At 39.4% G+C, this 130699-nt stretch overlaps 3 protein-coding genes across 3 annotated transcripts; all 3 read left to right on the top strand.

The window, feature by feature from the left end:
* The first annotated feature begins 3522 nt into the window (after positions 1 to 3522).
* Positions 3523 to 33468, top strand: LPCAT2 (lysophosphatidylcholine acyltransferase 2). Its single transcript, XM_039558395.1, has 14 exons — positions 3523 to 3692; positions 8354 to 8493; positions 9521 to 9738; positions 10967 to 11079; positions 13673 to 13733; positions 14751 to 14809; positions 15999 to 16033; positions 17969 to 18023; positions 21183 to 21265; positions 21788 to 21913; positions 23029 to 23182; positions 29593 to 29691; positions 31425 to 31566; positions 31839 to 33468. The coding sequence occupies exons 1-14, from the start codon at positions 3573 to 3575 to the stop codon at positions 32081 to 32083; spliced, it is 1650 nt and encodes a 549-aa protein (XP_039414329.1). The 5' UTR covers positions 3523 to 3572; the 3' UTR covers positions 32084 to 33468.
* Positions 23889 to 25774, top strand: CAPNS2 (calpain small subunit 2). The gene has a single exon (XM_010396601.4). It carries the CDS (start codon positions 24480 to 24482, stop codon positions 25347 to 25349), a length of 870 nt encoding a protein of 289 aa, XP_010394903.1. The 5' UTR covers positions 23889 to 24479; the 3' UTR covers positions 25350 to 25774.
* A 19390-nt stretch (positions 33469 to 52858) lies between the features above and the next one.
* On the top strand, positions 52859 to 115343 carry SLC6A2 (solute carrier family 6 member 2). The gene is made up of 14 exons (XM_039558503.1): positions 52859 to 53327; positions 74594 to 74724; positions 78485 to 78722; positions 86785 to 86923; positions 87651 to 87785; positions 91698 to 91801; positions 92512 to 92636; positions 93372 to 93484; positions 96034 to 96162; positions 98891 to 98990; positions 103202 to 103302; positions 105319 to 105486; positions 107217 to 107288; positions 108865 to 115343. The coding sequence occupies exons 1-14, from the start codon at positions 53017 to 53019 to the stop codon at positions 108886 to 108888; spliced, it is 1890 nt and encodes a 629-aa protein (XP_039414437.1). The 5' UTR covers positions 52859 to 53016; the 3' UTR covers positions 108889 to 115343.
* The last annotated feature ends 15356 nt before the right edge of the window (positions 115344 to 130699 follow it).

The following is a 130699-nucleotide window of genomic DNA, read 5'->3' as shown; positions in this document are numbered from 1 at the left end:
ATGCATGCCCCATGTGTGCCTGCTTGGATGGGTGCATGCATGCAAGTCAGCACCTCCTCCAGTCCCCAAGTGCCTGAGCACTGTGAAATGAACAGTCCAGAACTGCCTTCCTTGCTTGAAGTCTCACTAAACCTGTGAATTCTACCAAGGGACGTGCAGAGCTGGATTCCCAGGAGACTGAAATGGATTGACAGAACCCTAATGAATTCCACCTTGTGTTCTTACCACAGTGCCATTTACGTAGCATGAGACTGAGATTGTATGTTGCATGGTCAGGGCATAAAGACCTTTGAGGATACACAGCTTACCAGGATAATGTTGGAAGACTATCCCAGGTGGAGAAAGACAAATTTCATGTGACTTGTATTACACTTTCTGGCTGCCCTGATTGCTGGAGAGAACTGTGTTGTCAGCTGGGCCCAGATGGGCACTTAGGAGGCTGTTAGTAGACATTGTTCCAGGAGGGAGGCACAAACTGAACTGGCATTAGGGGACCATGGCCTAGACAGCAAGCAAGCAAGAAAGCAAGCAAGCCAGAAAGAATGCCAGAAAGCCAGAAAGCAAGCAAGCAAGCAAGAAGTTATTAAATTGACAACAGAAACACACAGCAATCTATTGCTGTCCTCGTACCCATTACTCACAAGTACTTCACATTTAGTACCACAGAAAGAAACTGGAAAATCAGAATAGCACCTTGCACAAAGAAGGTTTTTAGCTAGTCCTTGAGAGAAGTTGTTTTTCTTACAAGCAGTGAACAGATGCTCCCCAACTGCTGTGTGCAGCAGCATTACACGGCCGGGCCAGGAGATGGCAGATTTTTGTCAGACACCAGCAGGGAGCAGGTCAAACCCGAGCAGGTTTTCAATTTCTGTATCAAAAATGCTTTCGTACACATTTTTTATAAAGGTAAAACAACAGCCCTGATCAAAAGAGTTAAACAGATAAATGTTAAAAAGGGCAACTTCTTTTAGACTCTGGTTCAGATTAGGAATTACTGACAGAAGAGTTTAAAAAAATGTTTGCAAATATTTCATATTCTGCAGTATATGCTTTTGCCTACCGCACATTTTATGATAAGAAGGTAAGCTGGAGTATATTTACACAAAAATGAGGAAGAGAGTAAACTGTCCCAAAGGCAGCTACAATAAGACAAATGTCTTAGTCCATTTAAAACTGTATATATACAATTTATATTAAACACTATAAAGCTGTGTCTGTTTATGAGAGAGAAAAAATCCTGTCATACACTATGGAAATGTGTACTGGGTTTTCATGATTCATTTGGATTGTATACAGAAGCTACACCTGCTCCAGAACCACTTTTCTACAGTTTCTAAGCAGAATCAAGGTATAGGGTAAACTCTTGAGGAAAAACATACATTGTCCTAGTGACCTGAAGAACTAAAGCTGTAGCTTCAACCTAGAAAAATAATGAGTAGTAAGCTAACGCTACTATTCCCTTGATGTCCATCTTCAGCACTGTATGAAGCTTTTGGTGAAAGAAAGATTCCAGATACCAGCTTTGCAAAAGCTTGGTGGTGTTTTATGTTAGTGCTCCATTGATCCAGATTCAATTTACCACAGATTCATAGACTAGAAAGGAATTATTATTCAAAAGAGATGCTGACTCCAATTTAGCCAAAGGTTTACATATAGTTGCACCTTCACACATGTTCTGAACATTGAAGCGTTTTTTTCACTGTGCTTGTATTTTGGTACTTGTGATGTTAAGCCTTTTAAATGGTGCTATGGCTAATCAGGCTTAGAAGAGCAAAAAGTTTATAATCAATATTGTTGTTTTTAACAAATGTACAAGTCACCAGAATCATTAATCTACATATGAAAAGCATCATGTCTGCAAAGCCACAGTGTGAGTCATGGGATCAGGCTAGTGACAAAAAAACCCCGGACATTAGTATATAGTGATATAATAATATAATTTGTCAGACACAAATTAATCCTTCCTGCCCACTCAGTTGCACTGGTCAGTTCTCCTAGCAGTAGTATTTCCAGTTTGGGTACCTCAAGAAAGATGTGGATTCACTGGGGAAAAGCCAGAGGAAAGCTTTAAGAATGCTCAGATATGTAGAAACTATGACCAGGGAGAGAAAATCTAGGAACATTAGCATGGTGCAAGCATAAGAGAATCATAACACTACACAAGTGTGCAAAAACTAGCTGCAGAGAGGAAAGGGAACAGTTCTCACATCCACTGAGGATGGATATCATCTGCAATGAGAGAGATTCTTCTCAGATACAGAAAAAAATCATTCCAAGACTTTACCAAGGAAGTGCTGGAAAGGATCAGCTAGGGAAGTCATGAGGTTTTAAAAAGAGCTTGTAAAATCGTCTGCCAAGAGTGATGGAAGTAGAATTGATCATTCTCCTCTGGAGCTCCCCCCAGCCTTACTTTCTCTTATGATTGTGCTGATCCAGTTTGTTCACAGCTCTGGGCTTTCTCAGAGGACAGTGCTGGTTTCAAGGACTGGCTATCACAAGGAAATCCTGGAAACCAGCCAAGAGAAATCCTACGCTCATCAAGCTTCCATCATAGGCAGGCTTCAGTTAGTCCAAATATATCATTATGACGACTCCTCAAGCACCTGCAGTTGCAAAACACAAATAATAGTTTTATAATAATTAAGTTTTATGAATGCTGATGGTATCTTTGTGGAAGCAGAGACGTCAAAGTGGGAACTGAACTATGTGACATTTATAATTAGTTTCATTGCAGCAACATGAACAGTCCAGCAACCTACAGACAACTGTTGTACCAGGAAGTACCAATATTTTTGTGGAGAAATGGAAAAGCACCATAGCAGAACAAAGTGTTTGAACCAATGTCACGCAAGAGGCCAGTGGCCGGAGCCCAGCACTTGCTGCACAGACAGACTGGCGGCTCAGCCCCACCAGTGGACAGGATTTCTGTGAGAACCCAAAAGCCGGCTTCCTGAATATGGGTCAGGGTGGAACTTCCTCTTGGGTTGAAACCAGCAGCAGCGGCATTTACACCGCCAGGCAGGCCGGCAGAAGGTGCCGGAGAACGGCGTTTTAGAGCTGCTCCTGGAGCATCCCTCAGGGCAGGCGTGCGGGGATCCCACGGGCATCCGGCGCGCAAAGAAAGGCTGCAGCGGATCTGTAAATCTCACAACCAGAATTACTGTACCAGCCTTATGCAGTGGTGAAAATGCACTATTCTCCTAGGAACGACCTCTGCCGTGTGCCATGACTGCGCTTGCCCCTCTCCCCCCTCAGATAACTGGGAGCCCGCATTGCTCCCAGTGCTTATGAACATCGCCCTGCGATCGCACCCAGCGAGCGCGGCTCAGCTGCGCTGTCTGCAGCGCGCACAGCCCTGGCCAGCGCGGGGCAGGGCAAGGGCAGGGCTGCGGGGACAGGGACCCCAGGCCCGGCCGCCGCCCGCCTCGGCCGCAGCCCTCAGCAGCCCCGCGGCGGGGCCGGCGCAGGCCCGCCCGCCCTCACCTGCCCGAGGCGGGGCTCCCGCGGTGGGCAGGGCCGGCCGGAGCCGCTGGCCCCGGGCCCCGCCGCTGGCTCATGCGCAGCCGCCGGGGATGGCTGCGGCGATGGCGCCGCGGGTGCTGCCGCTGCCCAGGCAGCACTCCTTCAACCCGCCCACCGTCCCCAACCCCTTCGTGCACCCGGGCCGCCTCAGCGCCGGCGACAAGCTGCGGGTAAGGCTGGAGCGCGGGCGGGAAAGGCCGCCGGGGCCGGGCCGGGCTGCCCGGGGCTGGGATGCGAACGGGAGGGCGGCGGCGGGGCGGGCACGGCACCCCCGGGCACGGCACAGCCCGGGCGCGGCTCTGAACCGGCGCTACGTGCCGCGCCCCGAGCCTCCGCGGGGCTGTCAGCAGTGCCGGGTGGGGGGCACTGGTCGCTTTCGAGCCCTCCGTGGCAGGGCAGAGCGTGGTGTGAGCGATCGAGGTTTGAAAGTGCCGCCGGCAGCCGGGGCTGCGGGGCCCGGCCTGCCCAGCGCCGCCCGTGCCCTCGCGCCGCGCCCGCAGGAGAGCGCAGCAGCCCCGACTCTGTTCCACATCTACAGCTCCTGGCTTTGCCGGGAACTGGCTTCTAGTGAGAACATTTCCTTCCCCTGTACGGCATAGTTTGCTTCCTGATGTAATCCAGAGAGCAGATACACGAAGAAGTTATGTAAACGGTCAAAGATGCAAAGGGTGATCAGCATAAAAAAGTCACTGTTTTTTGAAATCAAGTTCTTCAGCCTTTCACAGTCCACAAGCTGCATGCTTGCTCAACGCACAAACAGACACTTATTGACTTCAAACTCAAAACTTTTAACACAAGATTTAAAACAAAAGCTTGCATTTTTAAGTTACTATTACCATTTTAGCTATAATAATATATCCTGCTTTTTTCCTTCAGGAGAAAGGCTTGGATACAAGATACATTCCATACAAAACTCCGTAATGCACCTGTAATGAAAAGCACCCATCTGGGTCAGGGCCTGGTGCTAGTGAGCTGAGGAGCAAAACACACACAAGAGTTGTAAAGCAAAAACACACACAAGAGAGAACCTTTTTTTGTATTGTGGTTTCTGTTCTGTTCTTTTCCCACTATGGTCATAAGGTCTAGGATACTTCCTACTGATTGCTTTGTCCTGTAAACCTCTGCTCCTCTCTCGCTCAGCACTGCCAGTCAGACCTGCTGGGAATCAAGGCCTTACCAGACAGTGTTACTATAGACTTCAGAAAAGGGAAGTTTCCCTTCTCTTTCCATTCATGTCAAGTGTAGTGTTTCTTCATTCTTGCATGTTAAAGTATTGTCTTGTTACGTCCCCCCATTCTGTATTATTCCTTTAACATACACCAATACAAACATATGATTTCAAAACCCTCTTTGGGAGTCCACAGCACGATTTACATATGTTGGGGACCTGGAATGTAAAGGCTGCTGTGTGCCTGATGAATGGAGCTTGTAACTGAGACAGGGTAGGTGTTTGCATTTCATTCAGCTTTAAATATATAAACATCCAGACTGAAAAGTGGAATGAGAAGATTTTACAGTTTCTTGCCAGTCCTTGCTAATAGTTTACAAGCCAATGAGATTTTTGTCATTCTTTCTAATGTGCAAAGCAATGATCAGTTGTGCTGTACTAAACATCTTCATGTGCCAAACGATTTTAAAACAGTTGTCAAATACTTCTGGTTTCCATCCTCTAATTGAAGTTGGCTGCAATTCATTGTTGAGATTTTTCCTGGGGCTTAGTTTTAGTTCTTTTGTTCCTGATTGCTCACTTGCTGTCCTGCAAGAGCACCTGCAAGTGCAAAGCACAAATTCTAGTTAAGTCATTACTGGATTGCAGCTTATTCAGAAGAGATGTTCAGTGGACTTCTGCAGTGGTTAACTATGTAATAGCACAACCAGCATGCTAAAAGCGGTACTTTAAACCCCATGCTTGGAAGCAAGCAGCTGGACTGCCTGGCAGAGCCTTGACATCCTCTGGATGCTCATGGAACACAGTCTTGCCCTGTGTCCTGCTGTGGGGGACAGTCCTTCTGATCACATCTTCAGATGTCAAAGTATTTCAGTGGGAGTTGGGCTTCATTCGGGTCCCCAGCCTGCTCTGCTGCTGCTTCCTGGGTAATTTGACAGCAGCTGAACAGAATTTCTAATGGAATTCTGTGGCTTTCTGATAGACCTGCTTTTCCACTTTCCAGGTTCGTGCCATCAGTGGAAGTATAATCCCATCTATTGATCAAGGGTCTGTCAGCAATGGGAGCGGGGCCTGGACTGCCAGGACTACTGCAGTGACAGGATATGCAGTTATTGCAGACACAATTAGCAGAAAGTACACAGGTGATTCAGTACATGGGAAAAAATTCTTTGGATGACTCAGAATAATTCTATCTTTGTGATTACTGTACAGAAACTGGAATGGCTTTGATCCTACTCAGTAGTTACAACTGTATTTTCTTCTGTATGTTTTTCTCCTATACTTTTCCTTTTCTAGTCTATCTTGACCTTTCTCTTTTCTGTCCTCTTGCCCTACTCTGCTGCTGATGGAGCAGAAACCAACTCTGCCTCATTACAGTCACCTAGGAAGCCAATAGCTTGCATCAGCAAATCAGTACCACCTGTGCATCTGCCTAAAATAGATTAATGAATTTATTAAAGTTTTGAAGAAGGAATTCTTTTGCTTTTGCTAGTGCATCCTTTATTTTTCATTATAGGTCACTACATATATTTTTTTTTTTTCATAAAGAAAAACATTATTTTAAGTCAAACCACACTGATTTATGTTTACGCTGCCCATTTTGAATAACTGAATGCAGCTGAAATGTTGAACTGGACTATAGATTCTAGTAAAAGAAAATGCACATCGAGAAAAAAAAACCCCACATCTGATTTTGGGAGACAAGCAAGGAGTCCTTGTTGGTTTATCTTCCTGCCTGACTTTTCCAGATTTGCAACAACTGGCACCAGAGTGAGTGGGAGGAACAGATCTCTAGGGTCAAACCTGTCATGCTCATTTCTGTGATCAAGAGCAGTTGCCTGTTGTCCATAGTTATGGTTAAAATTCCATAGCTAGTTATACAAAACTGTTACATAAAAGAAAGAGCTAGTCAGACCTAAGTGTTCAGATCTCTCCTGGAAACATGTTGTATGGCAGTGCTTGCAGAACATAAACATCAACACAGTGTACCTGCTTATCACGCGTACCTTAATTTACTCTGTGTATCCACTCTCATGTTTGGTCTTTTGTCACTGTGCCTGTGGTAACACAGAAGCGAGTCCTGAAGTCCCCAAATTCATCTTAATCCTCGTCAGTGTCAGAGGGTTTAGAGCCAGATGGCAGAGCCTCTCCTGAATATTGACAGGAGGAGGGTGGGAGGGCATTACATGAAGATGGAAGGGATTTGGTGAGGAGGGAAAGGAAAATTAGAAGCAACTGACTCTGTCAAAAGATTGGATGAAGTATACACTAAGATGCTTATTTTCAAATATACTACACTTGTTCCTTCTTAAAGAGAAGAGGTAAATTAAAATCCACTGTGATGTTAATAATCACAGCTCAAGGAAGCTGCAAATTATTTTGTAAAACTGACTTCCAAAAAAGCGTTGCTTTTTCTGTACAGTAACAGGCCACTGTTAAAGAGCTGACCAGAAAGGTTGATTTTGAGAGAGGAACACTTGCTCAATTTTAGATTTTCTTTAAAAACAGTAAAGTATAAAACGTAGTAAGCTCACAAGTAGATGTTAAACTCACTTAACTCTCCTTCAGCAACTTCTCCTGTATGCCTGAACTGGTGGAGCTGTCAGTCTGTGACCAATGACACACTCTCAGATAAGTTTCGAGGGACTTGAAGAAACAGCTCAAATAAATTTTTAAAAATCACTATTACAGTTCTTTTGCGGTGTGTTTTGTTCTGTGCATAGGTTTACACACAAACTGATCCTCATCAGTGAGTGGCAGCTGAGCTGGATTAGTGCCAAAGGGAATTGAACTCTTTACTAGTTTTCCAGGAATGCTGGGCTCTGACCTGCTCACACAGCTCACCTGCCTCCCAGCCCTGGCCTTGCTTAATCTGCACAGTGCTTGTTGCACCATAAAGGCCAGCCTTCAGGATACAGTTTCTAACCTAATGTGCTGGAGTAAAGCAATTAAGAATTTCTTCCTGCCTTGCCCTGTGCAGAGCTGCCTGTGGTACAACATTGGGCCAATACACCTGTTTCCTGGAGCTGTGCATGAAACTATGCAAGCTAAAGATTCCTTTGGGAGGGCTGGGGATGATGTTTGAGGATTATTTGCAACTAGGGCAACTAAAACCTTGGTTTTGCTTAAGTCCCAAGTAGGGGAAGTAGTTGTGTTGTGTGTGCACGGCTCCCTGAAGCAGTAGTGAGGATCACTTGTAGCAATATTGTGACTCAACATAAGATTTGTCATTTGAAAGGGCAAGAGTACAATTAGTCATCTTTATGATCCCACTTGACTTCTAGATAGACAGCTAGTGATAGAAAGCTCTGTAGTGGAGATTTGTGTCAGCTGTGCAGACTCATCTGAGCTGGTTGTGTGCTGCAGACCGGGACCAAATATAGACTGGAGCTGGAAAACTTGGTTTACCCTCTGTGTCTAGCTACATCCAAGTCAAAAACTTAAATACTCTGATATTCCAGTTCTACCTGAAATGGGAACTCAAAAGTGAAAATGAAATACCGTGAATGACTTCCCGTAAGAGCACTGGAGTCATTAAAGCTTTCCTTACTAAATCACAACGCTATAATGGTAGTACTTTAAAATCCTTGTAAAGTAGCTACAGATAGCAGTGTCATTTCTGTTGATGCCATTTCTTAAGATTTTTCACCTCTGTTTTTCCAGTCTGTGCTCCAGGGGATTATTTTGCTTCCCCTCCGTGCCATATGCATCACATTTATTTTACTGCTAGCTTGGCTGGTCGCATCAATTGCAACTTCCTGTCAGCCTGGAAGAGGATTTCAGCCACTGGAAGGATGGAGGAGGTAAAAAAGTGACGAATATTTGTGAAAACTAAGCTTTTTTTTTTTTTTTCCTAATAACACAAAGCTAGGGTCTAAAGCCTTTTTTTCCTTTCACTCCTGTTTGTGATTGAAGAGGATTCCTCAGTTTTACCCATTTATATGAAGCAATTTTTTAATGAGTGTATTTTAGAATAGTGGAGCTTTATAAATAGGTAGATTTTCAGTTGTCTTGAGGCTAAAAAAAAATTTGTATTAAAATATTTGTAGACTATCTGTAAGCCAGGACTTACTTCAGTAATAATACTAACAGGAATATTTGAGAAAATAAATTCATTAAGCAAGTATTTTGTAACATGACATAGGCTGAGCTCCTGTGTAACCTTTGTCATTTCTGCTATGCTATGATTCTATGACAAAATTAGCTTTGAAAGCTCTCTCAGCTGCATTGCCCTTGAAGTGGTATTCCCCAGCTGCTTCTGTGGGTTCTGCGTTTCAGTCGCTCACTTCTGACCTCAAAGTACTGAAGTTCCCTTCTAGCCACTGCACTGCAGCAGGAGGAGGAGGAGACACAGGAGGTGAATTCTAAGAGCAAAAGGTTACAGAGAGTCCCATGAAAGGAACATGTCCCCTACTGTGGGAAAATGTTCCAATAAGGCAGCATTGTCATTTAATCTTTATTGTTTAAAACTGATAGTAAAAGAACAGTATCAGTTACCTAAATTCATACAGAAAGGACACAAAATCTGCGAATTACTCCCCTCACAACAGTGTTATGCTACAGTGCCATAAAATACAGCATGAGAAATAGTGTACCTGGCAGGAGGGTTTCACAAGGTGGTGTACATTGCCTTATCTTTCATCAGGACAAGGTAATGTCCCCTTCCCCACTTCCCCTTTACCCATACATTCTCCTGGTGAGTAGTATTGCTTCCCTGTGTGGGACACCAGTGCTGGTTAGAACTAGGAAATCTGTTAGGGGATTTTCTTTTAAAGTAAAAATAAATCCTGACTGTAAGCTGGATGATATTTTTGTGGTTTTGTTTCCAAGGAGGATGATCCAGACAACCCTCTCCGGCCTGACTCGTACCGCGTACTTTGTGATGGGATTCCAAGTTAAAGTGAAAGGGAAAGTAGCGAGCCTACCGGAAGCCCCAATCTTTGTCGCAGCTCCTCATTCAAGCTTTTTTGATGCCATTATTTGTGCCCTAACTGGAATGCCATCAATAGTGTCTAGAGCAGAGAATTTGTCAACTCCAATATTTGGCAGTAAGTATTTATAAAAAACAATTTAAAAGTTACAAGTCAACAACTTGACATGGGGCCAAAAAAATTTACCTCCTGAAGTAATTCAAGGGCAGACTTTTAACCTCCATAGGTTCCAAAGATACTGACAAATTATTTCCAGTGAAATCCCTATGACACATTACCTTTCTGAATTGGTAAAAATGCCTAGAAATTATGCTGTTTCTTTTCAGGTATGAAATATAATATCATTTTAAACTTGTTTTGTACTGAAAGCATGTTTTGCAGCTACTCAGGCTGGAAGCTTTCTCTTTAATTCTCCCAGCAGTAGCTGTTCCACTGCTGTCTTTTAACAGTATGTCCCACAAATGTGAGTGAAGGTTATTTCAAAACAGACCCAAACTACAGTAGTCTGGAAAACACCACATTTATAAGATTAACCTTGCAGGCACGGTTATGGATTTTTTTAATGGGAGCAAGACCAGGAAGGAATAAAAGAGGAGTTACTCAAAAAGGAAATGCAGGGAATGGAAAAGATCAGATGAGTCATGCTTCTGTTATTTTCTCCTCCTTTTGGCACAAAAAGAATCCCTGTTTGCATTATTGCTGGAATCAGCTGTAGACTTTCTGCTGGCCATACAGTAACCCCGAAATAAATACAGTAGACAACACAGCAAAGTGTCTTTGTAGAAAAGAAATGAACAGAGAATATATTGATTTTAGCTTAAAAGCACAGGATTGGGACAGAGAAGATAATTCTTGGCCAGGTTTCCTATCACAAAGGCCCACACATTCTGATGCAGACTTCTGATTAAATGAGGAGGTTTTTTTCTGTAATTTACATAGAAGCTGTGCATGCTTTGTAACTGAAAAGGGATGGCTAAAACTACATTTTGGGTGCAGTCTGTATGAGTTAGGCTTGAGCAGACACAGTCAGGTCACTTTCATAGAATTGTGGGGAAATGCTTAGTGACAAATAACAGCAATATTATTAGAATGTTGGGTGAATTTTGCATGCTTATATCTACTGTAAAGCTCCTCAGCTGCCAGGCTGGGTATGTCTTCTGTGTCTTACTTCCCATTTTACAGAAAGAGGAGAATAATAACACTCTTATTAATTTAGTTTGAAAGTTGTTTGTGTGCAGTCTGTCTGCTAGTATATGAATAATAAGTTTTTGCTACAAGGAAGCCTTCAACCCACGTGTTTTCTAAGCACTAGTATAAGACAATTTTTTTTAAATCTGTTTCACAGCAATTTTAAGTTCCCTTCAGCCTGTAGCAGTTTCTCGTCAAGACCCTGATTCACGGAAGAACACGGTTGCTGAGATAACCAGGCGGGCATTATCAAGAGGCCAGTGGCCACAGGTAATAAATACACTACTTAATTCTCTTCTATCATGTATTCCTAGTCCCTGTTCATTGTGCATCACAGTATCACAAGTGCCCAGCTGGATAGGATTCTTAAAATGTACAGAAATAAAGTCAGCTCTCAGGTATATTACTGGGTTAAGAAAGGAAGAGTCTGGTGCCCAGAAGGAGTTTTGTTGTGACAAATGGATCAGTTAAAATCCAGCCAGTACCAATTCCTGTTGCAAATGCAGATGCTCTTGACTTTCTGTTTTTCCTTTTCAAGTCTTAACATGCTGTTTTCAGTGTAGCAGATGAATTGCATTGGTATGTGTGGATCAGTATTCTGAAGCTAGACTATATAGCTGTGCTCACACCAGGTAGGGGATGAGCAGTTGATGAGATGGGTAACTCAGATTGTCCAAGATCCAGTACAAACAGTACTTTAGCTCAACACATCAGTTTCTTACAAAGAGTATAGCTGAGGTGAGGCTTGGTTCTCTCTTTAGGTTAATAATGCACTAAAGCCAAGATTTTCTTCACAGTGTTTCTTTCCCATGGTCATTCCTCAGCAGCAAGCTGCTGTTCTGCTTCCAGGTTGTGGATGGCTTTCCATCTGGAAGAGCTAATGGGGCAGGGGCTGATCAGGAGGGAGGAAAGTGTTGAGGCAGCAGCTCTGCTGCTTATATGAAAAGCAGAGGGCTGGGATGCAAATCCACATCCTTTGGAAGAAGGAAGGCTGGGAGTAGTTGTGCAGCTACTGACATCTCATTTGGCAGGGCCTTTCTGCTTTCTTCTTGGTGCATTGACTCTGGTCTCACACTGCCTTCACATACTATAAATACGATGTCATTGCCACGGTGCTGGACAAATCCAGTCAGTGATACACGACCTTTCTCCAAACATCTTCTGTGCAGATTAGTGTATAAACTCATGCTTTGTGTTTTGAATTACTTCTTGACTTGTTTTCTTGGGGGTTAGTTTACTTAAAAACAGTAAGTGACTGGTTGAGTAGCTGGAGTTACAAGGTCTCTTTAGTCATAGTTGGATACCCCCTAAACGACTAGAAAAGTTAACTTTTCTTTCACTTTTGGTCCACTGAGTGGCTTTTGAGGAAAATTAAGTGGCAAGTGAAGATACTGGACTTCAGTAGCAGGTAGACCTGCTGTTTACTGCTCTACTTTCTGTACAGTCTCTAGAAACAGAGACCATTCAAGCAGGGAAGACAAACACTTGCCATTTTTTGTAATGGCATTATTTACACATCGTACATTTTTACTTCGTAAGTACATTACTAAAAGCTTTTTTAACATTTAGGCCACTTTAATTTGACTCATAAGTGCATTTTTGTAAGCTGCTGTAAATAATATTAGAGCCTCCATTATTTTTTAAAATTTGTCAGTTTTACATGCACATGCCAATTTTTTTTTAATACTGGGTTTACAGACTACACTGATGCTTATGATTTGCTGAATTGTTATGGGTGAATGCCCTGGTAGACCTAATCTCTGCTAAAAGCAGCATGGGGAGGAAAGGGAAATGGGCTCCTGCACCACTGCTGCACTTGGGATGAAACCTAGATATGTATTGTGGCATAAATAGATTATGAGTCAAGTAATCTGGGAATCTCAAGACTGAGTCAGCAGTACAGCTGAGGGTGTCACTGGGTGATTCCTAGTCCTGTGCCCTGGCCACACTTTCCGATTACAGGATATGTAGGGGCGGTCTGGCTGTAACTTGCTGTGTGCAGCTGCTTCTGTAATACCCTTGAACAGTCCCTGTCCCTACTGAGGGACCTACTGAGGCCTCTTTGGCAGCTAGCCTTGACCCTTCATTCAGACTGAAGTGGGAGCACACACCTTTAACACTTGATCCAGACCATATTTTGTGCTGGGGTGTTTTTAGAATGCTGCTTATGATGGTGTAGTGATATGAGAAATACAGAGCTTTCTTGTATTCCATAAGGGGCTGGATTCAGTGTGTCACATTGCAGTGTACAGTGCACTTAATGTACTGTCAGACACGAATTCAGAAACCTTCTGGGTGTTGGTGTGTCTGAGTCACTGATGTTCAGAGGCTGCTGTGGTGTGTAAATGCCTTCAGAGCTCTGCCTCACAGCACATGCCTTCTCTGCCTTTTGCTCTGCTAATCAAGCTGTGATCTCATCACAGCTGGCATCTCACTGATAGGAGCTCCGCCTGTAAATGCCCAAGTACCTCATGCACTTCCTTTCAGCCCAGGCTCTTATATTTATACACCCAGCAGCTCAGTAAGGAACTGCTGTCAGAGGAACAATTTTATTATTACCAACAATAAAATTACAAGTGAAACATTTTTGTATCATATTTCTGAACTGATAAAGGCCTTTCCCCAGAGCTCTTTTCTTAGAAAGCATTGGTCTCCAAATCAAGATGGACCAGGTTAATAATATTGTGAGCATCCTTCATTAATATGTTTGTTTCCTTCAGAAACGGTAATGATATTCTTGTAATACAGTACAGCAGGTCACAGAGCTTGCATAATGTCAGCTTGTGCATAACAGATACTAAAGTATAATCCTTTTATGAAATATATGTGTGTGTATATATATTTCTCTCTCTTTAAATCCAAGATACTGATTTTCCCAGAAGGCACCTGCACAAACCGATCTTGCCTGATCACATTTAAACAAGGTGAGAGATTTTGTCCCATTGTTGTTGGAAAATAATATGTGATGTTAATTTGATAGTTGTAGTAAGGACTGTACTTGTGAAGGTACATCATCCACAACAGCGCTGTAGTCATCACTTACATTATTAAAGTTTCAGTGGCACTAAACCCACTCTTTTATATTAGTCAGCTTACTTCTCTGGCTTGTGCTATTGTGTTGGATACAAAATATCTACGACGTATATGGTTGGTTAGTTGGGGGATTTTCTGGGTACAGTTTTCATCTAATTTATTTACTCAGAAACTCAACGGTGATTATTATGAGATGAATGTATGAACTTACTCACATGATGTTCTTTTATCTCAGCTAACAGTTGGGCTGTCTTAGATTCCTGTAAATTATGCCATGCAAGACTTAGAAACCAAGTTACGAAATGTCTTTGCATAGTGCTTAGGAAGCCAGGACAACAAATCATTTTTCACACAGAAGCATAATTCATTGCATGGCTGATCATTAGATTGTTGTGCTGTCCTTCAGTTAAGAAAGGAGAACAACATGACTTTAACTGTTTTACAGTATCTTGGGTAGAAAAGTTACAAAACCACTACTACATGCTCAGATCCATATCACTTGTGATGATCAGAACACAGAGTGAATCAGGAAATGCTCAACAGCCCTGTGAGCATCTCATCCTTTGAAATTAATGCCTATCAGTGGGGAGATAATGCACAGAAAATGAATTTCAGCAGTCCAGGAATCTTAGGCAGCTTTCTCCTTGAAATGGAGCCAAACCCTCTTCTGTTGTGACATCTTACTAGTTGTGCTGCTGATCTAAAATAAAAAACCAAAAACCCAACCTACAATATACATAAAATCCAAACCGAATAACAAACAAAAAACTGAAGAAGAGCACTTCTCATTCTCCTTGCATTTTTAAAAATGTCTCCTTCCAGGTACTATGTCTGAAATAAATCGCTTAAAGCTCCCAATTGCTGTATTAAGCTTAGTTGTAACAATCAGTTCTAATTTGTGGCTGCAGGCGCCTTTGTTCCACAAGTCCCTGTCCAACCTGTGTTACTCCGATACCCCAACAAACTGGTAAGCAGAACATTCTTCTCTGACTAACTAATAATACAGAAGGCAAAAGTCTGACTTAAGTGGTACCCACAATAAATACTTTGCATTGTCACTGAAGAGTATATTGTCCTGAGCTTTAGCATTGAAGAGCTCCTGGAAGCAGCCAAGCTTCCCAAGTGTTACCGTGGTGTAGTTGCTATTCTGACAGTGAAAAAATTACTGCTGGACTTCTTGGCTAAAGAGGGGAGACAGGAAAGTATTGCAGCGGAAGTTGGAAACTTCCTGCAGTGCCATGGAGCCTGTACTTTGAAGTCTGAAATGGACCCAACTTCCCTGTTAGTCATCATTTTTGGTTAACCTCAAGACAGTCTTACTGCAAAGGGACTTGCAGAGTTTCTGAACAGAGGCAAAGCTGAGCCATGCAGTACATCCAACACCCCTCCTCAGGAGGGCAGCTTTGCAGATGTTCTTTTCATGCAGCATTCCTGGTGCGGCTCCACTTTACTCCACGTGTAAGGCTGGGACCTTTTCAACTTTTTTTAAATTATCTGGTCATTCAACAAATCCAGGAAAGACCAAACTTTCACTTCCTAATGTTTTGTTAGGATTAAAAATATGGTTGCTATTGTTGTTATTTGCGAAGACTCCTTTGTATAATCCTTTTACAAATGAATTTCAAAAATTAACCACTCAAGGGGATTGGTACCGCATTTCACTGATAAGATTTAAGGATCTGCCAGTACACACTGTAAAAATAGTGTATAAGAAGTAATAAATACAGAGTGAGAAAAAAAATTTTAAAAAAAAATCAAAGAAAAAGCAGGATAAATTATGCAGAAATGTCCTTAGGAAGTAAATGAGACATATTTATGGGAATGCCTCTCTAAAGGGATGGGTAAGGCTCACTGAAAAAGTCTTACTAATTTTTCTTTTCCCTACTTCTGTTATTTAGATCAGAGTGAATGATTTACAATATCTAACTAACTATAAATGTTATTCCCAATTTTTTATAAAAGTCTGCCATGCTTACTTCCAAATTTTTAAGGCAAGGAATCCTATCTGCCTTAACACCTTTATTTATTTTCACTACAGGACTATAAAAACATCATCCACTTTTACTGAACTTGTGCCTGTTTTAAATTGTAACTTATCTGCTGGCTAACTTTCATCTGGTTTTATCATACATTTCTGTGTTTTATTTTTTCCTTAGGATACTGTAACCTGGACATGGCAGGGCTATTCATTGTAAGTTTCTTAATCCTACTGAAAATTACATACAGAAATTTTTCCCCTGTTGCTAAACAGTCTGCCAAACAGATTCCACTAAGCCAAGACACATGTTCTTCTAGATGTGTTTTTATGAGAGGGAAATACCTGGGGATAATGCCGTCATGCAGTAGATTTCATATCTGAATGGCTAGAGAAAGGGTTAGCAAAGGAAAGTATTATTTCCAGTTCTGCCACTCTTTTTTTTTTTTTTTTCCCTCCTGTTTCGTACATTGCACTAGACCAGAGGAAAGAAAAGTATTAAAAAGCCTTCACAACTGCACTGCAAATACGTCAGGAAAATACTTTTCAAACATTCATTAAAATGTGCACGTTCAGAATCCATATACCACATTTTCATGTGGAATATGTAGTGTACCTAAGTACAGTAGTTCCAATTTACTAACATTTATAAGGTAGCTAATTTTGAAACATCTGGACTAGTGGAGCAGATCATAAGCACCTTCTAAACTATCATTATAAATATATATATAAAATCCTAACATCTGCACACTTAGACAGTGGACATGATGAAAATGTCCATTTCAGTTTCCCAAGATTTTTTGCTGTTAGTACTACTGCTGTTACATTTATCAGCATACTGGGACTAAGGAACATTGCAAATTCAGTACATACTACAGATTTCCTCTATGGAGGATTTATACTGGAATATTAAAATAGAGCTATATCTTCAGTTATGATAGATGGATAGGAATTGGCAAAGAAAGAAATGAAATCAGAGGTATTCCCATGGGAGGGAGGAGGCTGCCCATTCACTCAGAATGGAGAAAAGCTCTAAGCCTGGTGGCTGGATGGTGAAGGCTTAAATCAAAACCGGTGAGCAGGTGAAAGGAACTGCTTAGCAAAATCATGAGGAGAGAAGAGATGGATGGAGAAGAATCTAGAGATTCTTAACAGAACTAACTGGAACCAGGAGAATATACCCTGCACAAGCATGCAGATCACAAAATGCAGAACTGTCTCACTCTTTGTAAACCTTCCTGGACATTGTGGCCAGGACGGGACAGTACCAGTCTCCTTCTCGGAAACCTCCTGACACAGTTTCTGCTTTTACTTACTGCTTCTGTCTTACTTTTGTGCCTTGCTGGGAGGAGTACCTAATGTTATGTGTTAGAAAATCAAGCATTAAGAGTGGATTTGTGCAGAAGATAGACAGGATCCCATAGGTTCTCTTGCCTTTTCCCTTTCCTTTTTTATTTTGTCCAAAACAAGACCAAGAAAGACTGCCTGAAGGTTTTCTACTATAATATACCTGATATAAAGATCAATGTGCATTGCTGCTTAAAAATTATGGTGAAAAGAACAAGTCAGAAGTAGAAGTGACTGTGCTTAACCTCTTTAGCAGTTTCTTCCTCCCCCTAGCTTATCTGTTGATCGTAAAATTTGTGACTTTTTTAAAAAGCACTGATGGTCCTGACCATACTGACACTTCATTAACACATCTAAGTAAATGCTACTGTAATTTGCAAAATGACTAGCAAATACTAACCAATCCAGTTCTGCATAAAGAAATTACTGGTCCTATTTTGTAGCTGAGAGAATAACAGATAAAGTAAAGCTACTTCTCAGAATCAAAGCTCTTAAAGTTTAAAATCCAGTATCCATGGACCTCTTCAAAGAGAGGGAGACATTTTAGTGGACAAAGAGCTGTACAGAATTGTTAATGTGCATGAGAGCAGACAAGTTGCCTGTGAGCAAGCAGCAGCTATATGCAGAAGCCCTGTAGAAAAAAATGTGAAAAGCAACTTTTTGGGGAACTTCACTGCAAGGTACTTAAAAACCTTGCCTAATATTGGCTTTGGTTTTTTGTGCTTTAAAAAATTTCATCTACTGACATGGAAATACTTTTGTTTTAAATAAGTAAAACTTATTTTTCTTCCTCTTTGCCTGCAGTAAAGAGCTGTGCATAATGACACTGTGTCAGATCATCACAAGAGTAGAAGTTGAGGTAAGAATTGGAAATATTTTTGTACTAAGATTCAGCAACCAGGGAATTTCTGCTTTAATATAAATGCATTATTCACATTATTAGTCACTTTTAGTGAACAATAAACAAATGTCTCAGAAACAAGAACAAGAATCACAGTGAGTAATAGATTTAATTTGTTGTCCACATGTATGTATCATTCTGATGAGTTTCTAAAAGACAGCTGTAAGAAATGTCTTTATTCTTAAAGCATTATAGAATGACTGTTAATTTTCACCACATGAATTCTACAGATGTTAAATCTAAGAATTAGAATACATTCTGTTAAAGGTAACATAACATCATCTTTTTCCCACCTCCCCATTTCTCTGATTCCTTAAAGGAACCTTCTCTTCCTCACCATCTTGCCACACTGGACTCTCATAGATTTCTACAACTAAGAGTTCATTCAAGTACTTGTGCTAAGCCTCATATAAGGAACCAGTTCCCGTGCTCATTAAAATCCACTGCACAGCACAGAGACAGATGAACGACAACTGAAACAACATCCACACTTCTTAATGTGAGCACCCACACTCTTAACTGCTCCCTGTCAAAGAGGCAGCGTTCAAAACACATTCCTTACCAGACAACAAAGGATTGTCAGTGTGGACTAAGTTGGTTTAGGAACCTGAGGAAGGGGAGAAAATGACACATTTTGCTGTTTATTTGCAAAACATAGAATGTAGCAAACTTGTCCAAAGCTTTGTGAATACAAGCAAGTGTTGTTACTGCTAACAATTGGCAACGTAGTCTGTGTTGTGGAACAATGAAATTCATTTTAAGGGAGCATCCTGTTACTGTATAGCGCATGCATTAGACACATATTTGTAGAAGGTGTAATCAAGAGATATTTCTCCGAATAATTTTCTTCAGAAGGGCATAGCTATATGATTTATATACGTGGGAGCAAGAAACAGTTAATGTAGCCCTTCCAGTAGAAGGGAGAGCTTCGTTTTCCCCTACCTCAGAGCTGAACTCAGACTTCTCTGTTAGAAAATAAAGTACATGTTCCAAGAGATGAAACTGAAACACGAAAAAATTTGCAGTTTTCACAGCAGCATGTGTCCTCAAAATGAAACTAATTTCTTAGCTTCAGTGCTAAAGCCTTTCGGTTTCTAAAAAGAGAAGGGGCAGGTTTTCTTGGGGAAGGAGGGAATCCAACTACTCCTCTTAGAAGTGGACATTCTGTTGCTGTCCCATCCTGTGAGCAAGTAGCCTCTCCACTCCCATCAGTCTTGCACTGTCTCTACCCACTGTGCAGAAGCAGTGATGGGCTCCAGGGCTGTAAGTCCGTGTCCAGTCCAGCTCTAACACACTGGGATATTGAACATGAAACTGAACCTGGCAGTGAGTTTTAGGGCTGCAAAAGATACAGCATTTGGCAAATTCTGTAAGAAGACAGACTAGGTCACAAGCAGATCAGAGAAATATTTTTGCTGCTGAAAGAGGTGAGAAGAATTTTTCTTACAGGATTAAATTTGACTGGGAAGGTGTACTTGCAGATAAGCAGCTGAGGGTATGAGATCATGCTGCCAGTGCAGGAGGTCAAGAAACCAAATTCTTGCTCCTTAGCTGTTGTTTCTGGCAAACAGGTTTTATGGGTAATTGTAGGGGGGTTTTTTGAAGGGGATGAAGGTGGTGTTTAAGCTGCCAGGAATTTACTTTGCTCTGTGAACAAGACCTCAGCCACAAGTGAAGTAATGACCACTTTCAAGACCATAACCATGTTTGCATAGATAAACCTGGAGTTACGACTTCATCTCACCCAGTGACAACAGAGTTTTCTGTGTCTGTACTGTGTGCCTGTGCTTTCTCAGTTTAAGAGTTACGTGACTTCTGAAGGGGAGTTGTAATAACCAGGACCCTATTTCAGACCTTGAACAAAGCTGGCAACTGCTTGCAGAAGGAATGAAATCTCAAATATTCCTATGAACAGCTGGACTCCCCCTGTCCTTACAGGGGAGACAACTTTTAATTATAAACATAGAATTGTTATGGTTATTTGACAGATAACCAATTCCATAAACTCACTGGTTTTAGTCATGAAGAGAAAGCATTCCTTAAAAACAAACTTTAAAAGACTGTTCAGGATGAACTGTGCTTATATGGGATAGTTATCACTATAATAATGCATCCACCAGCAACTGCAGTATAACTAAAGCAACATACTGACACATAATTATCAACTGTCTTCCAATGAACCATGAGCAGCAGCTTATTTTGAAATTGTTGTATTCTAGGAAATAAGGGGAGGTTGCAGAGCAGCAGAACTCAGATAAATGATAACCATAGCTGAGAAAAGGCGCAGTAAACAGGGCTGTGAGCAAATACTGTAGACTGAAGCAGAAAGAGCAAAGCACTCCTCCACACACACTACTTTGCAAACAGATGCTGGTTCATGCCACAATTGTTCATCTAGAGGCTATTTTAGTGAAAAGGTACTTCCAGCTTCTTACATATTAATATTGAATAAATCCTCAGTAGTAAACATGTTGCCATTTAGATATCTGGGGTATTTCCTCGGTGTGGGAGGAGAGGGGGTTGTTGGGATTTTTTACCTTCTGCTTGGGAGTTCCAAAATTTTACAGTATTGTATCCAGTTAGTATGCTACTTACAACTCAGAACTATGATTCCTTAATGTTTTTATCATGGAGGAAAAATGTACAGGAAACTTAGCAGTCACATGCTGACAGATACAGTTAACAGGTTCAAGGTAGGACTGCAGTGCGTATTTAAAAACATTAAAACTCTTACATACACTAGTCCAATATGTAACATCATTTATAAAGTATCTTTGAAAAGAAGTGTGCAGTATTTCAAACTCACATTCTTACCAGTGCAGCATTTAATCTTCTAACTAATTATGCATTTATTATACTTTCCTTCTTTGGGGGGTTGATTTTTCATATTAAAGAAGCTTCTACCAATCCTTAAGAGGTAGTTTTGCAGTAAATCTTACTTGTGTGGGGAGGGCAGAAGAGCCAGAGCAGTTTCTAAAGCGGCTGAGACCTCTAGCGCCCAGTCCCTTCATTGCATGGCTGATGTTTTTCTCCTGTTTTTCCCGACTCAAACAAAAATAAGAAGTTGCTCATGTTCCTGGTAACTGTTGAATTGATTGGATAACTCATCCCTTTCAGTTTCTGCCTGTTCATGTTCCTACTGAGGAAGAAAAGAATGATCCAATACTTTTTGCTAACAGAGTCCGACAAACCATGGCAAAGTAAGTAATCAATCATCAATAAAACCTTTGATAACTGTTCTTTTATATCCAGCAATTCCACATATAGCCTAGCCATAAAATACAATTTAGTGAAGTCCCAGGTATTATATATAGGAATTGCTCTAGATTTTCACTAAGAGGTGTCAAACTCCTATACTAGATTACCCTGTTTTGACATAGAGCATAAAGAAGGTTGTCTTACACTGGAATATAGTATGTTCAGTTCATAGAAAACTGGAATAAACTGATCTCTTCTTGCTTGGCAAGGCTCAGTGGGTGGTGGTTTGTTCTCCAGCATAACTGGGCTGCATTTACAAGATGGTAAATGTTAAAACCTTGTGATGCTGCCATAATGTAGTTTAATTGTGTGGTTTCACAAAATGGTGTGTATTGCTTTGTCCTACTTGCAGCAGGGCAAGAGTGAATTACCATTCGTTTCACATATCAGAGAAGAGAAACAGTCAACAAAAAGTAATTTTCATATAAGAAATTGATTTTGCTTTTTCCTTACTTTTATTTCAGTGCTTTGAATGTGCCAGTCACTGATCACACTTTTGAAGATTGCAGACTGATGATTTCAGCAGGGCAGTTGACTTTACCCATGGAAGCTGGGCTGGTGGAGTTCACCAAAATTAGCAAGAAACTCAAGTAAGGGAAGTTTTACCTGTTGGTAGGGTAATTACTAAAGTGCTGCAGGTGTTGATGGCCATCTGCCAAAGGTTAAATAACCAGAAAACAGACTTGGCCTTGTATAATACAGTGTATTTATGCATAAAAATTACATAAAGTATAAGGAAATCAGAGATGAGGAAAATCCCAGTAAGGAGTAATCCCAAGTAATTTTTGTCACCAGTGTTGCAGGAGGAAAGATTGTTCTAATCTTTTATGAACTTATCTCACCAAAGGGTGAAAGAAGTAGAGCAGCACCTATTTTAAGGACTTGATGGTAATCTTGGTGCAAATTTAAATTGCTTTAGTGGTGAGGCACTGGCAGCTTGTGGCAGGAAGTAAAAAATCTTATTTCCAGCCTGAAACTTCAGCTGACTGTTCTTAGGTTTACTGTGTAGCCATGTGTCAGTAGTGATGTCAGCTTTTTCTGTCTGGATACAGTGGAATTTGAGGACTGAGCCATGCAATTATACAGTAACTCCATCAAATAACCTGGCATGGCTGTGGTGAAATCTGGATGTGTGTACTAAATCTTGACTTATTATTTATGTGCTGTATATCCATTTATAGAACTCCATCTGGAATAGTTACCTGGCAATCCTAATTATTCTTACAGAGGTGCAGTGGTGTGTTTCTGCAGAGATCAGACACTTCTGAGGCTCTAGCAGTACTGCTGTTTGGGTAGAGAGTTTGCTAATAGAGCTGAGACCTGCTCCCTCTGTCAAGGAAATACTTACCCTAATGCATGATGCAGCAAAATATTGCTACACCTGAATTTATGGTAATAAAAAGCTCTCTGCTGGAGTAGCCTAGTAACTGGACAGACAGTTCTAGGTTTGGGAAGTTACTCTATGGAAGTTTGACATACCCAAGCATAGAACTGCCTGCTTTTGATATTAATAACCAGAGGAGAGCAGTCCTTAATTGCTGATTTAAAGTAAAATATCTGGTCTGAAGTAAAGCATTAGAAATGCTGTACCCACATGCCCTGTTTGGCAGTTTTCATCTTTGAACACTGTAATAACGCCTACTGAAATTCCATGTGTCCGAGAACTGCTGTATAGAAATATCTCCTCTCCCTCATGTTTGCATAGCCTAAAATGGAATCATATCAGAGAGCAGTTGGATACTTTTGCTGCTATTGCAAGTGCTTCCAAAGGGGGAAGAATTGGAATTGAGGAGTTTGCCGAGTACTTGAAGCTGCCTATTTCAGATGTCCTCAGAGAGCTGTTTCTACTTTTTGACAGGGTGAGTAGTTGGTTAACTGACTTTTTGACAATATTTTGTTAGAAATCACATCCCAAAATGGTATTTATTATAATTCATTATGTCCAGCATAGTAAATGATTCTTGGTTAGCAGTTTCTGTAAGCAAAGTAGGTGACTCTTACAGTTTCGTTCATAAGTTTCGATGGAAAAACATTTATCAGTTTCTGCCTTGTGAGATGGCAGCCATCCCTTGGACCAAGTTGCTGCAGCAGTATCAGACAATAATCTTTATGCTGGTAATAGCTGAATATTTTGCCTACCACAGATTTTGATCTTATGTACATTTTGATAGCTTAGTTAGCTGTTGTAATTAAGTAGATAATTTAAGGCAGAGTGAAGCTAACTGGAGTGTTAACTAGAACACTGGTGTTTCCCCCTAGTCAGTGCTAATCTCTCCAATTTTCTACTTCTCTCTGAGGATGATAAAAATGGCTGCATTTCTGACTATACCAGAAGCATCAGTGACTAGAACAGAGATAGAATTCATCTTCCTTCTAGGCCTCCACATGTGCTACAGTGCACACAGCCTGTTGTCTTGAAAGTGTCTGGAAAGTGGACTGGAGGTTTCCTCTTACCGTAAGAGCTTTCCCAACTCACCATCACTCTTCCTGATCAGTTAGCAATACACCTGTCCTTGGGAGGCCACGGTCTATGCTGTTTAAAACTGTTTCAGGATTTTTCCAGATAAAAAGTTTTTTACAGGCTCTAAAATAGGGCAAGAGTCAGATGTATTTCCTGAACTGCTGAATGCCTTGAAGCTGTAGCAGAGCTAGGTACTCTTGCTTTTGTCATTCCTGGCTCCCCATCTTGGACCATTGGCTCTTGAGGCACTGAGTCCTGAAGCACAGTACATACATCAGAAATGTGCTGTGGCAACCATAGTAATTAAGGGCAATCAGGACTCCTTTCACTTTCTTTATATGGCACAACATCAGTGAATAGAACTAGTGAAGTAATGCTCAATTCACTAAAAATTTAAGGGAATAAAAGACTGTAAAAACAAACAAGTGCAAGGCTGCATTCACCTTTAAGGAGATCAGCACAACTGAGGAAGAGTCACGCTCATGTAACAAGGCCGTTTCCCAATTGCTTCAGGTATGAGCACAGGCATTCTGAAACTTCTGCTTTGTGGCTTTCAGCCTCATTATTTTTTTCTCTAAAATGGTTCCTCAAATCACATAAACATAACTATGCAAAGAAGACGAGAAATAAAGGCGTATCAACACCTGACAGAAACTAGTGAGACTTAACTCTGGCAGCCAGAGACATGCACAGACATGGTGAAGTCTAAGCATGCAGATAAGTTGTGTTTTGCCCACGCCCAAGTCAGACACAAAACAGCTTCAGAGAGCTACAGAAGCACTGGATCTCTGAGGAACTCTCTTCAAAAAATCTTCACCATGTTCCTTGCTAAAGCTTTGCTGAGCGGAGGAAGTGGTAGTAGTCGTGGAGGGAGCCTTGCACGTGGGCTTGGAGGTCTCCTAACAGGAGGTGGAGGTGGAGGGAATATTGGAGGACTTGTTGGAGGTCTCGTCAACCTTATAAGTGAAGCAGCAGCTCAGTATAATCCAGAGCCACCTCCGCCTCCTCGCAATCATTTTACAAATGTAGAAGCTCAGGAGAGTGATGAGATCAGACAGTTTCGGCGCCTGTTTGCCCACCTGGCTGGAGATGATATGGAAGTGTGTGCGACAGAGCTAAGGGACATCCTGAACAAAGTCCTTTCCAGACACCAAGACTTGAAGACGGATGGCTTCAGCTTAGACACCTGCCGCAGCATGGTCGCCGTCATGGACTGCGATGCAAACGGCAAACTGGGCTTTGAAGAGTTCAAGTATCTGTGGAACAACATCAAGAAGTGGCAATGTGTGTACAAGCAGTACGATACTGATCAGTCAGGTACTGTCGGGAGAGCTCAGCTGCCAAATGCTTTGAAGGCTGCGGGGTTCCACCTGAACGAGCAGCTGTGCCGGGTGATTGTGCGCAGATACGCCGCCGAGGACGGCAGCATGGATTTCAACAGCTTCATTAGCTGCCTGGTGCGGCTGGACAGCATGTTCCGGGCCTTCAAGTCTCTGGACCGAGATGGAAGCGGGCGTATCAAAGTGACCCTTGAAGACTGGCTGCAGCTGACCATGTATTCGTGAAGGCGTGGCAAAGAAGCAGCTTTGTCTGGAAGATACATGTGGAAGACTACAATCCTCTGCTATAGAACTGTAGTCTTTCCCTGTGGTCTTTCTACGGCACATGCAGCTAGTGGTAGATGGCTCCGCTTCAACTGTAGTGATTCCTCTTGTGCATGCACTAGTTTGCTTTTCTGAAGGGTTTATGTAGGTTATTGATTGGGCAGTTGCATAAATATGTCTTCAGAACACTAATTCTAGACTCTAAGGTTAGGGGATATGTTGGAAAGATCAAAGCTTAGTTGTTTTTTCATGTAAAGTGGCTGGTATATGAGTATAACTATTGTATAAAAAGCTCCTAAGTTTGGTGTTGATGTTGCTGTTCTCATTTGTCAGCAGTCACTAAGCTGGAATAAAGGGCACTTTGCCTGAAGGCAATCACTGGTAAAGAGTCTAACACAGTTATTTCTAACAAGGGGAAAAACATTAGAGTTGCAATAACTGTAATGATTAGGGAACTTACATAATCATTCCATTTCCTTTCTGCTTCTGCTTTTTCATACTTGGCTGCTGAAGCAAAACCTGAGTGGTCCTGTCAGTTCTATCCAGTGGCCAGGACAAAACTGAACGCTTACATGAGGCTACTTTAGCAATGATATTCTCCTTCCTACAGTTCTATGAACTAGTCTTTTCTCTCTTTCCTTCAAGCCTAAGTATAAAGCTAACAACTTAAAATACTCCATTTATATTTAGAGGAACTTGAAATAATTATGCAGTCACATAGCAGACAGCCAGCCAAAGTCAGCCTCTGGCTATCTGAGTTAAATTTCATCAGGGTGCAGCATGCCACTCAAGGTAGTTATGCAGTTCTGGCTAAGATGTCAACTTTTGAGTAAAAAAAATTTAAAAAAAAGTTGATCAAAACAGCTCTTGAGCAAGGCAGATTTCTTGGCAAGGCTCTGCTGCTTTAAACGAAAATTGTCTCGGGTGTGTTCGAGCTGGCTGGAATGTGAAAAGATGAGTTAAATAGGCAGCCTGGCACTAGAGGCAGTCTCCAGATGTGAGAATCCACCCAGGGACACAGCAGTGACTCATTGAGAAATACCACACGATACCTGAAGGCCATCTGCATGTTAATGGGGTGCTGTGGTTTGGTTTGGTCTGTAGATTTCCGTAGCTTTGTTTTCTAAATCTTGCCCTTACACTTGGTAAATAGTGTTTTCCAAATTGATGAGATACCCTCCCTGGTATACTTGCAGAAATCTTTTACTTGAAACTAACTTAAAAATTTTGCCCAGACTTATTTCCTCCTGTACTTTGTTTAACAGCAAGCTGGGTAACAGAAAAATATTCATATTGTCCCAGATCAAAGAGGTCAGTTCCTTCCGAACAGCATTCATCCTTCTCCCAATTCTTCTGTGTGGAAAAGCACAGAGTTATCCTTTGTGCCACATAGTGCCACTTGGGCTCTGAGTAATAGAAAAGTGAGCACGAGGTAAAGTGAGATACCTCCTCAAAAGGATTGATGAAGTAATACTTTATACTGCATCTGGCTTGCAGTTCCTGTGCAAATCTAAATGGAGAATGCTCATGACAATGCAGATTTCTTGTTTTCCAAAGTCAGATTTACTGTATTCTATAAAAAAGCCAACAACAAAACCCCAGTTACCATAGCATGCTATAGTGAAAATAGTAGCAGAGAGCTGGCTTCCTTAAAGAAAACAAGAGTTGTTAAGGTTACATTATGTTTTGATTAGTTTGTGTAGCGTAACTACAAATACCCAAATTCTGATGTTCTACTTTGCCATTTAGAGAACTGGAGCTCAGCTCACACGTTGCTTCCTTAAAATGTTCTTGGGTACATAGGCTGCAAACACAGTTAGATGTGTGTAGAAAGACAAATGCAAATGCTTTTTGCTGTGGTGTTACACAAGCACTGAAGGTTTTACTGCATTTTCAGTTTAACTCCCATCTCTTTTTCCAGGCAGCAACCCCATCATTTCTCCTTAACCAGAATGCCAGAGCATTTGGAAGTCAGCCAGTGTCCTAGAGTTTAGTAGAACTAGTCACAACATGATCTTGCAAGCATAGTAACTGTATTTCCTACTAAAATGGCTGAAGTTCTGTCTATCAGACTGCACTCAGTTTGGATTACTGAGTTTTAGCACTAGTGAAAATAATATGACCCTTATTTTGTCTTTTTTCTTCTAATTTCCATGTGCAGCCACAGCTGTGTTAACTTCTTTCAGAAGTTGTTTTTAATAAATTATTTTAAAGTTTACTTCCCAATTCTTTTCCTGTGATACATATTCTTAACTTTAAAACTAAATTTTTGAAATATTCTAATCACATCAAACAATCCTTTGCTAAGAATACAGTGTAAAAAACTGTCCAAAAATAATATTCTATGGAACTTTGAACAATTATTATCTACACTCTTGCTTCAGTTGTTTTAAGACTTTGTGTTTGTAATGTTGCACTTCAAAGTTAGATCTATTATCTCTGAGAACTACAATGCAGATAAAATACTTAAAGTCAAACTCTGCACCACAAGAGCACAGATTTGTAAATAAAATTACATGTATTGGGCAACGTTGTCCTTTTCAATGATTAAAAAACTGTCAAAAGTTATAACCCTTAGACACACATGAAAGTAACTTGAAAGTTCATATCTTTTTCATATCTTTGCTCAAAAGTTTCCCTGAAATTCACAAGTTTCTGAAGTACAAAATGTTCAGAGGTTGCACGTCTTCAAAAAAGATTGGTTAGACCATCAACAGAAAGAAAATAGCAGTTGTCTATGCAAAAGAGTCCTGCCTTGGTTTTGAAGGCTGAATAAAATTCTATCTTAGAAGTTTGAAATCCTGTGGAATGTATAGCTTGATGATGACAAGTTAGTAATACTGATTTTGTTACATTACTACACATATTTTTTTAATCAAGAACTATCTCAAAATCTAAATTCAATTACTAAAATCCCTGTTTTATAGCACCCAAAATTTTCAGAGTGCTCTACAGAGCAGCCTTAGTATTCTCCCCTGGCATATTGCAGTGTTCAGCAGCAGAAAACCAAGAGCAGAAAGGTTAAGGTTGGTATGCTCAAGTGGGCATTAGAAGTTGGTAGGAGAGCCAGAAATAGAATCCTGGTCTGGCTCTTTGCTGCAGATTTACCCAGGAGATCAACCCTCTCTCACTTGCCTGAAAAAGTTTTGTGCTCTTCTCAGATGTAGGGACTCCACTTTTTAAGAAAATGTTTTTCTTCTTGAAATGCACAACACATTATCCACAAAGGGAACTCTGCTTTACACTTCAGTTTGCTTTTAAAATATTTTTGATGAATGCCCTTATTGTGAATACTCAAAACAATGAACAACTAGTCATCTCTATTATGCATCATTAACTGCTCTGTGTCCCACCACCTAAGATTTGCAGGTGACTTTTTCCCAGACAGATGTTTCCCAAAGCACTCAAGAAACTTCCAGTGCGGTGACAGAAACACTACTGACATAAGCATAGATTTCATCAGGCATCTGCCATTCTCCCTATCTGCAAATATAATGTAGCTTACACAGAATTAATCACAAATCCCATCAAAGCAAGCTTCAAATGTTTTGTTGATGTAGCTTTGTAGTTAACACATTGAAATGTTTGTTCAGATCAAAACTGGAATTATTACAGAGGCTGTTCCAATGAATTCCCTGCCTTTCTGGCTTAAAAGGTAGGACAGTGCATTGGCTCCCAAATAGCATGTGGGGCAGTGCAAAGGCTTCAAAGAAAAGCTTAAGATAAACCAAGTAGATTTGGTTGTCCTTTCACTGACATATATTTTATTGCTGAAGGTTCAAACTCAAAGCAACAGCCTCACTCTTGGCCTGTTGATTCTGGGCTGTTGCATTGGTCTCTGAACTTCAGCAAGTGCCAGTGCTGCATGCAGTCCTACAGTTAACCCAAACGTGGATTCCAGTTATTCCTAGAGCCTTCCTGAAGTCCTTGTACTAAAGAAAAACTTTTAAGTTGTTTTAAATCTTTGTTTGTAATTTGTTTGTTCATAAAATATAAATCGATATCCAGTTTGTAGCTATTAAAAACATGTATATTGCTACTCCAGCCTTACCTATTTAGTGAGCTGTTAGGTTTTTTCCAAGAAGAACAAAAACCTCTAGTATTGTAAACTGTCTTAGTGCATGTTGTGTTTGATTTACAGAATAGCTTTTAAAGTGATTTGCAGTATTAACTGTAACTACTGCCATGCATGTTTGGGTTACAGAATGGAGATGGCACCATCGACTTCAGAGAGTATGTAATTGGTTTGTCTATTCTTTGTAATCCAGCCAACACAGAGGAGACTATTCGGATGGCATTTAAGGTAAGTTCAATTTAGTGTAAATCTACAAACCTGACAAATCAAGACTGACTGTAAGTCTGTTAGCTTTCAAATCATAAGTTTATAGCTTCAATCTGTTATGCAAATGTGAGTAATTCTCTTAAACCAATTGACATTTAGAGTGTGAAAGGGAGGGGAAGAATTGCAGGCATCATAGAAAAGAGTTTCAAAAGCCATCTGAAGGCACTAATGAATATGTAACTTGGCAGGCTAACTCCAAAAATGATTCAGGAGCACTTGCAGGATTTTTGCCTGAGGTTTTTTTCTGCTGTGATTCTTCAGTGTCACAATAGATGGAGTAATATCCTCTTGTGGGTCAAGCCTCACTAGAGTCATTGTTCTTAACAAAGAGGAGGGGGGGAAAAAAATCAAGGGCTATTCAGGACTGGCACATTCAAAATTGGGCTGCATCTAAGAACTCCTGGCTTCTCCTGTGGTGTCCAGTCATACAAGCAGTAGCTGCTTTTCCATCTCAGGTACATGCAGGCAGTACATGACCAGGGATGCCCATGTGGTGAATCCTTGGCTCTTTTTTTAGTAGCTCATTGACACAGATCCAGTTGTTTCAGCCATTAATCTGTTTTACGAACTCTGTTGAACAATATATTGCGCTCCCGCTCATGTTCTTCATGAGCTGGGTGCTTCTTAGTACTGATGTATATACTTGGGAAGTACCAGAGATTTTGTGGCAATCCATTATATCCACTGGCTTCTTTTCATATAAGCACTAGAGCTGTTCAAGGTGATTTGTGGTTTTTTTAGGGATGTTTTATCAGTACAGATTCCTATGAAGAAGCAAGCCTAGCAGCTGTTGTTGCTGTTCCATTGTGTTGTTTCCTAAACTATACTCTTCAGTATCTTAACAGGTGTGCTGATTATAAAATCAGTAATTTGTTTTAATTTCCAGTTTCAGCACAAAACAACTGGTTAAGCTGGTAAAAGCCTGTTTCAGTCTAAAATGAAACTATGGGTTCCTTTTGCTACTTGTTTTCTGTGCCACTAAATGTCTTTTCCTCCACAATGGCAGAGTTTGCTTGTAGCAAGTACTTAAGAATTACAGCCATCCATCCTTTGTATTTCTCCAGGGGCGGTTCATAGCAGATGTTTACTGTCACTGCACTGGGAATGATGGGATGACCAGTGTACATCAACTGCCTGCATTCCAGGAACCAAAATTCCTTGTTAATTACAATAATTCCTTAGTGGGTGACCAATCACATACACTAAAATTTAGATATATTATGTCAGAACATAAACTATGATAGCAAGTTTAATCTGAGAACAGATGTGCCATAACCTAATGAAAATGGAGACTAATATCTTAAGATGTTCCAGTATAGACCGGCTGAATCCAGTGGACCCTTAGCATAGCTCATGAGGACAATATACATACACCTTTGTTTATGTTTTATCAGTTTTGTATTATTTTGACCACTGAACCAACACTGTGAGGTTTGTTTGTTTTGGCAGAATGTTCTATTCCCAACTACAGCATGGACATTGCTCTGCTAAGTGTCTGCTTAGTCTTATTCCAGGGAAAATGCCCAAAATGTTTTGCAAGATGAAGCAGCTGAGATGCAGCCAGGCTCTTGAAATCCCAGGCATTGTTCACAGAGCTCCTGAATGCTAGAAAGCCACTATGAGTGGCTAATGTGCACAGAGGGTTCATAGGCAAAATGATGCCAAAGGACTTCTACACATTCTGTCTCTTCCAGCTCTTTGACATGGATGAGGATGACATTATAACAGAAGATGAGTTTGCTTCTATTATTCAGTCAGCACTGGGGCTGCCTGAGCTTGATGTTTCCTTGCTCTTTAAAGAAATAGATGCAGATGAAACTGGAAAGCTTTCCTATGGTAAGTTATGTCCTTTTGTTTTGTCAACAATACTCTGATAGTCATATTGACAGGAGGTTTCTTTTTTTAATTCCCTGAAATTCCCTGATAGTTCTCATACCTTGTATCTGGGGAGAACTGTTCAAGCACAAACCTAGATACTTTGTCTGATACTCCTGGGTTTTTTTAGAGGGAACTAGCTGGAGATCAGCTTCAGTAAAAGAAGCAGGCACTGAAATTTTCTTTGATTCTGTTGCTGCACTATAGCATCTGTGTTTTTTAATGTTTTTCAGAGGAGTTCAAGAACTTCGCACTCAAGCACCCAGAATATGCCACGTTGTTTACTACATACATAGATCTACAGAGACACCAGTTAGGTATGTTTGAGGAGAATGACACTGAGCCACTCACAGGCAAACACAGCCCAGTTAGGAGTACAGCCCTAGTCTCAGAATTAACACCACTTGCAAGAAATAAAGTCTGTCCTGAAGGCAATGAAGAGGATAGCTCAAGTACCTCTGACAAAAAGGATGATTGAGAAGAGTTAAATAATTCAGCTCTTGAATTCTACAGGATTTTTTCCCTAGCTGTTCATAAGCACAACTGATGTAAAATACAGATGGAAGTTATAATTTTTAAAAAGTTCCTTTTTTTATACTTTCATGTCAGGAGGAGTTATTGCTGTTTGATTGTAAGGGGAAAACCACTGTTCAGTCCTTAATGTCAGTATCACAGTACTGGGAATGTTGTTCAGTGTCTTCCAAGTTCATGATTCCACAAAAGTAACAGGTATGCTAAGAGGGGTACGAGGCTCCAGCACTGCAGTGACCTCTCAGAATGGAGACTGAGGAATCCACTTGTCTAAAAACAAGTGGAATTTTTGGTGCTGCTCAATTCCTCTACATCCCCACCATAAACTAAGGGGAAAAAACTATGCCAGTGTTTTAATTTGCAGTATCACTTAGCCATTCTCAAGTTTCTGAGTTACAGAAACACAAATGAGTTACAGGAAGCTGAGAGTTGAAGATAATGATTTTTGGCTGTCCTTAGATTTCCCTTAACTACTTATGAACCAGAAAGCCTAAGCTTCTGAACAAGACATGCTGGTTCACTGATGTTAACAGACACCACTTTAGGCCTAAGGGCTGGTGACAGATGGAAATGGCTGCACTTCTAACAACAAAAGCTAATTGGAATTCCAAGATAGCAGCTTACGGTCTAGAGGAGAATGCAGACAGTAAGACCCAAGAATTAATGGACTATTTCAAAATAAATACAATGTTGTTTACAGTAACAACTGTTTAGGATCACATTGGGAGGAGCATTTCAAACTTCAACGTATTTTTAATTCTCGCAATTATCAACAGAGGAATGTGACCTTGCTGTGCAAAGCTCAAAAGGCAAATATGCTGTCAAGCCATAGTTCTAGTACTTAGTATCTACTCTAAAGTTGTCTCCTAGAAACCATGTTTGCATTACTGTGCCATTACTCAATGTGTTCTTGGGGTTTGGTTCAAAACCAAGCTCTGTCTAGTCAATGATTTGAGTATGTTTTGCCTCAGTCCTCTCTGGTGCCCTGGAAATTGGGCCTTTACCTTTTTGCATCCTTCCTCTAAATGCACTTTCTGCCGTATTTAAAATACGTAGATACTTAGGCAAATACTTCTCAATAAAAAAGTTGGAAAGGATGAAATGAGATGATATTTTCAAGTTAAAACTTAGATGAGCAAAGCCTAGACTGTCTACTACCAATAATAACCAACTTGCAGCAGATTTTCATATGTGAAATGGTAACCTCTGCCTCTAAGTTACTTCTTGCAGTCTGGCCACAAGCTCATTGCCATGTTTTACCTTTCTCTGTTTATAATTGTGCCTCTCCTGATGTTTCATGTGCTTAAAATAAATCTATATTTTTTAAAAGACTTTACTTGAACAGCTGTGTCTTTTTAGTAGAGTGGGAAGGGTAGAAGGGTACTTTGTCTACCATAAGGGGCTGGGGGGAGGTTTCCAGGAAATCATGCTTAAGATGTCTTACCTTGGTAAACTCAATGCCACCTGAAGTTGGCATTTTCAGTTCTTTGTATGATGGCACTTTGCCTTATGGTAGGGCTGGAACAATAGGACAGGACCAATGCTCCTCCAAAGAGTTACTTCTGGTGGCTGCCTCAACAAGAGGGAATATGATACGAAGGTCTTAAAATTCATGGAGAGAGACCTCCATTTTTGGATGGAAAATAAGACAGCACCATTTACATATAAAATGAGTGACCTCAGCCACAGCTGAGATGTAACAATCATGGCTTTGTGTATTGTGAACATCAGGAGAGTATTTTCTCCCAAGTAGAGAAGGAGAAACAGGAGTTACTGTACAGTTAACTGGAATACATGTTAATTCTTAGGAAGGATGCTTTTTTAAGCAAAGTCTCAGCTTTTCAACCAGCACTAATCTTTTCAAAGATGACGTCTATCCCAATGAGTAAGAAAAAAGATGGGTGGGCGAAGATGACAAAGGAAACCACTTCAGGGTCTTGGGATGCAAAGGCTGCCTTAGACACACTCCTGCTGAATCCAGCCACGTTCAGCACCAGGAGCTGTGCTGCCCAATAGGCTCATCACCTTCAGTGATTTTATAAAAATCTGCAAGTCACACAATCCCTCTGAAGCTAAAAATACTATGTATATAAATCTACCTATCCCAGTAGTTAGAGGAAAGGCCACAAATGGGTTTGGTATGTAGCAGTGATTCAGCCATGGTCCGAGGAGAAATTAGCTAAACACTAGAGACACTAACTCAATAGACACACATCTGCTGGATGTGCGGGAAAGGAATACATTAATTTCTAGGCATCACTGTGCCTCAGGGAGCTTTTAAAAGGACCAAACTAAAAGCAGTCTGCAATAAACAGGCATTACATTAAGTGGCAGAGCAGGAACTAAACAGAAGGAGAAGGTTAAAAATACTGAACAGAAAATGGCTCTCAATCAGACATTGAGGAATGACACCTTTCTGCCTGAGACTTCCTGAGATGTGAGTTCGTAAGCCTACAGGCTGCTTAAGGATCACTGCAAGTCCTGCACAGCATAAAGGTATATTTGGTCCCATGTCACCCTAGGAAACATCATTTATTTAATCAGCACTTCTCTTTCTCTGACATGGATTTGATGATAAATCCTTCATGGATACAAAAATAAGACACTTTAAAATATGCAGAAACTCCAGCAATCTTAACAAGGGTAAGAATCAGACATGGACAAGTCTATTACAAGAGGAAAACACAACTTACTCACAAGAATACAGGCCCATTGGGATGCTGCTATTCATGAAGTTTGATAACTATATACACTATGAATAAATCTCATTTACTTTTTTTAAACCTAGGCTCCTTTCCTGAACACATGAAAGGCAATGTTGGATCACCTAGAAAAGTGAACCTTCTTTGTTCACCCTGGAACAAGGAAGACACAGATACTGTAAATCCTATCTGTTTAAGGAAGGTGAATCAACAGGGTCTCCACTGGCCACACCAGAGGTTTATTTCTGAGACAAAGATCTTTCAACCCAAGAAAATTAAAACTAGTTATACTTCCTTTGCTCATCAGTGTCACTGCCTAAGTGGAAACAGAGATGACACATCCAGGTTTCATGTCAGGTTATACTTCTATAAGATCTGGTCCTAAACTGCCAAAATCACTTAATTCCTGGCTGGTTGCTGTCCATCAGCAGAACTATAAGGAGCAGTAACACTTTGATGGAAAGCATCTGAAAATGGCTCTCCTCACAGTCAATAGCTGTGCAGCACCAGTCAGAGTCACCAAACCATGGCATGACTGCTGCTCCTGAACTCTTGTGCTCATCTGCATCGGAACAAGTGAGGTGCCAAATCATGTTCCCACAATGTTCCTGTGAGTGTTACATCCTCTTCCTCATCAGCTTACTCCATGGCATGGGGGATGCAGGGGAGGCAAAGTTCAGTGATTCCTAAATGGTTTGCAGGGGAAATTTTGCATGACAGTTGTGTGCTCTATCTGCCTGTTCATCCCTTCTCAAGAACCCAGCAGGACTAAGAGCCCCAGGCATCCAGCCAAGGGTTGTGTTGTCTAACAGCTCTAATGACCATTCATAGAAGAGCTGCACAGGGTGAGGGCTGCCTGGCCACATCTGCCACCTCCCTTGCAATTCCCATCTAAAACAAAGTATTCCCTGGGCATCAGAAGTCTGAGAAACATTTGTCAAGACCTTTCTTCTATGGTGGTCATCCCACCAGGGCCCTATTCCTGGGTAATTCCTCAGGCATCATGCCAGTGCAAATAAATACTCCATTCTGCCTGAGCAGGCTTCTGGTGGTGTTTGCATAGGTGCCAAGATCTACTCAGAGCCCATGGATGTGGAAAATAGGGGCCTGAAGCTTAGAAACGAAATGTAAAAAATGACCCTACATACACAAACACACCCACACTCTGGACAATGCTGGGAACTGTTTGACCGCAGCCTTCAACAAGGAATGCAGCCTGAGATTTCATGCTGAGAGTTACACTGCTCTCACTTTGAGAATGCCATAGAAGAAATTCTAAAGAAAGGCTTGGGAGGTTGGTAGCTACACTCTGTGTGATTTGCTGGAAGACTGGACTATGGTCAGTGCCCTTTGGCTTACCTTTTTCCCTTCTGTTTTGCATCTCTTGAAACAACCTACCTTTCTCTCCACTTTCTCCCCCCACATTTCCACCTAAAAATAGCTACTACCATTAAAAGTTACATTCCACAATGATTAAAGTTAAATGGGAAGATTAAAAAATAAAAATTACCAAATTCGGTGGGATTCAGGGGCACATGCAGTATTCAGGTAACTATTTTTACTGGCCTGCAGTAAGAGCAAACTTGTCAAAGGTTACAAGGGATTTTAATGACATTGAATTAATTAATTTTAAATCTTTACTCAATGAAATAACATTTGTTAGACTGACTACCAGTAGGGAGACGTTTGTCAGCAGTGCTTAAGTTGGCAGACTCTCTGTTACTATACATAGCCAGAGAGGCAGAAAGTAAACATCTTATAGGATTAGCAGCTCTGTTCATAGCTGAGATGAAATTTGAACATTTCATTAGTATAAGATTGATTCTGACATTTCATAAAGCCAAAATGCAAACAATAAAATGTGTCTGATATAAATACAGTATGCAGCACTTACTCAGATAAAGTTCAAGAAGCACAGCAGGTTTAGTGCCATGACAAAGGAAATACAGAAGGGTCATTTAAGGATCCAGCTTCTGCTAAGCACTTCAGTGTATGCTTAATCCTGTAGGTATCAACCAGATACTTTGTACTTATTAAAAGCAGAAAACAATACTAATAATGAGAAAACAGGATTTTCATGGAAAAACTTTCCATGGCTAGTTATTGTAACCGTGGTGAGAACAGCATCACGGTCATCAAGAAACACGACATCACAACTGATGAAATTTTATTTATTGTGCCATCCTCTTAGTTTAAGATGCTCTGTAACAACCACAGCTTGACTGATGAGACTTCAGAGACACATGACAATGTTATAATAGAAAATACTTCATTACCTTAGCTAGGCACTACTTTTTAAGCCCCTTTCTGCTGCAACAGGTTGAAAGTAAATATATGCCCCTCCTCTATTCTCACATCATGGTTATTCTAGGTTTTCATGGTATTACGTCCTTTACCATGCTGATTATAAAACAATATTTCCTTTTTTCATCAGTTAACCTTTATTAGAAGTTTTATTCCAGAAAATTATCAGTTGAAAATCTTCTTTTGGATGTAAAATGAGGTTCAAGCAAGGCTCATCTCTAAAGCTACAGCTGCACATGCATTGCTTTGTTCTATACTGGGCATAGGTAAGAACATTCATTTGAAGGAGTGAGCATTCACTAGATTAGACCTGCCATTAAAGGCCTCCACAGAGGAACACTGCACAGCCTTGCCCGTCTAATCCATTGCTCAATAATTTCTGCTGTTAGAAAAGTTTTTCTTTTGGTCTAGCCTGAATACTTTTTGCAGCTGAAATGATGTGTTTGCCTTACTCAAGGAGAATTCATTAATTTCTATTTCTCTGCTGGGTAACTATTTATATCTGCACATACCTGTATCCAGATCTTATCATCACGCCTGTTTCACTCTTGCCTCTCCCAGCCTGCCTCTCTTAAGCAAAAAAGCAAAACCTCTTTCTTTTTTTTTCACAGGTTGCACTTTCTAGACTACTGATTCTTTTCATTTAGGTTCTCCAGAGAGAGAAGCTCTCAGCTTCAGCTCCAGATCTACCATTCCTCAGTAGACTAGAAGACTTTCTTTCTGTAGTTTGCAGTCAATGTTCCTGTTCATACACACACAGTGTTAAGCTTGGCTTTTTTAGAACTCAGCATTGCCCACTATAGAGCTATCTCCAATCTAAAGAACTGCCCCCCGCTTTCTCTCTTCCTACAGCTGCTCATTCCTGCCTATTGCAGTATCTTAGTTTTATCCTTACAGAATTTAAAAGACCCGTTTATCAATAACATTTTGATCAGCTCAAATTATTGTTAAAAACAGCTTTCTTATTTTACTCTTTATTTCCCTTTTGTTAAGGACATTATCTTCCTAAAACTTCACTAAGCATTTGACAGTGCACTAGAAGCAAAGCACTACAGATTAGAGAGACATGATGAAAGCTTAGAGGCTATAGTTCTTCAAAAAGAATAATTTCCTTTTCAAAGGTAAACATCAGCCTTGCAGACAAAGATAAGGCCAAGTGCACAATTAGATACGCAAGTCTGTGTTTCTGCTCATATCTCCTGATATCAAAGATTGCAGGAAAATTCAAAGTGTTTTCTTAAAATGTAAAAAAGAAATGAACAGGAAAAAGTGTAGGAGACTAGAAGGAGTCATACCAGAACTGCCAGCAGCTTTTAGAAAAGCTGTTTTCCTCAATGCCGGAAGTCTTTGAAACAGGAGATAACCAGCCATGAACTACTGCAGCCATTCAAAGCAGAAATCATTTGAAATGTTTACATTTTGCCCACTGGCCTTTCGAATGAAAGCATGCCGAACTCCATAATGTTATTTAATCAAGTCTTTAACAGCCCATCTCTTGTAAGCAGAAAAGTATATTGTCAATATACACAGTGGGGATAGAAACAGTGCCATTTTCACCTAAGTGGTTTGAGTTCAGGTTGGAACTATTATTAACTCAAAGCTGCACTAAACCTAAAACAACCTTTGAAATAAACACAGGCAGGAGCTATTCTTTCTACCTTTGGTATTACCAAATTTAAGGGAAAAGTCTACACTTTATATAGTGCAAATTTCTCTTTTAGTAGAAAAGATATTTAGTGGACCAAAGAGAACCAGCCCTTTGGGCAACAAGTACTAGGAGAAGTTTTTGAAAAAACTCTCCATTGTAATTCATTTTATTAAAATGGACTTTGTGGCTTTAGCAGAAGAAACAGCCATTGAAGTAAGTATTGTATAAAGCACATAAGAGTTTCTACCTTTCCTGGATATTTAACAGTTTATAAACAGACAAAGCAAAAGGAAAGGAACTACCCTGCCAAAGTTGCACAGGAGGGCACTGGTATAGCAGACATAGAAACACTAGAACAAAGAAACACATAGAAAACAAGAGAAACACAACAAACACATAGAAACAAGAATTCTGACTCCTGAATTACCCATGGGTGCTCATGGTGTTCCAAACCCTGTAGTCAAATTTGACATCCTTTGTTTTAACACTCCCACTAATTATTTTTTTCAGAAGCAAGAAGGTGAACTCAGCATCAGACCATGAAAAGTATAGATTAAACAGATTTGATAGTTATGGCAAGATGGTGCATTTAGAGTCTTTTAGCATCTTTTTCCCTATCAAAATACTTGTGCCTCTTACCTGCAGCTATCTCTGACTTGTTTGCTGTCACTAGGCATTTTTGTGATACCAAGCCCGATTCTTTCCACCATGATTCAGGGCATGCCAAGGTGCAAGAGAAAGAGATCTCAGTTCTCTATACAGTTACAGGGGTACATCAGCAAGCTCTGGCCCAGCAGACAGGTCAGTGTCTGACCTTCTAGTGGAGTCAGTCAGTCTCCATTTACTCTTCTTCCAGCCTAATGTGAACAATTTCACAGTAGACAAAAAACTCCTCCCCTCCACCTAATCTCTTATTATCTTCCCTAGTGGAGTCCATCTAGCTTACATCAAAGAACTGGTCTCGTTAAACCATTGTTTTATAAATCTGCTAATATTTTTCCTATCCATAATACAGAAGACACTGCTGATAGAAATATATCAACAGGAAGACAAACAGGCAGCATTTGACATGCTATTAGTCTAAGTCTGGGTGGATAAATAAATCGTAGATCACATATTCACAAGGGGGAAAACACTGTTTATTTCCACTGGATTTATTACGCACACATCTCCCATACAGCACGGTGACAAAACGCACCCCACAAGAAAGAATGTCACAGTGTACCCAAGAAAGGACTGTTGATGAAACCAGGACAATGTATTCTCTCCTTAGAAAGTGCTTTGGTCTCTTGGGAATATATCACACTGGTCACACAAAAATGAAGCCAGCTGGAAGTGTCCTTTAGCTATATCACTGTGTATGGCAGGGTAATTCATTAAGACTGAATCATTCCTAAACACTGGATGTTTCTCTGGAAGTAATTTGTTCTATAAGTGCAATAAATATTAAGTATTTCACCCCTTTCTTTAAAATTTTGAAAATTCCCACACTATTCTTAGCTGAAAAATATATGCTAATCCTAGTCTGATTCTGAATCAAGCCTACCCATCAGTGTATCCCACCATCTCCTAACTGAGAAAATACAAAATAACTTCATGATGTTGTTAGCCATCTACAGATATTTCAGCTCACCATGCTCTCCATAATAAATGATACTGATACAGCAAAACTGAACCCAATTTATTTTGGTGACACTTCCTAATTAAGAACAGCAGTAAAGAAAGCACCTTGGCAATTGTTTCAGATGCAACCTTAACTATAAAAAAAGCCAGGATGATAAGGTTAGCATCTCTTCTCTCTGAAAAAGGGTGTTTTGCAATCAGGTCACCCAGACTCTAAGGAATAAAACACATACGGATGTAGACTCTTCAGTTTGTCATTACACAGGTGCCTGTAACCCACTGGTGCCATCCACTTTCAGACAGTGGAGAATGATTAAAAAAAAATCTAGAGCTCCTTTTTATTTTTTCAGAAGCAGTTGCTTCAGAGGCAGTGTCTCAGGTAAAAATTTACCTTGATCTCTAGATAAATGCTGTGTGGAAGTATTCAGAGACAGAAGGTCATTTTATTTAAAGGGCAAAGGTGCCTTTGTGCCTAATGCACCATGTTCCAAAAGCTGCCTACAGCTCAGAAGACCAAGTATCAATAAAATACCTTTTAAGTCTGTTTCTTCAGAAAACACAGTGCAGCTAGGCACTGGGCATGAAGATGGTGTGATAGAAGAGAAGAAAATTTCTATTAAATCCATTTTAGTTGTGAAAATAAGCTCTCGGGAGGACCTAAGCACAAGACTGGTAAGAAAGCACAAACCTCTCTTCCTCCACTGCTTTCTTAGGGCAAACAAAGACTGAGGAGAAGCCAGGCATCCTTCACAGTCCTGGTGGAAGAACAACTTTCATCCTGGTAATTAGGCAACTGTAACCACAGGTACAGCAGAGCAGCACGACACAGACTTGTTGGCTTACAGGAGTAAGCCAAGTAATTTCCAGTCAGCACTGCAATGGGGGTAATGGAAGGGCTTTGCCACCCAGTGCAGCGAACCCCAAGCATTTTCTGTGCTGAGAGCCTCACTTATGCACAAGGAAGCTCATCTCATTTCTATGGCACATTCCCACACTGAGCAGGTCATTGCTGCTAAGGGTCGGGGCTGGCTCACCAGGCAGCTCTGTGTGTGCTGGCTCTTTTCCAACAATGGCAAATTCTGTTCAATTCTTTCATTATTCAGGGCTGGGTGAGGGAGCACTGCCACGGTGCCATATTTTGCTGTGACCTCCTCTTGCTTACAGGCTTCTAGTGGAACTAGTCAATGTTCATCACCATACTCATTTTACAACTCTGGGTTCTCATTCATTGATAAATGGTTCAAAGCCAGGGCTGCTGATCTCTGAATCCACTCATCACAAGAGAACATCTAATGAATAACTTTAATGGAACACATTCAGCCCTGGGTTACACCACAGACTGTCTTCCACAGCTCGAGCCTTACTTACCAGTCTTGCCACATAGCTGCAATCCCATATTGTTTCCTCTACTCCTTAACTGAATAAAAATATTTTTAAAGATCCCACATCATCCTCCTCCAAAAAAAAGAGGAAATACAAACCACTAACCTAAACCACAGCCTTCCAGGAAATATTAATGCTCTTCCAGCAATATTAATGCTAAAATCATGGTAACTTCAGTTGCATAATTATTTCACTCAATGTCTGACCACTAGCAATTTCTCAGAAGCAGATGAAATGAGATCTCCTCACTACAGGAAAAGGTATCCCTCATTTTTTTGTTTTAGATATCATTAAACAACCCTGAAACTCAACTGCAACCCTCTAGGGAAAAGTTAAAGGTGATTTTTTTAAACATATTAGAGGGAAATGCTTACCACTACAAACAAATGGGTGGGTTTTCCCTAAGAAACTCTAAATAAAATCATACATTAATCATGTTGCCAGGATCATTCCCTTACTGCAATTCAGTAAAGGCTGCATTCCCAACACAAGACAACATAGCAAATTTTAACAAATTCAGCAAACTTCAAGGAAGATTAAAAGAATGGCTGCTTCATTCCTGCAAAGGAGCCAATTAAAAGCTCAGCACTAAAAGGAATTTTGAATGTATTGCTCTTGAATGAAACAATGTTTGAAGAAGGAAATGAATTTGTTTATGAGACACATTGTTGGCTTTGCTGAGTTTTACTACCACAGTTTTCCTCCAAGAGGAAATACATTATTAAACAAGAAAGAAGAAAGCGTCTATCAATCCCAGTAAAGCAGCCTAGTGTTAATGTCAGCAATGACATGGCCAGGCTTCTACCAGAGTTTTATTTGGTATTTTTAATTATAAATCTTCCAGAGTTTCCAAGATCCAATCTACATCCAAATTCCTTCCAAAAGGTTTGGATTTTGATGTGAGCTTATTACATATTCTTATCTGATTATTTTTTTAGACTTGAATTCTTTAGGGTTTGGACTGGCCTTTATTTTGGGCATTTTACAGAGCCTATAACAACAGGGGCCAAACCCAACCAAAATACAAATAATAATTTATTCAGCACAGAAACCTGACCTTTTCATGTACATTTTTGGAAGATGCATTATCAGGTAGATCTGCCAAGAAACAGAACCCAGAAAATAGGTCCTACAAACTGTATACCAGAATCAGAAAATTACATTGTGTGATAATGAACTAGGCACAGTTAAGGAAGCATCAATACTGCCTTAGTGGTTCCTAAAAGTAAAAAACTGAATTAGTGTGCCATCAGAGCTGCGCTATTATACCACAGAAACACAGCACGAAGCTTCCAGCACTTCTCTGTTCCTGGCCTCAGACTCGTTCCAGTAAGAAGACTGTGCCCTGCTGCTGCCTCTGTAGCTCTGACCCATTTTCTCCTTCTCCCTGTAGGGTCTGGAACAAAGTTTTGCTGAGATCAACACAGAAGAGGGAAGAAAGAATGAGGATAAGAGAAAATAGGGAAAAGTATAAGATAAATAATATGGGAATCATCAGTGGTCAATGTTAATTATTAATTGATTGAGAAAGAGAATACTGAAGTGCTGTCGCTGCATGAAACCCTGCTTATGCCTCCTTACAGACACACAGATCAAGAGCTGCGGGGGATGAAGCCCATAGGAAAGGAGGATGTTGAAGACAACTGCAGCAATTCTGTACCAAAAAAAAGCAGACAAACTAGTCACTGACCTAGATGTTGTAAAATATGGATAGTTTTGCTTTCAGTAGCCCTCTCCCTGATGAAGTTATTTGCCATATCAACTTCATTTCGTTCTATCTTATTTTTTCTCTTCAGGTCAGCATATACTGGCCTAACTATGTACACAATATTCCTTCAATGTAGAGTTTACCTTCCAATTTTGACCTAGGGTCTCCTAGAGCACAGCTGCGATGAAGAAAAAAAAAATATGTAGGAAGAAGCTTCCCACTATCACGCAACTCATCCTCCCATCCTCAAACTCTGCCCTCTGATTCCCTCCCTGCTTTATTGAAAGGATGACTATGTGTTTACCTACTGGTTACATCTCAGCTCATTTATTTGAAATGAAGTAAGAAACAACTGATTCTTCAAATCAATGTCTAGCTTTGAAATCAGAATTTTCATTCCTCTTTCTTTTATATCAAAGATTCCTCCCTGCTTAGGACAAGACACAACCAGACAAAATTTGGTTTTAGCTTCAGCAGATCTGTATGGAATTAGTAGATCACAAAAGTATCAGTTCCTGGAAGTGGCAGGAGACAGAAGATGTCTGGCGTACAAGAGGGTGGCTGTCAGAGGAATGTCACAGGCAGAGCCATGTTCTAGTACCAGTTCTTCTATTCATTTGTGCCACAGCAAAATATTAATTAAAACGTTATCTTAACAGCATTTCCTAAACTTTGACTGCTTGACTTTGCATGCAGGACTGACCTTTCGCATTGCTATTCACAGGTCTCAAATACATGCTTTAAATCAGCATATTTGCTGCACCATTAGGGAAGTTTGGATCTTCCTCATTTTCAAAGCAGGTGTCTTTAGTTTCTGTGGAAAACTGCTGAGCTCTAGTCTTTTCGGAGGTCTGCGGTGTTTGACTGGAACAAGAGCCCAGGCCGAGCCCAGACCCGGCTGCCCTCAGGGACTCGGCCGCGGCTCCAGGCCCCACAGCAGCAGCCCGAGCCGCGGCTGCTGGGCCCTGCCGGGCAGCCCAGGGCCGGGGCTCTCCCGTTCATCCCCGAGGCTGCAGGCAAGCACATCCAGCAGGTGGAGCTTTAGGGCAATCCAAAAGGCCGCTCTCCGCCTGTCCTGCCGCCGATCACGGAAAGCGGCTCTCACCGGCATCCCCGCAGCCAGCCGGGCAAGGCTTCCTGCCACAAGCGCAGAGCGCTCAGAGCCGAGCACGGGCACGATTTTCTTTCTGAGCAGCCCAACAGAGCCAGTCTGGACAAACCCAACCCCCCCAGGGCACCTGGTGCTCCTGCTCTGCGGGACACAGGGAACACACCCGGCTCCAGCCGCCCCGCCGGGGCCAAGCTGCCTCCGCCACCTCGTGTGCCTCTCTCCTCGGCTCCAGGAGCCGTGCGAGCACATGCCCGCTTTAATATCTGCACACCCAAAGCACAAGAGTCATGCACGTTTGAGTTCACTTTCCTAGACGTGCACCCGAAGCAATAATTCTTTTTTTTTTTTTAATATATCTTTCTATTCTTTGCAAAACAAGATTAATTCCTAATGAAACCATTTATGCTTAGTCCAGAAATGGAGAAATGGAATTAGGAGTTAAGTGAGTAACATCAGGGAAATCCTATCTTCTACTACCCTGCAGTATTTCCAGCTATATTAAATACATCCACAATTTTATTTGAAGTTGCTCTCACCTTGTAAAGTTTTCCTCTGACTTTTCAAAGAACACATTTAACTAGAAAAGTATGTTGTTCTTCATTTTATAGCCTCCTCCTCCAGAACCTCTGCATTTGCTAATGTTCAGGCACTGGGTGTCTCCAGAAGAAATTTACTGTCTCCTACATTACTGGCCAACATTTTGGGCTTACCTGCTTCTTTTAACACACATACATATGCTCACTGCACTCCAAAAACCTCAGCTGCTCGGTGTAATGTGGTTGTTAGGATGCAGCCTTCCCTCTAAATCCTTGAGCTGAAGAGCAGAGATAGATACAGGTACAGGTGACTGAGCCCTGTAGGTCACCTGTGTTTTTCAGTGATGAATGGCTGTAGATGCACAAATTAACACAGAGGTGGCTAATTATAATTTTGTTTCTCACGTAGAAAATGCAACCCCTCCTCTACCCTCCCCCAACACTCCTCAGGGCTTTGCTGATTTGGAAATTCATAGCACTGTACTTAGAGAAATCAAGTGTCCATAGCTCCTACCATATTTAGGATCAAAAAGTTAACTTGTTTTACACAGCATTGCTTTTTTCCAAGTCCACCTTCCTTCAATTCAGCTTCTTGCTTCTAACCTTTCAGCTTATCAGCATTGATTTATTTAATATAAAGTAGTGAGGTTACCTTAGATCAATTATACCTTTTTTTCTGTGCAATTTCCAATGCTTAATACATCTGTTACTGCTCAGCCGCAGGGACAACTTGTCCAGCTGGATCCTAAATTATTTCAATCCTTAATTCAATTGTATTTTTGCCACAGCCCAGCCAATGAGCATAATTCTTTTATGGCTAAGAAGCCTCTTTAGAAATAATCCAATAGCCCATATTAAAATATAGGTCATTGTGAAAACTGCCAAGTGCCTGACTTGTCATAACTTTGAAGACAGGCTCTGAGTCTCCTTTGGCATTGCTGATTCTTTCAGTGCTTGGAGGCTTAATTTTAAAACAATCAGCTCAACAAAAACAATTTACTTAGAACTGTCCAAACTACTCAGTGTTAGCTGGGAAGCTAATTTGCTACTTGGTGCTGCACTTGGATAAATGCTACAACTAAGGGCAACTGGAGGTTTCCAAGTCCTAAACCAGTTCACGACTTGATGTGCCTGTTGCTGTAGAACTGCAAAGGTTGTGGACAGTAAAAGCAAGTAAAACCCACTCAGACCTATATATGAGGTGAAGACAAATGTAAGATGAAAGTGTAAACTTTCATAAGGCAAAACATACAAAAAGTTCTTAAACTCTGAGGAGAAACTGTTTTTCACTTTTCAACTAATACCCATTATGAGACTTGAATCCTTTCAAAAGTTTATATTTTAGAGGTTCACATTCTCTTTAAAAGAAATAAATAATTGGTCTTGTCCAGTGTTTTTGAGGAGACTATAAGACATGGAATCATAGCATCAAAAGTTTAAGGAAATGAGTTGCCTTAGGACCACTAACAGCCACAATGATCCTTTCTCTCAAGCAACAGCAATGGAAAGCTCATTGCTTCTAGGCAGATAAGATGAACCTAACTTTTTTCTGTGCTTGTGGATGTCCAGCATCTAGCACAACAGAATTCTGGTTTGGATATAGCCACAGTTTAAATCTTGGGCAACTGTAGTGTGAGCTTCTGCTTGCACACCTTCTCTTAGTTAAAAAGCAACTTTATTCAGCATAAATTTATTGTTTCTGAGTACTCATAGAAAATGAGAATTCTCAAAAATGAGAAATGGAACTTAGATAAGTGAGGCTTTCATTTAGACAACTCCTCTCCACGTACCATTCTCACTAGCCACAGAGAGTTCTGTTTCTGTACCAAAGGAAGAAATTTGACCCCAAACGTTAATATTAGGCCCAGTAGAAAGCACCTACCATTAATAATTTAAATGCTTTCACTCTGTGTTTGGACTTTAGTGTAATCAGTGAAATCAGCTGTTTTGCATTTGGAAAAAGAATTTGTCCTATTTTCAGATATATATATATCCTAATTTCAGATATAGGTGCATGATCCCTCTTAAACTGAATGAGGCTACATAAAGATTGGCTTTGATGATCTGTATAGTACTCGATACACTTAAGATCAGTAGCCTGTATGAAGGTACCTATTTCTAGTTAAACAAGATATCAGGCTCATTCTCAGCCTTTTTTTGCAGCCTGCACAATTGGACATATTTTACTTGCTGTACAAGCAGAGATATCAGCAAGAGACTGGCAGCAAAAGAAAGGACAGGTCCTCCCAGCAAGTAAGAACAGATTGCTTCTGGCTTTTTGTTTAGTCTTTTCATCAGAAAGAAAATAATACCCAGCACCTTGCCATCAGCAGTGCAGTAAAAAAATCATCTTAGGATTATATGAAATTCAGCAGATTTTTAAATCACTAGATATTTTGGGTCATCTCTCAGTCTAGCTTTGGATATTGAGCAAGGTGTCTTCTTCAGGGTCTGCAGATGACAGAAATGATGAAGTATCTTACAAAAGCCTTGATTTAGGCAGATGCAAATAATGCTATGACCACATGGAGTTCCAAGTTAAAACACTTTTCACGAATTCTACCCACAGGTGTATAAGCACAGAAAACTCCTACATGCAAAACGAGCTTCCCAAAGGAAGACAGATTAATCTGGTACCTTTTTCTCATAACTGCCTTTTACAAAAGCAAGGAAAATGGAGTAGATATTCATCACGACTTTACAAAAGTAGCTGTTACAATGACATTTGTAATTGCTAGTCTGAGCAGAAGACATGGAGATAAATATAATTGTTAAGACAGGAAAAGAACTGACTAAAGAGGATATAATACTATGTTGTGCTATAAGGATAATTACAGGCTTGGAGTGAGATTACCAATCTTGAAGGATCTGTTAGTGGGAATGATCTTATTAAATATTTGCATTAATAATATGCACCCAAAAGTTTGTGTTTGCTAATGAAATTTGGAGATTATGAAGTTGGCAGGCAACATTTAATCAGTGAATAATGGGATTCACACAGGGAAAAAAAGGAAACCTAGCATAACAGAAAGGGGATGGAAGCACACAGAATAAAATGGTAAATCTGGTCTTGAAGAATTAGAGAAGTGACAGAGCAAAATGACTTGGGTGTTTATAACTTGTCTGTGAACAAACATTTAGTACAGGTGTGAAAAAGGCAAGTGAGATCCCCTTCTCATTAAAATCCTGGCTGGTAGTCGTGGGAATTATTACTATTTCACTAAAAGTTGGTAAGACTTCATCTAAAATCCAGGCCATTTTTGCTCAAGAAAGGTTTATTCCAACCAGAAGAGAGAAAGATTACCTGGTGAACCCAGAGGAAGGACTACAGCAGAGCCAACTGTACTGGTTCGCCTACTGTTCAAAGCAGAGACAAGGTCAGTGTGTGCCCTTGCTCCCTTTTGGACCCTTGCACCCTTTGGACCCTGCACCCACTTTTCTCTTGCAGAAACCGAGATAAGGGAGGAGGATGGCGTGCACATCATACACAGTCAGACTGAAACTGGGAGTGCTCCCCGTTCCACCCCACTTATATGCAGCTTTGCAAATTGCTCTCATACAACTATCTCTGAGATAGAATAAGCCTGATGCTAAAGCAGCAGCAGGAGCTAGTGGTCCAAAACAGGTAGCAAGAAAAAATATGCTGAAGCTGAAACTTAACTACTGTGTGAAATGTTCCAAAGGAGATTTAAATCTTTAAAAGACATTAAGTGCTAGTAAACTGGAAAGAGGCCAAAGGGAGGTGAAGAGGGTGTGCCTATAGAGAAGGAGCAGTAGTGAAATTAGGAGGGATAAAACTCCTAGACTTCAACATCATCCTCTCCACACATGCATATTCCATACATATAAAATGATAAAGATGCCATGGGATAGCTTGCTTGGGTGACACTGATGGTCTCATGAAGGTCATCTGATGCCAGAGGTAGCAGATTCCAGGTAAAATGAGCTTTGAAGGTGTGCATTTGTGACAATCTCAAGCAATTTGATAAGGAAGTTACAAAAGCTGCTATAATGAGAAACAGGGAGAAGCCTTGTCTTCCCCTAGAACTTGGCATTCTTGTATAAACAGAATACCAAAACACTGTGAAGTGTTTCTGTAATATTTATTTTCAGTCTGAAGACAGTTTGTAACATGACAGACGCTGTCAAAATGCAGGGTTGGACCAACCCAAACAGGCCCTCCTCAGTGAAAGAGATGCATGTCTTTAGCTCTAGGGAAGAGATACTATGACAACAGCCTGCTAACAATACAACGAAGAGGTTTTAAATACTAAGTAAACACTACATTTGGAACGGCATTGTGATTTTAGAGACACTGTGAAGCAAACCTGCCCAACCCACTCATAAAAGTCCAAGAAGCTGGGGCTGATACCTACTATCATTAAGAGATGTCCAGTATAGTCTGTGGCATGGCATCCTTTACCTGCTAACCTAGAAAGATGGGCACCCCTGCCAAATGCCATGTTCCTATCACTGTGAAATCCCTTTAACATTGATTTAGTCAGAAGGCTTTGTTCCCAGTTCCCACAGCAACTGGCTATTCCCCAAGTTTCTTCTATTACAGAATAACCAAACCTAACTTCATTCAACTTACGTACTTTCTTTGAAAAATGTTTAGTCTTTCAGTGGTAGTGAGCCTCAAGGCCAGAATGAGCTTCTGTGGATGTACCAGGACATGCAATTAAATACTTGGTGTAAATATCCATTGCTCCTTTTACTCTTTTCATTGGATCTTGGATTATAATAAGAAACTGATGTCCCAAATCTTCAAGTCCAAAACAACTTTGTCATACAAACCTACTCATAAGAAAATATCCTAAACTCCAAGTCTTTAGTTCCCACTGCATTCACTGCTTTGATAGTTAGAACTCTTTTCATTTTCCCACGAAATTTATCATGATTCCTTTGGTTTAAATGGTGATGGTTTTTTTCTCAGTGACATTTACCTCAATTTACTTATAAAGCAATCATATCCTCTCTCAGTTACTGTTTTGTTTGGCTCAGCTGCCAAGCTCTTGCACCAAGTGTATCAGAGACTTCATGAAGCAAGACTTAGAGATGCACCAACTGTAAAGTGTGAGTTCCAGCATGTTTGAACACTGTTTGATACCACCCTTCTCAGAAGATGTTCCTAGATTCATAAGGATAGTAGGCAGCTCCTGTAGTATCAGTGGCAGAGGGCTGTGCTGCCAGCACTGGAGAATTCAAACCCTGCTGCCAGCAAGCACAGTGAGCCTTCACACCACCAGCAACTGGAGCTCTGAAAGCACAGTGAATTGTTCATTGGGGTTTTTTCTTCCTAGACACTAATGTGTGAGTGACAGCCTCAGTTTACTGTTACAGCACACAGTATATTTTCCTGTGCATTGCAAGGAATGGCAGACAAGAATTTGAATAATTGATGACTAACCTAGCAATACTTGACTGTTTTCTGAAGTAAATTACAGCCTATTTCCCAGCCAACAGTGGAATATCACTAACACCGTGCCATCTTGCCTGGCCCCATTGAGGCTTCTAAATACAATATTCTCTTCTCTGACTTCAACTCTACCCACTGTCAGGCTCCATTAGGCATAACAAGATACAGACAGATTCAAGATTAAGCAACTTTTTTATAAAATCCAATTGAGGACTTTCTTACCTTGAGGGTGCAGCAGATATTACATTAACCAGATTGTGCACACTTTCCATGCAAGAACTAAAGGCATATATATATATGCAGAGTGACTTAATTCTCTTAGGAAATAAGCGGGGGCTTTCTAGATTCCTCCCACCATAGACATCATGATCAAGCTCAGCTAATTGAGACCTTGTGGGGAAAAGGGTGTTCCTTAGCAAGGCCTTATTTTCCAGAAGCAATACGGGAGTGCCGCTGTCTAGCGTAGGAAGTCTGTGCAGATCATTAAGGCAGTAACAGTCACGTGGAGAGAGAGGAAACAGGTTTAAAAAGCTCCTTACTGGCTAGGCTACATCTTCAGCTTCCAGAGAAACTGCAGTCCCTGAGTGGTGGAACCAAGAAGGAGCAATCCCCCTTCAGTCATCTTCCCCCTCCCCATAGGTACCAGGGAATGGGACAGAGACACCCCCAGTGCTATCTGGTGAGTTTGTCAACAAGATGCCTTCAGGGCTGTGCAGCTGAGAGCAGAGGCTGCCTTTGTGTCTGGAACAGAGTGTGTCCTTTATTTGCTGTGGGAGAATGGGGGTGCAGACTCACTCAAACAGGAGCACTGGGCATATTTGGGGGCAGTGCATGGAACACAGTTTGTGTTTGGTATATTGGGTGCATGTGGTGGAGTGACTGATGGGTGGTACAAGGAGGAGGCAGCAGCACAGCTGTGCACGAGCACAATCCTGAGGGCTGCACTGCATGGGAGAACATCAACTGCTCATAGGGCACTATGGGATGACTACAGACTTATGGCATGTATGGCATGGAGTGTCAGAAAGAAGATAAAAAGGTCTTGTGTGGTGTATTTGAAAGGGATGAGGACAGGAAATCACAGAGTAACCAAAAGAGACCGTATGAGCTGCATGGTCTGAGCACCCAAGTGCTCTGGAACAGTATAGCTACTGCTCAAATACTTCACCTAAATGAGGGATTCAAGTCAGAGCTTGGATGCTGGAGCTTGAACCAAGAGGTTTTTTAAAGGCATAAAATCTGTATTTTGTCACTAGCTGTCTTGCTAGCATCTTTTTAGCTGTGGCCTAAAGAGAGATGGGGAGGATGTGTGAACTTTAACTCTGAGGTGGTATTCTTTTTCAGATTCCAAGTTTGCAGAGAAATCTGGTATTCTTTATGAACTCTGACTAGCACCTCTTTATGTATTACAATACATGTAATACTGTTTTATCAGCCCTAGCAGAGTGAATGAGAATGGTAGGCTGTAACACCTTCAAGAATCCTCTGTGACATGACCTACTCTCACTGATGCGAGGCAGAAGGGAAGCTATTTAATACTGGGGAGGGAGAGCTGTTTTCTGCCTTTTGTGGTCAAATTTAATTCCCTTAACTGACACAGAACACAGTTACTGTTCACAGCTGTAACAAGAAGAGTCCCTGAAAACCCCTTTCTGCAGCTGTATTTAGCCAACTTCTGGCACCAATCACTATTCTGCCAGATAATTATTTGCCCATTTTACATGTAAAAGACTCAGGTTCCATTTGGAATAGCAGCAAATAGTTAATGTCCCACAAATACCTCAGCCTGACAACTGAATTCTACGAACCTCATGCTTGCCATGAAAGAAAAACCCTAGACATCCACCAGTCCTGGCACAGGAGCATTAGCAATGTCCAGCTCTGCCATGCAGCCTGCATCCCACCGGGTTCTGATGTCAAAAGCCAAATTCTTCTGTTTAACTAAAGCCACACTAGCGGACAGGGGAGACCAGCCAAGAAAGAAGGGAAGTGGCCAATCCAAGCAGGCTCTACCTGTTGCCTCTAACGGCACTTTCAGCTGGCTGGACGAGGGATGCTTGTTTTTCCTGGCGGGAAGGAGCCGCTCCGAGCGCGCCGTAGTCTGAGGCAGGACGGAGCCGACCTGTGTAACTCGGCGGGGAACCAGGGGCGGTGCGGGCTCCGGGCGGTGCGGGGCGCGGGTCGGAGCTGGCGGGGCCGGGCGGCGGCCCCAGGTGCGGCCGCTCCCCGCGGAGGAAGGCGCGGGCAGCCCCGCTCCCCGGGGGCGCCCCGGCGGGCGCGGGCGCCTCGGTCCCCCCTCTCCCGCCTCATTTGCATGGCTCTTATTACGGCCGTGCCTCGCTCCGCCGCGCTGACACCGCCGGGCTGAGCGCGGAGTCGCCTCCAGCGGGAAGCGCACTTCCGTTATCTGCGCTCCCGCGCCCCCTCCTCAGCTCGCTCTCTCTGGATGTTTAAGGCGAGGATGAACAAACAGATCCAGCCCGAGCGCAAAGTGTCGGTGGTGGCCCCCTTGCCGGACCGCGCGGGGCCGCCGCCGCCGCCGAAGAAGGACGTGGAGCTGATCCTGGTGAAGGAGCACAACGGGGTGCAGTACACCAGCAGCAGCCTCCTGCCCGCCGCCCCCGCGCCGCGCTACGGCACCCAGGACAGGGAGACCTGGGGCAAGAAGATCGACTTCCTCCTCTCCGTCATCGGCTTCGCCGTGGATCTAGCCAACGTCTGGCGATTTCCATACCTCTGCTACAAAAATGGAGGGGGGTAAGAGCACCGCTTGCGAGGTCTTTTTCCCCGGCCCCACACCCCCAAGCCGTACCGCCGCGAGGGCGGCATTCCCCTGTTCTTCGCGGAGTTTCTGGGGCAAAGCCGGGAGCCGGGGCTCACCCCGCGGTGCCCGGGCGCGGTGCCGGATGGCGAAGGGAGGAGCGGCGGCACCGCCGCACTGCCCCAGAGCTCCCCGCTCCTCCCGGGCAGCGGGGATCCGCCGCGGCCCCCAGAGCACCCGGGGCACCGCTCAGCCCCTTCCCGGGAGCGATTACTCGCACACTCCTCGAAGTTTAACTTAGTTTTTGAGTACAGATGTATTTGCCTCCTGCTGCCACTCCAGGCTGCTTAACACTTTTTTTTCGTTCGCAAAAAATAGCACCAAGGGGGGGGGGGGGGGGAAGCCCAAACCAAAAACACTCGAGCAGAAAAACAGCATCTAGAAGAGCTAGCGCCAGACCACTGAAAGGTTTTGTGGGGGCAGTTTTAATGTAGGATCGGGATTTCTGCTCTCCGTTCTGCAGTGTGGGGGTTCTCCCCTCCTCCAAAGTAGGTAGGAGACTTGTTACAAACGAAACCTCACCTCCTGCACAGTTTGGCAATGACAGCAACAAAAAATTACACACAGTAACCATAGTTGGCTCAGATTGTCTGCCATGTCTTCAGTAAGACCTTAACTCCATCATCCGCTTTCATTTCCCTGAAGTACGCTGTGTTGTCAGTGATGTCTCCAGACTGCGATGGAGTAACACCGTCTGCAAGCCGGGCAGGTGCCTGGAGTGCTTTCAAATCACACACCGAAAGAACAGACCCTGCCTGGCAGATGGAGAACTGTGTGTGAACGGTGAGCCATACAGACAGAACCGATAGATAGAAAGCACGTTCTGAAAGACAGTTATGTATGTATATAGTGATAGTGTGGTTGCCTGGTGATAAAGGCTAGTAGTTCACACTTGTAGCATAAAATAATTGCCTCCCATTAAAATAGGAATGCAGGATGAATGGGAAAATCCCTATCAAATAACATGGAATTATACCTGTCCTTGGAACTTAAGAGGATACTGGCGCTAATGAAACACTCAGTCGAGCTTGGTACCTCCAAAACTTCTGAGAGGAGTCAGAAAACCTCTCTGCTCACCACCCAGACAGACTGAAGAAAGTACTTAGCACTGAAAAATAACCTCCATCCTTATTTCGTTATGCCCAAAAATAGTCCTAGCCATTCACACCACAGCAGCACAATGCATCATGAACCCAGCAGGCTCCCGCCGTGTCAGGTGCAGGTGTGGCAGCAGCATCATTCATAGCACTCAGGACAGATGCACCATTGCCACATCTCCACGTCATCTAGCAATTTTTAGGAAAAGAGATACATTCCCCTATCTCGCATTGCACAAGGTGACACCCAGAGTGCCTGAACTCTTTTCTGTTGTAATTTAGGTCAATTAATTTCCTCACCTGCTTCCTTCATAATTTACTGCCAGCTCAGGCACAGAAGGTAACAGTCTGCAACTCCTGCATCTTCTTTAGCCACCATGTATTATCTTGTGTCAGTTCAGCTAGAAAAAAATGGGTCTTCATTAGCATCTTCCAATTCGAATACTTTCAAATGGCAGTGAAGAGAAAGCCAACAGCTACAAGAGGTACATTTCAGTGAAAAGTTTACATTAACTCTTCAATATCATCAAAGTAAAATCAGACCTTTACAAGCAAAGGTGGACAGGCCCTTTGCTACCAAAGTCTATAGAATAGCTGAGAACTGTTTACCGATACAGAGATCATTATGGTATCTTAAAAATTTTCCATCCATTGCCTCTCATGTTGAACATACATATCAGTTGTAGTCAGTAGAAACTCTTGTAAGAGATTCAGGCTCTAAAAGTACTTTACTGAGTTTCAAGCCAACTCAGTCCCTTCTTTCTTTGAAACTGTGTTTGGGAGCTTGTTTGCTTTATATTTTCCTACAAGATCAAAAAACATAAGACAATAGGCAGAGCTGTGGGATATCGTTGGATTTTGTTGAGATCTTTCCAGTCATAAGTCTCAGATATTCTTAAATACCTTCCCCCCCCCCCACGCTGCTATTGCATGAGGGACCCTTTCTAGCACTAATTTAACTTTTGCTGCCTCAAAAGGATAACACAATGGGTTTCATATAATTGCTATGCTTCCCCATGCAGAAGTTGGTATGTGGATATAGACATGGCAAAAACTTCATTTCACTATCTTAGTAGTTTTTCTGGACTGCTGAACGAATTAAAGGGATGAAATCAGAAGCTGTTTTTATACTTGTATACCATGTTCAGACTTACCCTATTAAAAAAAAAATTCCAGGATGCTCATAATAGGATTACTGTTTGCTTTTTGATATTTATAAGGAACTGCTAGGTAAAGAAAAATCCAACAGAATAGATGAAACTTGAATTGGATGGTATGTATAAAGCAAAGCAGTGGAAGGTAAAAGGTTTCCTTTCCTCTTCCTCATGCAGTTCTCCGCAGTTTCTCTGAAAGCTTCAGCAAATACTCAGCCTCGGTGATTTACCTAGAGCTGGCTTTAGACAGTGTGGGTTATTAACATGTTATCAATAGATTGATACAAAATACTCAGTGAAATGAAAGCATGTTGCAATGTCCTAAATCCTGGGTTAGCATAGCTTGTGCTGCCTAACAAAAAGACATTCTCCTGTATCTTACCAAAAGCTACACCCACGAAGGTTCTACAGAAGTTCTTAGAAGTTGAACAACAGTATCAAGGACATGGAAGTGGTAGAAAATGGCATTCTCCTTTACATTTTAAAAAAAGTTAGGTGGTTGACATATGGACTGTGTCCTAAAGCTAACTATGATTAATTCAAGATGCCTGCAGACACACTAATGGCCTTTCCATATTTGTAAAAGTAGGTGGCTCTCAAGAAAGCATGGAAACTTACAAGAACTGAGAAGGAAAGTATAAATACACACTGTATTCCCCCATTCAAAGTTGAATTTGACATGGATGTATATACACTCCCTTCTTTTTACCAGCCAAGTCCTGGAGTTTCTTTCTTTGATAAACAATAGGGAAATTTTCTAGAAAAAAACCAGACAGAAGCTTTTGAGTTAGATCTGGAAGTTCCACTTATACAAAACTCTGAGAGTTTACTTTAGTGTGTTTTACTTACACAAGGCATACACCGCCCAGTGGCAGCTATACAGACTTTTTTTGTTAGATAACTTCGGAGACAGCACTGGTGGTGGTAGCAAAAAGAAACATTCATATTTTAACAAGCTCCCAGTAACAAAAAGCTAGAGAGTAAGAAGCATCCAGCAGAACTAAAACACTGAATGAATAGCCAGAAACATCTGTGTTTTGGGAGTAGCCTGCTGAGAGACCCCAATGGGATTTCTGCTCAAAGATAGATGGCAGAATGTAACCCTTCTGTAAACAACTGTAATTTTTGGAATCATTCTTCTGCTATTAAAAAAATCCCCAGTCTTTAGTAAGATCTAAAAATCTTGAGCATTTATTTTTCTATATCAGTTATCTACTTTCATAGGACTTGCCTGCCTTACAAGGGCAGAGACACATCCAGCGGCTGTATTGTAATACAAAATGGGCCACAGAAAGCTTACAGTACAATTTAGTATGAATGGACTGAAGGAGTTCTTGCCCTCACTGACTTCTTGGAAGCAGGATATGTCCACTATGTGCTCTAAAGCATTTATCAGGTGATAGGGTAGGCTCTGAACAGATGGGAAAAATCTGCAAGCTCCCATTAAGTAGATATGGCAACACTCCAAAAGGGGGAATTCTCAAACATCACCTTGTCAGTCCAGCTGATCAAAAAATACCACAACTTACATGTATTTGACTGCTGCTCACAGCACAAAGGAAAAGCACTGTTTGTAGCAAATGGAATACTTTTTGTGCAGTGCATTTTTGAGAGTTGCAAGGAGCAGGGCTTGTCACTGGAGAAATCATCAACTACAGTCATTTCTATTGGCTAATCTTACAAGAGCTATATCCTCATTATAACTTATTCCTGGCAAGAACACTTTTTTTAAAATTATTATTTTTAAGAAAAAGATTTCCTAGCTGTATAACTCTTTCTGTAAGTGGTCAACATCACTGTACTCCAAAGAATTCTTTATAATGCAACCAACCTTTTAATTGCTCCCCAGCTCTACAAGAGGCTATGTTGAATTAAGGAAGAAGACTACTATTAAAATTATACTCTCATCAACGTAGGGAAAGATTTACCCTGATATTTGGATTACATCTAAAATTTTACTGATGCCAAATGAAGTTGAGTAATGCCTACTATGATTAACTGATGTGCTCACAGTGGGGGAGGATGATGCTCAGTCTTAGTTAACAAGCTATTGTAGTTTTTGTACAAGACACTTTCAGTATTAATGTTCATTTTTGTTTCCTGTTCCTGCATAGTCATAGGCAGAATTAATATTTCCCACTGAAATCTGGGGAAAAAGAATTTACCAACATGAAGTACTTTTGTGAGCCAAAGTATTTGCAAGGTCAGTCATGTTCAGACTACTCATTAGGAAGCATGTAATTGTCAGATTAGTCACTGGAGACTTACTGTATCATAAGAATCAGATTAAGTTTTTAACGAATTTAAGAATAGCAGCAGATAAATATTTTAACAGTACTCTACCTATCATAATACACACTTTTAATCTCCCCTGCAGCATTATTTTTAAGTGTTTTCAGACCACAGTATTTCCAGAAGAAATTGTTTGCTTCAACAAACAGTTTGCCAGCAATCAATACACTTCAGAAGTATCTTACAATTTATCCTAATGCTCCCTGTCCTAGTCATAGTTCCATAAGCTGTAATGCAGGACCGAGCAATCCACAGCACAGGTACCAAAGACAGCATAAACCAGATCCAAATATCCCTGAACAGGCCCAGCAAAAAGTCAGGAGCCAAGAGCTGTCATGCATCGAGAATGACACCGTGTAGCTGTCACCTCCCACAGAGCTGGGAGCCTGGCCACTGCACCACTTCACTGAGAGGAAACTGTGGTGCTGACAGCACCACCTTGTCTTTCTAGTACACTCTGCCTCCTCAGTTTTGCAAAGTGTCTGTCACCAAATTTAATCCCTATTTTGGGGAAGAATATAACCCAGCACTTTACAGTTCAAAGGTGGATGACCTTTGCCTTACAATATCAGAGTTTATATTTCAAAATAGCATTGATGATGATAATAATAAATCAACTTTGAAGTAATCTCACTGCAAAGCCTACGCCAAGAGTTTGACTCATCAGTCAATCAAAGCTCAGATGCAAATCTAGTGATTTTGGTTTCCTAAAAAGGGGTTTTCAATTCCCATTAGCACATCAAACCACTGACCTCAGACAGGTTAAACTGTTATGCTGATCTCCTTGCTATGGCCATGAGCTCTGGGTTCTCAGCCGTAGTGTGACATTAGGGACACTGCTCAGTTGTGTAGTGTGGCAGTACCTCCTTTGCCAGGGTCAGAGCCAGTGTCCAGCTCCCAATTGCTCTCTTCCCTTTCCCATTTCATCTATTCTCTCTCCTTTCCTTGATCAGCCACTAATCACCTGGTGCATGCAGGGCATGGGTTCAACCCAGGCTCTTCAGCACTGGAGCTCACATGCCAGTTGCCAGCTGCTTCTCTGAAAGCCCCTGTTCTGCTCTACATGGCTTGTTGGCTCCACAAAATAAATCTTCAGAACAGGAATGTCTGCAGGGTTATAAGCTAGTGCATTATACACCTACTACATACGAAGTATTAAGAATAACTGAGAGGGAAGAACTGAATCTCTCACCCAAATCTTTCATCAGTTGTAAAGTTCTTGTTTCTGACTCTCAGGTATGATACCATGAAATAGTGTATGAGTGGCGCACTACACAGACTCTCAGCTAAATACCTGCCTGTGCAGAGAAGTTATTTGTCCCTGAACAATTCTAGCAACTCTTAGCTTGACAATTTTACAAAGGTCTAGAGATACACCAGCATATAAAGGTTCTAGACAAGATCCATAATATTTAGCTTGATGTTACACTTAAGAGTACCATCCTGTGGCTGATACAGGGCAAGTATTCAGAACTGATCTAAGGGGTGCTCCAATCAATTACCAAAACTGATTTTCAAGCTTTACTGATAATAAAAGAGCTGGTGTGAACCAGCTGACAAAGCAAAGATACATCTTTCTAAGTACAGTGGATGCGTATTTTGATTCCCACTTGAAGTACTTTATTCTAAACTAAGAGGCAGAAAAGACATCAAGTACTAAACAGTTCTGGTTAAGGTCTTCCCTGCCTCCCCTCCAAGCTGTCTTCATTCCTGTACACCCTTCTCAATTCTGCCAAGGAACAGAAGTACTGAAATACCCCTAGTAGGCCATTCCTGCCCAAGTAAATTCTGCAAGTCACATTAGGGAGCCTTCAAAGCTCACATTAACTCCTATTAAAATAAATATAGGACTTTCTTACAGTTTGACCCGGGGTCCTGGGTTTGGGTACTCATTCAAGATGAAATAGCAGTTCGTGTCTGCTTTCTCACTCACATCGTCTTAAGCTCTGGGAGCAACAGAAAATAGAAAGGCCTGGTTAGGAGTGTAGCAGCCAACAGCCCTTCTTTACTGAAGAAACCAAAATACCTCTAAGGAGACTGAAACATGGCCTACATGGTTTGGGGGCAGAATTTCCCTTTCATCTTTAAGCAAAATACCACAAACCTGTCTGTCAGTTTAGTGAATATGTGAATACAGCTCCAGCAGTCTAAAGATACCATTTCCAGACAGATACCTCCTCCCCATGCTTAGACCAATATGAAACAGAATGTTAATACAACTCCTTACACATAAGATCAGGAGGAACATAGAGCTTTAGTGAGAGTTTAGATATGCTGTGAGGGGAATGATGGATTAAATCAGTCCATAAATTACTGAATTTCTTGCTGTGTATTAAAATGGAAATGAATGGTTTCAAGAATTTTGAGCAGTTCTGAAATGCAACATCAGATAGCCCATGTCTTCATTTTTGCTGTGTCTGATGGTAAGCACATCAGTAACTCCCAGTTGTAAAGCCTTTGTCCCAGTTTAACCAATTGATTAAATATTTAAGAACTGTAGTATGGTTCTCTGATATCAGTCTGCACTGTAAACTGCACAGAATTTACATATATTGCAGTTACTACATGTAGTTATTAGATGATGTTGTACCTAACTGCTCTCAACGTTATTACAGAATAGTAAACCAGAACTAATAAATTCTACACTTGGAGATATAGTTACACTAAAATATTGTAATTCAGAAGTCAAGAGACAAATTTAAATAATGTGTCTTTGTAAAATACTTCTGGGTCTTTCACTACTACCTCACTCTTAGTACTTTCCGTTTTCTCTGTACATACAGAATCATAGAATTATTTGGGTTGGAAGAGACCTTAAGGATTGTCCAACCCCCCTGGAATCTTGCAACTGACTCTCAACTTCTTGACTTGAAATGTGACAACAGAAAAAATTGTTATAGTTGTTACTATTATTATCATCATCTTTATTAAAGTTGACATAAATTGTATTCAGGACAAATCCACTGTCCCAATCCATTTTCAATGAAGAGTATGTAAGGAATCCAGGAGTATCACACTGGTTATAAACCTTGTGTTTTCCTTCCTCAAGGCTTTTGGAGACAAAGGATTCATGTTAGCAGCCCATTACCCATGTCTTGACAACCTGTAATCACCTCCTCCAACTACAACTCCTTAATCTTCTGCTTTCCTTCTCCCTACCTTTGTATCAAGTCTTGAACCTTTGATGCAAAGGTTTCATCCTAATTGTGCAGATCTTATATACTGGTGCAAAGTCAGAATAGTTTCAAATTAAAGGCTTTATCGACATTCAAAACTTGATTTCCTAAAGATGGATATCTGAGTCCTTCAGGAAATCAGCACTGAAAGTGACTAGATCCCCAGTACTGATGAATAATTCCTGTTCTCATGGAAATTTTGGGTAACTGTAGTATAGTTCAGCAGCTTAACTTCTGTATAGATTCAATATACTTAATTTTAGCCACAGAGCTTTTGAAATCTTTTATCCATAAAGAGGGGAAAGGAGGTGGGAGGAATGGAAGGAAAACAGTTAATTTTCTTGCCTTGTGACATATTCTTCAAGAAAACCATAGGAAAGAACCTCTAGACTACTTATCAAAACCATCCTTTGTTTTATTTTCACTCTTCCTTCTCCTTTCCCCTATTCTCTATTCAAACAAGTTTTGCAATCTTTCCTGAAGCATGACAAAGGTGACAGTACAGAATAGCAATTTGGGAACCAGGGTCTATCATTCAGAAGCAGAAAATGCCACCAGGGAGATCTGGCTGCGTAAGTCACATCCTTCTCTAAACTCATATTCATCCAAAGCATACTACCAACTGTCCAGACAGAATTGTGTGATAACATATTGCTAAGCAAAATTCAGGCAGGATTGGGCAGGCAGTTGTCTGCTGCCAGTCCATAAATGTTTTTTTATGACAAGCATTCTGACTGCTGGTATGTAGTAAGACAAGCTGCCCTTATTATACAATAAGTCTTTTTATAGAAGACAGTAATTTTTCCAGTGCTCCTACTCCTTAAGGCTTTATGAACACAACCACTCACTTCCAAAAGCACAAGTGATTGCAGAAGCTGTGTTCTTAATGTAGGTATTAACTGATATCTACAGTTTGGCTATTAGAATGGTCTAAGAATATATGCTAAGTGTCCAAAATAGGATCCAACCCTCCCAGGCTGGTGGTGTTAGACTACACAAACATAAAGCCTTTCTTGGAATGCTTTGTTTTAAACTGCTTTCCTAGAACAAGCCCAGCATCAGAAGAGCAGTACTGGTTTGATCCCACCCCACTGAAGTACACAGGAATTGTGATTTCAACAGCAGAAGACTATTACTCTTTTGCAGTCTTTATTTCAGAGCTGGAGAAAGTTATTGCATGATTTCCAAGCACTGGGTGTCCTGTCTTGCTACAGCACTCTTGCTAGTTTGAGAAACAGCTTTTGTGGCATTGATGTAGGGGAAGGATTGTGCCTGGGCAATTGCACAGCATTCATCTTTACTGAAGACTGCAGGACTGTGGGAATGAGCTGTTTTTCTGGCCCAACAGCAGCATGGAAGAATGAACCCTCTGCAATTGCTTCGCTGACCATCCAAATCAGTGTTTCCTTGGGCCCGGTGTATGTACTGAAAAAAATGGCTGAGTATTGTGCTTTTTTTTTTTTTGCTAGCTATTTTTAATTTATTTTGCACCTCCTGAAGTATGTGGGTATGTGTGTACAGCACTTTTCTCTTCACTGGTATTTTCATTTCTATTTTTCTCTTCTGTAATGAAAGACCTCTTGCAATGTCTTTCCTGAAGCATGCCAAAGGTGACAGCACGTTACATGCCCTTACGATCCATATCTCGAGGGAAAGTATGATACTGGTTCCAGCCAAAGTCCAGTTAAATAAAAAAAGGGGAAGAGGCTGGACTTTTTCTGGCACAGCACTACTAGAGAGTAGAATAACGGGAAGCGTTTTTCAGACCACAAGGTGGAGCAGTAGATCCTCACAGGTCTGGGGAGATCCCAACCTGATGCCACAACATTTACAGGAAAAAAAAATAATATGGAATTTTAGGGTGGCTCATCACCACCTCTTTAAATACAGAGCCCAGTAATAACAAAGATCGTTCCCAAGCAGACCATTCTTGGATTTCCCACTTTATTTTATTTATTAGGGTATTGTAGGAGTGGCAGTTTTTAGCAGTGCCTAATTCACATGTAGGACCTCACTTATCACCATAGCCACAATGACAGCAAGGACACAATCCATTGATAATGAGAGGTTACCCCTGAACACACCTTTTTTTAAGAGAGTGCAACAATAAAACAGAGATACAGTCTTTTTCCCCCAAGGATTGATACAGGAGGAAACAATTTCTCAAATCCTAAATTTAGAAGGTGCTCCAAATACCCTCAAAAGATTTGCCTTTAGAAAAAAACCAAGCTCCACACAGACTCTCATGGGTATATTCTACAATTGAAAGATTTCTTTTCTCTTCTTCAATGTTAATGTAACCCACATTTCAGGAGGTCTCAGCACCTTTCCTTCTTGGCAGAGGAATCCTTATTTCACAACACAGTAATTTCACAATTAAGTATATTGGACTTACTATGATATTAGAAAGTTCAAGGCTGAAAGTTACCAAAACACCAAGTTCACAGCTTAGAAGCCACTCTCAAAAGTACGTTTGGTACATGACTCTTCATCAGCATGCAGGGCTGTATCTGCCTACTGATGTGCAGTAAGACTGATGCTTGAAGAAAGCTCACAAGCTCATGCCCTCAAACTGAGGGGAGATTAGATCTGTACACAGGCATCTTAGTTCTACAGTTTATCACAAAACTAAGGAATAGCTTGTGCTGTGCAGTCTCCTTTCAGAAGAGAAATTCAGATGTGTAAATGAGATTATGAGACAGGCGAGATCAAAGACAGTCCAGGACTTTGTTTGGTGGAAGAGTTTGATCATTTGCTTCTTTTCTGGAGTTTGTTTCTCATGTATGTATGGCTCTACAGCCTTAGTTAAAATCAATAGATTCGTAAACCCCATGGGAGAAATCCTGACCCAGCTGAAGTCAATGGGTGATTTTTTTCCATTGACGTCACCAGAGCCAGGATTTAAACCCAAATAACAGACATCTCTCTCTTAAGGACTCCTAAGACAGAATTTCTAGACAAAGAATTATGAGAGAAGAAAAACAGAGTAAAGTAATAAAAAACCTATTCAGACTAAACTGATATAGAAGACTTCCACTGAGTAGTAACTGATCTTCACTCAGTACAATAGCTCAGTACTTTACCTAATAAGCAAACTGTTAGGATCACATAGATGATGGTCATTATTACAAAAAATAGATTTACTCTCTGAGAGTTAGACTATGACCTCAGCATTCTCCTATGTCGGGCTCAAGCAGTAAAAAAAAGTACTATTTTAAGAAGTGCCTTTTACTCTCACAGTTTCATAGGGACAAATTATTAGGCAAGAATCTCTTTCTAGCTTTCAAAGCTGAAGAGAAAAGCTGGAAAAGTACAAAGTAAATTCAAAACTAAAAGAAAGCAGGCAAATAAAAGGATTTTAGTAGAAGATCATACATTTTAGAGTATTCTGGGGCCTACTTCATGGTTTTTGAACTTTTGAAATTGGTGGTTAAAGGAATACAGTTGGCATAAGTTACTCTCTTAACTCTACCCTAAAACAAAGAGGCAGATACCAGTTACCAGGCTCTTCCTAAACAGCCAGTTAATCCTCTATTGACTCATACAGAAGCTGATGACAAAATCACTGTCTCTAACCCTGAATTAAGGGATTTTGATATCTTCAAGATCGCTTATATTTTTCTTTCTAAATACCGTTTTACAGTCATGATGTATTAATGATGTTTAAAGCTATTTAGAAATAACAACAAAATCTCCACTGTGCGACAAGCTGAAAACACCAGACTCAGCCACACTGATTTATCATAAGGTCTGAGTAATCAGTGAACAAAACTGCCCCGCAATCTGCCCAAGCAAAAGTTTGCACTGTGATGAAACAAGAAGGATTTTGCTTCAAGCTGTTAATGGGCCTCTGCTTCATCTTCGCAGGGAGCTATGATGGGCCCTGGGGTAATTTTCACATTCTTCCATGGAATTTCAAGCTAGGAGGCCTGTGCAGAATGGCAGTGACAAAGCACGTACTGGACAGCTTGGACTGAGGGGACAATTACATTGCTTGAAGCCTGTTAGGAAAACAGTCCACTAAGAACAAACATGAGGCTCAAGTTGCAAACTTAAATAAAAACTTTTGTCTTATCAATTCCCACAGAAGAAGCTGAGTAGTTGGAGGACAGAAAGAAGGGTGTTACTAGCTGGTACTAGTCTAGTACCTATCTCCTACTAGGTAGATTTGTGCAGCACTGTGATTTCATACTGGTATAAATGAGACTCAGTTTACCCTTTCAAGAAAAATTATGTTGAGAAAGTTCTTACCGTCCTCCTGCTGCAGAAGTTTCACTTTGTGCTCATGATGCCCAAATTCTCAGAGACCCCCACCTAATGGCTGGCACACAGAATATTACCACCGCTACCCTGTGCCAAATACAGATTTTTTTCCAAAAGAAAAAGTTTTCAGTGAAGAACGCTGTGACAGTTTTTGGGAAATGCTTGTGTTCAGTGCTAACAGAAAGGTGCAAAGTAAAGAAGCCACACTCACTTGGAAACTACCCTTGCCCAGACCTTCCAAAACATTAGCACAACCCAAGAATAGCTATAATCTTTGGTAAGAGTACAGGATTTTCAATTTTTCTAGGCAATTATGCAAATAGTAGCCATGACTAATGGTAAATTTGCCAATATCACTGTTAATAGCACCACACACAGCCATTAAAGTTTACAAATAAATTATTATGATGCAACATTTGTCTTCTATAAGAAAATATTCTTTATGGCTAGATAGCATACTATTAACTTCAAAATATGTCTGATATCTATACTTTGTAATTTGGAAAGCATGTCTAAAAAATATCAGAAAATTGCACATAAAGAGTACTTCCCAGCAGTATTGACAGAAAACATAGGTGGGTTGTAAGAAAACATGGAGAATGGCTCTATAGGGTATGTAACTGCTTGCCTTCTGCTTTAAAGCCCTGTTTAAGCCTGCATTATATGCAGTTTACAGTACAGTTACTCTACTTCCTTTAGTGGCATCAGAAAGAACATTCATCCTGAAGACTTCATTTACAACAACAGGGAGTAAAGGTTAGATTGACTAGAATTCTTATAGATAGGAACTTTGACTGTCTCACACTTCTGTAATAGAAATAACCCTTTACTGAGAGGAAGAATTTAGGGAATTCCGTTAGTTAAGAGTTTGTAAAGATTAAGATTGTACAGAAAGTATTACACTATTAAAAATAAATCTCTAATAAAGACTGGAAGGAAAAGGAATCTTTTGCTTTAGTCATTGAGCCAAAAAATTGAAGTTACAACTTAGAATGGGATTAACCACCAAACGGTAAGGCAAGTTTTAAGAGTACCACAGACTGCTGTACTTGATTCTTCTCTGCAGAATTTCAAGGCATTTACCTCCTATGGGTTTGTACATTAATCCTCTTGAAAGCTGCTTGGCACTTGTCTGGAGCTGATTTAAGATGTCTTGGGCACTTTGTTTTACCCTGGCACAGTTATGAATCTCATGCTGCCTAAAATGGGTACTGCATCCTCCCCAGAGGGTGCTTAACTTGGAGGCTGGAGGCTGGTTTTTATTTTGACAACGTGAAAAAGAAAAGCAGTCTTTAAGAGAAACACCCTCCATCCGAGATTGCTGAGAACCAGGAATTGCCCTGTTACATGGACAGCACAAAGCACATTTCACATACCCTGCCTTGCTGTGTAGCTACTGCTGTGGCTCTGATTAGCTCTGCCAGGGCAGTTCTACCCCCCCCAGCACAGGGGGCATGGCTGGGAGGGGAATTTCCTTGTGTACAGTGGTACAATGTGCAAGGACACTGAGCAGCTCCCACAGGGACAATCCTGAAAATGTCAGAGAGAGTAGAAAGCAAGGACTAATACTGCCTAAATGAGGAGCTAACCTCCAGAGGATTCATCCCAGACTCTTTGCTATGCAGGTGGAAAAACATTTCAGGGATATAAATTTGGCATTCCTGATGCATCAAATGCACAGCTCAGAAAGTGGACACCATAATTTAATTTAGGTACCAAAAGTGTCTACACAGCTCTTCAACATGCCAACGTATGAATGTGCTACACCAAGAAATACCTGTAGGGTGGCAATTTCAGACAGAAATGCAGGTATCACTATTGCACTGTAATTAATTAGTTTGGTTCACTCAGTCTCTACAGATTATAAAAAGAAGGCTGAAACAATTCAAAAACAAAGCACAAACAAAACAAACAAAAGAATCCAAAACAAAACAACACCAAAACCAACCAACCAAAAAAAAAAAACCAAAACAAAACAACCAAATAGCAAAAGATCTGTCTAGTATCTTCCAATCAAGTTTGTAGGTTTTTCTGTCTGAAACTCTGGTCTATGTTAGACAGCAAGTTAGTTCAAAGTATCTAACAAGCCATTCTGGCATCAAAGTCAGATTAATCCATGAATTTTGAAAACATTCATTTTAGTTCATGGCTGACTGAGGGGAAAAAAAGCCCAACACAAATGAACATACAAGTTTTCTGAGAAGATGAGAAAACTGTGACTAACAGTCTGTATCTGAACCAAAGTAGAACTGTAGTTGCCAAAATCTCCCTGGCACCAAGTCTCCCTACATTTAAGAGACAGCTAAGCTGATGAAGTAGTATTTCCTTTCATGTACATGATGATGTTCTGTATATCACAGAAAATATCTTTTCAGTACTTAACGGTTCAAGGAAAACTTACCACGTGAGGTTATGCTGTTATGGATCTAGTGCTGGAATCTAGGAAACCCTGCTTATCTTGATCCACAAGTTTACAGAAAATACTGTCTGATATCCTCATTCAAAAGTATTTTTAGCCATGGATGTTCTGCCACCAGTAAATCAGGGTACATTTTGACAGGCACCTTGCTCTTGTACATCTGAAGTACAGCCTACACCTTACATGGGTGGTTTTGTTGATATGCAATTGCAGGTGAATATAGCCTTGTGTCACCCCTAATAATTGCAAGGTTGGGGAAAAAACACGAATAGAATATTCCTATTTATAAAACGCTAGTATAGTATTTTTCCCTCTTAATTTAATATCTCTTAAGCTTCCAGTCATGTCTGTTGTGAAGCAGCAGTGTTCTCCAGGGAGGCATCTGCATGCTGACCCAGCAGTCCAGTACTATACATCTCCCCTGACTAGGACCCTCTGAAGAGTTTGTGAACTAGAAAGTTTGCTGGTTTGCTCCCAACAGTGTTATCTGTCCAGGAAAGGATACTACCACTCCTACAACCCCTGTCCTATTGAACATAGCAATAGGGATGGCATAAATAACAGTCTACAAGCTGTCTCCACAGTCCTGCTCACTTTCTCTCTCATTTCTTGTTTAAACCAGCCAGGTAGTTAAAACAGAAAAAGGCACAAAATCAAGCCAGTGGATTTGGGCAGGAATGTTAGCAGCTAGGCTTTCATATTGTTACAAACTCCCATGTATTTACTTACCCATCTACAGATAAAACTCTCCTTGTTGCATTGATCTAGAAACAAAAGATCCAACTCCAATAGCATCTCTGCTATAGAAGCACAAGGTTAAAAGTTATCGCTGCAACCTGTAAACCAGATTTTTTGGACTTTCTATGGCCACACTCATGGCAAATGATGGGAATTGTTCTTTTCCTAAGCCACCCACGGTGAGTGTGGCGAAGATCAGCAGCAGGAAACCCCTGCAAAACTCCAGAGCTCCTCACTGCCATACTGTCCATCTTGAATCAACCTGATTTATATTCTCTCAAACCCACCATGTCTCTTCATTTATTCTTTAATTTCCTATCAAACAACACAGGCCAGAGTCCTGTTCTTGTATGTGCCTGCAATTATCTTTAAACTACACATTGTTGTGAATGTGATCGTTTCATTAATTTATGTAAATAGGACCTTGGCCAATGACTTGGCTGTTATTTGTGAATGAATCATTCTGCTCTGAGTGGCTGGATATATTTAACTCTCATTAATTTGTTCAAAATAGCTACTAATGGGTTTCTTTAGCTCATGATTCTTGTAACAAAAGGCAAAAGGATGATTGGATTTGCACGGGGAGGGCCTAGGTAACCCTTTCTGTTACTATCCAGTGACCAGCTTATAAATACACTGCACTTCAAGTTACTTCAAGTGATTTTAAGGCAGTAGCAGGTTAACAGCTCAAGACAAAAAAATGCAGGCTTCAGTTGGCCTCAGCCAGCAGCACTGAACCATTTCTGGAAACTATTTGTTTTCACTTTCTTTTGAGTGAAAGGAATGCTGTTAAAATTGCAATTCTGAAAAAACTGAAGGCTGTGAGACCAAATTGAGAGTAGTAATATAAATAGGTTCAAATCTAGCAACAGTTTGTTAGAGGGAGTAGCTAAATATAAAGGCTTCAAGAGAAACATGCCACTCATCATGGTATAGATCCACTGGTTTTATGATTCAGAAATACTTTCCATCAAAAAATGTTGCATACTTGGAAGATTTTATTGTATACTTGGAGAATTTTATATGTGTAAAGTACTGCTGAAGTTTTTATAGTATGTCATGCGATCTGTTTTGCAGAAAAATGTTATTTTTGACAACTATACTCTCTTACTAGCTGGGCTCAACGTCATCATATAGCTGCTGTTAACATCATCATCATCTTGTCTTTGACCTGAGGTTACATCATGCTCCTTTGTAGCGCTGACTTCTCTTTGCTGTACCACACAGACCCTTCTTGCTTTTAATCTCAGGTCAGTAAGGTCTTAGTGTTTCACCCCATCTTCCCAGGCATCAGCAGCAGGCTCCAGCTCCCCTCCTTCAGAGGTGCCCTTGCAGGCTGTGCAAGCTTGGTGGGCTGTTTGCTGAAAAGCCAGATAACATTCATGCACTAGAAACACCTGCCTTATCCCAATTACCTAGTTTTCTACCCATGATGATCTCATACAATCTGGATTTCAAGATTTCAGAGCTAGTGACTTTGTTTTTCATTCACAAGAGTCTGCAGAGATTAGACTTTCTACCCATTTTCCTTGTTGTCCAAGCAAATGTACTACATTCTACCAGCTGTTTGTTGATATTGTTTGGAGTACTATTTTTTTTGTATGGAAAAAAAGCAGTGTTGGTCAATGTTAGTAGAGCTATCCACTTGTATTTCAGTTCACCAATTGGGAGATCTCTGCTTTTAGACTTTTCCTGCACAAATACTGGAAACACTCCTGTTGGAAAATATACTGCAATATTTGCTCAAAGTTTGTTGTTTTAGCAGACACCCCTGCCAATATAACATTTGACTAGAAATAACCATGGTAACAAATGCAGAAGGCTAACAAGCAGAAAGAGTTCAAAATTGTTTCAACTACCCCTGTCCTGGCCTACTTCTTGTATGTGCATCAAAAATCCTTTTAGGATAACCACAGCTGTTTAAATTATCTTTTTTCAACCATTAGTAAATTAATGCTTCTTTCTTTCTGCGATTTAAAAGCGAGATGAGACCTCCCGGTAGGATTGAGAAGAATATTTAGAGCTTTTGCTTCCCACCCCTTAGGATGCTGGGAATGCTGACAAAGAAAGGAAACACTCTGTGTGGATTCTAGTATACCAAAATTAAGAAATTGTTTTGGCACAGAACACAGGAATGCAAAGTCTGTCTTGTATTTTTACATTAAATTAATTAAATGTAATAGTTTTTAAAAAGAATTCTGTGTAAGTTTCCACTTGAAGTTTCACACAGATGGTTCTTGTAGAAGATGAGGGTTTGACCTAACCTAGTTTTGCATAAGACATAAGGCTGTCTTAACCCCATATTTGCACTGGTACCTTAAAGGGACATGTATGGATCCTGTGAAACCTGATAGGAGAGAGATGTAGCAGCTCACAGCAGTCTAAGGCCAACCTGTGGCTTTCGAGCTGCATGTGACTCAGTAGAGAGTCAAGCATGGCTCTTGTGCCAGAGCTGTATTACAGATGTTAATTGCTTCAGATTCTTAGCTGTAGAAGGAAATCAGGAGCCATTAGGGATTGCTGAAACTAGTGTTGCCTTGTGGGATGCAGCTGTGTGCTCACACCGGGGGGAGTGGAATCCCCTCGAGTGCTATCGGCGTGTTACTGCCAAAGCAGCGATCGCACAGATTGCGTTCCCTCAGCGAGCTGAGGTAGGGAGATTTTGGCAAGCTTGTCTGAAGTGTTAGCCAAGTTCTGCTTCCTAAGAGTTCAGCTGTCTGGCCTATCCAAATCTGACATTGGATTCAAGCAATTAAAGCACTGCAGTTTCTGTGGCCAGAGGCACAGGCAGGAGGGACACAGCTGACATCATGCCACCCTTCCTAACACACTCTGACTTCCTGTACTGGGTAGGCATTAACAGCAAGTGCTCCTGCAGAGAAGTCTGGTCTGATGCTTCAATTCACACCATTGGATCTAAAGCAAGAGGCCCACCACAACTGCTTTGCCTCTTCCCTGGCCCAAAGGATGCTCACACAATACTGGACTGTAAGAAGTCTTCCAAACAACATCTCTTGTTCATAGGAGACAGTTCCAAAACAGCCCAATGATGGAGACCCTGTGACACTGGTCAGCTCTCACACACAAGCTGTTCACAAGAATTTGCAGACTATTCTATTCTGTATCTACTTCATGTGAAAATCTGAATGATACTTTGACCATCATTTATTTTTCTTTGAGGGGGCCTTGATCCCAGAAAGGGTTGAGTGAACACTGTGAAAACGGATTCTGGATATTGCCAAGGAAAATAAGAGCAAATATAAAGATACTTACAAAAATACCTGACTTCTTGTTATTTTTGACCTAACCAGAAGCTGCTAAACAAGAAGTTTCTAGAAGACTCCAAAACATTAAGTCAAATTAATATGACTAAGCACCCTTACTTTGGTATTTATTTCAATTTCAAAATACTTCAATCACTTCGCACCTGAAAAGTAACCCAGCTATGAAGCCCTGCCATACTGTGTAACTGCTCTTTGATGAAAATTACACCACACCTTATTAATCCCTTGCGGGGGCAGGGCGGGGGAAGAAAAAAAAGAAAGAAACCTCCTTTAACTAAAGCCTGGAATGACTCGCAGCCAAACAGATGACACTTAAGCAAGTATGCCTAAGTACAGTGCACTTCACAGTTCATCTTGGTATTAGTCATACATAAAAACTGCGTATTTTAAACTAGCATTTAATAGGTATGTCCACTACATATCCCCAGGATTAATCTTCTCAAATAAAAATTTCCCTGAATAGGCATCATGTTTTCCACAGTCTCATGACATTAATCAAACATCACTCCATACCTCCCAAATACAAGCCAGGTTTGTGAGTCAGCTCCGTACACTGTAATACGATCAAAGCAAGACAAGTATGGCACTTCAAAAGCTCACTTGCAGGAAATCTGACAGTAAAACCACCTAAAATAATTTTTCCAGATACTAGATAAAGTGAAAGCAATATGTAGTATCCCAGACTGATTTTGCTGAGTATGTTGCAACATTGAACAAAGCTCAGAATTGCAGGGTATCAAGTATCTGTTGACTACAAATTTTTTTCTGTACAGTATTCAAACATACAACAGTTCAACATGACAATCATAGAAAACAGATTACAAGCAACACTAAAATATTACCAAAAATGTATCAGTGATACTCTAGTAGCTTATGCAAATGCAGGTTGCATTTACATTACACTCCATCATGAAGAAAATTCTTGCTCCCAAAGTGATAAAATCAATATATTTCAATTTTTAATATGCATTCTCAAAGCTATTATTCTTAGCTATTCTTTCTTTCTATTGATATACCTTGTCTCTGTTTCATTGCAAGGTTTCAACTTTCAAATGACTAAACTTACTACTGAATGCTGAATACATTGTCCTTACCATTATGTTACAGCACGTTACTTTTAGAAGTAGATTGGTGGTATGACTAAGAGAGCAGAGTTTGTTTTTCCATTCTATTCTCCAGTATGTAGTCAAAATTCCCTTTCTGAGCAGTTTTGCTAGGCACCTTACACCAGTAATATCTGTGAAAAGCAAGCTCAAAAGGTAAAGGAACAACTATTCAGACTTTTAAAAGCACAACAATAGTTTCAAACATACTTTTTAAATATGCACTTCATTCTGCTTACTGGCATGTTTTAGAAAGCTACAGTCATGCTTTCAGCTTTTTACCTTCTGTGAGTGTATAAATTTAGGAGCCATGTAAACTTGCTTCCTTTTACAAAGGAAGTTTTCAAATTTACTAAACCAGCACAACAGATTTTAAAGGTTTGCAAAAGTTTGTACTGCTTGCTATTGGGAGAAATAGACAAACTGCTGTTGTTTTTCCTTTGCTGAAAAATTCAACCATGATATTCACAATCTTTCCTTTCCATAGGTAACTCCTAGGGACATTAGTCAGTTATTCAGGGTATGTAATTACTCTGTCAGCTCTCCAGTTATTAAACCAATCCAATAATGGTTTTAATACAGGCAAGTTTCATATTAATTGAACTGTTCTTGACCAAGCAAGCTACACAATATAATAAAAGCTACTCTTTGCATGTACCACAAAGCAGAGAACTGACAGAGTACACAGTTATTAAACATGCCACCAGCTATAATTGCTTTACAGTATCACATGTAGCCAAGCACTGGGACAATCTTCTTTCTGTGACCTGGGTCATGTAAAATAACTAAGAAATTTACAAATAGTTTCTACATTAGATGATCCTTTTGTATTTCAGCTGGCAATACTTTTTATGCTATAGTAGCTGACACACCAAGATTTTTCCAAAGGCAACAGTTTCTCAGTGACAGTAAAAACTCACAGGAGAATGCTAAGCCTTGTGAAGTGATGCATTCCAGGAAAGTGTCAGCAAGCCCAGCACTGTCCTGCTGCAATATCAAGATGCTGTACTTGGGCCTAGCAGGAACCTCCACATCCTCCACAGGATGGAACCTCCACATGAGCATCAATAGGTTGGAAAGGGGTGTGTTGTCTGACCCATTTCATAGGAATATGGGAATTTATTATAGCAAAATCCAAAATAAGTCACGAATGCCCAAATTCTATATAATTAACCAGTAGTAATTAATTTTCAAGCCAGCAGTTCCTGCAGACACTTCACACAGTGGTTTAAGCTGCAACTACAGGATCTCACATTTTTTTCATCTGTTACTGGTTCCATGCTCCCTTCTGAACATAATACACTAAAAAAAAACTTAACAAAATTTTTGATAGTCCCTTTCCCTTTCAGCTATGCAAGTGTGTTCAGCATCTTTTCTTCTTCAGTTAGCAATTAATTTGCAGGGACACATTTTTTTTCTCTTTAAAGCCAAAAAGCAGAGGGGAAGCATTAGGGGGAAATACGAGTTATGGCCTACAGCTTTTTTCATGGATTCCAGCTCTGAGACCTTTAAAAAATACAGACAAGGAATGAGAAAACAGGGGTTACTCCTTCCTGATATTTTCTTGCTATTTCCCAAAAGCAGTGGTTTTGTCTTTAGCCAGTAAAAGTAAGCAACAGAGAAATAAAAATGCAACAAATACAAAGACTATACTGTCTACTTACTGTCTTTCCAGGTGCTTTTCTTATTCCCTACATTCTCTTCTTAATCATTGCTGGAATGCCCCTGTTCTATATGGAATTAGCACTGGGACAATATAACCGAGAAGGGGCTGCCACTGTGTGGAAAATCTGTCCAGTTTTCAAAGGTAAGTGTCCCTCTGCTCCCTTGAACAGCACCTGAGGGTGCCACACACGCGTGATCACAAACAATGTAAAGATCTCTCATCTTTCACAGACAACCTGGTACTTGGTGACCTTTCCCCAGCCCCTGAAGTCAGAAGTCTTTATGTTACCGCAGGTGAAGCACAAAATGGGAAAAGCCAAAGAAACAATCTTCAGGGTGATTGCAACAGAGGCCAATGAGCAGCAGCAGTTCAGCCCTGCCCTCCCTCTCCCCTGTGTACTGGAGTGGGAGGAACTGGGTATCTCCAGGTGGAGGGAGGGGTTTGCCAATCCAAACATTGGAAATACCAAATCCCACCCAGGTCAGTTCAGCCCTATCCTCCCATTGACTAAGATAATCACTACTCCATTCAGGGCATGGAGCTTTCTCTGCGTAAGTCAACATACCACAGTGGCTACAACACTAAAATGGAGTTGTGAAGACTGTAGGTTTGGCCACTAAACTTGTAACATCACAGGAGTTTTCTGTGGTATCTCTGTACCTCAGTTTTCCTGCCTTCAATAAACTGGGAGCAATGATTCTGATAGTCTTTGTAAAGCATTTTTCAGATTTAGCAATGAAAAACACTTATTAAAATCTGAACATTATTACTATTGTGTGTTTTCCACTAGGATTAACTCTCCAGCATCCCTGAATAAAAGGCTGTGGCGTGTTGTTTGTGCACTGAGCTACAATCATTCTGCAAGGAAAAAAATAGGTTAGGTGCTTCAGGGTGCTTGGCTTTGATCAGGAAGTGATCAGTGTGTGAAAGAAGCCATATGTGTTCTGTACATGAAACAAGCATTTGTTAAGGAACCTCAAGAATTTTTTTAAGCATTCCTTGCCAGCAAAAAATATAAGTTCCTTTGTATGTATACCAGATTGTATCTAAAATCTTATGCAAAAGCCTTTTCAACACAGAGATATCTGAAATTAAACCAGGCAAGCTCAGCTGACCTTAGAACCTTAAAATTCAGATCATGTTCATCCTGGGACTCAGGAAAGCTGAGGAGCTTAACAATAGCAATCCAAACTTGATGGATCCGCTGCTTGGATATAGGTTACACTGAGTAAATGTTAGTCTTCTTTCTCAAAATACAGCTTTCCTCTTCAAGCAGTCTAGAGCTACACAATAAGAAAAGTGAGGGAGGTTTTTCTTCCCAGTCAAACCCAAAACTCACAGCAAAATCAGCGATATAACAAAAAATAAATAAGCGAGCTAATAAAATAATGTGCTTCAAAACTTTAAAATTAAATCATACAGATTTACCCTGCCCTTCTATAATCCCAGCATGGGAGATAAAATTCATCCCTGCACCCGGGAACCTGAATACCCTTGCTCAATAAAAATTTCTGTTGGTATTATTTATATACCTTTGGATGACAATGAGGATTTTGAAAACCTAAAAGTGAAAATTAGACCTTCAGGATCTCAAAGCATTTGAGCCAAATACCACCGTGCTCAGAGGTACTCCGTGTTGACTTCAGGATCAAAAAGATTATGAGAAAGGAAAATAGAACTTATTTCATGTATATTCTTGTTGACATTCCAGCTGAGTTTTTAAGCTGACATTTTCAAGGTAGACTAAACATACATTACTGTTGATTTTTAAGGTTTCATATTACAAGGATATAGAATAGCATGAGTTATTTGATTCTCAAAAAGTAATAAGTATTGAGACATATTTGCACCTCAGTATAAACTCAGTACATTTAAAGTTTTAGTTAAAACTTCTGATAACATGCAAACACATTTTACTGCTAATGCTTTAGAGTTGTTTCTGGGACAACTCAAATCTCTCACTCAAAGGAAAAGTACACAGTCTACACAAATTTATAACAGCTTCTCTAGATGAACAGCACTATAGTACTAATTTTAGCTATGAATATTATTGCTATGAACTCTAAGTACTCTACTTCTAATGAGATCCTATCATAACACATGCAATTACAAATATACCCTGTAACCTTTGTAACACAGTCTGTTTTCATCTCTGCATTTTTTTTCCACGGTCTATTTTAGACTGTGGGTGGTGCAGCATTACTTTTAAGAAAACCTAGAAACATAAGAGCAAATTCATTCCTGAACATTCTTAAGATCACAGAGAAGAGCCATTTAAAACACATTTGATCCTGTATTTTTTAGTCTTGATATGAAACATCTCTCACTGTCCTCCTGATTTGGAGGAATTTCAGGAACACTTTTTTTAAACAACAATCATCTAATTTGAGTACTTCATATATTATCCATACTTAGTGTTTTAGCATTCACCTTAAGAATTATTCCTTTGGGGGATTCCTCCCTCCTCTCCATTCTATTGATCATAGTGTATCACTAGAGTTTGAGTGTTCAAGTACTAGATTCATTTAAGAACCAAGGATTTAAAAATACTATTTCATCTTTACTTTTGCAATTATTTCCCCATTGTTAGGGATGAGCAAACTGGTTTACAGATTAAAAGCCTCCTGCAGAGCAAAGAGTAACTTTTGTACATGCAGCAGTCTTTGAACTGCCAACTCCTTCAGGGTCAGCATCTGTTCCTTATGCAAATTTTAAACCAAGGATTAATACCCAGTGTTTGCTACTTCCTTATAAGTAATAAGAAAAAGAAAAGCCTAATAAGAAAGCCTAATAATCTCCAACTGCTAGGCCTCCAATGCAAAAAATTAAACTGCAGAAAATTAGAATTAAAGGTTTGCACTTAGTCACTGTGACAGTACAGTGATGACATTCATAAGATGTAGTCTCTACCTGTTATATGCAGTACATACAACTTTGAGGGAGGATTCAGAGAACAAAGCTGCATACACGGTAAAGGAGGAATGATTGAAGTCAAGGCAAAGCAAGATTCCTGAACAATTCTGCCAACCAACTTTTACTGGGCTCCAACATTAGTACCAAAGCTTCCTCCCAAACCACTGGAAAATGTCCATTTTCATGAGGAGAATGTGCCCTTTCTGGGGCTGTCTTGCTAAACGGGCCCTCCAACCACACTTCACGATATGCAAAAATACAAAGCAAACGTTCAAAGTCAAAAGAGAATGCTTACACTGGGAATTCTGTAATCCTGGAGAGACAGTAAATAGGACTGAATGTCACACACAGCTTAACCCCAACCTGATATTCACCAAGATTTACTGGCATGCCCAAAAACCACCTGGAGACCCTCAGTGGAACAGCACAGACTGTTTCATGCATGATTTGGAGCCAGTTACATGCTGATGGAAGCCAATCTAGAGAGCAGTAATGGGAGAGAAACAAGAGAGGGATCAGTGTCTGTTCCAAACTAGTTCAGGGTGGGAATGTGAGGCATAGGGAAACTTCATTTAAGTGTCGAGCTTTACTTTTCCAAGAGAAGTTGCCAAGGTCTCTGACGTCATGAAGATGAAATTACTTTCGCTCCTAACATGGGCTTGCAATCTTCTGCATTGGAAGCAAATCAGCAATGGAGTTGTACAAGGACAAATTTTGACATTGCACTGCTTAATTTCTTTTTCTGACAAACAACTGGATTTGATAAAAGCCAGTCATTTTCCAGAACCATTTCTGTAATTTTTTGTTTAGAGGTCAGGGATATTGTGTCCACATATGTGTATGCAAATGTCAAAAATTCCTTTTATTGGTGTGAAGAGCTGAAATGAATTTGCAATAATGTGTGGCTGAGTTTAACTCCAGTGTACACTGTTGTGTATACTGTTGCATGTCAAATGCAATGTATAATGCAGTTTTCCTTTTTCTTTAGGTGTAGGCTATGCAGTGATACTCATAGCTCTTTACGTGGGTTTCTACTACAACGTTATCATAGCTTGGTCTCTGTATTACCTATTTTCATCATTCACATTTGAGCTCCCCTGGACAAACTGCCACAACAGCTGGAACAGCCCAAACTGTACAGATCCCAAACTCTTCAACGCATCAGTGCTTGGCAATGGTACTAAATACTCAAAGTACAAGCTCACTCCTGCAGCTGAATTTTATGAGTAAGTGTTGACTTGACTTTGCTATTTATTCAAAATTCTATGTCCAAGGGAGTTTCCTCTTGAAGGTAAAATAGTTTGTATTCAACCTCTAGAATGAGCATCATAAGACTAAGGTTAAAATGGAGCTGTAATGTTGGTCTGTATTCCTGGGTGACTAAGGCTTTTGCCTCTGTGAGTTTTGGTTTCTCCTGTACTAATGCAGTGCTTTCTATTGAGCAAAATGGAATTGGACAAGACACAAATCTGCTCTGATGTGCCACTTTTTCTTGCACCAGCTTTGCCAGGGCAAGGAAACACAGCAATATTCTGACAGAGATGACTGCATGCCAAAACTGAGCTGAGTTTAAGGCTTTAAAATAATCATTTGTTCAACAGATTTGGACTGTTTCTCTACTTGCAAAATATTTCAGAGCAACAGCAGACCTCTGTGTGTTCCATTGCTTCAATAGTTCAATGAAGTGGGATGAAACACTGAGCAGGAGGAAAGAGCCAAGTTATAGAAGGACAGGCTTTTACCAAATCCTAAGCAAAAGTGTTCTACAACACGGGCCAAGACAGGCAAAGGCACACTCAAATCAAACAGTTGGAATCACACCCAACAAGGTATATAAATTAACAACCAAACTATAAAACAAAGACACCAATCTCTGTGTAAATATTTTCATTGTGGACTTATGGGGGAAAATGGGATTTGATTAGGAGAAAGAAAGGGGGATGAGCATCAGACTATTGAATCAGCTGTTGAATTAATCTGAATAATCAATTAATAAATATTTCTGTGTTTGGAATAGAAGGATATCAGGGCACACACCTGCTAAGCAGATAGTCCAACCCTGTAGAAATAAAGGGAAAACACTGTTACTATAAATAACCTAGTGTATGTTACACCATGCCTGGTTACAGTAGGGATCTGGGGGTCTCTTTATAGCTCTTTAACATTTGTGGCCACTGTTTCTTCTCTGAAGACAGCATGGTGAAAGATCAGTAGTGATACAGAAACTGCTGGCAGGGGTTTGGGTAAACTAAACACAGTGCTTTGAAAACAAGATGGGGGGTTGAGTTCAAAGGAGCTCACTAGAATGGCAAATAATGACAGCTGTAAAATCTGCTGCCCTTACAATGTGCTCACAACACAAATGTAAAGACAGATCATTCCTAGCAAAAGGTTATATATGCCTCTAGTCAAAGAACTTGATTTGACGGGAACTAGAAGAAATTATTCATTCAGCATCTTAAGACTAAGAACTGCATCTTTAGAGAATATTAATTTGAACAGCACTTTAAAAAAGGATTTCTTTAATTTTCTTGTGCTTAAGCCTTAGTAAAGTAAAATGCAATCCCTATATTCTTGCTTTGCCTTTTTATTATTTAAAATGGTTCTGTGGAACTTCTGCTATCACATCATACTTGGGTAATGATTTTAACTTTGTAGTGGGTGAGGTTGTGGTAGAATCAATTCATTATGTTTTGATTTAGTTCCACTGGCCTGGGGAACAGCTCAATTAATGATTGTCTGTACACTGAAACTTGAAATATTATGGTTATTTTCTCATCATTAAGTAGATTCAAGGTGCAGTTTTCAGAAGGCAAAAATGAAAAGGGAATTTGACGTTTCGTTATGCTTTGATCCCTGAATTTTGGGGCTGTAATTAAGTCACTAGGCCCTGTACTTATTAGCGACTAGATTACACTGCAAAAGTGAGAAGAGTAACCACTTACTTAAAACAGTCTACAACATCTGTGTTCTCAGCTGTAAAAACAGGGAATCACAAGGGGCATTATGTTCACTTAGCCAGTATTTGGATGAGCTCATCAGGTCCAGCTGTACAGCTCAGGTGTGGACCCAAACTTGTACAAAGTCTTAGTGTATTCAGATCCATCCAATAAACAAAATCAGAAAACAGTTTCTTTTCTTATATCAAATAACCTAATTCATGCCCATGGTCTTTACAACAGGGAGAGTTGAATCTTCAGATTATAAAGTTTCATATTTAGTGCCATAGTCAGGAAATGGGAAGTGATACAGCTTAAACTTGGTTCTCTAGGTTGTGTAGTTACATCAGAACACTCACACACAAATTTTTGGCCTCTGGTGGGCAGGCTGAGGGGGAAGCAGGGAGACCAGAAACACCAAACATTTCTTTTGCAGCTGGAGAGTTACTGAAAAGAGGTACTTCCAAGACAGGCCTCAAGGAGAGAGCTGGTGTGATTATCCTGAAAAGAAGCAGACACTTCTCATTGGGACATAATTCCTTCACGCTAAGTTGGCCTGACCATGAATTTAGAGTTGATTATTTCCTAAAGCCCTGTAGCTGCCAGAGCTGACTGCCTCTATCTCCACCAGCACAGGGATAAACTGTAGGAGGAAGTGGGAGTACTGTGATGTGACAGTTCATCAAATACTACAAGAAAGATACCTCAAATTCAGCAGAAATATGCTGGTTGTCACTACTGATATTAAGTGAGAAAAGGGAACACTTGCAATCTAGGCCAAATCTATCAGCTGCCCAGTATCTGGCCGTGAGGAAAAGCAGAGAGAAACTTCTAAGCTTCAGACTTAGAAGTAATCATTTGAAGTTGAAAATTCCATGCCAAAGCAACAACAGAAGAACTTTGAAAAACATATTTGGCATTTGTTTTCAAGCCTCAAGAGCTGGGCAGAACTTAAGGTTGAAGTGCTTCTACACTGAGGCGTTTTAGAGAGTTTCATTTTACTAAGTCTGGTTTCAGTTGTAGAGGTTTAATTCAGGCCAATGTGTCACTGATGTCATGGGGACAGCTTCTTACCACAGGAAGAAATGGGATCTCTGCGGTACTTCATTAGAGATGGATAAAATATTTGTACACTGTAATCTTGGCAAACCAAGCTAAAATCTAATAACAACTGGTGCCTTTCTGCTAAGTAATAGCCAGACATAAGAGAAATCCAGTTAAGAATAAAATGTCAACTCCACATTTCTTTAGAGACACCCATTACTTTAATTTCTTCCCTCTTCAGTGGTTTGGAAAAGAACCTTCTATCCTTTCCACACATGTTAAAATAATTCAATATAAACCTCTTTTTTGGAAGAACAGAAGTACATCACTGCAAATAAAGTTCCCCTATCCACTCCATATTGCTCCTATTTAAATACTTTGTCTGAACACAAGCATACTTTATATTTGTTCTCTCCATTCTTGTGTCTGGGAAAAGTCTGTTACCATTTTGCTGCATTTATGCTGACAATTAAAAAATACCAGTTTGGAGGAACAAAAGCACTATTCTTCTCACAAGGTACTGTGCCTGCAAAAAAACATGATCTGTTGTAGGAACAAATCCTGGCAATTTTTTAGACAAAGCTGTGAAATAGTCAACAAACATATTGGGCTACGGCCATTTCCCTCTGACAGCACTTTTTCTCAGGGCTGTAATCCATTCTTTCTGCATGAGAAATTTTACACGGAAATTTTCATGCCAGACTCAGTAAAGGAAATTCACAGAATTCAAAGTCTGCCCAGCTGTGAGCAATTGCAAAAAATCTACCTAAGAACAAGGAATAAAACCAAGATTCAATCATGGCAGTTTACATTTGTCATATTTGTGAACATCATATTTATGAAATTTATGAGTGTGTGAACCAAGAATGTCCTTGGAAAAAAAAACCCATTTGTCCTTGAAAAAAACCCCATTTTTCCTTGAAAAAAAACCCTCACCCTATACAACAAAGGTTACTTTTATGGACCAATAGGTTTGTGCTTTGGGGTACAAGTCTTCGCTGGAAATGTCACCCCAGGCAAAGGGTCCACATAGTTCAGTATCACATCAAAGGAGTGATCAACACTGTATGCTCCAAAGATGCAGGAACCTGTCCCCATTAAACAATTGTGAAGCAACTTCTCCCAAAAGAGAAAATACCACTTCAAAAGTCAGCATAAGCAACTCTGCCTGTAAATGCTTACAAAAACTGAATCAGGCAACAAGAACTAACAAGAGTGGATAGCCCTATATTCTGCTAATCACATCTGGTCTTTCCATCCAGCTCTTCTGAAACAGTAAATTTTGGAGAGCCATGAATGTGCTGAAGTGGGGCACAGTAGCAGAGGAGGTCAGAATTGCTAAGTTAGTGAGAAAATGAAGTTTTCAGTGCATTGAGATAAACATTCTCAGTATTATCATGATTCAAAAAGAAATAGCATTTCACCTGCAATGAGGCAACCCTGGATGTACAGACAGACTGGGACATGAGTCAGCAGTGCCCTGGCAGCCAAGGAGGGACATCCATGTCCTGGGGGGGAACAGGCCATCAGGGGGCCAGCTGGGCAAGGAAGGGGATTGTCCTGCTCTGCTCTGCGCTGGGGTGGCCTCACCTTGAGTGCTGGGGGCAGTTTTGGGCACCACAATATAAAAAAGATATTAAGATGCTATAGAGCATCTAAAGGAGGGCTATGAAGAGCATGAAGGGCCTTGAGGGGAAGCCATATGGAGGAGTAGCTGAGGGCACTTGGTCTGTTCAGCCTGGAGAAGAGGAGATTGAGGCGAGACCTCATTGCAGTTACAACTTCCTTGTGAGGGGAAGAGAAGGGGCAGACACTGATCCCTTCTCTGTGGTGACAGTGACCCGAGGAAATGGCCTGAAGTTGTGTCAGGGGAGGTTTATGTTGGGTATCAGGAAAAGGTTCTTCACGCAAGCTGGTACCTGGCCACTGGAACAGGGTCCCCAAGGAAGTGATGACAGCCCCAAGCCTGACAGAGCTCAGAAGTGTTTGGATAATTCTCTCAGGCATGGGAGATGTGGACATCTCTTGGAAATGTCCTGTGCAGATGTAACAGTTGGACTCAACTATCGTTGAGGGTCCCTTCCACCTCAGTATAGTCTGTGACTAAGTACAAATAATAACTTATTATATGCCAGCCAGGGTGCCACTAGTAAATTATGTGATTCCCAAAATCTAGCTTGCAGTCCATTACACAGCTCCATTCTCCAACACAAGAGGGAGCTGAAATATCTAGAGAAAAACCCAGATGCTGTTGCATCCCCCTGGCATCCCCCTGGATTGTGCCCAGCGCTCCAGGGTAGGGGTGAGGCACACAGGGCACATGCACTGCACCTCAGATGACTCAGCTGCTCTCCTGTGTGCTGGGCTGTAGGACAGCACTGTCCCAGAGCCAGGATATCCTTCAGAATTGCAGCTGTGCCTACTCAGAGCTCTTTACAAAGCACCCAGAGGCACCCAAGCAGCTCAGACAGCGGCCCCATGTATGGCAGAGCTGGGCCTGAGCCAGGCTACCCTGTGGCACTTCATGTGGAGCCACTCTGCTCTCCCTGCACCGCACCCCCAACCCAGAGTCACAGTCAGGAGACCCTGGTGTCCAACCTGCATGGAGCCAGCTCAGGCCTATGGCTTTGTACCACTAGCTCTGCCCCACTGCTGTGTGGACACAAACTGCCATGAAAACTACAGCTGAATGTAAGCAGTGCTATTCGTGAAATAAAAATACCTGGAACCTGGCAAACTCTGCAAAAGGGCTCTATCCACATCAGCTGGATAAAGATATCCTAACCTTCCACAGGTAAAGGAAAAGCACATTTCATGCTCTGAAGATAACTGGCAGCAATGATGACTGAACTATGGTTGCCCAAATATATAACACAGAAGATGCATGTAGAAGATCTTTCTAATTGAGCACAATTATCATGCTTCAAATTGCCTTCTAAATTGAGTATGCAATTTAATTTCTATAGATTGCACATTGTATACACTGACAGTTCTTTTAGCATCTTCAATCTACAACTTGCATTAAGTTTTAAATCATAAAAACATAGTCTAACTACCAGAATAGGGAATACAGCTTGGGACACCAGGACTATACTTATTTATACCTTATCCAGTTTGCTGATTCTTAGTTTATGCAAGCTATTTGGATTTGATCTCATAGATATGACTACTAACTTTTAGAAGTACTTAGGCATTCCTAGAAGTACTTAACATGTTAACTAACAAACACATTTGTTAGTTAACATACTAATTTACTGATAAGTGATGACATTTTTGAAATCTGACATTGCATCTCAAATTTATATAAATGACACCCTTCTATTGAACACATCAAATTCAGGCAAGTAACTTTTGCTTCTAATAAAAAGAGAAAGAATGAACCTATAGAGTTGTGTAAACATATTTGGACTGAAAATGAAAATTATAACTGATTTTGGATTGAAAAAATGAGGTCTACTCCAAGACCTTAAACTTAATCTATTTATGCAAAACTTTCTAAATTTCTAAAAGACAATAATGTTAATCTGACTAGAGATGAATAGTACATAAAGCTCCTTACCAGTCTGACAAAAACATCCCAGAGAAGTCTACACCTAAAACTCTTAAATCCTGTTTTCCGGCTATAGATTAAATGGTTTGGATTGAAAATGATACAGAGTAATTTTCAGATCACAACCCTTGGCATTTCTTTTTTCCTGGTTTGGTTCCCTGTTTATGTGCAAATATTCATCCCTTCCATAACAAATCTGTTCTAAATTGCTCAGAGTAGAGACAAAGCACACATTTATAATAATCCTTATTTTACAGATGGGAAAACCAAGACACAGAGAAGAATTTATTGGTTCCAGCATTTCCTATTATTAGAACTATGACTGGGTCCTTCATTTACTGAATCCCACTGAGCAGCTGCCCCACTGCCTCCTTAATAATTTGCTCTTAGTAGGGCTTATGTGTGAGTACCAAGCCTGTTGGCTGTTCAGGGTCTGATGCCATATTAAAGGGGACAAAGACTAAACAGAGTCAGTGGCACTAACAAACAAATCGCTGTTTGCAGATTTCGGTGGAGGTGAACTATTTCCCTTTAGCTGAATGCAATGTGGAAGGCAGGAACTGGTGCCAGCATTCTGGGGTGACTAGGAGAATCTTCCCAGCAGAGAGCATAGGGAAGGAGAGAATGAGAAGAAATTTCCCAAGAGAGGAACCAGAATGTCTGAATGCAGCTTCAAATTGAGAGCCCTTCACATTCCTGCCCCTCCTGCAGATAGGCAGAAAGACTCTTGGAACCCAGATGTACAATCTCAGAGTCATTGCAAATGTCATTTACACTCCCTTACATGGGATGCAATCTTAGTATAAACCAAGTTCCTTTGCACAAATCCCTGATTTCTAGATGTCTAGTTGACACTAGTGCATGTTGTTTGATTCTTGGTGCTGTTTTAATTAAATATTTCTAGAGCTCTGACTAGAATAACAGAAAGCTTAAACAATTTATTAGCTGCTCTTGCATTTTGTTCAGCATAATAAAATAGATTCCTGTTTTACTGTCAGCTCTGTTAACGTTTATTCTGTCTTTTCCCCCATAACATTCTCTTCTCATTTTTGCACATATTTCTCAACTACTTTCATTCTTCTCAATAACAACAATCTGCAAGAAAAACACTAACTCTAGTTGTCTTACTACCAGTGATTTTCCTTTCTTTTTGACTCATGTGAATTCTGAGAGTTTATTTTGTTAGCAGAATTGGACAAACATCTGTCTACTTATGAAGCAAGAACAGAAACAGTTCAAAAATACAGCACTTCTTCTTAAATATGAGAAACTAGAGAAGCAGGAAGTCAGCTGTTCACTGATCTAGAATCACAAAATAATATAGGTTGAAAGACATCTCTGAGGGTCATCTAATACAACTCCTTAACCAAAATCAAGGCTATCTTAAAAAGTAAATCAGTCTGCTCCAGGTCTTCACTAGCCAGGTTTTAAGATCTCCAAGGACAGAGATTCTGCAGTCTCTCTGGACATCTGTTCAGTGTTCCGAACTCCCCATACAGTTCCAGTGAAGGAAAGGGTGTTATCATTATGGCACTGTGGTGTAAACAGACAGCGATGGGCCCGTGAGACCATACAGGCCTTTTGGGGAGAAGCACAACACAAAGCTCCACAAAACACCTTCACTGACTGCCACTGATGCCAGTAGGGCAACTACTGCTTCAGTGCAGCACCCATTCCTGCTGCCCACGGCGTGGGAAGTGCAAAAGCCTTTTTCCCCCAGTGACTTCACTTTGTTTCTGTGTATCTGGTATGTAGGCGAGGAGTTCTGCACCTGCACGAAAGCCGTGGAATCCACGACCTTGGCTTGCCTCGCTGGCAACTTTCCCTCTGCCTCTTGGTGGTGGTAATCATTCTTTTCTTTAGTCTCTGGAAAGGCGTGAAGACTTCAGGAAAGGTAGAGCTAATATTGTCCTTCTATCTTGACTACATTTTTTTGTCTACCTTAAGAAGTCTCCTAATTTTAGAAAACAAGAAAATAAGTCACTGATTTTGAGGGATTCTCAAGGACCAAACTATCACATTTTTTGTGTGATATTCCAACTGGAAATTTTATTAATGCATTATTTTCAATTCAATATTAGAGGTTTCATCCAGCAAATGTTTTGAAATACTCAAAATTATCTTAAATGTGCATCCTATTCTTAGCCAAATGTACTAATGTTTCAATGCTGTAAGAGGCTTTGGTTTTATTATATAAAATGCCATGTCAAGAGAAATATTTGATGAAAGTCATTTGAAATCACTCTTTGACATCCCTCAGAAAGTATCTCAAAAGAAATTCTAGCATTGGATACACCTGGGAGCTTTTTGTACATTTTCATGAAAGTATCACCTAACATCATGCAATGACTGCACTTTTTAGTAAACAACATAGAGATGAGGAGCTAATCAGCAGTCTAACACACACTGACAATGTCTTCTGTCCATCAAAACAGTCTCCTACTCGTATCTGTAAACCTATATATGAAAAGATTCATGACGCGTAACAGCATTTTCCCTCATGTCCTAAAAAGAGCTTCTCCATCAAACTGAACGGACTGAACCAAGAAAATGCCATCTGTACTTACTACATGTTCTTAACTCTTCTGTAACAGCTGATTTGGGATCTCTGTTGTCTGCAGGTTGTTTGGATAACAGCCACTTTGCCTTATGTTGTATTATTTGTCTTATTAATACATGGAATAACCCTGCCAGGTGCATATAATGGAATAAATGCATACCTGCACATAGATTTCAGAAGATTAAAAGAAGCCACAGTAAGTGTACTCTTCTGTTCTCATTCCCTAATTATTAAACCTGTTGCCCTTGTTACTGAAACTGAAACTATTACAGGTAACTTCTGAAATTAAATAGCCATGCTTCTGCTTAAGCACTAGTCCACTGTCTCTAACAGTTTAACTTTCCAATACTCTCCAAAACAGAACTATCTCACACTGAACCCAAACAATTCAGACCACAAAACACCTGTGTGAAGGCACTTACAGGTGTGGCAGACCCTAACAACAGTCCATGCTTTGACTGCACCCAGTAAACTGCAATATCCTTTATACAGCAAAATGGAGTCATGCAAAAATTTTGTTCTCAAAAGGCTAAGAATTCCCTCAAGAAGAAAATCTTGCTTTCTGAATTGCTAGCTTAAATATTAACCTAGAAAACAAAAATCCTGGCCTATGCAAACCTTGCTAAACATATGAAGTCAGGACTAACTCACCTAATCAAACCATGGTTCTTCATACAAATAAGATTTTCAATAGTATGGTGTTCTTATCTTACTATTGAAAGTAATGTACATTTCACTGTGTCATTGAAAAACATTAACATTAATTAAGTGTATCCAAACCAACCCAATTTGTGGAGTCACTTGGAACTAAGACTTACTTCATACATTGTAAAGCAAAACCTACAAGTATAGTCACTAATACATGAAATTAGCAGCATTTCAGACTACAAAGAACAAAGACTACAGAGATATTTTACCCCTCTACTATTCTAAAAACAGCATAAATAATTTACAAGACAGTAGTATCTCTATGGATGGGTCACAAGGCCATTCAAATGGTTATAAATCTGAAAAGAGACAACATCATTTTACTAGAAGGAATTGCATCATCTTGAAAAATTGCAGCTTTCAGAAATGTCTGCAGTCTGTCCATAGTTGCACTGTACCTTTCCTATGAATCCTACGTTGATTTTTCCTGAATTATTAAAAGACCTCAAGTGTTAGAATACATATATTTTTTATATTCTTAGCCAAAAAATACTTTCCTGATTTTTTAATAATAAATTTGAAAATGGGCATTTCTTATACAGCAGAACTAGACCCCACATCTATTTTGGAACAATCAAATCAAACTTCAAATATGGGATTTTCACCTACCTTTGCCACAAGGAAATAGCCACCCCATTAATTCACATTTATGCACACACACAAATACAAATATGCAAAGATGAACAAAACAGGTGCTTATATTTTTCTTATATATTTTATATAAAAACATCACAATTTCAACTAGATGTCTATGGAGCTGTACCAGCTTGTACCAGCTCAGAATCCAGGCTTCCATATCTGCCTTCTGCTTCTGAAAGGGTATTCTGTGTGCTGCTTTTTCTTGGCTTAATATTTCTGCAGCTGCTATTTAGATGACCCTAAAGTTATTTATTTGTAAGACTAAATTTTTTGACAACAACAAAAAGTTACACTAGAATAATAAAAGACTGAATATCACTTATGCTGAGAAGTGCCACTAACTGCTTTGTCATGTCAGCCCTTCCCCTCTTGGAGACTGGGATCCCTGCTGCTGTAATAGCCTTGTGTGTTTAATCTTTGTCCTCAGGCTCCAAAGAATGTAATCCCACTCCATTTCTATGTCAGTGCATCCCTGGACGTGACTGATGATTTTTTTATTTCTTCCAAATGAAGAATCTAACAAAGAAACGTCCTAAGTCACAAACAGTTATGACCCACAAAGGGCTTTGCCAATGCTCTTCTAAAAGCCCTTAAATCACTGTCAAGGTGTGCCCCACTTACTGGAGCCACAAACTGCACTGCACTGAATATGCACAAAAGTTAAAATGGCATAAACACTGAAGAAAGCTGGAAAGACTGATGACTGCCGACTGTAAAATGTTTCTATTTGGTTTTTTTTAATACATATAAAAACAATATCCTATCATAAAATATATTAGACTATGCATCGATCAGAAGCCGTGAAAATGAGAAATATGAGCAGGAACTGCAGAACGAGCCCTGCTGTCTTACATCCTGCTTGGTTAGAACAAAGATAATGTTTTGCATTTCATCTTAATTGCAACGGAATTTCTGGTTTCTGCCCTTCTTTCCCTTCACCTTGATCGTCTCAATTTGTTTCCTAATCAGCTACTATGAGCCAAGACTCTTACTCAACAGATACTTCAGCATGTGCTTAAATCCTTTGGGAGGCAGCAGGTGCTCTCTTACTCGAGTCAACAGGACTTAAGCACATGCTTAAGGGTGCTTGAATAGTAAGAAAGGGTGAGTACAACTGCACTGGCAAGATACAAAAGATAGAAACACTAAAAAACAAGTGCCTTATGGTGGCAGTAAGCAGATCTGGTTAAACAAAATTGATGTTAAAAAATTTCAGGAATTTTGTTAGCAACAAAAGTTACCTGATTCTTTTTAAGAAACAAGAAAAAATATAAGTGGCTTTGCATCCCTCCTTCTGCATTCTTATCCACATAAATGCTTTTCAGAGAGTACAACCCTATTTGATTTCAACCTTTGTGTGAAAATAGAATATTAAGATGTAACTGGTATATAAAAAGAACGAATAAGCAATTAAGGTTAAAGGATTGTTTTGTTATTCATTGAAAGAAAAAAAAAACCTGTATGAACTACCATTTGAGAAAATCATATCCTCCCATCCACTGGTTAGCAATAAAGACTTCACAGACTGCTCTTCATATTATCTTTCAAGTAATCAACTCTCCACAGTTCATAAAATTAAGTTTTTCTACAAACCCAGAGTACCATAAGTGGTTCCCAGTCTCCAGCAGGCAACAGTTGAAAGCATCTATCATCTATGTTGGGAAAAGTAGTGATCACCAGCGTAAGTGCTTTCATGTATCATGTCAGCATGGGATAAGGCACTCTCTTCCTTTCCACGAGGCCAAATATGAAAGTGTAGCACTAAAATCCCCATGCAGATGGAGCTCATAAGTTGCTTAGATCTGTTAGAAAGCCGCTGCTGAATAGATCTAATATATCTGATTTTGTAGAGATGGGTGAATGAGGAAATCCAGAGCTTTTCATAGTTCTTTCAGAGTTCTTGGCAGATTTAATCAAACATTGCAGATCTCATTTTGAGAAATGTTGAATATTATTCACACCACTGACCTCTGTTGAAGATGCTCATTTAAGTATTTCTGTGTAAGAAGAGAAAAGGGGAAACCCTCATTAACCGAGGTAGGCTATTTTCAGGTTTCTGGTTCAGGGAACCAGGACTGTGGCATTGTTCCTGACTGGATGAATGGATTTTGGTATGGAGGGACACTTTAGAAAATGTTATAGCTTTTAAAATGTTTTCCTTAGTGGACCATCCTTAAAATGATCAAGCTGCATCTAAACTGAAATTTAATGGCTATCACAGAAATAATTCTTTCTCCAACTAAGCGAGAAAGCTGAGAGATCATCTGCATGGTTCTGTTCACAGCACATCAGTCATGCTTCAGCTCCTGAATCAGGAAAGTATTGTGTAAAGTGCACTAACAGTCACACAAAGAAAGCTCTAGTATGGGAAAGAAAATGTCCTTTAACTCTTGACCCATTAACTATTTTTGGTTTTCTGGTTGTACATTCCAAGCTAACTTGGAACAAGAACTATTGGAAGTATATTTCTGTCACCCCAGACAAAAACCCTGCAATCATTTCAGTACTGGGTAAAATCTCAGAAGTACATGTCCCACTGCACAGCCCACCAGGGCAGCAGTGTGTGTGTGCACTGAGGACTTGCCCACTGCTCCAGCCCCACCACCTCAGGTTCGGCCATTCCAGACCAGGGAATGCTCCATGTGACACACTCCCATCAGCATGAATGCCGATTGTTTTCCAAAAGCCAGTTGTCTTGCTTTTCTCCTGATGTATCCTTGTGGACTGAACTGACACTGGCAATGTTGGTGTCATTATGCAGGTATGGATTGATGCAGCTACTCAGATATTTTACTCCTTAGGAGCTGGGTTTGGCGTTTTAATTGCATTTGCCAGTTACAATAAGTTTGACAACAACTGCTACAGGTAAGAGCTTATTCTTCCATTACTGCTGCAAAATTATACTATTTTATTCTGACTGCAGCTGAAATAAGTATTAAGCTATCTTTTTATCTTCAGTCATATATTAATGATGGTGAGTCTTGTGTAGACATAGTAACCAACCCAAATCTTGAAACACTGTCTTCCCGACTGAAATTTTAGTAACAGGAACCTGCCAAGATATCTGCTCCACTGCAAAGCAGAATGGGATTAGGTCTGGACTTTAGACAGCTGTGTAAACTGTGCTGGTGTTTGCCTTTCAAAAGTACCATTAAGCGCAACAGTGAACACAGGATGAAATCTTATTGGTCCAGGAACTAAACACAGAAAGATTCCAGCTTCCAGAAGGGTTTCTGTGCTTTGGGATTATATTTCTGATATTTTACATTGCACTCCAGTTTGGGAATGCACTTTAAATCAAGTCAGTCTGTAAGTGTTTTGCTGAATCACCACCATGGAAATTCAATCAGAATCGCTGTGCACCTTCAGAGAAATTCCAACATTTAGATGTTCTCTTAACATTCCAATTTGGAATGAAAACAAGCATCACTTTTCCCATGAAATATAAATTCAGAAAGTACATGTATTATAAATCCATTGTGAACTGAAGGATCGGGGGAAAAAAATATTAAAGACAATCCCCATCTAGTTCTCAAAGATTTTTCTTACTGGGCTGTTCTTCTCTCCATGCTTAGGGATGCTTTGCTGACTAGCACCATTAACTGTGTCACAAGCTTCTTCTCAGGATTTGCAATTTTCTCCATATTGGGCTACATGGCTCATGAGCACAAAGTTAAAATTGAGGATGTAGCTACTGAAGGTAGGCAGTTAATTTTATATTAATTTTACCCCTTTTTGCCCACCATTTGTTTGCAAATGTGTTTATATTTGTTTCCAACAAGTGTGTGAAAATCTCATGGAAGTAAACTGAATTAACTTACTTGAAACTAGAGCCCTGTGTTTAAATCCCTTGTTGAAATGTGAACTCTAAATGGTATTGATTCACCTCACCTCTACTGAATTGAAGTTCCCCAGCTTCTTGCCACCACAGGTTTTGCCCATTCAACAAACAGGTATTTACCACTGGATAGTAACTTACAAAAGTGTTGCTTTTCAGTGCCACAGGGACTGGTTTTGATGGTTCTGCTAAGCTCAGCTCTATAGCCCTTTCACTGAGAAAAGGTCACCCATGGTCTCAGCTCCTGCACCTCTCATCACATCCAGGAGTTCACTTGCGGAACAGTGCCACATCCACATAATTCCTTCCCCACTACAAAGCTGAAAAATAACTAGTAAGGTTTTAAATCCCATAAAAGATTATTTGAAGTGGAAAAGAATAGGACAGGGGTTTTTTAATACCAAACCATCATGAGTAAATAATTAAAAGCATTTTAGATATATTTTGGTATAATGCAAATTTTGTTTTAACAGGTACTCAGAGTGTGACAAGGACTGAAACAAAACTTAGTCATGATTTATCTTATTAAAATGAACACTTTTTTGAAGATGAGAAACATCATTTAGTGACACCTTTTTTTCCTCATTCCTATTCCAGGAGCTGGTTTAGTTTTCATCCTGTACCCAGAGGCAATTTCAACTCTTTCGGGATCTACATTTTGGGCTGTGGTGTTCTTTATCATGTTACTTACTCTTGGCATTGACAGTTCTGTGAGTATTTTTTCTTTCTAGCCTTTACATTGTTCTTTTCCTGTTATATTCTGTAACTGCAGAGGCATCAGAGGGTTACATTTCAAATAAACATTCTGTGCATTCCCAAAATCTGTTTTCACAGTCACAGACAACACAGCAATACTATTACTCCATGTATTATAAAGACTCTCAATCATTAAGAGGTTTAGGAAAAGATTAAACCTTTTACAATCCAGTAAATATTTACTCCCTGCTACTTTTTTATGACCTTACAGAGGGGCTGTTCATCAACAGTTATTATATTTAAAGGTATGACCCAACTGAACTATTACTACTATAAACCTGCAAAAAGGTTTTGGAGCCCTGCTTGCAAAACACAAGACATTGAGTAGAGTGGTTTCTAGAAAGGATTATAGTATACGTGCTGAAATCCATTAATCTGCTCAAGACAGACAGTGCCTGAAGGTACTCCCATTGTTTTTCTACAAGCCATGATACAGAATTTCCTGTAAATTTAATCACAATTTTAAAATCACGCCAGAATATTTCCATAGTGGTTTCATTTTCCTATAATCTTACTGTTAAATTTCTAGTCTAACAAGTGTATTTTCTCTTTCCATAATGTGATAAATTTTACCCCACCATGATATTCAGGATCACAGAAACTTCATCCCAGAAAACATTCCAAGTCCCCAAACAACTTTTGTACTGCTTTGTTCTTGCCAAAGAGATATCAAGACATCCTGTTATATTTAGCTTAAAGGTTGATTAATTTCTGGAAAACCAAATATGGTCTTCAAGGAATAGTGAACCATGGACAAACTTTCATCCTCTATAGGTAGGGGTTTCTTACTATTCCAAAGCATAGAAGTCTCTTTTGAAGTTCAGAATGTACAAAGTTGACCTAGGAATTTCTTCCTGGAAATGGTAAAACACAGTGTTTTCATTGCTTACAACTTCAGGAAAATTCATTCCTTTTCAAGGACAAAAAAGGGAAAGAATGAACTGACATGGATAAGAGCAAAACTAAAAAAAAAATGAGGTTGCAGCAGGAAGCTTAGATAATCATTGGCAAATAGCTGAATGAGATCTTGTGGAGTGAGAGCTGAGCTGTAAAGGTCAGATTAAGGTCTAAATATTTCCAAAGTGTTTGGATTTTTGGATTCCAGCTGAGGTTCAATGAAGTTTGTCTATATAGACTACTATCTGGATCCTTAGACAAAAGTTTGAGTGAGGATTATATCTGGGACTGTAGCTTGACCATTTTTCAACTGTAAGCAAATATGACGGATTGAAATGAAGGCTTCAATGAAGGGTTTAGCACAATGAAAGGACATGAATGAGCAGTAGGAAAAAGGCAGAATGAAGTAGAAGAAAATTCATGCTCAGAAGTGTCTAGATCCACAAGACTTAAATTTGCAACTGCAGTAAATGTAGGGCAATGTAAAGAAACATTTGAGTGTCAAAGACATGGGGCTTTAGATGGCAGAACACACTTTTCCTACAAGTGGAGAAAACTCTTTCTTCCGGAGCTAATTAAAATACAGTGAACTAGTGAACAGTGACCAAGTTTAGTTCTTTCCTTCTAAACGGGGAAAGATTTACTGGTTCAAGATCTATCAATTTCCCAAAGAAAACTCGGGTCCTGCAGTACTTTTTATGGTGAGAATTCTCTGTTACTGATTTCAACCAGGAATATTTTAATCAAATGCTTATAGGAAAGGGATGGGCTATGTCAGCACCTGCTTGCCAACTATTGTACTGCACCAAGCTCTCCAGGTCTTGCTGTGGTCTTTTAGCATCACAAAAAGCATAGAATGAAGCCTCTTCAAAATATTAAATAAATTTGTTTACTATGACAAAAAATTGAAATTAATTTTCATAGCTTTTTGTTGGAGTGGGGGCAGAATGTTTTCATTAATGGAAAGAAACTAGAATTCATAAACACCTACATAATCCAGCAATTTAAATGAAAACTTGGAAAGTACCTTTCCTGTATTGCAAAACAATGGCTAATATTCAGCATTAACTTCTTGAAAGCAAAGTAAAATTCTTTCATGTTGTCACCAAAAAAAAAATTACATCAAGCTTCCTTTGTAGTAATTCTTCCAGACCTGTAAAAACTTCTGTCAAGCTGGATTTTGCTAATCAATGGATAAAGTGAATCTTTGTTCAGTATACTTCTTTTACATGCTTGTTGTGCCTGTCTTTATTTAAGAAATATCTTAAGGAGCTTAGTTACTTATGCTAACGGCTTTTCCCCCAGAGTTTATTAAAATGTGTATTCTTTTCTCCAAAGTACTCTCTACTTATTGTTCTGTTGAGTCAGCAAAGAGGACCGACAGAGGATACAGCTATGGAGGCAACAACCACTGCTCTTGATGCCCAGTTCCCCGACTCAGTCCTTTACCAGAAGAAAATAAAGCCTCATAACAGCAGTGACTTACAGCTGAAATGTTAGAAATCAGAGAGTAGTTGGGAATTAATTACACAAACTGCTTTGCATTCTTCAGTCTGTATTTCCAACAGTCAGCATTTAACCAGACCTCTTGCCTTCCCTTCCTCAGATGGGTGGGATGGAGGCTGTCATCACTGGCTTGGCAGATGATTTCCACCTTCTGAAGCAGCACAGAAAGCTCTTCACCTTTGGTGTTTCTTTTGGCACTTTCCTACTTGCCCTTTTTTGCATTACCAATGTAAGTACAACAATTCCATCAAAATGTTACCCTAAAAATGCCATTAACCCTGTCAGATGAAATATGGATAGGTTTAGACTACTATTTTTATTATAAATTTTAGTTCTTAAACAACTTCTGTTCAGATCATCACTTTCAATCTTACATATATGAAGTTTCTCTGGTTTTTGGCACAAGATCATTTGCTATCAATCAAGCCTACAAGTCTTTGTTCCAAAGAACTCTCTGTGCTACTGCTGGGTTTGTTGGGTTCTGTGTGCTTTCTTCTGTGTTTGTTTGGGGTTTTTTTTTGTTTGATTTTGGATTTTTGAGTCACATTAGATGGAACTGTGTAGAGTGCTTATTCCTCTGTGAAGAGCTAACTATTTCAAGTGACCAGACCATCTGGCTGTTCTCTTCCTGAGGAAAATAAGAGACACTCACTTCTTGTGAAAGGAGTGTAGTGATGATAATGATCTCCTCTCCCCACCTTGTTTCTTAATATTCCTTCATGTACCTTAAATCTTGACATCTTTTAACACCATATAAAGCACACAGAAAACTTACCCTGAACATCTAGTAACCTGTATTTATCACTACCATCAGACTGAATGTTTTGCCTCATATGGTTTTTGACAACATATTAAGCAATGAGAATCACATTGTTCTAGGCTGGAGAGAACTTTCTCTTTTTTGACCATAAAAAAAGCAAAGGGACCTGTTAGCAAAGATGCCAAAACTGTCAAAAACATCTGAAACTTGAGGAATCCACCACAAAAGCAGATGTGCTGAACCTCTCTCCATTCCTAGAAATGGTTTCCACATCTATTATTAAGATTACTGAAATGGCATAAGTTTATAAATAACTAAGTTCTTTCTACATTAAAATACCCCAATATTTTCACTCCAGTTTCCTCAAACTGAGAAACATTTGAGACTCTAAAAATAGATATATCATTTAAAATACCTATCCTTTTAATACCGTAGTATTTCTATTGATACCTAAAAACTAAACATCCTCTTGTTTATTCAAAGTTTTGACTGGAATGAAAGTTCCTGAAGTACAATATCAGAATAAATTCAGTGTTAAGAACCTGAACAGGTGCCAGTGGGTGCAATTCCACTGCCTCCAAGTGAGTTATAGCTATTCAAGATAACGACCTAACTCTAGCTTTCAAATAATGGCACCTGTTTAGACTTCAAGTTTACCTCTCCAGCTGGAATTCACAAAACTGTCCAGAATTGTCCAAATGTATTAGTTCACATAACTGAGGAACAACATTTCTAATGCATAAAAAGTAAAAAGAAAAAATCCTTGTGAGAACATCACATGAAATTAATTTGATTTTTTCCCCCTGAATTTTTAAGGCTGTATTTTCAAAAGTAGCTGTTTCTGAAACAAATATGTTTCTTACAAAATCATATTAGTAACTCACTTTGTTAAGTTTGATTGCAAAGGCATTCATTTGCAGCAGGTGTAGAGCAAAAACAAGAGGTCAAACTCAAATGTCATTCCATATGCAATATTTTCTAACAACCAAAGTTCATTCTATTTCCGGACAAGTCCCCACAGAATTAAAAACCTAGACATGGCCTAAGTACTGGTCTCCCTATTTTTGTAAATATGCACAGCTGTTTCAGAAAAACATCTTTAAAAAAAAAAAAGCAACTGATTACAGAGACTAAATCACCTACAGATCTAAACAGTACAAGTGCTATTTATACCACGGGTGTTAAAAAACACAGAAAATAATTTCTTTGTTCCTCTCCTTCTGAACAGGCATAATCAGATTAAGTTTGGGTGTAAAAAGACATTTTAACAAAAATCTACTGCAACCACAAGCATTTCAGTTGTTTACATGTGACAGAGTTTCCTGAAACATTTTACCGGGTTCATTTTGATACAAATCTGAATCTGATGATTTTCCATTCCTCTTTAGCCCAAACTCCATGAAATGAGCAGTAATTTACACAAATACCACCACATTGTAAAACACAACAAAAAGTAGTCACATTGCAGCTAAAAGAAATACCAGTGAAACAAGACTTTAGTAAATGCATTTCCAGTTCTCAGTCATGAACCACTGAAGCACAAAATGTGCTGTTGTGCAGGAAGACAAGGTTTGCTGTCTCCAGTGAGCAAAGGTTTGCAAATACCACAGCCCAGAGACTAAACAGGGCACAGCAGCTTGTTGCTGTGCTGGTGACAGAATTAACATCATCTTCTGCCTTTGGAGGAGCAGTGGGCAAGAGAGATGCAAGCAGTCAGGGACAAGGAGACATCAGACCAACACTGCAGATTCACTGGCCTGCAGAACAAGTGGCCTTAGGAACAAACTGACTGATAGTGGCCTATGGAAACTCTTGGAGTGCTCCATGCCTGCCTTTAATTTAGGAAGTTTGTCATTAACTGCTGTAGACATGTCCTGCCCTACAAGCTGCTGATCATTTTCCCAAACTTCCACTGAACAGGAGTGCCAAGAGAACTCACTAATCTAAGCTGGGGTTTCTGTTTCCCAGTGAAGTGAGGACGTGTGTGAAAAGAAGCCTCTTTAGAAGAGTTGCAAGTCTGATTCCACTATTTTGTATGCAGCTATGAACCTGTGTCTGCAGCATCAGATCTAAATTTAAATACTTGGGTTAAGATAATGCTTCAAGTAAAGCAGATTTCTGTTAGGTAGATACTAAACTACGGAGATGATTTTATTTGTAACTTTGCCTTGTGGCATCTTTTAACTCCCTGTTGCAGGGCGGAATTTATGTGCTCACACTTCTGGACACATTTGCAGCTGGGACTTCAATATTGTTTGCTGTTCTAATGGAGGCAATTGGAGTTTCCTGGTTTTATGGTAAGCACTTCCTTTTGCACGTGCAAAAGCTGTTCTGAAATTCCAGGTGCTCATGACAGGCTTACACATTGTTTTAAGGGAAAACAGCATAGCCTTCTATACACAAAACCATAACAAGTCAGGTTTCATAGAGTGATTTTCACCTGATTTATGAGCAGTGACAGGAGTTCAGACATTCAGTGGGCCAAGCTTTGATACCCTGCACAAAGCAAAGCAAACAGCCTTGTGAAAGGTACTGTGATGGGATGGAAAATACTTTTGCCAGTATTTTACAATTCTTAGTATTGCTGATGACTTGCAGTAGCAGACTTAGACTTGGTACTTTCAAAGCACGTAGATTAGCCTAAATACAGAATCACCTGTTCCCACTTTTCATTATTCTGCCAGGGCCAGTCTCAAGCACTCCCCACACAATACAAATAAAGGTAGTGTTCAGAGAGTTATAATAATTCCTACATTAATCCCTTTTGTTTGAATCAATATTCTACTTCATTGTAAAACACTAGTGGTTTATTTACCTTATTTCATAGAATGGTATGAAATATCCAACATACTAGACACTAGAAATTCTATTTTTAGTATTTGATACTAATTTATTCCACAAAAAGGGAATAGTGATTTATTTTATCCCAAATATGGCAAGCTTTAGGAGTATTTAGTTGATCTCTGGCACTAGACTGGAATCACTGTGTGCCAGAGTGCAGTGATATGCTATAGCCACCTAAAAAAATATGACCTCTTCTTTCCCTTCCTAATCTCTCGTGCTATGCTTCCTGACTGATCACAACTTTTTTCACTATTACCAGGTTTCAATGTCATAGCAGCCTGCAAATCTTCTTCTCTTTAAGGCTGTATTGAATTAGTTGCCCTGATTCCCAATAAAACTGTTCTTCCACTGAAAGCCATCTTCATTTTTATTCAGACATAGTGTTTATAGCTAATGTATGATTCAGAGGGTCTTAGACATTGATTCTTATTGCTATTTACCTCAGTCACTTATTTGTCCATCCATTCTGCCTTGCCATGTTCTTCTAATCAAACAAACTCTTTATCTTGCAGTTAAAAAAATGTTGAAGACTGAGTGAAGTTGAAATAATGGCATTCATGCATAAAGCTGTTCAATTTACTAAAGGAATAGTTTCTAGCTTTAATGCACTAATTCTGTCACCCAACATCAGCATGGAGCAAGCAGCACATATGCTGTTGTCTCTCAAAATAATGGAGGCACTTTATTTCACAAACAACTGTCTTTAATCCCTGTAAAAGAGCCGAATGTGGACGAGTGATCACAGCTTAGCTTGGAAGCAGAGGCTTCTTCAGTTTCTAAGGGCAAGTTATCTTCTGCTACTATTAAAACAGGATTTACTGCATTCTACAGTAGCTAGGCTTTGTATGTGGCTCACAAACAAGGCTAAAGTTAGTCAAATTTTATTTTACACCCTCTGTCGTTTATAATTTTTTCCTTTCTTCCTCCAGCCTCCCCATAATCGGGAAAATATCTATTCATTTTTCTTAAGCAGCTGACAGATGTTTCTACTGACACAGCATGACCTGTTTCTTTATAAAGAACTTATTACAGCCCCAGGTGCTATTTAAACTTATTAAATCTGGCATGATACTGTCTGCCTCTTTTTTCTGATAGACCCCAGTTGCCTTAATGACCCAGCTGAATATTAAGCCAGCCTAAAGGCAAGCATTGACATTTTGGCACAGACTAAAAACATGGAAATTTAGTTCAAATTATACCTATGACCATTTACTGTGAAGTTTCTTTTTGCAAAGGCCAACTGTATAGATAAGAGAAGGGAAAGATAGTTGCTTTACTATGCAGATGTACCTTAGTTATGACTGCTAACATGTTACCAATTTTCCTCATGTGCAACCCTTATATCTTTCTTATGAATATTCTAAAAAACATCAGACACCTCTCCCAGTGGCACAAAACTGATCTTTGGTTTCACGTGCAGGAAAATCTCTATTCAGTCAGATTTTACTATGAACATCTCCCTAAACAACTAGAACAAGCTCTGTATGAGCTTGAAATTATATTCATCCCTATCTGCAATCTCATAGCTTTCATTTACCTAAAAAACTTAAAAAAAAAAGAATCCCTTAGACCAAAATTTCAGGCCAAAAAGCAGATTTTTTTTTTTTTTTTTTTTAAAAGAAACCCAAAACAGCCAAAACCCAAAAAAAAAAAAACCCCAAACAACAAGCAAACCAACCACCCCCAGCTAAGCTCAACTGTTTGATTTTGCAGAAGGGGAAGAACTTAATCAAGCACTGACTGATATTACTCATCTTTGCTGACAGAGGTGTTTGAGTGGATGTGTGCCTGCCCTGAGAGAGGATGAATGCATGCATTCCCACAGAATGGAAATACAAGTGGGGCAAACCAGCTCAGAGAGCTTACTGCACTGTCATGCTGGGGAAACGTTTGCTACTTTGCTGCTTGCTTTCACAGTAGCACAATGGCTTACAAAGTTCCAGCAGGCAGCACATGCAGGACTTACTGATGGCTTGTAGACTTCTGTTCTGTCTGAACTCTCATCTCTGCATCAGTGAAAGGAAGGTTGACCCAATGTGAGGAGGGTAAATTGCATTTATAGCCAAATCTACTTTTCTTTTTCTTCCTAATCTGTTCCTTTTTGCATATTGATTTCCTTCCCTTGACAACACATTACGTACAAATTTTCTGTGCCATTTAATAGACCACTACATGACAAAATGGTAACATTCTCAGGCAGATACAGCGTTCATTAGTACAGAAATTAGAGTGAAAGTCTTTTGGGGTATTTAACCAGCTACTGATAATAAATTTTAAGTATCCCTGAAACCAAGCCCTACAGTCATCTATAGTTATAGCTGTGTTCTGTTTAAAGGTTGATTCTTAGAACTTTATTTGAAGACATGTAGTACTGAAAAAGCACATTGTGGAAAAGCGCAGTCTGAGAGCATGGCCTACTGGTCCCCCATTTTCAGCAGAAATTGTACACCAAGCACTCTCTGAGCTCCAAGTGCATCTGTCTGGAAACATATGAATAAAATTCTGATATACGTGGTCCTTGTCTCTGACCTTCTACACAACGATAAATTTCAGCCAGTGTTTATAGCAGTAAAAATTCAGTCACTTTAAAGTTCACAGAAAGCACTGCAAATAGAATCAGATTAAGTTTAAAGAGCATTTGCAGATCCTTTTTGGTTATTTCTCTTCACCTGGACATAATATTGGGGGCTGGAAATTTTTTGGAGACATTTACACTCAAATGTTTAGACCCTGACAATATTTTGCATCCTCATTGCATATAATGGACTAACTCAAGATGTCCCAATTATTTACATTAAATAAATTGTACTAAACTGATACCCATGAAATTATCTTTATGGAAAACCTGCACATTCTCTCTAACAAACAAATATTCATGGTAAAATCTGCATTTCTACTGTTTACCTAATGAGTTCATGGTTAAAAGTAAACTTCCTGAACACATCAAGTATAATAAATTATAAAGAGTCTGACATGACAGAACGCACAGAGCCAATATCTCTAAGGTGTAAAGTCAGAGATTGTTTTCTTTTTAAAGAAATAAAGAAAAATCCCCATTTTATATCAGTGTTAATCATCCCATTCTAAAGTGACGTCATTTTTGTACATATTTACAATAAGCAGAAGAATTGCCCCAGTTTCCTGGAATAGTGATAAATATGAAATTATATTTGTAACAGATATAAAGAACATTCTGTGGCATTCAGTGAAAATTAAATATGCCTTTAAGTGGAACAAAAATCTCCTTTGATAAATTAAGAATCATATGAATCTACTTCATTATCAGCAACCAGTTTGTCTAAGGGTCTACACTTTCCTGCAGTGTACTCGTAATAACATGGAGGAATTAGGTTACAATAACTATTTTAAAAATTGAGTCCCATTTACAACTTAAATTCTAGATATTTGTGAAACACCTCTTTTGAGTGGTAATGCTGTTGTCTGCAACAAGCCTTAAGTTCTCACAGGAATTTAAGTCTTGGATAAAGTGATGTCAAAGACACATCTAGACACTGAGAGGAGGTTAATGTTGTTATTTCCTATGTCTTCTGATTTGGAAGTCATTCATATCTGCTTTCTGAAAAAAGTGTTTTGGGTATGCCAGCATCTCATCAATTTAGACAGAAGTCAGTCTCATGCTTGCATCCATTCACATCTATTCTAGGTGTGGACAGATTCAGTGAAGACATCCAACAAATGATGGGCTTCAAACCAGGCCTCTACTGGAGATTGTGCTGGAAATTTGTTAGTCCTGCTTTTTTATTGGTAAGTGTTGATAATTATTCCATCATGTTAAGAATATTAGCATGTTGCTTCCCAGAATATGCAATAGATACCAAGAGCAAGATACCTATTGCTGTGCCAGATATTGTTGGGATGAACAGAAGACACTCCAATTTAATTCTTTTTTCACTTTGAAATTATATGCAGATTATATTTTGTATAATACATTTAAATTGTGAAGGAGAAGCTAATGGTGGCTGTAGTCTTCTTCTGTTCCTTCATTTGAGCATGATTTTAAGAAGGCAGCTTTTCCTAGGGAACACTTAGGCAGTGTCCTCCCTGTCCCTGCAGCACCTGTGCATATTAAACACAAACCATTCCCTTGGGAAAATAAGCTAGCCAGGGATTAGAGATTGTGTTAGCAAGAATGTATTTTTCGTTGGAGGATACCGAGATCCCCAAATTATGGAATGACACCTTAGGAAAACTAATATACAACAACAGTAATTAAGTCTGTGAAACACTGAAGATTTGTATAAAATATATCTTGTAAACTGCCTGTTGGAAAAAGGAAGTGTGCATTGCATTAGGGAAAAAAAATCCCACAGAGTGAATTTGGTTGCTTTGTGTAAAGGTTAGATTCAGTGTTAACCTACAGTTTTATATTGGAATCTCTTCCTATGCATATTTGTAAATCAAAAGGTTGGGATAATAATACGGAAATTTGACCTTGCTATGATTTTAGGAGACAATTACTTGCATTAAAGCCGTGCATTCTTAAAGCTGTACTGGTATTGAAAATATACACTGGCTAGGCTTTTAGGACTGGTCCACTTTTTCTTTTAAATATAAAAGTTTATGACCGCAATTCATCCATAAACACCTACCAAGCCTGTATTAACTATCCTTTCAAACATAGTTCTATAAAGGAACTTGTATGGAACTATATTCTGCAGCACTTCAAGAAGGCTCAAGCAGAATGGAAAAATGCTGCAGCAAGCGTTCTTAGGTTTTGCACACAAGGAGACGGTTGAAAATTTAAATTTTATAATGAGAGTTGTAACAATCTAGCTAAAGGTGCAGAGCCCATCAGTCTAACCTTCAGGTAGTTTAAGATGTCTTGGTGAAAGAGCCTCCATACCGTCCTAGAAAAGCCTAAAAACATAAGGGTCAGAATAAATCTGCAGATAATGTATCTCTCAGCCATCACAATGCACACTTCTTTTTTTCCATCTGGAAGTTCTTGAAGCTCTTTCTCCATATTGTCTTCAGCTATGTACATAATCCCAAGAAAAATCTCAAAATAGAATTAGTATTTTTCTAACCAGATTCCACACTGTCATCTTCCTTTAACCCACACTATCCTGGTATAGTCTTTGAAAACCTAGGCTCAAAATATTTTAATTTGAAATTGAAATATGGAGCAGAACATATAGCCCCAAGAACCAAGTCAAGGAACTCTGCATGTTACATAACCCACATGGATTTAACAGGACAGAAGCAGGGCGGTACCCCACTCTTTCCTTCTTGCACCTAGCACTGGACAGGGCAGAAGAGGAAGAAAAAACAGCTTTGTTTTCCAGGCCATAAGGCTGCTCTACCTTTCCTCAGTAAATGTATCATGCTGGAGTTTGCATTATGTCTCTCATTGAAAAATGGGTACAAAGCTTTTAAAGTCTAATGTTCCTGGAAAACAAAGAAGGTAAAAACAATAGATCCTGCAGAGTTTTTTCTTGACTACAGAATACCATTTTTACATCTGAAACACTAGTTTAAATGAGGCAGTAGCAGACAATCACCTTTGATTTTGATCTTCCCATCAAAATTTCAAATAATCTGTGTCCAGAGTAGCTAAAAGGAACTGTTAATACTAGTAAACACATCAAGAACTTAAACAGCTTAAGCAGTAAGAGGCGCAAAGTAAACAGGCTGAAGATAAATAGCAAAGCTGGTTTGAGATATACCTTAGGGTGGTTGCCTAATAGAACACCTGGAATCAGTTTCCCAGTAAGGTTCTTCATCTTAAAACTGTGGTTCATTTTATGCTTTCTTCTCTAGTTTGTCGTGATAGTCAGCATAATAAACTTCAAGCCTCTAACCTACGACGACTACACCTTCCCTCTCTGGGCAAACCGCATTGGCTGGGGAATAGCATTATCCTCAATGATCCTTGTGCCTGCCTATATCATCTATAAATTTATGAATGTGCGTGGGACCTTTAAAGAAGTAAGTGGAACACTAATCAAATGTCATGAACTGTTGCTGTGAAATGAAATGGCTGGGTCTAAGTTGGCAGTTTGTTTCTCTCCCAAAACTTATTACTTATGAGTGACCTTTTGAATCCATATGTCAGGTGGATCAGCGGTTTGAGGTAGGATTACTGCGTTCTGTTTGAGTTTCTAGATAGAAATTAGCTTTCCAGACAGCACCATAATAATTGTGAAAAATTATTTTTGATGCATGCAATTGATCCAATTGATGAGATTAGATTTTTGTTATTAACAAAGAATGTACAAATTATGGTATCTTCATATTCAGCTATAAGCTATGGTCTTCAAACTGTTCTGTACTCTTATTTATTTTTCAGTTCAAAATGGCACAGGATTAAGGTTCACTAACCATATTGTTTTTACCGTCATATTAACTTTACCTTCACTGTCTATATAGCCTCACTATTATCTATAATCTTAAAACCACTAATGGTGCTCAGAAGCCTCCTCACCACTATACAGCACTGATTCTTTTCCCATCACATGTCATAATTTTATAACCTAATCTAGACCCACTGACTGACACCTAGTTCTACTGCTCTACTTTCCTACAGATACAGTTACACAATGGTGTAGCAAGGTATTGACCCTCTTAGGCAAATCACTGAACCAACGCCACACACAGAGTTAAGCAGAAAATAGGATCTCAACCATTACATAGGTGACATTCCCCTCACAGTGACCCAGCAGACCCAAAGGAACAAAGGTCTTGTTTCTGAAACGTTACAGTCATCTCATGTAATGTTCACCTCAGAAAGGCACCCCAAAACTGGAACTCTTCAGCCCCCTGTTTTCATCATCTCCAATATCTCAGTGTTGTGCACAATTTCTAGATCTCATTTCCAGCAGTTCTATAAGCTCTTTGTTTTGTTCTGTCCTGGGGATGTTACAAACCCATTTTCTACATGCATTTAAGTCTCAAAGATTAATTTGAACTGGCCCATCAGGATTTTGCCCTCTTGCTCAAGTTTACTGATATGGGGATGCAGAAGCCTTTGGCCAAAACCACATTCTCTTATTCATTTTGTATTGTTAGCAGGTTCTGGTTTGTCTGTTACTGATCCTGCAAAGAGCAATTCTCCAGTTTCCTCAGGAGCATTATGGCAAAAGGCTGATATATTACATCCAAGTAACTAGCACAAGATATGATGCCCTAAATTGTGGCTCTTAAAAGGATGGGGAAAGGTATGCTCGTAATCTAATGGGAACTCCTTAAATTGGTTGAAACTTCCTAATAAACCAAAATTTACATGTGATCTCAAAGGGCACAGCACGGGGTAAACAAGGGAGATGAGCTGGGAAATACCAATACCTCCTTCCTCTCCCACTCGGGGACTGGCCAACCCTCTTACAGCACTAACAGAAAAGCATGAATTTAGGGGATCTAAGGCCTGTGATACCAACTTGTTCCTGATGTTCTTTTCTATATGCACTTGCTAAATATTTGGACTTAGTATTTGCATAAACTTTCTACTGTTACTTCTTATATTAAAGGCTAACACCCAAGGGCTTATAATAGGCTTATTCTCTCAGTGACTGAATAAAGGCACATGATGCAGAGATATTAAAGATTTAAGTTACCATTTTAAATAAAGTTCATGCTACTTCCCCACTATAGATTGGGGATTACATACATAATCCCTCTTCATATGGCTGACTTTTTCCTCTTCTTCCTGTCTGATTTAGAGACTAGCTTACTGCATCACACCTGAAAATGAGCACCAACTCGTGGCCCAAGGAAATGTCAGGCAGTTTAAGGTTTGTACACCTTTCACATGTTTCTTCTCCTGATACCAACCCTTTCCTGACTTTAGCAACAACTACAGGTTTGCACCAATCTCCTCATAGTCAATGCCTTTGCAGGTCTGTAGTTCTTTATTTCTGCCAGCATGACAAGAGGCAGGAGGCTCAGTACCATATGCATCAACTCTTTTGGAAGGCCTTTGGGACCTTCCTTCTTTGACTGAGGAGAGCTCTCAATTTTACAGTTCACCTGAATCTGGTATTTTAGGTTGTGTCTGAATACAGTGAGATCTGTCTTCACAAAATACAAAGGTATTTCCAAATGATCATGTGCATTTGAAGAGGTCATGGTTTCTCACTCAGTTACTGCACAGCAACCCAAAGTCATGTTTCCAAAACTGCAATTATGTCCCACAACACATGGTAAACAGCAAAACAAATATCCAGTGTCAGAGCTTACCTCTAATGTCATAACATGAGGTACCAGGTCACATGGAATTGGCTTTCTCCACAGGACTAGAGTTGATTGAAAACGCTGCTGGAGACTTCATAAGCCATGAAAAATATGCTATACGTTTCCAAATATTGTTTTCCTTTTAGCAAATAAAATGAGCTTATTGAAATAAACTCCTTTATGTACAAGATAAAAAGGATGCAAATGTGAAGCTTGTTACACTTATCAGCATTCATGCTGGACCACTTTCTGTCTTCAAAGTTGAAAGCAACTGGAATTATGCACACCTCCACAAACCACGACCCAGATTTTATAGTGGTAGTTTGTATGTTGATACTGAAAAAATAAATCTGGCTTGTGCTTATTCTGAAAGATATTGTTTGAAGTAAATTTTGGCTTTTAAAGGAAATCATCTGCGTAGATTTATGGGATGCAGAACAAAAGCACAAACAGGCTTCCTGTTTCATGACCACAATTTATTTGATGTGGCCAAGAATATGAAATAGCATAGGACCTCTTCCTGCCTTCTCTTTCTCCTGTTTCTGCCCTCAGTTGTCAGTTGATTTACTGCTCCTGCAGTGTTTCCAGGGACAGGTGTTCCTGTGTGAAAGGGCTATAACCAGCCATTCCACAGTACTGGTCTTCTGAACACAAATCTATGACAAAAAGGTAGCAAATTAATTTCACATAAATTAGAAAAGGCTGTCCTCAGAAGTAAACTACTGAAGTTACCTCAAGCTATGCCAAACACGAGAGCATTTTAATTTGCTGCCATCTTCAATGAACAGCTAGGAATGGCTTTGTTAGTGCTAAACCGTATTTAGTGTTTTGTTCACAATGTTTAAGATTGTAGATAAAACACTGTCTACTGTAACCAAACAAATACAAATATTTTATTCCCACATATGTCTGGCAATTCTGAGTTTTAAAACTGAATTAAGAGCTGACTAAGTATCCTTTATATTCAGTGCATTTCTCACTGCAAACTGGAATGCACAGAAATTTAGTTACAGAGTGGATAGTCTAGCCATCATTTTGAAACTTCTTCGTAACTCTAGATTTGTCAAACAACGTATCTGTTGGCATCACTATTTGAATCAATGATGTAATTTAACAACCACTTCTGCTTCCTTACAGCTCCAACACTGGCTAACAATATGACAACCAACAGATCAAGGAAAAAGCCCAAGTTCAGCTAAACTGAGAATACAGAAAAGTCAAGTTCAAAGCTCCCTCACTTATGCTTGGCCCAAGCTGGCTCAGAGCTTATCTACTGACTCTTTGAGGGAAGACATCTGCTCTCTGTTGTCAATGCCTCCCTTCTATTACTTGGCTTCAAATGATCTTTACAGACTTCATTTAATTTTTCTCGCATCCTTTGGTGCCATGAGATCCCTACATGACCAAAACTTGTGAGTTTTGCTATTGGCAGAAGTGGAGGAGGGAGGAGCAGAGGAAAAGAGCAATCAGCATAAGTTAAGTGCTTTTTTATTGTGAAGAAGTGAATTAAACTTTTCTGACAGTAATAATTACTTCAGATATTCATTTCACAACCTATTTTAAACTAACAACACCTGAGCATTCTTAGATCTAAGGAAGGAGTACACCTCAGTTAGGACAAAACAGCAATTTTAACTATGTACTCATGTCATTATCTTCCTTGCCATACTGTCCTTTGGGATGCAAGTTTGCATCCTTCTGAAGTGAAGACTCAGTGCTTCATTTTCAGTGGTTTGTTGTTAGTTCCTTCTCTTAGTGAAGAACATTGTCTTTGCTGTACACGTCCATGCATTTTCCTGACCAGTTTCATTACACAAGCTGAAGAGCAGCAGGAACAGAATTCCTGTTACAGTTACTAGTGCAGACCACAGCTTAATATCACAGCGTACTTCATGAAAGAGATATTCCCTTATATCAACAATTGAAATGGCTTTATCATATGATCCACACTCCGCAGACTTTTCCAGCTAAGCATGAAAGTTACATCCAGACAGACTCTCATCTTTTTGTTGTATTTTGTTCCAAATAAAGAATGCAAATACATAGGAAGAGATAATTTTTAGATCTATATAATTACCAAGTGGCACAAAAAACCAAACTGGCTTTATTCTCCTGCTGTGAACGTGCTATTATTATAATTTAACCAGGATTCACCTAGGAAAACATAGTGAGATTTTGTTGAATAATTTAGAAGTATATTTTAGGCACACTCTAAGCCTATTCCAGCTCTATTCTCTAGTAGTATTATGCAAAGTAGAAGATACAGAACAAACTCTGCATTTCGGTGCTGTTCTTATTCTGTGGTCACTTGTCACTGTAGTACCTTTCAAGTGATCACTACATCCAGTGGCTTTGAGTTAGTTCTTGTAATTATTTATCACTAGGTCTACAGTAATTTTCAGAGGCAGTAGCTTCTCAGCTGGATCCAACCCAGAGTTTACCTCTGGACATTACCTCTGATATTTTTTGTCTCTATACATTCAATTGAGCTTGTCTTTTAAATGTATGTAGTGCTTCCTCTTTTTAAAAAAGACCTTTTAAATGGATGGGCCTTTTTTATTTAAAAACAATTTTTGTTGAGTTGTTTTCTTTTTTAAAATAGCCAAGTTTAAAAGTGCCAAGTGTTTCTGGGCTTTTTCTATTTAACATTGATTTCTGTTCAAAATAATGAAAGGGAAATTTCTCTCCTTATTCATTCTTTTCCTCCAACATATTCAATACTTCAGAACGAACCAAGTGTTGTCCTTCTCTTGAAGAGTCTCTGTGACAAACAGTAGTTTTATTTAAACAGGGTTTTAAACCCAAAGAATACTTTCTTCTAATTATAAAGGAAGTCTTATTTTCTGGCCCAGCTGATGGCCAACAGCTGCTTAAACCCTGTTATTAAATATATTTCAATAATAAAGGAATTCCAAATGTTGCAGTTCTAATGCTGTAATTACACAAGAGACTAAATAGTGAAAATATATTGAAGGCTTCAAAAAAGCCATCCCACCAACTTCCCAGTTAATCTCATTTTTATTGTTTGCCAAACTACATGAGAATATTTCCATTGTTTTAAAGCCTACTTTTCAACACTACAGCTGCTTCAGTCACTGGCTTGGCATGGCTCAAAAGCTTCTTAGCATAGATATAATTACCAAGTTTTGAAATTCCTGGGGGCTGTTTGACATGGAGCTTTACTAGGTTGTCACAGATTGTGTGGTTGGCTCATGATTGGAAATGCTAAAAACCTACACCAATGTTCACTCGTGACACACCCCATCAGCACCATCCCTACAGCATAACCCACGGAGGAAAAGTCACATTTCCTCACCACTCTGCTCTGACATAGGAGCAAAACTACCACAGCATGGGAGTAAAATCAGCTTTACCCCAGTGTGTTCAGGTTTGATTCTATTTTTTTACCAACTCCCAAGGCAATTACCTACTGCATTCTTTTTATTTCTGTTACTGTATAACTTTTTAGGTTTAGTGTAGTATTTATAGCTCAGGACTACATTGCACTATTGCCACCTTGTTCTGAGGTTTTATAGAAGACAAAAGACATATACAGAAGACAAAAGTCATATCATAGAAAGCAGGAATCTTATTACCAGAATTAGCCTGAATAAAAAAGACAATACACAGTGCATGACTGCATAGGTAGACTTTAAATTCAAGATGCTGCCCAAAGAAAGTCTCCCCCAAATAGTATGACTTCTGTTCTAGAGGCAAATGTCCTCAGTTCTCCACAGAATAAGATTATGAACTACCTCATGCCTCTTGGATGATGAATGATGCCATTAGATGCAAACTAGCATCTATTCAAATGACAAATACTTTTGTGAAGACCAGGTTATGTTCATTTCTTCCACTCAGCGATATGGTAGAGACAGTCCAATAAGAAGCCATAGCACGGGCACCCACCTCCTCTTAGGCACCTGCTTTGGGCTCCCAAATATATTTTCAATATGGAAAATACCAAATGCCACAAAGATACTCATCTCCCTTCAGTTAAAACACTTGTAGTTAAAAGCAAAACACCAAAACCTCCAGTCAGGTCCCTATCATCCATATCACTTAACTGCAAGTCTTCCCCTAACTCTATCTTGACTTGCAGCCCAGCAGCTCACCCTCAGCTGTACCTATTTCAAGAACAGACTCTCTCTAGGGAGTGCACTCTCCCAGATATCCCCATGGAATGGCAAGTATATGCTGACTGAGTAGGCAGCCCACTTTTTAAAGAAAAAAAATTTTGGTACAAGCTGATTCAAGACACAGAATCATCTGCTTGCTAATTATGTTGGCTGTTTGGGTAACAAGCCCATGGGAAGAATTCAGTGAAGAAATTAAAGAGCTCATTTGACAGTTCCAGAAAATATTTCCTCGAAAGCCTTTTCTTAATCTGGTAAAGGAAGCAGCTGTCATACATCAGTATCTCTCTTCTGACCTTTCTTTTGACCAGTGAAAAAGACCTGCCTCTGATCTATAATGTTTCATCAATCCACAGAGAGTCAGTTAGCACCAAGGAAAGAGATCCTCCATTCTCTCTTTTTACCCTTCCCTGCTGTCATTCAGCCAGATAATTCTTCACCTCCTTGGAACTATTCTAAAGCTACATTACCAAAACTCCACGGATTTAGATTTCTGGAAGAAACAGTGGGCCTTTCAAAGCAATAGTCCAAAAAGCACTAGTGCTATTTAGGATTGGGCCCCTGTTTGACCCATATCTTTTTTCTCAGTCCTTCTTGTGTTCCATGCTGTCCTGAGACATACTCTGGCAACACTTGAAAGACACCTTACCACAGTGAAGGATTCTGCAGGATATCCAGGATCAAACATGATATTTTAAATATAGAATGTAGGAGAATTACTTGGCTGTAACTACTGTGCATGTTCCCTAACTGCACGTGCAATGTGTGTTTTATGTACTTGTCCCAGAGAAGATTTCCTGTACTTGGTCATTTCTTCTCAGCAAAATACCATTTAAGTGTTATTATTTAAAAGGGTCAAGCCCAAAGATTTTGTATATACATTCACTTCTTATGCTATTGTTTTGACATGAATTAAGTTTATTTTGTACTGTCAGGTTGTAGGAGGCCACATCAAAAGTTCTTTTGCTGTTAATGTCTCTTTTGCAGTTCTTCCCATTCATACAGCATTAATTAGCAGATACTTGCTTTTATGGGAGTAGATAGCTTTCATTCATATCCTGGACTGCTTCACTAAGTTTCATGAGGAATTGGCAAATATTTAAGAATTTCTTTCCTAAGAACCAAATTAAAACTGTAGTTCAACAATTTCAAAAGAGGTGAGACTTAAAAATATTTTATTTGCAGTGCCATGTTAAAACATTTAAAATGAACCTGAAGGACTCAAGACATTAGAAAACTATCACAGTTCAACAAATGACAATATATAGCCCTACATGCAGAAATTATGTGTGAACTCTGAGCCTCTTGGAGCAGTAAACTAGGACTTTTTTGTTCTAACACACTATTTTCTCAGTACTAGGAATATTTGTGGGCCACAGATCACCTCATGTAAGAACCTGATCTTCTTAATGTAAAGGCTAACATGATGTTTCAGATTAGATCCCTGAACAACTTGGGAGACTCTCTCAGCTACCTTCCTCTGACTCATATCCATGTTCCTGTTGGTGACTGTGGGCTTACCTAGCTAATCAGTGGAAAGTGATTAATTTGTACAGTGGTAATGGTCAAATTTAGACCAAATTTAGGTTCATCTAAATTCATGAAAGACTACTACAGAGAGCTACATGGGCAATAAAAACATTTCAGTCAGTAAAAGAACATAACAGGGTAATAGTCACTTTTAAGTACAGCATTTGATTGGTTTTCCTTCAGCATTTGAAAACAGAATGTGCTTAGACAGAGTGCAGTCACTGTGTGAATGATGAGCAGAAGCAGGCAGAGAAACTGACCACCAGAAGAATATAAATAACACAGATATGATTGTGTTCAGTGAAATTGTGCTCTTAGAAGGACATGGAGGTGTCTAGATGTGAATGGCTGAGAAGAGCAGAGAAGAAATGGAGAGGTTTAAGTCTCAGTCCAGCAGTGCAACCCTCATGTACATTAACCATGACTGCATTAATTTCCATGAGAACAGGGGGCCTTTCCTGCCCAAGCACTGACAGCAAGATTGAGTCACCTGTATGCTTTGCTTTCCTCCTTTCTTAAGGTGTTTCTTTAGCTGCTGCACTAAACATGAGTTGCCTAATTTCATTATAAGGAAACAGAATAAATTCAGTGAATTAAGAGAGTTACTAAGCCTTTAGCTGGCTTTGTTTTGAAGGTGTCATATTGTTTCTTGGTCACTGCCAAGAGGTGTCAAGCATACAGGTGACCTGCATTTGTAATTTACCTTGCACTCTCTGTGAACCTTTCTGCAAGACTTAGCTCTCTTTTGCTATGGGCAATATCAGTTACAAAGGGAGAACCTCCAAACAGTACATTTTGAAAATAAATCCTAATAGGTCTGAAGAAGATTTGCCTTACAAATAAGAGCTTTACAGTGAGCATTTACTTGGTTTACACCAGTGTTTTACTTAATTTTTAATGCCTTTTTATAGCAGTGACTAGAATTTAACTTAGATAAGGGTACCTCTGTATAGGAAATATTTTAATATTTTTACCAGTTTTTTTAATTTTCATAGAATATATGTATATTGTAAGGCGAGAAATTCAACTTTGATGTAACAAGGTTATCACACAAGACCTATCTCTCCATCATAAGATTTTGTAGTCAGCCAGTCTAGTTCAATAATATGTTGGCCTTTGATTATAAATGTAAAAATGTGATAAAGGAGAATAGAACATTACCTACAGCTAATGCACATTGTAGCACAATATTCTCCATTGCTGCCTTAATCTCATAGAATGAAGTCATGTGTTTTTAATTTATATCCTAAGAAAAAAACCAAAAAATCCAGAGTATCCTTTGGCTGGGCTGCAATTTTGTGTTGTTAGATGACTTAACATTAAACCAAGTGTGTAAGTGTCCAGTAGATCTACTTCCAAAGCAAGAGAACACATTGCAGTTTTCAGGAATAAGTCTTCATAGGAGCTCAAAACTTGCCACTAGTAAAAATACTATCCAAAGTGCCCCAGTGACCAAAAGTGTCCAAACAGAGCCACCATGTTTCCATGCCTGATTCCATTAATTGTGCAATCTGCAGGTCAATTTTGCCCTTTTTTTTTTTTTTTTTTGAAGTCTTTGGTTATCTGGGGGAAATGGCATTTCAATTTTTTTTTTCCATTAATTTTTGTTTTATTCAAAGGGAGACATCTACATGTCCATGTGTGTAATTAGAAACAGCTACATTTCTTATAAATATGGATATGGATGTGTGTGATGTGTGCTGGTTAACTATACTTAAAGTGCTGATAAGGATGGTGAATGTAAAGTATTTGTCCTCATACCTCTGTCTTTCTGTGATCAGTGTAAATAAAAACTGTTTTAAGCTGTGCATTAATGTAAGAGATTATCCCAATATTGTGTATAAAATTATTTAAATAAAATCTGAAAAATATGCACATAAAAAGAGTATAAAGAAAAGGGTTATGTACCAAGAATTTACTTCTGACAGTCAATTAAAAGCTGAAATGAAAGTTTTGCTTTTTGTCAATACTATTCGAGCTAAAGCTTCACAGGGGCAGCTGGTTCTTGGCTCAGCAGACAGCTAAAAACGAAATCCCAAAAGCACAAAACCTACATAGCTCTCAACCTTCAGGAGACTGCTCACATCCTTTAGGTGTCCAGTGGATGCAGTGGGCAGATTAACTTCTACATTTCAGAAAAGTAGTTACAGTAATGCAATGAAGCTTTCACAACCACACATTGAAAGGAAATAATCAAGACCTTCTAGGAACATGAACCAAAATGCATAGCACAGAGGCCCTAATTCCCCAAGGCTACATTGTTCTCCTTTTTACAAGGAATTCTTTTTGCCTTGTTAATTTTGCCATACATAGTAATAGCCATAAGCACATTATTCTTAACTTACAGACCAGCTAGGAAAGGGTGACTCTTAACCCAACATAAATGAAGAATAGGTAACACTGTTTTTATTTTTTTTACTCTAACTTAAACCATCTTCTTATATTTCCACATCAAAAATGAAAAGCACTATTTCCAAAGGTACATTTTGTTAGACTATCTCACTTGTGTCCATACAAATTTTATACTTGGAACATACAGAAGCTAATGACCTTCCTCAGTGCTTTTTTCTTTAAGCAGATCTCAGTATTATTAACGTACAGCCTTCAATTGTTTATATTTCTTTCCTGCCTTCAAGTAAGAAAAGCATGGATTAAATTATTTTAATACATCTGAAAAACTGAATAACAAAATTTTTGCATGTCAGTTTTTAATCATTGAGTGTCAAACACTCAAATCCACAAATTAGTATTAAAACAATTAAAAGTTGGTTAATTTCAAGATACTTCAAAACAAATTTCTGTGAAACACAATCTATTTTACTGTTCAACAACAGCCTGTTTACAAAATATTCATTTTACCACTACTCTTCATTCTCCATCAACAAGCTTCAGTCAATTGGCAAGTCTTTGAGACTCAGCATTAACAGATTATTATGGAAGTAAAACTAGGTAGGGATTACTTAAATCAATGGAATACTTTTGTCCTCCTGGAAGTGTTATTGAAACCAAGTTTTCTATCTGTTGTTGGATATCTAGGTCACCTCTTCTGATATCCCCCTAATTTACTCCAAAAACAGGAATTTAAGTAGCATCCTATTTCAACACCCAAAACCGAAGAGGCAGATGAGGTACTAGATGCTACCAGGAGGACCAACAACTGTGTCAGCATCTCTGACTCTTCAGCATCTCAGATTCGTACAAGTAAACATGAAATTTCAATTTCCTCTCTTACCTAAGCTAATATTTATAACCTAAGATAATTTAAAATGCAGAAGCACAACACAAATTACCTTTGAGAAGAAAATAGAAGGTTTGGAAAAGTCAGAACACATCTAGTTCTTTTTTCATTATAAGACAAATCAACACTGCTGCCAAAAAGCTGAAATATTACATTCTTGTACAAGCAAAGAGAACAAAGAGAAAACTCATATGATGTGTTTAAAAGATTTTTTTTTAAAGTTCAACAAGAAACCAGTTTAGCCTTTTTTAAAACTAAGAGTGAACTGCTAGAATTGAAAGAGATCCAGAAATGCCTACTTGCATAATCCACAATGTGTAATACCACCAATAAATCAAGAGCAATTCCTAGAGAACAGAAAGGCCCTCTCCTTTCTCAGCTGTAAAAACCTGTAGTGATAATACCACTAATATCCATGAAGTTTTGAAATATCTGGGACAGACCAGAGCAATGGCATTACATAAGCCAGATATTAGAACCCTTCACTCCTACAATTATTAAAACTCTTTAAAGCACATACTGAAACAGCTTCTCCTCTTCTTGTGGTTTGCAATAAAGAACTAAAATAAGTCAATAATTTTCTTCCTAGATGCCTACGAAGTGTGTGCGGAAACATTTACACATTTTATTTAAAGTTGTTCCACATTACATAAATCAACATTGAACCAAACTGGAAAGTTCAACATCTACTGGTCTTAATTTCTCCTTATGCACACAAGCAGACTCAAAGTTCAGCCAGCCATTAATTATTTTTCTTCAGTATCATGTTAAAATCAAATTGTGAAATTTACTGTCATTTCAGGCAAAAATGTATGGTCAAACCATTGATTTCCATTTCAGCAAAGATTTAGTTCTCAAGTTACACCGACAGAAATCGACTTTAACCAAAATATATGACACTACATAGATTTTCAGAAGGCACCAGTGTCGGGGGTTTATTACTTTTAGTGACTGAGACTCAAAGAAAAACAACATAATTTAAGATACTTGCATACCACTGAAACATCTTAAAATGAAAATCCATTTTTTAATTTCCTTTCTCTCTGCCAAAGCCAGAAAACAATCAGGCAGGCAATATTGTTGGTCAATACTGTTTTTCTAAATCCCTGATCATCAATTTTCCAAAGAAAGGCTTGGGAAACATTTGAAGTTCAAGTTGTCTTAATTAATTGACACACCGTATCATTTCTGATAAATTCATAAGATTAATGTTCAGAATTGTGTGTTCAGTTTTATCAAAAAAAGCACTTGCTTCCCACAAATATCAACATGAACACTATTATTTCTATACAAATTTCCAAAAGCAGCACTTTGCAACAATATTAACCAATGTGACCATGACAGTTCACAAACAGACCAAAATGACAATTTTGTTCTCTAAGTGGTATTCACCCATTACCTTTTAACAAAACCTTCCCAAACAGCTACAGCAAAAATAAAGCACATGTAGGTAGCAAAAAAAAGTTGTAATTTCTGGCAGAGAAAAAGTTCTACCATCTTTCAAAGAAGAGATGCTTGATGCTTCATTCCATGGTGTTCATGAAAGCAAATCTTTCAAGAAATTCAATATTTTGACATTGAATATGACCCGAAATTATCACAGTTAAAGCCATTCAATTGCAAAATTGGAAGTATCATAATCAATATTCCATATTTTTACATATTTCTTTAATTTGTAAAAGAGAAAAAAAATTCATAGACAGGAAACAAAAAAACTTCACAAAACACAAAAGGTGTTTCTAGTCTCTGTCCCTGCAATAGCAGAATCCTCTCATAATGCTGACTCAGAGTGACTCAGGTGGAAAGGGACCACAGGGGGTCATCCAGTTGTGTTCAGGTGGAATTTCCTGTCCCCCACTTTCTGCCCATTTCTTCTTGTCCTCTTGCTCCACCCCACCGAGCAGAGCCTGCTCCACCCTCTGACACCTCCTGCAGACACTGACGGACATTGAGGAGGTCCCCATCAGTCACCTCCTAAGAAAACTGAGGCTAATTCCTCCCTCCCTGAGAGGGGAAGCTTATCCTAAAAGTTTAAGGTAAATATGGGTGATTTGCTTGCAACCAAATACACATTTATCTAAACTATTTCCTGACTTCTTTCCAGAACACACATTAAAGGAACCACAGACCAAAATTTTGAGCCTGAGGTGAAACAGATGCTGACTGTCAGATAATGGATCTTGTCCTGGTTTTACTTCCTAGAATTGATTTATCTTTCTGCCACCTACTGTCTTCATTAGAAGACTCGTCCTGAGTTGAACAACATTCAGTCTTCCATGTTCTACTGAGGTCATTGATAGCTTCCCTTAAGCTTCTGCTTTCAAATCTTGAAGTTAATTAAGCTTGATCATAAAGAGTATATTGATTGAACAGCCAGTTTTGAATTCTTCCATCACTTAGCCTTCACCATCAGTAATGACAAATCTGAAGGGGACAAAGGTATTGTAGGGCTGTGTGGTGAGAAACAGAGATCACCAGGAGTTTCACAAAGTGAAAGAAGAACCCTCTAAAGGAACACACAGCATTAATGAAGTAAGGCCATGGCACGCATGGACTGACATCAGCTCTGCCAGGTGACTCTAATGCTGTCCCCAAGCTGCACTGCACCACATTCCAGGTTTCTGCCTTGCCTCAGGCTTGAAGCTCTGCAACCTGTGCATGGCATGGGTTTCCTGGTCCTCTTTATGCAAAACAATTCAACTCAGCTATGGTATCGAAACCATCTGCTGCTCATTTGATCTAGGCCAAATCATAGAAATACAGGAGTTGTACAAGAAATAGGAAACTCACAGTCCTTTTAAAACAGCATAAAGCATTAAGTTTCCCATAAAACATTCTATAATCTAAGAGTACATAGATAAGTGCCTACAGCTGAAGACTGTGAATTTTAATGTTAGAAAGAGGTGACTTTTTTTATTTTGCAAATACTACATTTTGCTTCCTGTTTCACTGGGCTTCAATGGCCCCATTCCTATCGAGATAGTAAATAAGGCTGAGAATTAACTGTGTAAGAACTTTGATTTCCCATTTTTGAAAAGGAAAAAACTGGCTTTCAATTTCTAGTTGTTTCATCCAAAACAATGGCAAGAAAATCTCAGGTGCTGATTAAGTGCCAGTGCAATCACCTAGAAAGGACATATCAGCCTTGCTCTGGTTTGAAATACTTAGGCAGCCTAGGAATTCCAAAATCTATTTTAAAATGACTATTTTGCTCTTTTGCTATTTCTTAATCATGTTGCATTTACCTACTGAACTGACCCTGAAACCCCTGAACTATTTTGTTGTTTTTAAATCTGTTTTACTTAAAAATTAAACCTGAAATATTCATCTACCTCCTAGGCATATATAATACTCTTTGTTATTCAAGAAATAAATGACCCGTTTTCTACTCATCTGATTTGATGTTTTTGTCCTTGTAATATGCCAGTTCAGTAGTTCACATTTTCCATTGACTTTTCAATGCTTTCTGAAGCCAAATTGACATTACCCTTTAAGTACATGAGGCTGTTGTCATCAACAAAGAGGCAGCACAGAAAAGTCACTGTATACAAAGCTAAGATACAATTAAGCAACTAAAAAGAAGAAAAAGAATAAAGATCAACCATTTCTGCTCCCATTCACGCTTTCCATGCAGAGCCCACTTGGAGCCCACATCAGCTCTAACATCCCTCACAGTACAAATGAAGGTAGCAGGCAAGTTCAGGTCAGGAGTTCAGTTCAGGCTTCATGCTGTGGGCCATTCTTTTATTTGGGGCTTTTTAGGGGGGTTGGTTCAGACACAGGAGTCCCATGTATGACAAAACTTCAAAGACAGGAGACCTCACCACCTCCTGTAGATGTTTTGGTCTGAGTAATAGCCCTTGAAAGACCTTTTTAGGCACTATGCAGGGCCTGACCTAAAGAATTCTGAGATATTTCAGTTTCCTATACTCAAGAGACATAGTTCATTTTTCCCTGATTTATGTTCTAGTCTGTGACAAATGAGTGATTACTGTGATTTTTCATTTGCCATCATTAGCACTTACCAGCAATACAAGCCTGATTTCTAGGAATATCTTCAACCCCCCTACACATGCTATGACTATACCAGAATAGACTTTTTTGACTATTTTGTTAGAAAACTCAATCTCCATAAGATTAAGATTAGAACTGACCAAATGAGGATCTCAATCTAACAAAAAGATTATGAGATAAATATTTTGTAAAACAGACTATATTTTTAGGCAAGAAGTTAGAACTTCTGTCAAAAAAACTAAGCTAGTTCTTCCAATATTTTGTTTCAGAACATTTATTTTTACAAAGCAGGGGAGATATTATTTACTGCTTTGTTCTTCATATCACTTTGCTACAATTTCAGAAAAAATAATCCCTTTATGTTTACTGGATAGCTAACTTTTGCTCAGCTATTTGCTAAGACCACAAAATGTCTTATAGAATAAATGCATATGATAGAGAAAGAATTTTGACTGGATCCTGAACTCCTTCAACTCATGCTATATTCCCCTTTCTGGGCCAAATACAAAATTATGCCCTATAAGGATGTTTATTAGACTGCACATACAAAACACTCTTCCATGCACAAAATCAGTAGAAAGTTATTGCTATTACCTTCACTGATTTTTCTGTTACTTGTATTGGGCTTGAAAGAACTCTGTACTCACAATGTAGGTCTGTGTAATCCTAATTTAAATCTCCACCTGCTATACTTCCATTTTAAGACAAAATCCTACATAAGAATTCCACAGAGATTGTCAGACATTCCCAGGGATTTTCTTCCTTTATTTATGGTATATTCCTTCCCTTTTTTCTGGTATTTAATATTTTTTTTTTGTATGCAAGCAGAATAAGCCATTATTACCTGGCTAAACAAATGCATCAGGGTGGTAACAAATACCACCCAGTATTTCTTAATTTCCAACACAGCAATTAAAAAAAACCTGATGTGAACTAAACACTAAAAATTAGAAGAATATCCCTTAGAATTATTCAAGAGGTTTCAAAGATCTTCTGCAGTTTTAATGTAATCCATTCTCAATAGTGCTCATATGCTTGGGCAACTCTGGCTTTTCAACAGTTCTTTAGCCAGCTGATTTCCTTCCAAACACCTGCTGCTATCTGATGTGACAAAAGGTCAAACTTACTTTTATTATTGAAACAAATTTTAAGGAATTTTGTAAGTAAACTTCCATAAACTACAGCATAATTGCTGTGCCAATGACAGTTTAATCCAATTCAAGAGGAAAAAAAACCCACTTTGGTTAGATATCTGGTAACAAACTCATTCAGACAATTTGGACTCTAATCTAATTCACAAAACATTTATCTGTCTGGCTCCTGATCTAAAAGCTACCATTCTCAAAAACTTTCATCTGCTCTTATTTGAATGTTTTCAAGATGTATAAAAACATGTCAAACGTCTTCCAGCAGGAAAAAGTATGTACAATCACATTATTTTGATCCTTCTACAAGTCCTTTCCATAGTTTATAAATATTAAACATTAAATAACATACTAAATTTAAGGCAGTTAAGAAACATTCAAGCAAGAAAAGTAATTCCTGGTGCTAAAGTTCCTGCTGTGTTTTTCCTATATATAATTACTAGTAGAGCTCATAGATATGTATACAACATACCAAAAAACAAGAGTAGCCTGATGTCAAGCAATGCAACGTGGTAATTTATAGAAAACTTCTTCATGAGAGGATTCCCATAAAAAAATAATTTTATAAATAACTCTCAGCTGCTGCTCCAGCTATCTCCAGCTCTCAGAAGACACTTTATTCCAATTCTATCTCTACTGTGACTCAAGTATGTAGAGTAATACATGCCTCTTTAGTTCTTGTTTGTTTACTTGCTGTGCCCAACCAGTGCCAGCCAGATTGATGTGTGTTTATGCCAACAGAAAACTCTTATATCAAACCTGGCTATAATAAACTATAAGCTCAAATCCATCGATCCTAGTTAGGATAATCCCTAGAGAGGGCACTTCCATCATTTCCAACCAGTTCCACAGCAGCAATAATTTACTATCAACCCAGGAATATGTCCAGATTCAACTGTGTGAGCATACCTGGATTTGTCTAGTAAAGTCATTCAGTGGATATGCAGAAAATTCTCAGTTTGGCCATTCATCAAACAGCCAGTCTCCCCTGAAGTGGTCACACAGACATAAAATGAGGGCAGAGGAAATGCAGGGAAACATCTTGCATGAATATCCACTGGAATTCAACATGAAATTTTGGCCTTACCAACCTCTGCATATATGAAAGTTGGGGGGTTTTGGCTCAAAGACTGGAAGAAGCTCCTGAGGGGAGAATTTCCATTCTTCCAATAGCATATGTTGCAATCCTACAGAATAATTTAGGACCTCCAAAGAAAAAGCACATATAAACTCCCAGAAAATGTCTCCTGGTCTACACAAGCACCAGGTTGTTGACATATGATTGTGGTAACAAGCAGATGAAAGTTTTTCATTAGTTGTTGCTAGAGTGATTTTTTGGTTTTTTTTTTTTTTTTCTCCTTTTTTAAAAATCAGGAACAGCATTATTAGAATTCCAAAAGGAAGCTTTCCTTTCCCCATCTTAGTATTACTAGACTGCATTCTCTAAGAAAAAAGCCTCAACCATTTATAAATAAGGTTTATGATGGACAATGCAATATATTTTCTATAAATAGCACTTTTCTTGTCAAATATCTATCAAAATTTATTACCAAAACATTATTAATTGTTCCCAAGTCAACAGATTAAAATGTTTAAAGGGTTTAGAAACACAGAAAGAAAATGTACTTCTGCTATACATAGGCAAAGAATTTCAAGCCTCTGACCAGGTAAGCAAATCTGAAGCACAAGAACAACTATAACCTGTAAAAGCGACCAATCTCTTCTGGATAGATAAAACTTGTATGCAAACATGAAAACAACTGAACTACTAAGGGCTGCCATGAGCTGCAGAATGCTTTTACTGCCCCGAAAAGGAGCACTGGCAGTAATCCTGTCTGAAATCAGACACTGTCTCAAGCTCTTGTGGGGCAACAGCTGGCATGGCTAGAAGGAAGAAAAGCAGTAACTTAGGACTGCAACGGAAACCTGTCTCACAACACCTCTTTATCACTTCATGTTGATGTGAAAGGTACAGGAACATTGTGACTTCTGCCTCCTAAGACACAGCATCACAGGTGTGTAAGAAATATATCCACATGGCAAAAACAACATCAGAGACAACTTTACTTGAACTCATACATCTTTTTCTCCACGTTTTGCCAACTCTATGTAAGCCAGGCCACGCATTATTTCTTTTGCAGCAAAATATTTTAAAAGTTGCTGCACCACAGAGTAGTATTCCCAAAAGAAAAATCATTGCTGGAAAGTTGGTGTTTATGCCAGGAGTAAGCTGTTAGGCACATGCTTTTGGTGCATAACATGACAATAAACAAAGGCTGCTCTATATATTTTCTGGCTCACAGACAAATACCATGCAATTAAGTGTCAAATTAACTTGTGCAGCAACTGCTAGTAGTTTTCACGTATTTGGAAAATAGAGCATTGGTTGTCTGTTACAAACTATTTAAGCCTGACTCATTTTCAAGGTTCCTAAGCACCATAGGGCTCCACAGCTTTTTGTGACACTGGCTGGCTTTCATAAAAATAACACCACAGAAATTTTAGGAGTAATGATAATACACAAGCTTGACATGACCTACTGGAGCTCTTTATTACAAAAACTATTTAGAAAACAAAATCTAGAGGCAAAGAGTTCTTGAGCAATAAAAAAATAAGTACATTTCCCCTCAGGAAGCACTCCTTTCTAGCATATTCCACCCATACCAAAATTTGGTGGTAGATAAGATTCTGAAATACCTAACAGTACAATTTTTTTTTATTTTTTTTTAAACATGTTGTAAGTATTATGCAATTTTTAGTCCACATCACCACAGTCTAAAATGTTACTAGAAGGTACATTCAAACTAATGGTACAACTTTAGGTAATTCTGCCATGTCATATTCTTCACCTGTAAAGCCAAATGGTGTGGTAGTTAATTCCCTCACAGAAACCAGCTTATTCACAGAAGTTCTATGAAACCTCCAAAGGAAAAAAAATAACAGTGAATTTAATACAACTTCTTAGCTTTTCTGATTAATATGCTGTACAAAGCTGCTATTCTTGATTCATTTCACTTGCAGCCTTCTACTTAGGTAACACTGCTCTTCTCTCACATACAACTGAAGGTGATAAACTTGATATTTTCCACACATTTGTAAATATACTAATCTATAATAAGTTTGTTAAGCTCATTCAAATTCCAAAGATTAAAAAAGAAAAGGATGGACACAATTGACATCTCTGAACTTAGAGGTGTTCAGTAAAAAAAAAAAATCACTGTGTATCACCCCACCCAGATCTAACATTCCTACAGCTCAGCTCCCTCTTCTGTGCACAAGTCTCAGTTGCTTAGTATTGTCCCTTGGTGGGCTTGAAACAGGGGAGAGTTTGATTTATTTAAAAGATGGAACAATAAATTGTTTTTTCCAGTTATTCAGACTTCTCACTTAAGGTATAAATGAGGTACAAAATATGTGTGTGTGTACAAATAAATAATACTTTTGTTGAAAGTTGCCATAGAGACACACTACTTACTGTTGACCAGAATGACAGCTCCTGCTGAAGTAGAGAGAGAGCTGAGAAGACAAGAAGATAATAGACGACAAGATTTAAAAACTAAAGTCGCGTTAATCTATCTCTTTAATAAAACTCATTGGTTACACAGAAATTAATTTTGTGCTGAATGTTCCTGTGGGCTGTTGTAACTCACTGACTTCAATGAAGTCAGCTCATGGATGAATTTGCCTCTCAGTTGTACTGAGGTTCTGATAAAGCTTATCTGCCAGCGTGGAGCTGAACAGGAGGACTGGGTCAGTAACAAGCTATCTCCCAACTTAAACTAGGGTAACAACTCTCCTGGCCTTAATAGGGCCTCAGAATACATCCCCACAAACCTCATTGTCAGAGGTGCTAAATAAAAGAGGGTGTCAGAGCTCACATGAGTTCTGACATTTTAAATGACCCTTGCAATTCAGCAGATAATTTTGTGTTCAAACATACAAAGTTTTTACAAGCTTTATCTCCTACCTTCCAGTTCTTCACTCTGCCTTTTCTGCCAAATCTGATGGCCACCCATATATCAGTTTATGCCAGATTATTCTCATATCTTTTCAGTGCCTTTCTCTTGGTGGATTATTCAAAAACACTCCTCCACCCAGCGCTGCTGACATCCTTAATAGGCTGGAAACAGTGCAGGAAAATAAGACTAGACCAGGATCATTCTCTTCAAGGTTAAACTTGACCCCTCTAATAATGGAAGACATAAAAGTCAAAAGCACCAGGAAGCCATTTTACCATCATCTCAAAAGTTTAATATGATTGGGTTTAGACCAGTTAAGTTCCTCTTATTTAAGTAAGGGATGCACTGACATCCAAGACAAGACCTCAGTCAGGTAGGAAAGTTTCCAGTTCAGTCTATTTTAAAACTATTAGAGCAAAAGGTACATTTTGTACAAACAAAAACCACAGGTATTCCTGCAGGGCTCCAGGTGAAAGGACTCCTCAAACAAATGTGACTTCAAAACAAAGTTCTGCTTATTACCAAACAGATCACAACTGTGCTGCCAGTTCACTCAACTACATGCCCACTACCAGGGCAAATAGTGTTTAGACAAATACCAGACACCCAGCAGCATAGTTAGCAGAAGATAGTTGTGAGAGGACATCAGCAAGCAAGGAAATCTTTTTCGATTTCTGAGATCTTGCTACAGGAATTTCCTGCCATTCCAGAAGATTTTGAAGTCTTCATTCATATGAGAATTTGTCTTTTATATCAGACAAATTCTCATATGTTGCTATTCTCAAGAAAAGAAGTCACAGCATCAGTCACAAAAATACAATATTTACTTTTGAAAAGAACTTTATGAAAGAACTATATCCATAAAGGCAGACAAAATCTAATCAAGTGATATTATAAGATTTGCAGACACATGATGTTTTTAAATGGAAACAATCTGTATCCATCAAATGTTTTGTAATATTTTTTTGAATGAAGAAAGGATTTAAAAACAAGTAAGGCTAATTCTAATGTGGAAATAAGCACTTTTGCACCAAACAAATAAGATGGCTATAAAAATGCACATAAAACTAAGCAAAAACCTTCCTACTTCAGACTAATTATATTCAAACTGAAGTCAAAAAAAATGAATAATGCAAAAAGATGTGGCTTTAAAGAAGACAGAAATGTGCTCAAAAATGAAAATTCCTTTTAAACATTCAGCTCCCTCATACCGAAATCTCCTCAGTTTTACGAGTCTTTATAAGCAGAACTTTGGCTCCAGAGGGTTTGGTCTGAATTAGGCTTTTTGAAAATGCAAGAAGAATCTATATCACAGCTGCTGTATTCACTTTCTGACTGGGGCAATAGTCTGACTCCCCCTTTTCCCTATCATCAGTAGGTCATGTAGGTGTTAATGTCACCAGGAACTTTGCTTCAAGGTCTTTTTGCTCTCCTGCTAGATTTTATAACCAAAGACAAAAAGGAGCCTTGCCTGTGTGATCCACTGTAGCAGTAGCAATAATCTTCCAGCACTAAGTCCCTACTGAAAACTCCCTCACACTGAAGACATTGCCATAAAAGGACACCATTTTAGCCCCTCTGCATTGCTGAGAAGTCATCGCACTATTTGCGGGATCCTGCAGGAAGATAATAGCTCATTAAAAACAAGAAAGCTGGAGAGCAAGCTTATCTACCAATTCCAAAAGTCATCATGGGAGACATGAGGCCAGCTTATACCCTTATGTCATGAGTCTCACAGCATTAATCTTTCCATGACATAGACTGAAGCTGTGGGGAAACCTGCAGGCACCACAGCGTCTCCAGCAGCATTTCAAGGCCACTGACACAGCACAATTAATCAGTGTGTGCAAAACCACATTCCACAGAAGTTATTCAACTCCATCTGTATTTGTGCACTTCATAACCATATACTCACACCTACAGTGCAGCACAACTGCACTGGCTTCCCAGGAGTTTGGAAAGGTGAGGGATAGTATCATCAAGGGAGAAACAGAATCAGTAGGTTCAGTTACAGATTTTTCCTTGGAAATGAACGACCTTCCTCTCCTGACATTGTACACACAGAGACAGCCCCTTGCTCACGCTTGAGTGTCTCTGCCAGCTCCTCTTCCCCCCTGAGGTGTGTGCAGGGCCATGCCACAAGCTCTTATTTTCCTTTAAGAAAGAGGCAGACTAATTGAGTTTGCCAGAAAGACACACAAAGGTTACACAGCCTTCACTTCAGGGATCTTATGGCCAGTTACGTACCATTTCAAGCAGAACTAGAATTATGACATGGCACGAGATTGTATCTACAGACTTTTAAGATTATTTTAGAGCCAGAGGCCATAGTGTTTATAGTTGAATGGAAGGGTAGGGAAGGTACAAACCCTGCTTCCCTTCTCTTCTGAAGAAATTAAAGGATGGATGCCAAGATTTGTTTCTGATGCCTTACACTGATTTCTCTTGAAGAGATGACTCACCTTCAGTATTTAACCCTGCAAATCCAGCTGGCCAAATCAGTCATCTGCCACTCTCATCTAATGCTCACACAGATCTTCCCAACAGTCTCTTCTGAGGAAGATGGGACACTGGTGCCCCACTTCAGTTCTTGCCTCACTTTCCTCAGCCCTTTCAAGACTCATGTATAAATACCAGCTATTTGACTACTGCTATACTAATTTTGTTTTCCCATTAAGATTGCTCCATAACATTTTTCTTCTCATCTACCATATTCTACCACACACAGACCCTTCTGTTTTGCCAATCACTTTTAGCACACTTGTGATGCGAAGTCCTGAAATATTCAGCTTCCACAGATTCATCGTCCCTCTATTACCTCTGTCTCTAGATAACAATTCAGGCAGCAGAGTACTTCTCCAGTGAGACCATTTAGCAGCTCCTATAGGACATACCTAGTTTTGATCCCAGTTACGTCAATGGCAAGCTTCACATCACTGAGCATTTTGGGATTTTGGTCACCAAAGCAAGACATTTCATCCTGAACTATTTTTATCAGAGACTCGAAAATCCTTTTATATAATTATAGTACTGAGAAGCAGCTACATGCCCATTTGTAATAGTACAGCTTCCTATCCCAACAACAGCAAAGAAATTATGCCAAGACAAAGGATTTTTAAATCTTATCTTGTAACTTACCAGAAAAAACCAAGAAGTCTTCAAAACACATATCCATCTATGAATCAAAGTTTGGTAAATGCTGCTTTAAAAACATCATCACAGCTGAGTCAGAGATAACAGCCTTTCATGTGGTGTCTCAACTCAAAAAATTATTTGAAGAACTACGCCCATAAGTGTGCACATATATCTTATTAACGCCAATTGAAATTATACTTGTGGAATACAGAACAGATATTTGAATCTTTAATCTTGAATCAAAATTACAAATCATATAATTTATAAGATCATTACAAACAAAATCTTAATATATTTAATTTGGCAGAACAGGATAGAAATAAAATACCAAACTGTGTTTTGGTAACATCCCTCATTATAGATAAGAGCTGTCTATGATAGGATAAGACCACAGTAAAGCAAGCCAAGCTCTTTCTCACCCTTTTCATATACAATCCTCACACATGACTGCAGTTGGTATTTTGCAGGGTCAAAATCCTTAGAAATTATTAATTTTACTAAACATTCTGCCATAGCCTACGCATTTGGATGCAGTAGAATGTTTGGCCCTGATGATAGAAAAGAAATAAAGATCTCAAAACAAATGGGGTCAGACTAGCCCAGCCTTCAGAAGTACATTTCTTCCGTTTTCCTTACAGCTCCTCTGTGTGGAAGTGGCAGAAGAAAGGAGACTGAACAAGTCTTTCATGGCACCGAATGGAATCAAGGAACTGATTTGACATTTTGGGTTACAAGAGCTTCTGTTGAGTCCGAGTAGGAAAACAGACACAGCTGCTGCCCTTCAATGTTTCCTCCCACTTGCTAACAGCATTCAAGCTGTAAAATTGAGCCATCATGTTTATTTCATCATTCACACACCTTTTAATTCAAGTTATTGGTGCAATATTTAAGATACACAATGAACTAATATGCCAGACAACAGAAACCAGTATAAATCCTTCTGTCCATGGAAACAGAGACAGGTTGGACACAGGCCCCTTACGGAATAGTTTTTACCTCATAGGTAAAAGAGCATAATTTTAAATTTCATGGGGGATTTCCTTCTGAAGACTGACATATTGCAAGATCCAATATAAACCTATTTGTCGAGCACAGCTAAAGAACCTTACTTATCTCTGCAGGTACAGAAGCCAGAAAATCCCCACCACATATTCCACTTACGTGAAGCAAATGAGTTCATTTGGCAGTGTCCCAGTGAGGACTCCCAATGCCTTAGCAAGCTCTGAACAAAACTCTAAATTATAACCAAAGAGATAAAAACTCCAGAACACATTTTTAAAAGAAAAATCACATTTAAGAAAAAACAAACACTTAAATTTAGCATTTTGGAAGTTATGAGAGGAATCTAACTGTTTTCTTATACTAGTTCTACATCAATGAACTTTAATAGGCATTTTTAAATTAAAGACAGATTTGCCATTATCAGCTTTTGTCCTGCTGCAATGATAAATTTTTGGATTAAAAACTCTTCAACACTATGGTTTAGGGTCACAAAGTACTTTTATAAATAGCAGTAATAGCTTATGTTGTTTCTTTTATGAAGAAAGCCAAGAATAGCAACAACCAAAATATACTATGCATTCACAGAAATTCCTCATTCTACAGACAAAGCTGCAAGCCAGCAGAATTTCATGGAGAATAAGTATACTTTGGCAAGCCATGATACACAGTTTTCTTCGGCCAAAAGGCATTCACATGGACTTTGTTTCACTTCCCCCGATGAAACTGGGGATGGGGATTCCTTTTACTGTGCACATGGTGTAGACATGAAACTTTGTGGAATGGATCCTCACACCAGACATTTTACTTTGTTGA

Source organism: Corvus cornix, chromosome 11 (assembly GCF_000738735.6).
Source record: "Corvus cornix cornix isolate S_Up_H32 chromosome 11, ASM73873v5, whole genome shotgun sequence".
NCBI lineage: Eukaryota > Metazoa > Chordata > Aves > Passeriformes > Corvidae > Corvus > Corvus cornix.
The sequence above is the reverse complement of the archived record's forward strand: the minus strand, read 5'-3'. Positions and strand labels throughout refer to the sequence as shown.

Bases quoted from the DNA above. Each gene is read 5' to 3' on its own strand.
- LPCAT2 (XM_039558395.1), top strand. From the start codon at position 3,573: ATGGCTGCGGCGATGGCGCCGCGGGTGCTGCCGCTGCCCAGGCAGCAC. The intron at 3,693-8,353 runs GTAAGGCTGGAG...CTGTTTTTCCAG, and splicing joins GCGCCGGCGACAAGCTGCGG to TCTGTGCTCCAGGGGATTAT. The intron at 31,567-31,838 runs GTAAGTTATGTC...AATGTTTTTCAG, and splicing joins AACTGGAAAGCTTTCCTATG to AGGAGTTCAAGAACTTCGCA.
- SLC6A2 (XM_039558503.1), top strand. From the start codon at position 53,017: ATGTTTAAGGCGAGGATGAACAAACAGATCCAGCCCGAGCGCAAAGTG. The intron at 92,637-93,371 runs GTAGGCAGTTAA...TTCCTATTCCAG, and splicing joins TGAGGATGTAGCTACTGAAG to GAGCTGGTTTAGTTTTCATC. The intron at 103,303-105,318 runs GTAAGTGTTGAT...TTTCTTCTCTAG, and splicing joins TTAGTCCTGCTTTTTTATTG to TTTGTCGTGATAGTCAGCAT.
- CAPNS2 (XM_010396601.4), top strand. From the start codon at position 24,480: ATGGTGAAGTCTAAGCATGCAGATAAGTTGTGTTTTGCCCACGCCCAA.